The following is a 144,179-nucleotide window of genomic DNA, read 5'->3' as shown; positions in this document are numbered from 1 at the left end:
CCATGGAGGAAGAAGAAGAGGAGGGGGTGGAGGAGAGAGGTGTGTCACAATCATTAGCATTTTGGAGGCGTGGTGGCGGAACAACCTCCAACACTACTGCACCTTGTCCTGCATCCTTCCCAGCTGCCAGCAGAGTCACCCAATGCGCCGTGAAACTTAGGTAACGTCCCTGTCCATGCCTGCTGGACCATGAGTCAGCGGTAATATGCACCTTACCGCTGACCGCCCTGTCCAGCGAGGCATGGACATTGCCTTCCACATGCTGGTAGAGAGCCGGAATCGCCTTCCGTGAGAAAAAGTGGCGTTTGGGTACTTGGGTACTTTTAGATACGCTTGCCAACGAACTGCATGGCAGGTCAACATATGTCTGGTCAAGCATGTGGTACCCAAGCGGGAGATGTTTTGGCCACGCGAGATACGCTTGAGACATATGTTGCAAATGGCAGCGGTGCGATCTGATGCACTCGTCTCAAAAAAGGCCCACACCAAAGAACTTTTTGAATAACGCGCAGAGACTGCAGCGTCCTGCACATGTGGAGCTTTGGGGTGTGATGCAGTCAATGTGCTGCCCTTAGGCTGGCCCCTGGAGGGCATCCTGCCTCGTTGGTGATGTGCCGCCTCCTCCTCCTCCTCCTCTCTCCTATCAGGCACCCACGTTGAGTCAGTGACCTCATCATCCCCTCCCTCCTCATCACTGGAGCAAACCTGGCAGTATGCCGCAGCAGGGGGAGCATGACTGCCAGATTGCTGTCCTTCTTGGGCACCCCCTCTGTCCGTGCTCGTGTTACTGCCTTCATCGAGCTCAGTATCATCATCAGAGCCTTCCAAACGCTGGGCATCCTCCTGGAGCATGTACCCAACACTGTGGTCAAACAGTTCGAGGGACTCCTCAGGAGGACATGGTGGGGCTAGGGAAGGAGTCACTGATGACATTGAGCCGAGGGAAGAGGCCGCTGCTTTGCCAGACAAAGTACCCTGGGCATGGGTGAGAGAGGATGAGGAGGATTAGGACGGCTTGGTCATCCACTCGACCAAGTCTTCCGCATGTTGCGGCTCAACATGGCCAGCTGCCGAAAAAAAGGCCAAGCGTGTCCCACGGCCACGTGCTGATGAGGATGCACCGTCTCCATGACCAGCACTAGACACAGAGCCTGCTTGCCCTCTCTTATTGGCTTGTGACTGTCTGCCTCTCCTTCTTGGCCTTCCAGACATACTAATGGCCTGTAGCTGCACTAAGCTGGGATATATATATATATATATATATATATATGTACTGATACTGCAGATAGCAAAATCAACTGCCTGCCTGTAGTATGAGAACACCACCAACCTTCTACAGGTAGCTTTAGCTGAACACTGTGAGGTGGACGCACCCCACTAACTTGTAGGTTTAGCTGAACACTGTAAGCAGGACGCACCCCACTAACTTGTAGGTTTAGCAGAACACTGTGAGCAGGACGCACTGCACTAACTGTAAATAGACTAGCTGCCTGACTGTGGTACTAATAGGATCAAAAGAACACCAGCAATTTTCTTCAGGTAGCTGTATTTACTGTAACAAGACAAGCCTGCCTGTCAGTAAGAAGATAACAGAAACGGATCTAGCTGAACACTGTGAGCAGGACGCACCCCACTAGCTTGTAGGTTTAGCTGAACACTGTGAGGTGGACGCACCCCACTAACTTGTAGGTTTAGCTGAACACTGTGAGCAGGACGCACCCCACTAACTTGTAGGTTTAGCAGAACACTGTGAGCAGGATGCACTGCACTAACTGTAAATAGTCTAGCTGCCTGACTGTGGTACTAATAGGATCAAAAGAACATCAGTAATTTTCTTTAAAATACTGTAACAAGACAAGCCTGCCTGTCAGTAAGAAGATAACAGGAACGGATCTAGCTGAACACTGTGAGCAGGACGCACCCCACTAGCTTGTAGGTTTAGCTGAACACTGTGAGGTGGACGCACCCCACTAACTTGTAGGTTTAGCTGAACACTGTGAGCAGGACGCACCCCACTAACTTGTAGGTTTAGCAGAACACTGTGAGCAGGACGCACTGCACTAACTGTAAATAGTCTAGCTGCCTGACTGTGGTACTAATAGGATCAAAAGAACACCAGCAATTTTCTTCAGGTAGCTGTATTTACTGTAACAAGACAAGCCTGCCTGTCAGTAAGAAGATAACAGAAACGGATCTAGCTGAACACTGTGAGCAGGACGCACCCCACTAGCTTGTAGGTTTAGCTGAACACTGTGAGGTGGACGCACCCCACTAACTTGTAGGTTTAGCTGAACACTGTGAGCAGGACGCACCCCACTAACTTGTAGGTTTAGCAGAACACTGTGAGCAGGACGCACTGCACTAACTGTAAATAGTCTAGCTGCCTGACTGTGGTACTAATAGGATCAAAAGAACACCAGCAATTTTCTTCAGGTAGCTGTATTTACTGTAACAAGACAAGCCTGCCTGTTAGTAAGAAGATAAAAGAAACGGATCTAGCTGAACACTGTGAGCAGGACACACCCCACAAGCTTGTAGGTTTAGCTGAACACTGTGAGGTGGACGCACCCCACTAACTTGTAGGTTTAGCTGAACACTGTGAGCAGGACGCACCCCACTTACTTGTAGGTTTAGCAGAACACTGTGGGCAGGATGCACTGCACTAACTGTAAATAGTCTAGCTGCCTGACTGTGGTACTAATAGGATCAAAAGAACACCAGTAATTTTCTTTAAAATACTGTAACAAGACAAGCCTGCCTGTCAGTAAGAAGATAACAGGAACGGATCTAGCTGAACACTGTGAGCAGGACGCACTGCACTAAATGTAAATAGTCTAGCTGCCTGACTGTGGTACTAATAGGATCAAAAGAACACCAGTAATTTTCTTCAAAATACTGTAACAAGACAAGCCTGCCTGTCAGTAGGAATATAACAGGAACGGATCTAGCTGAACACTGTGAGCAGGACGCACTGCACTAAATGTAAATAGTCTAGAAGATAACAGGACCGGATCTAGCTAAACTGAATACAGTGTATATATATATATATATATATATATATATATATATATATATGCAACACCTGGGATGCATATATATACACAATACACTTTAAGTGCAGCTAACTGACTGACTGTCCTGCCTAATCTAGCTAACTCAAATGAAATGACACTGTCTCTCTCTCTCTAAGCACACCGGAACACACTGCACAGGGCCGCCGTGCAGGCGGCCTTATATAGTGTGGGGCGTGTACTAAATCCCCTGAGCCATAATTGGCCAAAGCCTCCTTGGCTTTGGCCAATTATGGCTCTCTGTTAAGGCGGCGCTGTGATTGGCCAAGCATGCGGGTCATAGTGCATGCTTGGCCAATCATCAGCAAGCAATGCACTGCGATGCCGCAGTGAATTATGGGCCGTGACGCGCCACACGAATTTGGCGCGAACGGCCCATATCGTTCGCAATTCGGCGAACGATCGAACAGCCGATGTTCGAGTCGAACATGGGTTCGACTCGAACACGAAGCTCATCCCTATTCTCCACTGGTTTGGCAACTTGGGAGTAATCTCTTCACACACGTCTCAACTCTGTTATTACCCCAGGATATTCATCTGGCTTTACATAGCACACAAAACAATAATTGGGTCCAGAAAAAAGTGACAAGTGCTATGAAACAATTAAATCCAGCAAAAAGGTGACATGTGCTATGAAACAATATATAATCCTTGATATGCTTAATATGATATGATATGCTTGATATGATGTCATTTGAATTCATAAATCTCGCAGTGTGTCGGTGACTCCACATGTGCACCCCCCATTCTCTCCTCACTCACCAGAAGCTTTTCCCCTTTAAGGGGTGAATCAGCATTCACAGCACTCTGTGGCTGTATACACAATCCAGATCCAGGGCTGTTTTCTCCTTAGTTAGTCTGCCCATCCAAACCTCTTACATGCAGAGAGGACAACAACAGGCAAGCACCATAGTGTAAATCCGTTTTAACCACTTATTATGAAACTTGTGTTAAAATGCATTTACATTGTTTTAAAAACATTCAGCATAAAAATCAGGAAGTCCGGGACCGCAAATGCGTCCCAAAGCCTTGGACTGGAAGTGACGCAATGACGCTGGAAACTCCTCCCTTCGCGTTTCATCACATCAATGTCATCAGGAGTGGATATACTTTGAATGCTTGCATATCTTATGGTCTTTGAATTGTTTATGAACTTATTGTAATATTCATATCACTTTATATTTTTCACAAATCACTTAATATTTTGTCACTTCACAAACACGCTAACGTTAGATGTATTAAAGGGACACACACCAAAAATAAACAGCGCCATACCCACTTTTAAGCCTTCCGTATATTCATCACTGACTCTGCATAGCAGTAGTCTCAGTGGGGGAAGCAGCTTAGGCTGGGTTCACGCTATTGCCGCATGCGTCTCACAGCAGGGGTCTGGTGCGTCCCCGTTCACCGTTTTAGGTCCAATTTCAGCCCAAATTTTTGGGCTGAATTCAGACCTGAAACAGACAAAAAGACGCACAGGACCCCCTGTGCAAATTTGCACCGGAGCCGCAGCGGAGATATGTGAACCGGCTCTATGGAGAGCTGGTCACAATCTCCTACCATATTTTGCCAATATAAACAAAAAAAAAACTGACAGTTTTGAAAAAAAACAATATTTTTTACTTTCTGCTATAAAACATATCCCATAAAAAAATTAAAAAAGTAAAATCTCTTTTAAAATCTTGGCCAAAATGTATTCTAAAATAAAGAAAGGGTGTTCCGCGCTATTGACTGAAATTGAGTGAAATTAAATATACTTTAAGGCTGGGTTTACACCTATGCGAATTGGATGTGGGGAAACCTATTAAAAACAGGACCTGACTGAAAATTTAAAAATGTATAGATTTATGTAGAGATCAATTGATGCTTGTAAATCAAGAGTAATTTTACAGAACCATTATGCAACAAATAAACTCTTAAGAACATGAAATGTTTTCACCAAATCAACAAGAAGCCAAGTATTGTTTTTATCAGCTGGAACAGAAGGAGTGGTACATCATAACTGAAGACAGACACTGTAATTTCCTCACTTGGCACCTTCCATTAATCAGGCTATGCAGGAAAGTGGGACAGAAAACCAGAAACGTGCCCCGCCATTCATCATACTGCATATTGGTGGAAATTCTTTTTGGGTTCTTTTGCAGAGAGTGGCTCATCCACTCTCTCATTATTGAGACATATTTTACATCATTCCTTTATTTTTACACCATTTTACATTTAATGTGCAATACTTTGATTTTGTTTTGCAGATGAGATATTAAACCAGCATTAAATAAACTACAGAGAACTTAACTAAAAAAGATAAATAGAAATTTTCATTTTACTCAAAGATGTGATAATAACTAGATGGCAGCCATCAGTCCGTAGCGTGAGATATGGAAAAAAGTCATTCCTAGTCTTGCTGAGGGTGTCACAGTCCCAACCATTCCTTATCAACCTATTTACTTGCTGTTGCAATGTGGCCTTGTGACCTGTGAAAAGTACCTAAAAAAAATGTAAAGACTTTAGTTCAGCCAATAAACACAGACCTCATATAATCCCGGATTTTTTTTTTTAAACATTGTAATGTGAAATTATCAGTAATTCTATATTCTATAAAATTAGTTTTATTGTTTCCTGTGAAGAATCAAATGCTTCTTGCACTTATTTAACTTTACACCCTTAGGGCACATGTAGAAACAGAGTGCACACACAGAAACAGCACATGCTTGACTAGGGATGAATTTTGGCACTGTAAGACCCCTTTCACACTGAGGCGTTTATCAGGCTCTTTTGGGCTAAATTATACCGCCTGTAAAGCGCCTGAAAAATGCATCCCCTGCAGTCCCAGTGTGAAAGCCAAAGTGCTTTCACACTGGGATGCTGCGCTGGCAGGATGTTAACCACATGCCGACCAGCGCATGACGATTTACGTCGGCACAATGGCATGGCTGGGCAAATGGGCGTACAGGTACGTCCCCTTTAAGATGCAGCATTGTGGGCGCACCCGCTGCGTGCTCTGTGGCCGTGGGTCCCGCGGACTCGATGTCTACCGGGTGCCCGCAATCGTGTCACGGAGTGGAAGAACGGGGAGATGCCTTTGTAAACAAGGCATTTCCCCGTTCTGCCTAGTGACATGATAGAGATCACTGCTCCCTGTCATTGGGAGCAGTGATCGCTATCATGTGAGTAGTAGCCCACCCCCCCACAGTTAGAATCACTCCCTAGGACACACTTAACCCCTTGATCGCCCCCTAGTGTTTAACCCCTTCCCTGTCAGTGTCATTTACATAGTAATCAGAGCATTTTTAAAGTACTGATCGCTGTATAATTGACAATGGTCCAAAAATAGTGAAAAAAGTGTCCGATGTGTCCGCCATAATGTTGCAGTCACAATAAAAATAGCAGATCACCACCATTACTAATAAATAAATGATAATAAAAATGCCATAAAACTATCCCCTATTTTGTAGACACTATAACTTTTCCGCAAACCAATCAATATACGCTTATTGCGATTTTTTTTTTTTTTACCAAAAATATGTAGAAGAATACATTTCGGCCTAAACTGAGGAAAAAAGATTTTTTTAATATATTTTTGGGGGATATTTCTTATAGCAAAATATATTGTTTTTTTTTCAAAAATTGATGCTCTTATTTTGTTTATAGCGCAAAAAATAAAAACCGCAGAGGTGATCAAATACCACCAAAAGAAAGCTCTATTTGTGGGGAAAAAAGGGCGTCAATTTTGTTTGGGTGCAACGACACATGACCGTGCAATTGTCAGTTAAAGCAACGCAGTGCCGAATCGCAAAAAGTGATCTGGTCAGGAAGGGAGTAAATTCTTCTGGGGCTGAAGTGGTTAAAAAAAGTCCTACAAGCAGCATCTTTGAGGCGGTAAAGGAGTGGTGTATTCACCGCTCCTCCACCACTCTTGCCCATTGAAATGAATGGACACCGCTGCCGAAGCGCCTGAAAAGCGATTCAGCAGCGGCGCTACATGGGTGCATTTAACCCTTTATTTGGCCGCTAGCGGGGGTTAAAAGTGCCCCACTAGCGGCCGAATAGCACCACTAAAGCGACAGTAAAGCGTCGCTAGAACTAGTAGAGTTTTACCATCAACGCCCGCCCACTCCAGTGCAAGAGCAGCCTTAGAGAAGCTCAGTTGGAACCATAAGGCCATTACATGCCCATGCTCATAATTCTGAGCAAAGGCTCAATACAGAACGGGCATTAGCATGCATGCTTAAATGTATTAACTTGTTTAAAAATTGGATTGTGCATATGCACTTACGTATGCGCACACGTATGTGCACACGTACGTGCACTGGCGTTAAATGGCCTATTTAAGCTGGACTATGGCATGAACAGATTCAGCTAGTTCCTGTTTAACCAGCGCTTTGACCTGCTATGCCTACCCGTGCTTGACCATGCCCTTGACCAATCTCTGGATTCCTGCCTGCCTATTGTGACCTTGGCTTATACTATGATCCTGCCTCTGTCTTGTGCTTCTGTGCTTCGCTGCCTGACTGTGTACCAACCCTGGCCTGTATCCTGACTCTGCCACCGTCTTATGTTCCTGTACCTTCGCTGCCCGGCTGTTGGCCTTTGCCCTGGCTATGTTCCTGCCTGATGATCAAGCCTCACTATGTTCAAATTCCTGGTTCCTGCTTGTTGATCCATGGTCATCTGCTTCCTGCAATCCTCAGCTGGAGCTACCAGTTATAATGGCCCTCAAGCTACTCCGTGTCCTCACACCTACCAGGAGTGTTGGACAATAGGTGCAAGTTTGTTCTCTACAGTTTGTTCTCCATCAAGCAAAATACAGGCACTCTTGCTACCTGGCCACCCCTCTACCATAAAACACTATCTAACTAAAACACACCAACACCAAATGGAATTTTAATGGCCACATCAGCCACTTTATTCATAAAATATAAATAGCCTATATAAATAACAGATAACCTAAAACAGAATGACCTTCATTGATTAGTGTATACTAGAGCCTCAAGGTCCTTGTAGGCAATTAACTTAGTACCTGTGACAACCCGTAAAGTAGGCCTACAGCTGTACCACACCAACTCAGGGACAGTTGCCAGTAATCTCGGGTACTATTGTAAACATACAAACTGAGGGGAGCTGTACCTAACATGGGTCCCTAACAATTTACCTTTAACCTACTGCCTACCTTCAAGGTTTACCTTGAACACCGCCAGCTGCCATGACAGACGGCTCAACCCACAAAATGAATGAAAACAAATGGAAGTGAATAAAGGGGGAGGGAGGGTGGGAAGATTCCACAATGCTTGCCGTCAATCAGGTTAGTACCCCCACCTCCCTGCATCCTTTAAAATTACTAAAACACTTACCATGCCTACACTCTCTTTTTAAGCCTAGTCATGCCATCCTTCCATTAATGTCCTGTGGTTAGGGATGAGTCGAACACCCCCCTGTTCGGTTTGCACCAGAACATGCGAACAGGCAAAAAATTTGTTCGAACACGCAAACACTGTTAAAGTCTATGGGACACGAACATGAATAATCAAAAGTGCTAATCGTAAAGGCTTATATGCAAGTTATTGTCATAAAAAGTGTTTGGGTCCTGCCGCAGGGGACATGGATCAATGCAAAAAAAAGTTTTAAAAACGTCAGTTTTTTCGGGAGCAGTGATTTTAATAATGCTTAAAGTGAAACAATAAAAGTGTAATATTCCTTTAAATTTCGTACCTGGGGGGTGTCTATAGTATGCCTGTAAAGGGGCGCATGTTTCCCGTGTTTAGAACAGTCTGACAGCAAAATGACATTTCAAAGGAAAAAAAGTCATTTAAAACTACTCACGGCTATTAATGAATTGCCGGTCCAACAATACACATTCATTGATAAAAACGGCATGGGAATTCTCCACAGGGGAACCTCAAACCAAAATTTTTTTTAAAAATGGCGTTTGGGGTACCCCCTAAATTCCATACCAGGCCCTTCAGGTCTGGTGTCGATTTTAACCGGTTCAATACCGGGCATTTTCACCCCCTTCCTTCCCAGACCAGCGCTGTCGCAGTTTAAACGACAATTACGCGGTCGTGCGACGTTGTACCCAAACAAAATTGACGTCCTTTTTTCCCCACAAATAGAGCTTTCTTTTGGTGGTATTTGATCACCTCTGCGGTTTTTATTTTTTGCGCTATAAACAAAAGAAGAGCGACAATTTTGAAAAAAACACAATATTTTTAACTTTTTGCTATAATAAATATCCCAATTTTTTTAAAAAAAAACAAATTTTTCCTCAGTTTAGGCCGATACGTATTCTTCTACATATTTTTGGTAAAAAAAATCGCAATAAGCGTATATTGATTGGTTTGCGCAAAAGTTATAGCGTCTATTAAATATGGGATAGATTTATGGCATTTTAAAAAAAAAAATATTTATTTATTTTTTTTACTAGTAATAGCGGCGATCAGTGATTTTTTTCATGACTGCGACATTATGGCGGACACATCGGACACTTTTGACACATTTTTGGGACCATTCACATTTATACAGCGATCAAAGCTATAAAATTGCATTGATTACTGTGTAAATGTGACAGGCAGTGAAGGGGTTAACCACTAGGGGGCGGGGTTAAATGTGTTTCCTAGGGAATGCTTCTAACTGTAGGGGGAGGGGATGCACAAGGGGAGGAGACCGATCAGTGTTCCGCTGTTCTGGGAACACAGATCGCTCTCCTCTGAACTGACAGGACGTGGATCTGTGTGTTTGCACACACAGATCCACGGTCCGGCCCGGTCAACGGGCAATCGCGGGTGCCCGGCGGACATCGCGGCCACCGGGCACACGCACCGGGTCCCGAGCAACGCGGCGGGCGCCCCCTAGGCAGCCGGGAACCCAAGGTCGTCATATGACGTCCACCCAGGATGGGAGATCCCATCTGTGGACGTCATTTGACTATAGGCGGGTGGGGAAGTGGTTAAGGGGAACCCCGCGCCAAAAAAAAAATGGCGTGGGGTCCCTCTCAAAATCTATACCAGACCCTTATCCGAGCACGCAACCTGGCAGGCCGCAGGAAAAGAGGGGGGGTGAGAGAGCGCCCCCCCTCCTGAACCGTACCTGGCCACATGCCCTCAACATTGGGAGGGTTATTTGGGGTAGCCCCCCAAAGCACCTTGTCCCCATGTTGGTGGGGACAAGGGCATCATGCCCTGCAATGCTGTGCAATACTCTGCAATTCCCTCTGCAATACCCCGCAATACTCTGCCATACCCTGGAATACCCCGCAATACTCTGCCATACCCTGCAATACCCCGCAATACTCTGCCATACCCCGCAATACTCTGCCATACCCTGCAATACCCCGCAATACTCTGCCATACCCCGCAATACTCTGCCATACCCTGCAATACCCCGCAATACTCTGCCATACCCCGCAATACTCTGCCATACCCTGCAATACCTCGCAATACTCTGCCATACCCCGCAATACTCTGCCATACCCTGCAATACCCCAAAATACTCTGCCATACCCCGCAATACTCTGCCATACCCTGGAATACCCCGCAATACTCTGCCATACCCTGGAATACCCCGCAATACTCTGCCATACCCCGCAATACTCTGCCATACCCTGGAATACCCCACAATACTCTGCCATACCCTGGAATACCCCACAATACTCTGCCATACCCTGCAATACCCCGCAATACTCTGCCATACCCTGCAATACCCCGCAATACTCTGCCATACCCCGCAATACTCTGCCATACCCTGCAATACCCCGCAATACTCTGCCATACCCTGGAATACCCCGCAATACTCTGCAATACCCTGCAATACCTCGCAATACTCTGCCATACCCCGCAATACTCTGCCATACCCTGCAATACCCCAAAATACTCTGCCATACCCCGCAATACTCTGCCATACCCTCGAATACCCCGCAATACTCTGCCATACCCTGGAATACCCCGCAATACTCTGCCATACCCCGCAATACTCTGCCATACCCTGGAATACCCCACAATACTCTGCCATACCCTGGAATACCCCACAATACTCTGCCATACCCTGCAATACCCCGCAATACTCTGCCATACCCTGCAATACCCCGAAATACTCTGCCATACCCTGCAATACACTGAAATACCCCGCAATACTCTGCCATACCCCGCAATACTCTGCCATACCCCGCAATACTCTGCCATACCCAGCAATACTTTGCCATACCCCGCAATACTCTGCCATACCCCACAATACTCTGCCATACCCTGCAATACCCCGCAATACTCTGCCATACCCTGGAATACCCCGCAATACTCTGCCATACCCTGCAATACCCCGCAATACTCTGCCATACCCTGGAATACCCCGCAATACTCTGCCATACCCTGCAATACCCTGAAATACCCTGAAATATCCCGCAATACCCAGCCATACTCTGCAATACTCAGTGATACCCAGCCATACTCTGCCATACCCAGCCATGCTCTGCAATACCCCACAAAAATCTGCAATACTCTGCCATAACCCGCAATACTCTGCCATACCCAGCCATACTCTGCCATACCCAGCCATACTCTGCAATACCCAGCCATACTCTGCAATACTCGGTGATACCCAGCCATACTCTGCAATACTCGGTGATACCCAGCCATACTCTGCAATACTCGGTGATACCCAGCCATACTCTGCAATACCCAGCCATACTCTGCAATACTCGGTGATACCCAGCCATACTCTGCCATACCCAGTCATACTCGGCGATACTCTGCAATACCCAGCCATGCTCAGCCGTACCCAGCCTCTGTATGTGGCCAGGCTGTGGAAGTCTCACACATGTGGTATCGCCATACTCAGTAGGAGTAGGAGAATCTATTTTGGGGTGTCATTTTTGGTATGTACATGCTATGTGTTAGAAATATTGTATAAATGGACAACTTTGTGTTAAAAAAAAAAAAGCGTTTTAACCACTTCCCGCCTTCCGTCATACGACGTCCTTGACTTTGTGCGGGGATATCTGAATGATGGGGGCAGCTACAGGCATCATTCAGATATCATCTTTTTCAGCCGGCGATTCCCTACACCATAAGAATGATCGTAGCGGCTGTTACACTGCTTGATCGTTCTTACGGGAGGCGAGAGGGGACGCCCCCCCTCCCGCCGCCCTCCGGTGCTTCTACTGACTCACCGCTATGATCGAAGCCAGGATCTTTTTTTTTTTTTTTTTTTTTATATTTCAGGAACAGCCTAGAGGTGAGATGTGGGGTCTTATTGACCCCATATCTCACTGTAAAGAGGACCTGTCATGCCATATTCCTATTAAATAAATAAAAATAAAAGTGATCAAAAAATTTTTTTTTTTGGAAAAAAGTGTCAAACTAAAATAAATAAAGTAAAATGAACAATAAAAAAAAATAAAATTTTTTTAAAGCGCCCCTGTCCATGTGCTCGCATGCAGAAGCGAACGCATACTTAAGTCCCGCCCACATATGAAAACGGTGTTCAAACCACACATGTGAGGTATCGCTGCGATCGGTAGAGCGAGAGCAATAATTTTGGCCCTAGACCTCCTCTGTAACTCAAAATTTGTAACCAGTAAAAAATTTTAAAGCGTCGCCTATGGGGATTTTTAAGTGGTGAAGTTTGGCGCCATTCCACAAGCGTGTGCAATTTTGAAAGGTGACATGTTAGGTATCTATTAACTCGGCGTAACTTCATCTTTCATATTATGCAAAAACATTGGGCTAACCTTACTGTTTTGTTTTTTTTTAAAGCAAAAAACAGTTTTTTTTCCAAAAAAAACGCGTTCCAAAAATTGCTGCGCAAATATCGTGCGAGATAAAAAGTTGCAATGACCGCTATTGTATTCTCTAGGGTCTTTGCTAAAAAAACATATATAATGTTTTGGGGTTCTATGTAATTTTCTAGCAAATAAATGATGATTTTTACATGTAGGAGAGAAATGTCAGAATTGGCCTGGGTGCTCCAGAACGCCTGAAGGTGCTCCCCTGCATGTTGGGCCTCTGTATGTGGCCACGCTGTGTAAAAGTCTCACACATGTGGTATCGCCATACTCGGGAGTAATAGCAGAATGTGTTTTGGGGTGTAATTTGTGGTATGCATATGCTGTGTGTGAGAAATAACCTGCTAATATGACAATTTTGTGAAAAAAAAAAAAAAAAAAAAAAAAACTTGATTTTGCAAAGAATTGTGGGAAAAAATGACAACTTCAAAAAACTCATCATGCATCTTTCTAAATACCTTGAAATGTCTTCTTTCCAAAAAGGGATCATTTGGGGGGTATTTGTACTTTTCTGGCATGTTAGGGTCTCAAGAAATGAGATAGGCCGTCAGTACTTCAGGTGTGATCAATTTTCAGATATTGGTACCATAGCTTGTGGACGCTATAACTTTCACAAAGACCAAATAATATACACTAATTTGGGTTATTTTTACCAAAGATATGTAGCGGTATAAATTTTGGCCAAAATATATGAAGAAAAATTACTAATTTTCAAAATTTTATAACAGAAACGAAGAAAAATTTATTTTTTTACAGATTTTTCGGTCTTTTTTCTTTTATAGCGCAAAAAATAAAGAACCCAGCGGTGATTAAATACCACCAAAAGAAAGCTCTATTTGTGTGAAAAAAAGGACAAAAAATTCATATAGATACAGTGTTGCATGACTGAGTAATTGTCATTCAAAATGTGAGAGCACCAAAAGCTGAAAATTGGTCTGGTTATTAAGGGGGTTTAAGTGCCCAGTGGTCAAGTGGTTAAATGCTTCTTCTTTCTTCTATCTTCTTTCTTCTATCTTCTATCTTCCTTCGGTTTCTTCCTCCATCTTCTTCTGGTTCTTCAGGTTCTTCCTCCGGTGTTCTCATCCGGCATCTTCCTCCGTGGCGTCTTCTTCCCTTCTTCTTCTCAGGCCGCTCCGCATCTATGATGGGAGGCTCCTGCTGTGTGACGCTTCTTGTCTTCTGACGGTTCTTAAATAACGGAGGGTGGGGCCACCCGGTGACCCCGCCCCCCTCTGACACACGAGGACTTGACGGTGACTTCCCTGTGGCATTCCCCGTGACATCAGAGGGGGGCAGGGTCACCCGTTACATGACGTCACGGGGAATGCCACAGGAAAGTCCCCATCAAGTCCCATGCGTTATTTAAGAACCGTCAGAAGATGAGAAGCGTCACACAGCGGGAGCCTCCCATCATAGATGCGGAGCGGCCCGAGAAGAAGAAGGGAAGAAGACGCCACAGAGGAAGATGCCGGACATGAACACCGGAGGAAGAACCAGAAGAACCAGAAGAAGAAGATAATGGAGGAAGAAACCGAAGGAAGATAGAAGATAGAAGATAGAAGAAAGAAGAAGCATTTAAATAAAGGAATTGTCAAAAACTGTCTCTTGTCATTTTTAACATTTTTGACACTTTTTTGTGAAATGGTAGGGGTACCTTACCATTTCACATGGGGGGCCGGGATCTGGGGGTCCCCTTGTTAAAGGGGGCTTCCAGATTCCGATAAGCCCCCCGCCCACAGACCCCCACAACCACTGGGCAAGGGTTGTGGGGATGAGGCCCTTGTCGCCATCAACATGGGGACAAGGTGCTTTGGAGGGCTACCCAAAAGTACCCTCCCAATGTTGAGGGCATGTGGCCTGCTATGGTTCAGAAGGGGGGGCACTCTCTCGTCCCCCCTCTTTTCCTGCGGCCTGCCAGGTTGCGTGCTCGAAAAAGGGTCTGGTATGGATTTTTGGGGGGACCCCACGCCCTTTTTTTTAAAAATGTTGTCGCGGGGTTCCCCTTAAAATCCATACCAGACCTGAAGAGTCTAGTATAGATTTTGAGGGGGACTCCACGCCATTTTTTTTTTTTAAATTTTGGCCGGGGTATCCCTTAATATCCATACCAGACTTGAAGGACCTGGTATGGAATTTAGGTGGACCCCCCACGTCATTTTTAAAAAAAAATTTGGTTCGGGGTTCCCCTGTGGGGAATTCCCATGCCGTTTTTATCAATGAACTTTTATGTGTATTGTCGGACTGGCAATTCATTAATAGCCGCGAGTAGTTTTAAATGACTTTTTTTCCTTTGAAATGTAATTTTGCTGTCAGACTGTTCTAAACACGGGAAACATGTGCCCCTTTACAGGCATACTATAGACACCCCCCAGGTACAAAATTTAAAGGAATATTACACTTTTATTGTTTCACTTTAACCACTTCAATACAGGCCACTTAGACACCTTCCTGCCCAGACCAATTTTCAGCTTTCAGTGCTGTCGCAATTTGAATGACAATTGCGCGGTCATACATCACTGTACCCAAACTAAATTTTTATCATTTTGTTCCCACAAATAGAGCTTTCTTTTGGTGGTATTTGATCACCTCTGCGGTTTTTATTTTTTGCGAAACAGATAAAAAAAGACCGAAAATTCTGAAAAAAATAAAAGTTTTGCTTTTGTTTTTGTTTAAAAATTTTGTAAATAAGTAAGTTTTCTCCTTCACTGATGGGCACTGATAAGGCAGCACTGACTGGCACTGATAAGGTGGCAGCGATGAGGTGGCACCAATGAGCGGGCACTGACGGGCACTGACGATGGGCACTGATATGCGGCACTGATGGGCACTGGTAGGCGGCACTGATGGGTGGCACTGATATGCAGCACTGATGGGCATTGATAGGCGGCACTGATGGGCACTTATGGGTGGCACTGGGTGGCACTGGTGGGCACTGATGGGCACTGTTATGCAACACCTATGGGCACTGAAAGGCTGCACAGATGGGTTCTTATGGGTGGCACTGATGGGCACTGATAGGCGGCACTGCTGGGCACTGATAGGCGGCACTGCTGGGCACTGATAGGCAGCACTGATGGGCACTAATACGTGGCACTGATGGGCACTGATGGGCACTGATACGCGGCACTGATGGCCACTGATACGCGGCACTGATGGGCATCCCTGGTGGCACTGGCAGTGGTAGGCATGGGAGTGGGCACTGATTGGCAGCTGCCTGGGCATTGATTGGCAGCTGCCTTTGCACAGATCAGTATTTCCCTGGGGGTCTAGGGGGCATACCTGGTGGTCCAGTGTGGCTGGTTTCCCTGGTGGTCCTGGGCGGCTTCCCTGGTGGTCCTGGGCGGCTTCCCTGGTGGTCCTGGGTAGGATCCGAGGGGGGGCTGTGCTGATAAACAATCAGCACAGACCCCCCCTGTCAGGAGAGCAGCCGATCGGCTCTCCTCTACTCGCGTCTGTCAGACGCGAGTGAGGAAAAGCCGATCACCGGCTCTTCCTATTTACATTGTGATCAGCCGTGATTGGACACGGCTGATCACGTGGTAAAGAGTCTCCATCAGAGACTCTTTACCTAGATCGGTGTTGTGGGGTGTCAGACTGACACCCCGCAACAACGATCGCCGCGATGCGCGCCCCCGGGGGCGCGCAGCGGCTCAATATCCTGAGGACGTCATATGACGTCCAGTCAGGATAATGAAACCACTTTACCGACGTCATTCTGCTATATGGCGGGCGGCAAGTGGTTAAGCATTATTAAAATCACTGCTCCCGAAAAAACAGCCATTTTTAAAACTTTTTTTGCATTGATCCATGTCCCCTGGGGCAGGACCCAGGTCCCCAAACATTTTTTATGACAATACCATGCATATAAGCCTTTAAAATTAGCACTTTTGATTTCTCCCATAGACTTTTAAAGGGTGTTCCGCAGCTTTCTAATTTGCCGCGAACATCCCAAATTGTTTGCTGTTCGGCGAACTAGCGAACAGCCGATGTTCGAGTCGAACATGAGTTCGGCTCGAACTCGAAGCTCATCCCTAGCTGTGGTCTTTTCCTCTGGGCCTGACTTTAGCAGCAAGTACAGGAAGATCACATTCAACATGCATAGCAGATTGAGATATAGATTACATGCGGCCAGAGAAAACAAAGGCAATACACACAAAACAAATATTGATAGAGCACTTGCAGTCATAGTATATGCCACCAAAGCACACACAGTTATAGGACATGCAGCTATAGAACAGAAGCCAAAGAACACATATTCAGAGCATACACACAGAGCATACCAACTGACTACAAATAGCACAATGTGCATGCATAGTCAAAGAACATGCAGCACAAAAGGCAAGCACAGTGTGAGAAATGCACAGCATGCAGGGCATACACAGCCTAATACAAGTACAGTCAGGTTAAACAAATTTATTTATTTATTTCAGGTACTTATATAGCGCCGTCAATTTACGCAGCGCTTTACATATACATTGTACATTCACATCAGTCCCTACCCTCAAGGAGCTTACAATCTAAGGTCCCTAACTCACATTCATACATACTAGGGACAATTTAGACAGGATCCAATTAACCTCCCAGCATGTCTTTGGAGTGTGGGAGGAAACCGGAGTACCCGGAGGAAACCCACGCAGGCACAGGGAGAAAGAACATGCAAACTCCAAGCAGGTAGTGTCGTGGTTGGGATTGGAACCAGTGACCCTTCTTACTGCTAGGCGAGAGTGCTACCCACTACACCACTGTGCCACCCACAAATAATTCACTATACCATTTATGGAGTTTGGGGTGACATTAGAAAAACATAGGCAGCTACACAATGACCACAGATATCTGTGCAATTAAAATTCATTATTTGTAAAGTAAGGATTGCCATCTAGCCAATGACCAAGAAGCTGACCAAAATTCATCTGCTATGTAATTTCCTGTGATAAATCATGATCCGGATTTTGTCTCAGATGGGATCCTCTGGAGGTGCCAGAATGTATTCTAATTCTAGTAACTGACGTGTAGCTACTGCCACCCCTGTGACCACTGACCACCATTAACATTCTTTTCCAGCTTTCATCATCAGATTTTATGCATTTTCTGTGAGTCTTTCTCTTCTACAAATGACCAGAATTTTATTTATAGGTAGTATCTGCCAATACTACCTGAACATTTCTTTGTTACTTTTTCTTTGATGAGAACATGAACTAAGTCATCTTTCTTGTATATAATTTTGTCTATTTGCAATTTCATATACGAGAACTTCAATTTTTGGCATTTTATTCTCCATTTTAGGACAACTACACTCACAACAAAATTGTTATTACATACATTGTGTGACAAAGCTTCATAAAACATTCTCAAATACTGGAGAATTACCCAGATCTATGCAGAAAGCGAGATATTTGACATTTTGTCTTCTGTTATGATAATCTCCTGCAGCTGTAACACAATTATCCATGAATCTTATTAACCTTTCTTATGTCAACTACTGTATTTAAAGCTGAACCACAGGCAAATAAAAGGCATGCATTAATGAAGCTCTTATAACATCATTAAATGTAATTTTTAAATGCAATCAGTGTAAGTACCTGCATATGACTAAGTATCAGCATCTTGAAGTGCCTGTACAGCAGGGCTCCAGTGTGAAAGGAAGAAGTAGCATAATTAGCAATTCAATTCATGTGCTGATAAGCAGCATGTTGATAGGAGGAGAAAGCAGAGATGAATTTACCACTGTGCTGCTGCAAGGGACAGCTCTGAAGAGAAATTTAGTAATGCAGCAAAGCTGTTTTTTATTTTAACATTTATTGGGTTATTAATCTTATCGTTATTTTTTGACAGGAGCTCTGCTTTAAAGGGAGTTTGTAATGAAAGAAATATAGCCAAGAAGATTTCTTCTTCTGAACATGTCACTATGTCACTAATCTAGAGAAAGTATGCAAATTAGGAGCTCATACTTCACTTTGACTTCCCTAATTGCGTACATGACCTGGGTTAAAGTATAACATGTTTGTTATTTTTTAAAACAAACAAAGCTTTAGTATCACTTTACATCATTGTGGTGGAGATTTACTAAAACTGGTGTGCTCAAAATCTGGTGCAGCTGTGTATGGTAGCTAATCAGCTTCTAAATTCAGCTTGTTTAATTAAGATTTGACAATAAAACCTGAAAGCAAACTGGTCTCTATGCACAGCATAACTCTCCAGTTTTAGTAAATAACCCCCTGTATAGCCAGTATTAGTTGTTGGAAAAGTACAACAGCAAAGTTGCTTATAAACTGAATATATATATATATATATATATATATATATATATATATATATATATATATATATATATATATATATATATATACATATGCATTATACCTATCTATGCCAGCAGGTGGTGCTGTAGTATTATAGTGTATAGTTCATGTATTCTATGATATAAGAGGAAGTACCATCTGTATCTAAGTATGCGCTTGTTTGTATTCTCTTCCTGTTCTATGATAAAAGGCATGTAATGTATTTCTTCATGAAAGTAAAGCTAATTGCTGAAACGAGAAGCTTCCAGCTCATAGTTTTTCAATAACCTGGCAATAGATTACAGGCCCAGGCATTGGAGAGGATATCCCAGACACCCAACAAACCCAGCAGCACCCAGAGGCACTGGAAAGACTACTCAGTGAGTAAAGCAAGTCAGTGAATACTGTATACAAACTACTGAAACATGGCAAGCGGTTCAGATGTGAAGTTTGCAATAGCAAAGCTGAACAATCCCAATTACCAGCTATGGAAGTTTACACTGGAATTGCTTTTTAGCATGGATGACTTGTGGCAAGTGTTAAATACAGACAGACCCACAAATGGAGAGATGGAGAACTGGGATAGGAAGGATAAACAAGCAAAAGCGATCATTTTGCAGTCTCTCATTCCTGTACCTGGCACACAAACGCCCCTATACTTTGTATTCAGGCCGTTTGTTTTCCCTCTGATTGCATTGGCAGTCCAATCACTAGCGGAGGTTTGTGACGGTGGCGCTTGTCTCCAGTCCGATCTGCGGATGTCGTCATCTGAGAGACCGGACACGACGCAGAAATGCATGACGCTGCTGTACTGGGATACCTTGATCACACAAGTGAATGCCTTCTTGCAGTAAGTAGTTTTTATTTCCATGCTAAGGTCTTGTATTGTTTGCTCTCCAGGGGGATGCTTTTTGCCCCAATTGATTGAGCATTCGTTTGGGCTGATATATATATATATATATATCGCCCATTGGATTCCTTACTTTTTCTTTTTCTCTTTGGTCCTCTAGTTTAAATATCCTCCGGTGTTCCCCCCTGCTTTGAGTCTCATACTTTATGGATCATATCCATCAGTCCTGTACAAGGTGAAGTGCAACTCATGCAGATATTTGGCTTTCTCCTCCATGATATAAGAAATGCCTTTGCTAAATGTTCATATGAATTCTAAAATGAGAATATTTTGTATTTCAGAAGTGGTATAAAACCCTGATGAAGATTCTGCTTATGCATCTATTATTCGAAACATGTTGGATATCCCTCTACTTATCACCATCCATTTTCTACCAGTGGTAGTTCAGCAAGTAGTTGGGAAATACCACTTCCAACCAAATCTAATACATTATGCAATGCTTTAAAAAAAAATTGTACAATTTATGCAACATGTTGAATTTTTCTATATAATTCTTTATCTATTTATATGTTAAAATAAATCTTTTTTATATATAAAATAATTCTTTCCAATCATCATTTCAAATTGCCTTAAAAATCCCAAACTAGAGGTTTTCATATTATTTATATTACCATAGGGATGATGGCAATTACACACCTAGTCACGAGTGCTCCATTTTTTCAAGCGATCATAAGCTTACTAGTAGAACATGACCAACAGAGAAAATGGCCAAAGGTATATGGACTTCATTACAAAAGCTGCATGAGCGTTCAAGTTTAAACAGCAAACTGTTTTTGCTAAGAAAGTTGTACAAGATGAGACTACACGAAGGCCAGCAAATGTGTGACCATGTGAATGCTATTCTAGAGATCATAGAGCAGCTGCGTGCCATCGGAGAGGACATCAAAAATAATCATATTGTTGCCCTGCTCCTCTGCAGCCTTCCAGAGACATATACTGCTCTCATTAACACTTTAGAAACCAGACCCGAGCAGGAGCTGACACTGGAATATATTAAAGGGAAATGAATAGATGAATATGATAGAAGGAAAGAAAATATGCACTGTGATGACAAAGCTCTTAAGCTGTACAAAGGCACAAAACACAACAAAGAAAGCTGAACATGTTTTCACTGTAAAAGGACCGGTCACTTAAAAAAGGACTGTTCTAAAGCTATCCACAAAAGAAAGAGTCAAAGCAATCACAAAGGAAACTGAAGACACATTATGCAGTGGTACCTTTAAAGTGACACAGAGTGGAAAGCCACGTGGCTGGTGCATAGACTCAGGTGCGACAAGTCACATGACTAGCGATGAGACCTTCTTCACAAACATTGGTTACAGTGCAAAAGACAAAGTTTTCCTAGAAAACGGGAAAAGCATAACTGCCGAAGGTAAAGGCCAGGGCTTCCTGAACTGCATTACACCACAAGGCAAGCAGAGTATCCTCGTAAAGAAAGTGCTGTATGTTCCAAAACTAGAAGTCAGCCTTCTATCAGTGAAAATTCTTGCAAAAATAGGTCTCACAGTTAAGATACAGGGTGATGAATGCACAATTCACAATACTAAACAATTCCTTGCAAAAGGAAAACTGGATGACCACCTATACAGGCTCATCAGCATAGACCAGCAAGCCAATACAGTCTCTAATAATCTACACAACAATAATATTCACTTATGGCACAGCCGGCTGGGGCACAGAACTCCAGAAGCTATACAGGACATTATAAAGACAGGTTTATCAGAAGATTTGTCAAAAATGCCTTGTAAAAGGCTCATGAAATGCAAGTGCTGTATTGAAGCAAAAGCCACACGTGCTCCCCTTCTACAGGCATCTCAAAGAAAAACTACCCACCCCCTGCAGCTCATACATAGTGATGTATGTGGTCCAATGAAAACTCCCACATCAAGCAGGAACAGATATCTACTGACTTTCATTGATGACTATTCCAGGTACACAACTGCTTAACTGATGAAACACAAGAATGAAACATCATAGAAATGTCAAGAGTTTGTTGCCATATCTAGCAAACAAATTCCAATGGAAACCAGGATTAATGCACAGTGACAATGGCGGAGAATACATAAGCAAGGAAGTGGCCTCACCTGAAGAGACAAGGAATAGTACACCAGACAACTGCACCATACACTCCTGAACAAAAAGGTATAGCAGAAAGGAAAAATCTCACTCTTTTAGAAATGGCCAGGTGCATGTTGTTGGATGCCAGCCTACCTCACATGTACTGGGGAGAAGCAAAGGGAGAAAGATGCCACTCTAGACAGAAGTTCTGTGAAAAATGCGCCCTGTAAGGGCAAACAGGTGCAGGCTCTGCAATGGATCAAAGAGCAAGAAAAATCCTGGACAGCCGCACACCAATATAACACCTTTATTGTAAAATCCAATACAGTCAGTCCATGCTATGCAGAGGTAGAGGCAGTAGCTAACGCGTTTCACAACATAGGTCGGTGCTTAATCATAGCTCACTGGGGAGAAGCAGTCACGACTGCAACCTACCTACAGAACAGACTACCCTCAAGAGCCATTAAAAGTACTCCATTAGAAATGTGGCATGGATCAAAGGCTAGCATAGGGCACATCAGAGTGTTTGGATGTAAAGCATATACCTATATTCCAAGTGAAAAGTGATCCAAGCTGGAGAATAGAGCCATAGAGGGCATTCTAATAGGCTACAGTGAGCAAACTAAGGGTTACAGAATCCTACACCCAAAGAATGACAGTAAGCCGTAGTGTTTATTTTGTCGAGAGCCCATCACCAGAAACACGGATCCCTGAAAGCTGTGAAGTGAATATGCCAAGCAAACCAGAAGAAAAGGTCGACCAAAATGAACCTTTGCAGGAGTCAGAACAAGAGGTAGAACTCAAAACGCCTAAATCAAGTTCTCCACCAGATCCTGCTAAACTGCCTGAAGTCAGAAGATCCACTCGGACTACAAAGGGGATACCACCCCGCAAGCTGTCACACACTATCAAAGCACACAGCATACTTGAACCTCCTGGGAAGACATAGAAAAACTTTGACACGTGATGACATTATAACCTGTTTTGAACAAGAAGGTGATTATAATCAGATAGTTCACAAGTTGAAAGAAAATTTAGAAATCAAAGAACTTATACTATATGCCAATCCAAAAAGAGAGAGAGGAAGATGGAAGTTATTTTCTCAACCAATCTCAGAAAATCTCTGAAATCTTGAAACTATTCCATATGCAAGATGCAAAGGAAGTGAAAACTGATATGGACCCAGGCTATCAAAAGAGCAATGAAGCAGAAAACTTGCTACCCAACAATGACATGTATGGCAGAGCAATTAGTAAGCTGCTATATGTTGCCACTGTGACAAGACCAGACATAGCCGCAGCAGTGGGCATACTATGCAGGAAAGTCTCAGCTCCCTGTCAGTGTGACTGGAACGCAGTAAAAAGAGTGATGCAGTACCTCAAAGGAACAATTCAGATGAAGTTCTGGTTACCAGCAACATCACATCCAAACTGGTCGGATATGTGGATGCTAATTGGCCCAGAGACTGCACAGACCGCAAATCCACAAGTGGATTCATCTTCCAGTATGAGAAAGGAACCATACGTTGGTCTAGTTGAAAGCAAGTAACTGTCGCTCTATCTTCAACTAAAGTAGAGTACATTACAACAGTACACGCATGTCAAGAAGCAATATGGATTTGCCAACTTTTTGTGGACATTTGGGATAGACATGTCAAAAACAATTCCCTTTTTTGAAGACAACCAGGGTGTATCGTCTACTGAGGGACAAGCTAGAGCAAGGTGTTATTGACATTCAATCCTGCCCGTCAGAGGAGATGACTGCTGATGCACTCACCAAGCCTTTATTGAAGGAACGTCAAAGTTATTTCCAGAAGAAGCTGAATTAAGTTTTGCAAAGCACATGCTGTTGAGATGGGGTATTGGAAAAGTACAACAGAAATGTTGCTTATAAACTGACTATATATATATATATATATATATATATATATATATATATATATATATATATATGTATTATACCTATCTATGCCAGCAGGTGGTGTTGTAGTATTATAGTGTATAGTTCAGGTATTCTATGATATGAAAGGAAGTACCCTCTGTATCTAAGTATGCACTTGTTTGTGTTCTCTTCCTGTTCTATGATAAAAGGCATGTGATGTATTTCTTCAGGAAAGTAAAGCTAATTGCTGAAACAAGAAGCTTCCAGCTCATAATTATTCAATTACCTGCTGATATTAGTCACATACAATTCTGTAACATTGAAGATTTTTCACCATAAGTGGTATCACGGGACTTGAGGAAGATATTTGGTTAAGTAAAACCTGCTCAACATTACATAAAAAATGTACCGTATTTATCGGCGTATAACACGCACAGGCGTATAACACGCACATTCATTTTAAGAGGGAAGTTTCAGGAAAAAAACTTAAATTTTAAATAAGGAACTTTGAAGTAAAATAAGGGTCAGTGCCCATCTGCAGCCTCACCATTGCCATCAATGCAGCCTGATCAATATCCATCTGCAGCCTCACAAGTGCCATCAATGCAGCCTCATCAGTCCACATCAATGCAGCCTCACCATTGCCATCAGTGCAGCCTGATCGATGCTCATCTGCAGCCTAGAGGGGACAGGGAGGGGGGTGGGACGAGCGCCGACAGATTGCATACAGTGAGAATCTCCTATGATAGACAGAACAGTGGTCCAATGGCGGCCCAGGAGACAGGAGTTCCTATTACAGAGGCCGCCAAGTAAACAGGAGATTCTCACTGTATGTAATCTGACGGTGCTCGTCCTGCCCCCCCTCCCTGTCCCCTCCGAGGCAGCTAAAACTGAAGTATTGGCGTATAACACGCACGCACTATTTGCACCCAATTTTCATGGTGAAAAAGTGAATGTTATACGCCAATAAATACAGTATTTGAATGGGACTATTACTACAAAAATAAACTAACTAAGGTCACATAAAAAAAGATTCTGATTGATTGTCTAGGGATGAGTGAAGTGATTCCGGTGAACTTAATTTTACAGCAAAATTAGCAATTTTAAGTTTACCAAAATTTTGGCAAAGAAGTGATATATAATCAATTTCAATTTTGCTATCTATTCTGGCAACACAGACACTTTACATTTTAGAAACGAGCCCCAGTGCAACAGAGGTGACAAGTTTCGATTTCTATTGTACTGTAGTTTAGTATAGTATGATATTTAGCATATATATAGAATATTTATTTGGGTTAAGTGTGTCAATATCCTAACATGTACAGTGCCTTGAAAATGTATTTACACCCCTTGAAATTTTCCACATTTTGTCACAATCCCAATAAAATACATTTATGTTTTTGGTTGTAACATAACAAAATGTGGAAAATTTCAAGGGGTACGAATACTTTTTCAAGGCACTGTATGTGTGTCTAAAGGAAACTGATAGGAGATTGTACAATTAGACTAAAGTGTTTATGATAGCCCCATGCTAAAAAAGTACCCTATAATGTTCCCTAACCAATCTACATAATGAGCAAGCAAGCGCATATTAGTGAAACCCAGAAGCACATTAAAATATAATTTATATAGATATACGTATGTATATGCTACACCAAGAAATATATATGCTCAAAAATATGCATATTCTGGGTTAACCGCTTGTTGACCAGTCACCGCAGTTGTACTGGGGCACCATGGATCGGCTGCGCGAATCAACGTCATGTTACGTCGGTAACATATTCGGCCACTAGGGGACGCGTGCGGAGCCGAGGCGAGTGCCCGGTGGTCGCAATCACCACCGGGCTCCCGCGTTCGCTCGGGACACACCGAGAACCGGGATCTGTGTGTGTAAACACAGTTTCCGGTTCTCTGAGGGGAGAGCAGACAGATCGGCTGTTCATATAGAGTATGAACAGCGATCTGTCATCTCCCCTGCACAGACCCCTCCCCCCTTCAGTTAGAACACACAATAGGGAACACATTAACCTCTTGATCGCCCCCTAGTGTTAACCCCTTTACTGCCAGTAACATTTTAACAGTAATCAATGCATTTTCATAGCACCGATCGCTGTATTAATGCCAATGGTCCCAAAAATGTGTCAACATTGTCCGACGTGTCCGCCATAATGTCACAGTCCCGGTAAAAATTGCACATCACCGCCATTACTAGAAAAAAAAAATTATTAACAAAAATGTCATAAAATTATCCTCCATTTTGTAGATGCTATAACTTTTGCGCAAACCAATCAATATACGCTTATTGCTCTCAGCCTAAACGGAGGAAAAAAATAGTTTTTTTTATATATTTTTGGGGGATATTTATTATAGCAAAAAGTAAAAAATACTGCGTTTTTTTCAAAATTGTCCCTCTTTTTTTGTTTATAGCGCAAAAAATAAAAACCGCAGAGGTGATCAAATACCACCAAAAGAAAGCTTTAATTGTGGGAAAAAAAGGACATCAATTTTGTTTGGGTGCAACTTCACACGACCGCACAATTGTCAGTTAAAGCGACGCAGTGCCAATTCGCAAAAAGTGCTCTGGTCAGGAAGGGGGTAAAATCTTCCGGGGCTAAAGCGGTTAAAGGAAAAAGTCTAAGTAGACAATATATTTATTCCTCTTGTACCAAATTGTATTGTAACTGTCTACTTTCATTTTGTAAAGCGCTGAGCAAACTGTTGGCGCTATATAAATCCTGTATAATAATTAGGGATGAGCTTTGTGTTCGAGTCGAACGCATGTTCGACTTGAACATCATGTGTTCGGACGTTCGCCGAATTACGAATGTTATGGGCCATTCGCGCCAAATTCGAGTGGCGCGTCACGGCCCATAATTCACTGCGGCATCGCAATGCATTGCTGGCTGACGATTGGCCAAGCATGCACTATGACCCGCATGCTTGGCCAATCACAGCGCCGCGTGTATAGAGAGCCATAATTGGCCAAAGCCAGGGAGGCTTTGGCCAATTAGGTCTCAGGGGGTTTAGTACATGCCCCACACTATATAAGGCCGCCTGCATGTCGGCCCTGTGTAGTGTGTTACGGTGGAGAGAGATAGATAGACAGAGAGACAGTGTCATTTGATTTAAGTTAGATAGAGTAGGCAGGTCGAGTCAGATAGCTGCACTTACAGTGTATTGTGTATATATATGCATCCCAGGTGTTGTATATGTATATATATATATATATATATATATATATATATATATATTTATATATATATATATATATATATATATATATATATATATATATATATATACACTGTATTCAGTTTAGCTAGATCCATTCCTGTTATTCTCTTCCTAATATACTGACAGGCAGGCAGGTGTTTTTACAGTATTTCCAGTTAGTGTACTGTGTAACCCTGCACAGTTGCACCTACAGTATAGCTACCTGAAGCCAGGTGTTTGTGTGCTTCTTCTGATCCTATTAATAGCACAGGCAGGCTCTTGAAGTATTTCCAGTTAGTGTACTGTGTAACCCTGCACCGTTGCACCTACAGTATAGCTACCTGAAGCCAGGTGCTTGTGTGCTTCTTCTGATCCTATTAATAGCACAGGCAGGCTCTTGAAGTATTTCCAGTTAGTGTACTGTGTAACCCTGCACAGTTGCACCTACAGTATAGCTACCTGAAGCCAGGTGCTTGTGTGCTTCTTCTGATTCTATTAATAGCACAGGCAGGCTCTTGAAGTATTTCCAGTTAGTGTACTGTGTAACCCTGTACAGTTGCACCTACAGTATAGCTACCTGAAGCCAGGTACTTGTGTGCTTCTTCTGATCCTATTAATAGCACAGGCAGGCTCTTGAAGTATTTCCAGTTAGTGTACTGTGTACCCTGCACAGTTGCACCTACAGTATAGCTACCTGAAGCCAGGTGCTTGTGTGCTTCTTTTGATCCTATTAATAGCACAGGCAGGCTCTTGAAGTATTTCCAGTTAGTGTACTGTGTAACCCTGTACAGTTGCACCTACAGTATAGCTACCTGAAGCCAGGTACTTGTGTGCTTCTTCTGATCCTATTAATAGCACAGGCAGGCTCTTGAAGTATTTCCAGTTAGTGTACTGTGTAACCCTGCACAGTTGCACCTACAGTATAGCTACCTGAAGACAAGTAGGTGTTCTCATACTAATAATACTGCAGGCAGGCAGTTGATTCTGCTAGCTGCAGTATAATCGGTATATATATGCATCCCAGTTTTGTGCAGCTACATCTCACTGCAGGCCAATAGTATGTCTGGAAGGCCAACAAGGAGAGGCAGACAGTCACAAGCCAATAAAAGAGGCCAAGCAGGCTCTGTGTCTAGAGGCAACAGTGCTGGTCGTGGACACGGTGCATCCTCATCAGCACGTGGCCGTGGGACACGCTTGGCCTTTTTTTTGGCAGCTGGCCATGTTGAGGTGCAACATGCGGAAGACTTGGTCGAGTGGATGACCAAGCCGTCCTCATCCTCCTCATCCTCTCTCACCCAGGCTCAGGGTATTTGTCTGGCAAAGCAGCTGCCAACGCGGCCTCTTCCCTCGGCTGAATGGCATCAGTCACTCCTTCCCTAGCCCCACCATGTCCTCCTGAGGAGTCCCCTGAACTGTTTGACCACAGTGTTGGGTACATGCTCCAGGAGGATGCCCAGCGTTTTGAAGGTTCCAATGATGGTACTCAGCTAGAGGAAGGCAGTAACGTGAGCCCAGACAGAGGGGGTGCCCAAGAAGGATATCAATCTGGCAGTCATGTTCCCCCTGCTGCAGCATACTGCCAGGTTTGCTCCAGTGATGAGGAGGGAGGGGATGATGAGGTCACTGACTCCAGGTGGGTGCCAGATAGGAGAGAGGAGGAGGAGGCACATCACCAACGAGGCAGAATGCCCTCCAAGGGCCAGCTTAAGGGCAGCACACTGACTGCATCACACCGCAGAGCTCCGCATGTGCAGGGCTCTGCTGTCTCTGTGCATTATTCCAAAAGTTCTTTGGTGTGGGCCTTTTTTGAGATGAGTACATCAGATCACACCGCTGCTATTTGCAACATATGTGTCTAAAAGTGTGTATACTTTGCGCTAACCACAAACAAAAATTGCAAATTGTAGTGCAGCTGCTTGTGCAAGCCCCAAATACTAAAAGACCCAAACACTATCCTAAATTCTTACAAGCGTGCATCCACATGTGGTATAAAACATGTGGATGCACGCTTGTAAGAATTTAGGATAATATTTGCAACATATGTCTCAAGCGTATCTCCCGCTTGGGCACCACATGCTTGACCAGACATATGTTGACCTGCCATGCAGTTGGTTGGCAAGCGTACCTAAAAGACCCACACCAAAGAACAAAGAGGACCTCTCTTTGCTCCTCATCAGCTGGGATCTCCAACCCCACTATACCTTCAGTCCTCTCTGAGACCTGCACTGAGAGGAATGAAGGTCTAGAATTAGTTGTGTCACAGCCAAGTACTAGCAGGCAATCTGCTATCGGTACACTGACGTCAGATTGTACCAGGCAAATTCCCCTGCCCCAGCTGCTGCACCGCAGAAAGAAGTTCACTCCCAGCCATCCACATACCCAGCGGTTGAATGCTAGCTTGGCAAAATTGCTAGCACTTCAACTGCTACCTTTTCAGTTGGTAGACTCTGCCCCCTTCCGTGAGTTTGTGGAATGTGCGGTTCCTAAGTGGCAGGTTCCCAAACCCCACTTTTTCTCATGGAAGGCGATTCCGGCTCTCTACCTGTATGTGGAAGGCAATGTCTTGGCCTCGCTGGACAGGGCGGTCAGCGGTAAGGTGCATATTACCACTGACTCATGGTCCAGCAGGCATGGACAGGGACGTTACCTAAGTTTTACGGCGCATTGGGTGACTCTGCTGGCAGCTGGGAAGGATGCAGGACAAGGTGCAGTAGTGTTGGAGGTTGTTCCGCCACCACGCCTCCAAAATGCTACTACTGGTGATTCTGACACACCTCTCTCCTCCACCCCCTCCTCTTCTTCTTCCTCCATGGCCTCTTCCTGTGCTTTGTCCTCAGAACCAGCAGTGCTCTGTAGGCGTTCAAGGGGCTACGCAATTACGCAGGCAAAAAGATGCCATGCGGTGCTTGAGCTGGTGTGCTTGGGGGACAGGAGCCACACTGGGGCAGAGATTCTGTCAGCTCTGTAGGGGCAGGCTCAGAGGTGGTTGACACCACGCCAGCTTAAGGCAGGAATGGTGGTTTGCGACAATGGCACCAACCTCCTCTCCGCCCTCCAACAGGGACAACTGACCCATGTTCCCTGTTTGGCTCACGTCCTTAACTTGGTAGTGCAGCGGTTCTTGGGCAGGTACCCGGGCTTACAGGATGTCCTGAGTCTGTGTGCATTTCTGCTGGTCATATAATGCCAGTGCTCGGCTGGCTGACCTCCAAAAGGAATTTAACCTGGCTGAGAACCGCCTAATCTGTGACATAACCACCAGGTGGAACTCAACGTTGGCCATGCTGCAGCGGCTGCACACACAGCTGAGGGCCATGAATGAGTACCTGTGGGACTATGGCACCAGGACAGGGTCAGGGGAGCTTGTTTTTTTCCCCACGTCAGTGGGCCATGATCAGGGATGCATGCACTGTCCTGTCACCATTTGAGGAGGCCCCGAGGATGGTGAGCAGTGACAGTGCATGCATCAGTGACACTGTCCCCCTTATCCACCTGTTGGAGCACACGCTGCGTGGAATAATGGACAGGGCACTTGAGGCAGAACAGAGGCAGGAAGAGGAGGACTTCCTTAGCTCTCAAGGCCCCCTTTATCCAGATAGTGTTCCTGTGTGCCCACCGATCACACAGGAAGAGGACGAGGAGGAGGAGGATTGTGTCAGCATGGAGGTGGAGCCTGGCACTCAGCATCAGCAGCAGTCTTTAAGGGATCATTTACAGTCCCAAGAAACACATGGACTTGTACGTGGCTGGGAGGAGGTGGCTGCAGATCATGTCGTCCTTAGTGACCCAGAGGACTCTGGACCAAATGCCTCAGCAAACCTACGCTGCATGGCCTCCCTGATCCTGCAAAGCCTGCAGAAGGATCCTCGTATTCATGGTATCAAGGAGAGGGATCGTTACTGGCTGGAAACCCTCCTTGATCCACGTTACAAGGGTAAGGTTACAGAACTTATCTTGCCGTCGCAGAGGGAGCAGAGGATGAAACATCTTTGGGAGGCCTTGCAGAAAGGTCTGTGCAACGCGTTCCCAGAGACTGGGAGGTTACAAACTCCTGTTCCTGGACGTGTTGCTGAGGCGACCGATGCGTTCAGACAATTTTTTAGTCCGCAGCCCCAAGGTATGATCGGTTCCAGCAGCCATCGCCAGCGTCTGTTTTACATGGTGCAGGAATACCTAGGGGCAAGATCTGACTTGAACACCTTTCCCACCGAAAATCCTCTAGGTTACTGGGTCTTGAGGATGGATCACTGGCCAGAGCTTGCACAGTATGCAATTGAGCTACTGGCCTGTCCTGCATCCAGCGTTCTTTTCGGAACGCACATTCAGTCCATGCGTTCAGACAATTTTTTAGTCCGCAGCCCCAAGGTATGATCGGTTCCAGCAGCCATCGCCAGCGTCTGTTTTACATGGTGCAGGAATACCTAGGGGCAAGATCTGACTTGAACACCTTTCCCACCGAAAATCCTCTAGGTTACTGGGTTTTGAGGATGGATCACTGGCCAGAGCTTGCACAGTATGCAATTGAGCTACTGGCCTGTCCTGCATCCAGCGTTCTTTCGGAACGCACATTCAGTCCACCGACTCGGTCGATCGACTGACCTTTATAAAAATGAATCAGTCTTGGATCACCACCAGATACCAAGCACCTTATGCTGATGTAACTGAATAATTTTTTTTGAAATGTCAGATTCTTTCAAGACTCCCTATGCTGATGCTGAGTGACTATCCTGTTATGCTGAGTGACTATCCTCTTCCTATTCAATGATCATGCAGATAGCTTGTAAGAATATTTTTGGTTCTGGGCGCCGCCTTGGCTAAGGCCCAATTTTTCAGCCCCTGTTTAACAGGGGCGTGTAATTACAATTTTTGATGCAATACTTTGCAGCAGGGCTCATTCCTGCGCTCCAACTAGAGTATCTGTGAGGGGTTGCAGTGTTGTGGCACCAGCACCAGTGCCTAAGGCCCAATTTTTCTGCCCCTGTTTAACAGGGGCGTGTAATTACAATTTTTGATGCAATATTTTGCAGGAGGGCTCATTCCTGCACTCCAACTAGAGTATCTGTGAGGACTTACAGTGTTGTGGCACCAGCACCACCAACACCACCACCAAAGGCCCAATTTTTTTGACCCTGTTCAACAGGGACATGTAATTACAATTCTTGATCTAATATTTCACAGCAGGGCCCGCTTCTGCTCCCAACAAGAGTAACTGTGAGGACTTACAGTGATGTGGCACCAGCACCACCAACACCACCACCAAAGGCCCAATTTTTCTGCCCCTGTTCAACAGGTGAATGTAATTACAATTCTTGATCTAATATTTCACAGCAGGGCCCGTTCCAGCATGTCCCCTGGGGCAGGACCCAGGTCCCCAAACCCTTTTTAGGACAATACAATGCAAATTAGCCTTTAAAATTAGCACTTTTGATTCTGAACTTTCGTGTCTCATAGACTTCAATGGGTTTATAACGTTTGTGCAAAGTTTTGGTCCGTTCGCAAGTTCTGGTGCGAACCGAACCGGGGGGTGTTCGGCTCATCCCTAATAATAATAGTAATAATTTATTAAAAGAAAGTACTTTATTAGAAGAAAGCCTGCCACCATGTACTGCTCAGTTGTCATGAGCTGAATGTTCAGTGGTATAAAGGTGCACCTAGGTCATGTCTACAAAGGGGGCACCTTCTGCTGTTATGCAACCACTGGTCTATGCATGTCTGATGGAATAAATGGCTGCATGGTAGACATCTGTGGAAGATAAATCAGAAAAAAAGAAGATAAGCACCCTATTGCAGTGGTTATAAATTAAAAGAAATCCAACTAAACTAGTTAGATACAGATTAAAGGTATAAGCATAAGCAAGTTAATACATTGCCTGATAGCCTGGTTGTCTTCTATGGCAGAAATACAAATGCTGCAGGCCTCATTGGAGTCACTTTTATCCAGATTCCTCTGTAGATAGATAAGATAGAATTTTTCTATGTAAAATATATATATCTCATTTGCCACTACTATATAAACCCACATTTTATATGTCAATATGCTCAAATTACAAAACACCAGTCCATTTTTTTTCCAGCCATCTGACTGTAATTTTAAAATTTCAGTGGACGTAACTGAAAATCTTTGTAATTTTTTTAATTACTTCAATACTGGGCACTTTTACCCCCTTCCTGCCAAAGCCAATTTTCATCCTTCATTGCTGTCGCACTTTGAATAACACTTGCGCATTCATGCAATACTTTACCCATATGAATTTTTTATCATTTTTTTTCACACACATAGAGCTTTCTTTTGGTGGTATTTAATCACCACTGTTTTTTTAAAAAATCATTTGCTAAATAAACAAAGAAAGGCAGAAAATTTTGAAAAAAACATTTTTCTTTTTTTCTGTTATAAAATTTTGCAAATAAATAATCTTTCTTTATAAATTTAGGCTCAAACGTATTCTGCTACATTTCTTTGGTGAAAATAGCCCAAATCAGTGTATATTATTTAGCCTATAGGAAAGTTATATAGTCCACAAACTATGGTATATATCTGAAAATCTATCAATCCTGATGTACTGACAGCCTATCTCATTTCTTGAGGCCCAAAAATGTCAGGACAGTACAGATAGCCCCCAAATTACCCCTTTTTAGAATGTAGACAGTCCAAGGTATTTAGTAAGAGGCATAGCGAGTTTTTTTAAGTTGTATTTTTTGTTATAATTTTTTGAAAATTTTTAAGAAATACTTTTTTTATTATTTTTTTTTTTTAAATACTGTCAACAGTGCAGTACAGTGTCATCATATAACTGGTGTGGTATGGGACACTGACTGGTGACAGTATGAAAAAATAAAAATAAAATCATTTTTTTTTTCAATTTTTTTTACGTTTTTTTTTTAACACACTTTGTCTAGACCAATATAATGTTACCATTAACATTGTACTACTCTTGGAAAAGTGATCAGTATTTTTTTATTACACATTATGTTTGCTTATTGCAGTGAATTTCATTGCTATATGCAAGCATTTTATTGAATGAAATCAATTCATTTAGTTTGTTTTGTTGTGATTAGCTGGGATAGGCTACAGCTAATAACATGGCACAGATGGGCTGTGATTGGCCAAGTCTGTACCATATGATTACTGTGACCAATCACAGCTAGCAACATAATTGTACACAATAAGAAAAAAAGAAAGAGGCTTCCATTATGTCAAATGTAGAGTGTGGTGGTCCCATCCCTCACGTAATAGACCACAAAAGAGAATGCCCCCCTTTAAATGGGACTTTGATAGACCACCAACTCTTATGATAAAAAATATATTTTAATGGTATACTATAAAAAGACCAGGCCTGGCGTCCATGAAACATGTCATTTGACCTTGGGGTCCTAAGTGCTGCCTGAACACAAAGTCATTCCACTGGAACCTTTACACTTGTAAAATATTTGTAACTCTCAAATCCCTGATGAAGGTATCAGAATACTGGAAACGCGTCGGGAATTGGGGTACATCACCCCTAGGAGAGTACATCTAATATTATCATTTGTATACTTCTTGTTCTGATTCTGTATGGAATGCATTTTTTGTACTTTTGTATGTCATAGACGTTTCTACGTCTTTTTATAGTATACCATCAAAATATATTTTTTATCATAAGAGTTGGTGGTCTATCAAAGTTTCATTTAAAGGGGGGCATTCTCTTTTGTGGTCTAATTGTTCACAATGCATGCCTTGAAAGGAAGCCATCAATTGTTTTCAACTGTCATGTGACCTGCTGTGATTGGTTACAGCGGTCACATGGTACTGGCAGCGGGCCAGTACAGTGATCAGTCATTGGCTATGTCCGGCGGACACAGCCGGTGAGAGATCACGCTGCAGCGCGGCTGCACGCTTTTGGTTTTTAATTTTAGGACACCTAACACAAAATATCTTTAACTGGTTTCCCAACTCCCATGGGGTATCTTTCAAATCACAGCCAAAAAAAGAAAACATGCCCAGCAGGATGTTTTTTTTAAAGTAAAGAAATTGCTTAACTATTTTTCTGTTTTGAAATATAAAAATTGCCCAGAGCAACTTTATAAATAGGTAAATAGTCCTATTAAAAATATCAAACTAACAAATGGACCTTTTAGAAATAAGCCCCATACAACGAGCACCTGGTACAGCCAGTAAATTGTGGTCAGAACTCCTTATCTGCATACTGTACTTGTTTTGGGTCAGAAACTCGGACAACTGAAGCTAGAAATGTAACAGCTCAACAACTAGAGGATCAACAGTGGGACAGACGTGGAAAGACAAATTTTATTCTCTGGAAGAAACTAACTTACCTTTTTCCTGAATACTTCTTGCTGAGTGCAGCTGTTGATAAGATCTTCAGAAGCCTCACCGTCTGTGCTGGAGGAATGATGCTCTGTGTTTTGGTGGTCTTGATGATGCAACCATTCGTCCTGTAAAACAAAGAAAAAATAAAACTGTCTCGGGAAATAAATGCAAATGTATGTTTTAGTTATACTCTTTATTTATATTTGAAAAAAGATTTTCTAAGAAGAAAAAAAAAAAGATGGGCTAAAGGGTTACAAACTGAGCAGTCCTATAAAGCTCGTGATTTAAAAAGTCAGCTCACCCAAACATTATATCTTTGTTATGGATAGAAAAGAGTAAGAAAATGCAGCTCTTTGTTTCCTATATACTATTATGCCGCGTACACACGACTGGAGTTTCCAGCAGAAGAGGTCCGACGGAATCATTCCGTCGGACATTCCGATCGTGGGTGGGCTTCATCGGACTTTTTCTTTTGAAAATTCTGACAGACCTAGAAATAGAACATGTTTCAAATCTTTCCAACGGAACTCCGCCAGAACCAGTTTCTATCGGGAAAACCGCTCGTCTGTATACTGTTCCAACGGACCAAAAACGATGCATGCTCAGAAGCAAGTACGAGACATAAGCGCTCGGTGTGGTAAAACTAGCGTTTGTATTGGAGCTAGCACATTCCTCATGCTGTAAATTCTGTGATCGTTTAATGCAGTGCATTTTTTTTTTCTTTATAATGCTAGAAGAATGAAGTTGTTTTGCTGCTCATATTCACACAGGGTTCTCACAAACTGATTTCTGGATTATTTCTCCAGATCTCATGAATAATATTGTATTTTTTAAAAGCCTGACCTCCATAATAATGTTTCCAATTTTTGTTTATAGTTATCTTTTATTATTTTTTATTTCATCAAGATTTTTTTTAGTATTAGTTTCAAATTATTTTCTAGTGATCTCCATATTTTTTTTGTGTGTGTGTCAAGTTACCACAATAACATTATTATTTTTATTTTTTTTTGAACCTCAAGACAGTTGATGTCCCTTGTTAATTACACATTTTCTTTTAGAAATGTATTTGAATAAAAACACACAGGCAAGTCTTTTCAGAAAATAAAATATCCATTTATTCTGGGTAAAAAATAAAGATGAAGGCAACGCTGGAGAAACTTTTGGAATTTATTATTATTATTATACAAGATTTATATAGCGCCAACAGTTTACGCAGCGCTTTACAACATTAGGGCAGAAAGTACAAGTACAATACAATGCAATACAGGAGGAATCAGAGGGCCCTGCTCGTTAGAGCTTACAATCTAGGAGGGAGGGTCAAGTTATACAAAAGGGTAATAGCTGTGGGGGATGAGCTAATGGAGAAAATAGTGCAGTTGTTAAATGGAGGCAGGACAGGCTTCTCTGAAGAGGAAAGTTTTCAGGGATCGCCTAAAAGTGGATACATTTGGAGACAGTCCGACAGATTGGGGTAGGGGATTCCAGAGGATGGGTGAGGTTCAGAAGAAGTCCCGGAGGCGGATAAGGGAGGAGGTGATGAGGGAGCTAGAGAGCAGGAGGTCTTGGGAGGAACGGAGAGGGCAATTAGGTTGGTATTTTGAGACTAGGCTAGTGATGTAGCTGGGGCAGAGTTGTGGATGGCTTTGAAACTTATTGTTAGTATTTTGAATTTAATTTGTTGGGTGAGTGGCAGCCAATGGAGAGATTGGCAGAGAGGGGTAGCAGACACTGAGCGATTTGTAAGGTGGATGAGTCTGGCAGCAGCATTCATGATGGACTGAAGGGTGGATAGTCTATTTAAATGTAAGCCAATGAGGAGGGAGTTGCAGTAGTCGTAGCGAGAGATAAACAGGGAGTGAATCAGGAGCTTTGTGGTTTCATTGGTTAGAAAGGGACGTAGTTTAGAGATGTTGCGGAGGTTGAGGCAGCAATCTTTGGAAAGTGATTGGATGTGGGGCCGAAAGGAGAGTTCAGAATCCAGGATAACACCTAGCACCCTGACATGTGGGGATGGGTGGATGGTTGTGCCATTGCTCTTGACAGACAAGTCAGGGGAAGAGGTATGTGGGGGAGGAAATATTATAAGCTCGGTTTTGGACAAGTTGAGTTTGAGGAAGTGGTGTGACATCCATACAGATATGTCGGTTAGTAAGTTAGTGATGCGTGAGGAGACTGATGGAGTGAGTTGAGGGGTGGAGAGATAGATTTGTGTGTCGTCAGCGTAGAAATGATATTGAAAGCCGTGAGAGGCTATCAGCTGACCCAGGGAAGAGGTGTAGATTGAAGATAAAAGAGGTCCAAGAACAGAACCTTGGGGGACCCGACAGAGAAGGGAAGAGGAGTGGAGGAAGTAGAATTGTAAGTGACACTGAAGATGCGTTGGGATAGGTAGGATGAGAGCCACTGAAGAGTACAGTCACGGAGACTGAGGGAGTAAAGTTTTTCGAGGAGGAGGGGGTGGTCAACCATGTCAAAGGCAGCTGAAAGTCCAGAAGTAGGAGTACAGAATAGTGTCCATTGGTTTTTGCAGTTAGCAGGTCATTTGTGAGTTTTAAAAGAGCAGTTTCTGTGGAGTGTTGAGGGCGAAATCCAGATTGAAGGGGATCAAGAAGGTTGTTTTTAATGAGGTGGTCACTCAGTTGGTTGTAAACCAGGCGTTCAAGGAGTTTAGAGGAAAAGGGGAGCAAGGAGATAGAGCGTAGGTTGTTAAGATTTGTAGGGTCCAAGGACAGCTTTTTAAGTATGGGGGTGACCAGTGCATGTTTTAGAGCATTGGGGAAGATGCCAGAGGTGAGGGAGAGATTGAAGATGTGGGTTGGAGAGTGTAGAATGGAGTCAGAGGGCGACTGTAGCATATGAGAGGGAATAGGGTCCAAGGGAAAGGTGGTTAGGTGGGCGATAGAAAGGAGTTTAGCAACTTCATCTGTAGTAGCAGATGTGAATAGGGTGAGTGTCAGTTGTACCTGTTGACATGGGGTCTTAGCTGGGGGAGATACCTGTAGAGTGGAGATTTCATCACAGATTGTATCAATCTTGTTTTTGAAGTGATTAACGATCTCCTGGGCAGTGAGTGAGTCAGTGGGTGGAGGCAGTGGAGGACAAAGTAGAGAGTTGAAGGTAGAGAAGAGTTTACAGGGACTGGTTGAGAAGGTGTTAATAAGAGCTGTAAAATAGGTTTGCTTGGCAGTGTGGAGAAAAGAATAGTATTTTTGGAGGGCAGATTTGTATTGGTTGAAGTCTTTGAGAGACTTAGTCTTGTGCCACAGACGCTGAAGAGCGCGACTACGTTTTTTGAGAATTTTAGTGTCATCTGTTTGCCAGGGTTGTAGGGGTCGAGGCCTGATTCTGCGTGTAGTGAGGGGAGGAAGCTTGTCCAGGGTGGAGGACAGGGATTTATTGTAGATGAACGTGGCTTGGTTGCGGCAGGACAGGGGAGAGATTTTGTCATAGAGGTGGTCAGTAGCAGAATAGAGGAGAGAGGAGTTGAAGTTGTGAAAATTTCTACGGGTGATGATTAGGCCATTGGAGGGAAAGGTGGTGGAAGACAGGGGGAGAGAGAAACTAACAAGGTGATGGTCGGAGAGAGGAAAAGGATTGTTTGAGAAGTTGCATGGAGTGCATAGGTAGGAGAATACAAGGTCAAGGGTGTTGCCATCAGAGTGAGTAGAATCCTGTACCCATTGCTTCAGGTCAAATGAAGAGGTTAGACTAAGAAGTTTAGAAGTAGCAGGAGTGTTTGTATTAGCAGGAATGTTGAAATCACCGAGAAGGATTGTGGGAATTTCCGAAGAGAGAAAGTAGGGTAGCCAGGAAGAAAACTCATCAAGGAAAGTCGATAATGGTCCAGGGGGCCAGTAGATCACAGCAATTCTTAGGGAAGTAGGAGAGAATAGACATATACAGTGGGCTTCGAATGATGAGAGGGATAAAGAGGGAGGAGAGTGAATAAACTGGAAGGTGCTCTGGGGGGATAGGAGGAATCCCACTCCACTTCCCTTGCGTCCATTAGGCCTAGGGGAGTGAGTCCAGTGAAGGCCACCCTGGGATAGGGAAGCAGGAGAAAGGGTGTCATATTCATGGAGCCAGGTTTCGGTGAGAGCAAGTAGATTAAAGGAATTAGTGACAAAGAGGTCATGAACAGCAGTGAGTTTGTTGCAGACAGAGCGGGCGTTCCAGAGGGTGCAGGAGAGAGGGAGGCTGGCGTTGGGAAGAAGAGAAATGGAGACTAAATTGCGTAGATTGCAACTACTGCCAGAGGGTGTAGGGTGATGGTGATGGGTGTGTTGGGCACAGTTAAATAAGGGAGGCCCAGGGTTTGGGGAAATATCTCCAGCGGTTAGGAGAAGCAGAAGAGTAAGGGAGGTAATATGAGAATATGATTTGTATGAGGGGACATGCTTCAGTATCCTGGGGGGTTTGTTAGCAAGTGGGCTTAGAGTTAGAAAGAGGTGATGGGTGCAGTAATAGAGGGAGGCGAGAAGTGAGGGTGATATGTACAGATTGTGGGGTGGAACAGAGGGGTGAAGAAAAGACAGTTTGAGTAGAGAGGCTGCAATTGTGAAGAGGAGGAGAGGTGAAGAGTGCATGTTTCAGAGAGGAAGGTGAGATAATTAGGAATTGAGGTAATCTGCAGTCTGTTGTGGTTTGCTTTGTGCAAATCACTGAAGTGCAAGAGCAGAAGTGCCACTTATTTAAAGAACGCCACTTCTTTGGAAGAACCCCCTGTATGTGCAGCCCCCTGTATGTGTCCCCCCGTAAAGAAGGCCTTGTTTTTATACTGTGTGTTGGGTTTGGGTTGAATCTGGCAATTAATCAATTAAGAGGGAATATTAGCAACACAGCTAGCAGAGCAAAACTTTCACACCACAATCAAACTGCAAGGGGACTAAAAGGCCAAAATTGTAAAGATAAGGGAAGCCATAATTTAGGTAAGACTTAATAGCTAAATAAACATTGAAATAATGTGAGCATGGCTACAGATGGAGTTGAAACAGTGGTGACAAACAGATTTACCAAATATGCAAGTGAGCAGTCAGTCAATATTCAGTTTAAAGTATATGGAGGTATAAACGCAGGTTTACCAAATATGCAAGTGAGCAGTCAGTCAATATTCAGTTTAAGGTATATGGAGGAATTTGTGAAGCTTTATGGCCCCAGGGCACACATCAAGTCTGTGGAAAAAAAAATTGGGATCTTGAGGAGTCCATATAATAGGGAGCCCAATCTGGTCCAGAACTCCCAGAGATCAGGACCAGCAGCAGATGACATATATGTCCCCAGGCTGTGGTACTACACCAGCCTGCATCTTCTGTCAGACCAGACTGAACCCAGGCCATCACTTTCTTATCTTCACTGCAGCCTTCCCTCCATGCTGCCCTGCAGCCTTCCCTGCAGCCTTCCTTGGAGGCTGTGGCTCTGGTGGTGGACTTGTGGCAGGAAGAGGAAGAGGAGGAGGAGGAGAAGGATGGGTGAGATCATATATGTGGCTGTTCTCAGTTATCTGGCCCCTCAGCAAAAAGGCTCTCACAGAGGAGGTGTTGGCCCTTCTCCAGTTCTAGCAACCTGGTGTCTAGATAGCAGCCATAGGCCTCTTCAGCATCCGGGGGGGGGGGGGGGGGGGGGGGGGCGGCTGAGGACATCTGTTGCTTCCCTAATGAGGCCCAGTGCTGCCTCCTCCATCACGTCCCCTTCCTGGGCCTTTTTGTTGGAAGGCGGAGAAGAGGCACCTGGGATTGGGTGAGACTCCTACTGGGCCCAGCCACCTCCTGGCTGTCACTGGGCATGGCCTCCTCCTGCCTGCCACTTTCCAGACCCTCCTCTTGGCTGAACTCATCCTGTGTATAAAAAAGGGACATAGTTTTAGTTTTTGGTTTATCAATCACACACAATTTTCAGATCATGACTTGCAAATTCAATGTTAATACATATAAAAGACTATCATTCTGACGCCAGCATTTTTCAAGCTGGTCACAAACATTTTTGGCCACTCCTGTCAATTGATATGTATACATCATTTTTGGATAAAATCTTTAATAGGTAATCAATTATAACATCTAGTTAACATCATTAATATTAGGACAATAAATATGTTGAAAACTAATATACCTGGCTCCTGCTGGGCGCATCCGCTTCTTCCAGGATGGAAGGCCCAGGTTGTTCCGCGTCAGCCTCTGCTGGGGTGGAGAGAAGGGTGGAGGGAAGGCTGCAGGGAAGGGTCGAAAGAGATTCCCTGGCTTCAGTCTGGTCGTCCAAAAACCGCAGTTTTTGGAGGTACCACAGCTTGGGTACATATACCTCATCTGCTGATGCTCCTGATCTCAGGGAAGCCAGGATCTTCTTATGCTCCTTCCTATACATTCCAAAAACTTCATGTCTGCTTCCGGGATCCAAGTCTTCAAAAATCCCAGAAGTTTCTCCAGCGTTGCCTTCCTTACTTGTTTATTGTAATATGAACTGTGTTTGACCTCCCACAGATTCCTTATCTCCCTGTACTTGTCAATAAATATGGACAAAAACACTAACGTCAGCCTAAACTCTCATAATCTTATCCCAATATAGGCCTCAATCTTTAAAGCAGTATAGGCCACTGATGTTCAAAACGTTATAAAATTTACCTTTGTTTCGGACGCTCGCAACTTCCGTTACTCTTATGCGCACAGAACGTACGTACGTATGACACATGCATGTTAGCTTTATATACACTGCGCATGAGTGAAACTCTGCCCGCGTCGTTCTTTTTTACGAATATTCCCCGCCCCTTCTCTCTATGGTGCGCAGTAGGAGCAACATGGTGGAGACACAGCAGGTGGTTGATAATTATTCCAGTGACGAGGAGGAAAGCCTGGAGCCCGAAATGTCCCGATCCCAAAAGAGGAGGTTTAAGGCCTCCAATATGGCCTTTGAAGAAATGGTGGAGATGGTGGACATTTTGCGGAGGAATGATTATGATGGGAAGCATGGACCGTACACCCAGTCAAATTTGCGCAAGGCCAAAATCATGACAAAAGTTGTGAAGACTCTGCAGCATAATTTTGTGGTACAACGCTCCAAAGACCAATTAAAGAAACGCTGGTCCGACCTTAAACTGAGTTAAAGAAGTTTAGGACATTGTTGTCTAGATGTCTTTGAAACTTGAATGAATTGCAAACTTGATTCAGTGGAATGTAAGGCGAGGACACTCAGCAGCTGTTTGCACATCTGGACTCAGGAGCAGTAGTGTGGGACACCAGAGCTCATTTTTTAGGGTAACCCACACAGGTGCTCCAGTGGATACTTGGGGTGTCTCCATCTGTGAAACTTGGCCAAAAAAAGTAAGTATTGCAGTTTGGTTAAAAGGGATTTTTAATCATGTCTTCACCTTGGATCTCTTCCCAAATAGACAATTGTACACCACTTCAAAGCAATGTTTTATATTCCTATTTCTGGACTTAAATATCTGCAGCAGGAAATGAATAACATGATCAATGTTTTGGGGAGAGTCTAATCCCTTTTTCCCTAAAACAAAATCGATCATGTTCTTTATTTCCTTTTTAGATGCCCACATTCTGGGATTTTAAGTTTTTTCAATTTTAAAAACCAAATTTTAAAGATGCACACGGTGTGTCAACATGTGCTATCTGCCATCAGGGGATCTCAATGTACGCGTTTTGTGGGTGCAACCCCTTCCTCATAACGCTAGTAGGTGAGAGGAAGGGATTGCACCCACAAAACACGTCCATTGATCCCCCATGATGATAGCACATGTTGACATTACCCATTTGGAATCCCAATTTGTGTGCATCTTCAAAATTTGGCCTTTACAGGGGTGACCCCATCTGATATATGACACTATATTTGATATTTGACACTTTAATGTATGATATTGCCTTGATTTTTGAGCAGTGGCGGCTGGTGCTCCATTTTTTGGGGGGGCGCAAACAAAGCCCCAACCAACCCAATACCACCCCCCCCCGTCACTCGCCTGCAATAGGGCCTACAGATAGATAGACATTGGGTGGAAGAGATAGATAGCTAATCGGCTCCCGGGAGTGTCCCCTAGGCGCTGGGGTGGTCTTCTGCTGGCCCCGCTAGTCGCAGGCAGTCATGCGGTGCGCCAATCGGCCGGGGTGAAGCAGAGCTCTGGGCTTGAGCAGCCATCTTGGAGTCCTCCACACATGCGCCTTGACAGGATACTTTTTCATACAAGTACATGGTACAGAAGGCACACATCAGGAATATGAAATGTTGTGGTAACAAACACTTTAAGGTAGGACCAGGGAAGTATTAGAATCCCTGTTCTTACTGCTGTCCAGGGCTCCTTCAGAGAGATTACCCTTACTTGCTGGCACTGGGACAATTGTGTTACCAAAAAGACAGTGAAGGAAAATCTCCTACAGGAACAAAGAAAGCTGGAACTGTTATCATAGTCACATTTAGTGAGATGAATTATCTGCAAAGGAGTGCAGGTGCTCAACTCTATAAGAACATTAATGGATGAATCTGTTATAGGTCTCCACTCCCTGTAGGTTTCCTCCAATCCTGGGGTTTATTGAAAACAAACAACTGAGGCTAGTTGAAATAAACATACTAAAGACTTCATACTAAACATTCTGTGAAAAAAAAACAAAGTGCAGTAACCAATAGTAATCAGATTAAATTCCTAACTGATTTGTATATGGTAAATTTTAATCTGATTGCTTGTTTAAATTTCTGCACTGCGTATACAATCTTTGCCCCCTTGAACTGCATTACTAAATAAGAACAGAAAAACAGATTTGGATAGATAGATAGATAGATAGATAGATAGATAGATAGATAGATAGATAGATAGATAGATAGATAGATAGATAGATAGATAGATAGATAGATAGATAGATAGATAGATAGATAAACATCTATTCCTATATACTTATCTCCATGTATACACCGCTGGGATCTGTAGTAGGATTTCATATCAATCCATGTATTTCATATTATTCATATTTATTATTCATATTTATTTTCATGTGTTATTAATACCAGTAGTAGTAGTATAAATAGTAGTAGTATAAATAGTAGTAGTATCAATATCAATAGTAGTATCAATAGTAGTAGTAGTAGTATCAGTAGTAGCAGTAGTAGTAGTAGTATCAGTAGTAGTATCAGTAGTTGTAGCATCAGTAGTAGTAGTAGTATCAGTAGTAGTAGCATCAATAGTATTAGTAGTAGTATCAATAGCAATAGTAGTAGTATCAATATCAATAGTAGTAGTAGTATCAATAGTAGTATCAATATCAATAGTAGTAGTATCAATATCAGTAGTTGTAATATCAATATCAGTAGTAGTAGTATCAATATCAATAGTAGTAGTAGTATCAATATCAATAGTAGTAGTGATAGATAGATAGATAGATAGATAGATAGATAGATAGATAGATAGATAGATAGATAGATAGATAGATAGATAGATAGATAGATAGATAGATAGATAGATAGATAGATAGATAGATAGATAGATAGATAGATAGATAGATAGATAGAGCCAGACAGATGATAGGTTAATATAAAATTAATATAAAATTAGATACACCAAAGTGAAAGAGTGACTGATATACTACATAGATATACTAGATAGATATTAATCATACAGATATAAGCAATAACATGCAAAAGGCAAAATAATGTACAATTATAACATGTACAGCACAGAGAAAAAGTAAATTTTTGGACAAAGGCAATGGATAGTGAGAAAAGGACTTGGAGCCGGGTGTTGAACCTGTGGGCTCACCATGCATTACAGGTGGTTGCCTGTCACCTAGTGTTATGGATGTTAGTCTGTCATTGTGTAATAGTTGTCGGTTTGTCACTGTGTGTGAATCCAGAGAGAAGATAGACAGATAGAAGTTTTGGGGTTCCCCTCCATCCAGCAGAACATTTCCTCCCCTCCCCCCAGCACTCACCTGGCAGACAGACCAGGACAGCCCAGCACAGCAGTGAGCCTGGCTCCATCCTTCTCCCCGTACATGGCTGAGACGGCTCCATTCACCAGTGCTCTGACTCTGAGGACATACTCCGGCTCTCTCACTCTCCCTATGGCTCCGAGGCAGCATTCTCTAATCTCGGTGTGACTGTGTAGTCACACAGAAGTAGAGGAGTCCGCTCCCCATGCTTCCTCTGCTCGGGCACACTGGGAGATAAAAGCGGAAGTGACATCATAACTTTAATGTCACTCAAAGCCCCGGCCATCTAATGCATATAATATGCGGAAGCTACTCGGCACGATGGATCGTGCCACAAGGTGGGTTAAAAGCCCGCAAATGAAGCGCCGCGTCTGCAATCTTGTGCAATCTTCATTTTTTAAAGGGCCAGTTTTAGAAATTTTTTTTTCTTTTTCATTTTTTTTTGTGACTGTGCAGAGGGAGGGGGGGGGACGGGGCGGCGCCCTGGTGCCCCCTATGGACGGGCCGCCGCTGTTTTTGAGATGTTGATTGAACTTTGTAAGTTCCAGAGTTGTGTGTATGTTATGTTTTTAAACATGCCTGTTTGTAAAAAAAAAAAAAAAAAAAAAGATTGTTTAAAAAAAAATTAATATATTGATAAAAAAAGAATTCTATATATATTTTTTTTAATTATAAACGCACATGTGAATGTGCACAGATTCAAAACTTTGTTAATCAACAAATTGTGGCTTATTCTTTCAATGCTCAATACCAGTTTTGTAAGTAAGTTTCTGTTTACAGTGACAATGGGGCTTATTTACTAAAGGAAAATCCACTTGGCACTACAAGTGCACTAGGTCAACCTAGGAGACAGCCAAAAAGAAAAGCAAGCAATAAATACATTTCTAGATTTTATCTTTTCATTTTTTTTATTATTAAAAATTAGACATTGTCTGGCATTGCAATGGCACCCCTACCCGTAAAAAAATTACATATTTCTCCCTAACTTCACGGGCGCTTTGGGGGGCCAAGCCAGTACGGCCAGTATCCAGGCCCGTCAGAGGATTCTCTGAAAGAAGTCCGACCTCAGGCCCAACTGAGGCAATATAATTTGTAGAATGTTTTATTAAAAAATTGTGCAGGATGCAGCATGATAGTATGAAGTTATTGAGTTTGTAGTCCGCCATATGGATTGCTGTCATAAACAGGGGGAACCAGCAGGCCATTATCCCGAAGGCATTCTCAACAACTCTTCTTGCTCTGGCCAGCCAGTAGTTAAAAACCCTCCTCTCCGGGGTGAGGGTCCTTTGGGGGAATGGCCTCATCAGGTGCTTGCCCAGACTGAAGGCTTCATCTGCAATGAAGACAAAGGGGAGTCCTTCCACGTTATCTGCATCAGGTGGCAATCCCAGGCCACCACTCTGGAGACGCTGGTAGAACTCCGTCTAGGTGAACACTCCTCCATCCGACATCCGGCCATTCTTCCCCACATCCACATACAGGAATTCATATTGTGCCGACACCACCGCCATTGACACGATACTATGAAACCCCTTATAGTTAAAATAGTATGACCCCGAATGGGGTGGTGGCACGATGTGGACGTGCTTCCCATCTATAGCCCCTCCACAGTTGGGAAAGTCCCAATGGGTGACAAAATGGGATGCCACAGTCTGCCATTCCTGTGGCACTGAAGGAAACTGGGGAGTCAAACAAAAAAAAAATATAAGTACTTTTGCACATAACATTGCAAGCAGATTACACAAAAAACATTCTTGCCCAACATCAGTATAACATTTATTTTAAGTATTATTTAAAGACTAAAATATAAGGCCCACTTATCAGATTCCTCACCCCCTCTGATCTTCACCCATAACATTTAAGGGGGGGGGCTTATAAATTAATTTAAGGACACACATACTATTTGGACACATTTTAAGGGGGGGGGGCTTATAAATTAATTTAAGGACACACATACCATTTGGATATATTTTCTTTTCAAATATTTTTATTGGTAATTAACAAGCAACTGTTCCATACATTACAGTAAGGTTATCAAGTTAACATAAAACAGTGCATATTACAGTCAATCAATGTAACACTGACATAATGGAAAGTGGGAAATTATGCAAGAAGTGAATACTCAGTCAGATAACATGTTGGTATGATTTAGGTAAGATTGCAAAAGGTGAAAGGGGACAGAGTCCCTTAAATAAACATGCTGGGGTACCGGCAGTCTCCCCAGAAAACAAACAGGAGAGCCGCCGGGGCCATTATACAAGACAGAGTACACTACCAGTAGGTATTAGTAGAGAAAAAGAGAAGAAAGAAAGAAAAAGGGGGGGGGGAGGTAGCAACAGATTGAAAGGAGAAGGTCTGAAGAAAGGGGAGAGGGGAAAGCAGAAAGGGGGGTTGTTTGTCGGCCGGATCGCATGGGTGAAGGTGTGGTGCCGTGATCTTAGATTTAGGGCAGGACTAATTCAGAGTCCCAAAAGGTATTCGTCGACACCAGCGGGTAGGAAATGCTCAATCCATGGTTGCCAGATTTTGGCGTGCTGGGGGACTTTATCTAGAATTTTCGCTTCTATCTTGCTATGTACCATTGCTTGGGTGATCCTATTTTTCATTTCAGCTATGCTGAGTGTGGGTGTTTTCCAAGCCTTAGCAATCGTTTGCTTAGCTGCAGTGAATAATTGAAGGAGGAGGCGAAGTTGCGCCCTGGTGTAATCTTGTGGGATGAGGTTGAGTAGAGCTACCGCTGGGTTAGGTTCTAGGGTGATTTGGTGGAGGGTAGATGCCGTTTGGAATGTAGTTTCCCAAAAACGCTGCACCAGTGGGCATGTCCACCAGATGTGCAAATGAGTACCTCTATCGCCGCATCCTCTAAAACAATTTGGGGAAAATTCGGGTAAAAATTTAGCGATTCTAGCCGGGACTAGATACCATCACATCAACACTTTATAGTTTGCCTCTGAGGCAATAACATTTTGAGATGAGTTTTTTGTGTTGGTCCAAATGGCCACCCAGTCTTCCACTTCAATATTAATATCTAAGTCCTTTAACCATCGTTGCGCGTAAATGGGAGGACTTGAAGGTGGCATAGTGAGATGGGCGTAGAGACGAGAGATAATTCCTGGGGCATGCGGCTCCGAGTCGCACATGGTTTCGTACTCTGTTAAAGTATCCAGCCCAGAGAGAGATTTTATTGTTGTTTGGACAAAATGAGCGATTTGGAGATAACGAAAGCATTCTCTGCTGGGGAGCTGTGTTTGTGCTTGGATACTTGGGAATGATTTAATAGTATCACCGTTAACTAGGTCACATATGCGAGTCAGGCCCGCCCGCACCCAGGACTGAAATGAGGTTGGTGCTGTGTAGGCTGGATAAAATTTAGGGTGACCTAGAAAAGACAAGAGGGGGGAGTGCGGAGAGATCAATTTGAAGGGTATCTTCAATTTATCCCAGAGTTTGAGTGTGTGTTGCGTTAATGGATTGGTAATGGGGCCTCGTGATGTTGAGGGGAGCCATAGCAAATTAGTTATAGTAATCGGAAATAAGTCAATAGCTTCAAGGCTGACAACATGAGGGCATCATCAGCAAAGAGACAGAGTTTGTGCGAGGTTGCAGCAACCTCCAGGCTTCGGATATCAGGGTTATTTCTTATCAGGGCAGCTAAGGGTTCGATCACGAGCGCAAACAATAAGGGGGATAAGGGGCAGCCCTGCCTGGTTCCTCGCAAAATTGGGAAGGGATCTGAACGAAATCCTGAATAGTGCACATATGCCTGTGGATGGTTGTATAGAGCATTGATCCAACCCAAAAAATGCGGGCCAAAGCCCCATCGTTGGAGAATATAAAATAAGTAGGGCCAAGAGACTGTGTCAAAAGCTTTCTGGATGTCTAAGGACAGGAGGTGCATCGGAATTCTACGGGAGCGGGCTAGGTGTTGTAGGAGGATTACACGGCAAATGTTATCACTCGCTTGTCGTTTAGGTATAAAACCTACTTGGTCTTTATGAATCAATCCCCCTATAATAGGATTGAGGCGTAGGGCTAAAATTTTGGGCAGGATTTTGATGTCCACATTTAGGAGTGAGATTGGTCTATAATTGGACCATAGGGTGGCATCTGTGTTCGGTTTCGGGATCATCGATATGAGCGCTGTCAATGTGTCTCTCCCAAAGGAGTGCTGTCTAAGTATGGCGTTAAAAGAATTGGTAAGAAGGGGGGCTAATTCAGTTGCAAATTTTTTATAATAATAAAGGCTCGGGAGGCCATCCGGACCTGGACGTTTGTGGGGTTTGAGCGACTTGATGGCTGATAAGACTTCCTCTGTTGTGATAGTGCTCTCCATAAGTTCACGGCTGGCATCAGACAGCATAGGAATAGGCAGATTACGGAAGAGTTTCTCTGCCTGATTCAGCAGGAACGCTGTTTTGGACTCGTACAGATTTGCCAATTGTTTACGAAATTCGGAAAGAATTTTGAATGGATTAGTGGTAATGGTATTTTTAGTCAGTCTGAGTCTGATAGGGACCCGGACACGGTCTGGTCTGCGGAGGCGTAAGGCCAGGTATGTGTCTGGTTTGTTTGCTTTGGTATAAATCGTATGATTGGATCTGCGGATAGTCTTATCAGCCACTTCAGCCAGGAGTAGGTCTAATTCAAGTTTAGTTTTTTCCAGAGTTATTTTGTGTGCTTCAGTTGGACTAGTTTGGAATTGTAGGAAGTGTTTGTGGTATTCTGACTCAAGTTGGTGTAATCTGAGGTTTTTATCTCTATTAAGATGTGACGCGATGAGATGCATGTGCCTCGTATAACTGGTTTATGTGCTTCCCAGAGCAATATAGGGGAGATGTCTGGAGTGGCGTTATGTGTTAGGTAGTCTTTGAGGGCTATCTGGATATCTAAACAGTATGATTGGTTGGTTAGGAGAGAATCATTCATGGTCCACGACCTGTGAGTAGCCTGTGGTATTAAGGATGATACTGTGGTGATAACAGCACAATGGTCTGTCCATGTGATTGGTTGAATATGCGAATGAAGGAGGAGTGGGGCGGATGCTATGGAAATAAAAATGTGGTCAATTCTAGAGAAGGACTTATGAGGGTGCGAATAAAATGTGTAATTTCTCTTTGTGGGATTGGATTCTCTCCATGTATCTAAGAGAGAGGCATTTTGTATTTGTTTACGAAATTGGATAGAGGGGGTGTGGTGTTCGGCTGCATAGGGAGATTTATCTGTATGTGGTTGTAGTACTGAATTGGAATCACCACAGAGAAACAAAGTTCCCTTACAGTGTGTTCTCACAACCTGCAATAAATGTGAGAAAAAGGGGTTTGGATTTGAATTAGGGGCATAATAGGAAACAAAAGTCATTGTAACGTCTTGTAGCAGGCCTACAAGAAGCACGTAACGGCCCTCAGGGTCTTTTATCTCAGTTAAAGGAGTGAATGGCATAGTGTGGTGAAAGGCTAGCAGGACCCCTCGATGTTTCGTGTCTGCTGAGGCGGTGAAAACTTGTGGATATTTAGAGCTAAAGAAGCTAGGGGTATGGCGCCTAGAAAAATGGGTTTCTTGAAGAGCCACTATGCTGGCTTTAAGGGATGCGAACGTTTGAAAGGCTTTAACCCGCTTATGCGGAGAGTTAAGCCCTTTAACATTTAGGGTTAGTATATTAAGCGGAGCCATGGATGGGTATATTAAGGGCTAGTGTCAAGGGATACAGGGCCCATGCGAGCCGACCAACAAAAAGGAAAAGGAAAAGTAGAGGTGTAGAGTTGGAGAGGGGGAAGCGAGAGGAGAAGAGAAAGGAGTGTGAGGGGTGTAGGGCACGCCACTGAGGTCTCCTCCTAACGGGGAGGCAATAGATCAGTAATGCCCGACAAGTGAGTGCACCAACTCCGCAACCAGAAAACCAGTCAGGGAGAGCGTGCACCATTGAGAGGGAGCGCAATGACTGCCCCCCTCCGCAGACGGGGATATTAGAATCAGTTTAACATCAAAACCTTCAATACTGCAATTAACATTAGGGTATTAACCCAAAAAAAATAAAATAAAAAATAAAAAGGGGGGAGGGTAAAAACATATAGAATATAGATTGTAAATAATTAACGGGTATATATACTTATGTATTTATGGTGCCATTCCCAAAAGATAAAATTATGTAAATGTGGAGAGGTTAAGTGGGAACAGGGGAATGGGTGGGGGGGGGGGAGGAGGAGTGGGGAATAAGATGTGGGAAGGGAAAGGCCTAGGGAGGAGGCCTGGGGAGGAGGGGGGGAATGGGGGGAGGGGGATGGGGGGAGAGAAGGAAGGGGGGAGGGGAATGAGGGAAATTGGAGGGAAGGAATATAGAAAATAATCTAGCGAATTAGGTCTGACATGAGTTACATACAAGGTATAGTCTAGTGGGATTGTGATTACTATAATATTATAGTATTAGAGTGGGAATAGCAGGATAATGAAATTAACCTGGCTTACTAAATGCGGGCCAGTTTAATCATACGTAAACACATACAGTTTGTGGGTACATTATAAAAGCAAACAATAATGCAGCATTAAAGTAAAACAAGAAAAAACTGTAAGACATTAAGTAACTGAACCTGAGCAGACCTTAAAGAGCCTGGGAGCCCTGTAGAGAAAGCATGCAGGGCGCTGAGATAGTACTGAAACCGACTGTTGTCATCCAGTAGCTCTCGGTCACCGGTATGTTCTACGCAGAGTCAGTCGTTGTAGGCGCAACCGAGGAACTGTACGCTGGAAAGACAAAGGAAGAGAAAAAACAAAAGAAGAAAGTTATCTTCCTGGTTGTCAGCGGAGGGCTTGAGATTTCGGGCTAGGGTGGTGGTTCCCAGATGATCGTGCTGGGGTTCCTTTCCGGATGGACTGTGGATCAGGATTATTCCTCTTCGAGGTCGTGTAGTATGGTTGGGAGGTGGATCTGGCTTGTGTGCGAGGTAGTGCTGTTTCGGATTGGCGTACCTGGGGCGACAGGTGAAGAGATTCAAGCAAGCGTTGCAGCGAGTCAGGGGTGGTGCAGGTATGTTGCTGCCCTTGGTAGGAAAACTGCAAGGCAAATGGGAATCGCCATGTGTATTTAAGTTGATGCTGTTGTAGTATCTGCAGCTGCGGCTTCATAGCACGCCGTTTAGCAATGGTAAGGGGTGCTAGGTCTGTAAACAGCTGATAATCGTGGTTTTGGAACTGGAGGGAGTTCTTATTTCGTGCTGCTGCTAGTAGTTGTTCCTTAGTGTGGAAGAAATGCAGCTTGACAATGATATCTTGCGGCGGTCCATCAGTTTGGCGACGGGTGAGCGCCCTGTGGATTCTGTCAAACTCAAGGCGTTCGATAGGTATAGAAGGCGCAAGCTCTTGAAACAAAGCTGTGGTAAACGATTGTAAATCATCTATCGCCTCCGGAATACCTCAGAGGCGCAAATTGGACCTGCAAGAACGATTTTCAGCGTCTTCCAGACGTGATAACAGCATAGCGTTTTCTTCACGGTGGGCAATTTGTTCTTGGGCCTGTTCTTGTAAGGTTAGCTCCATATCATCAACCCTGGTTTCAAGGTCTGCTGTGCGTTGGCCTATCTCATGGATTTCACGTGTCAAGTTATTGGTGATCTGGTCTGAAGTTGCCTTTAGTGCCTTGTGGAGCATAGATTCCATCAGTTTTATAAAGGCAGTTTGTGACATACCTGCTTGTGGTATGGAAGGGGAGCCGTCTGGATTGGATTGCATGTCCGTTTCTTCTTCACTGTCTAGCATATCTGACCGTGCTGGAGAGGACGCCGCTTGTTCAGCCAGGGCTCGGGCCTTCGCCGCCATCTTAGAGGAAGCGCGGGCCAGCGCTTCTTTTATGGGTTTTGGCTTTGCTTTGCCACGATGACCCGTAAGCACCATACCGGAGGAGGCACTGGTGTATGAGGAGGTGATCCCTGGAAAACGGGAGCTCGATTGCTGGTTCAGAGGAGCGTTATAGTCCCGGGTATGCGGCGGGGAGTGCGGAGCTTCACAGAGAGACGTCCGCCATGTAAAGCCGCGCGCATGCGCCCCCATTTGGGTACATTTTAAGAAGGTGTTTAGGGTAAGCACTACAATGGAGCTGACAAAATACATTGTTAAGTGACTAGACAAGGTGTGTATGGGCCCAGGATAGCATGCTGGGGAGGCTAGTGAAGGCAAATATGCATGAAGGACAAAAAAGAAGCATTAAAAGATTACAGCATGCATGAGGACAGGGGACATTCACAGCATATTAAAATCATGGTAATTAGGGATTGATAAAATAAATACAATACATTAGCAAACATTAAATACATAGATGTTAAAGGATAAATCTTACCTTAATATAGTCCTTCTGCAGGACCTGGATGATGGTAGAACAGGTCTCTGGGATAATGATCCCCAGAGCCTGGGGGGAGATGCCTGTTGAGAACTTGAGGTCCCGCAGGTTCTCCCAGTCCCCAAGTACCGCAACATGGCGACTAGCCTCTGCTCCAGAGTGATGGCTTGCCTCATGCAGGTATCCTGCCTGCTGATATAAGAGGTCAGCAAAGCCAACAAATGGTGAAAAATGGGGTCCATCATCCTGAGAAAGTTCCTGAAATCGTCAGGATTATTCTCACGGATGTCACAAAGCAAAGGCATGTGAGAGAATTGGTCACGCTGGAGTAGCCAATTCTTGGTCCATGAACTCCTCCCCACCCTGTTCATTGTTCATGGACTGGTGTCAGGGAAATAGGCGCATCCCTATGCACAATTCCGCAAGCTTAGTGAACCAGCACAGGCAAAGTTGCGCTAATGCGCATCAGCGCACACGGATGCACAATGTCTCTACTAGACGACGCAGGGGAGTGGTGATCGGGCAAGTGTGCGTGCGCAACAAGACCACAATCGTGCGAACGTGCTCACGACGTGACACAGGCGCCTTGTTTATTTAAACACTCCACAGTGCTGCATCGCTGGATTATCATCAGCTCTCCCTGTATAACTGTGTTTGTGATTCCTGCTTCTCGATCTCATGTGCACCAACCTGGCTTGTTTGACCTGCTCCTCCTGACCTCCTGGCTCTACCTACTGGCTTGCATCTGACCTTCTTCTGCCTTCTTCCTGCATCTGACCCCGACCTGGCTAATGGACTCCGCATATTCCTGTCTCCTGCACCTGGACTTGTTGATCCTGATCTTGGACTGTCTTACCATGTTTGACCCCTGGCCTGGCTTCTGATTTTGCTACTGGACTTCCATTGGTCCTCTCCTCTGGATCTCTGAAGCACGTTTCCTCCAGTGACTTGCTCTACCAAGCTCCTGGCACCAGCTTCTACTACCAGGCAACCCGTGCTTCTGTGTGCACCATATCCCTGTGTCATCTTCAGGGTTGTGCTGCACTCGGACGCAAGGGGAGCCCTCCCGGCATCTCGGCCTTCTACCAAGTTCCTGACAACTGGACTTGGGTCAAAGAATGAACTCCAACACCAAGCCCCAGCATAGCATGAACTCTACGACAAGTACGTACCCATAACATAGCTTCAAAACGGTCAGCTGGTCAGAACGTACTAACAGAACGCACTGAAGAACAGCAAGGCCTGTGAAGAGCGAGCTGAAAATCAGCAACAAGCGGACAAGAACACACTGAATGAACAAATGCGAACTGACTACACGCACTGAAAAGCAAATACAAACCCCACAACACAAACTGAACAGCAGTTAAACGATCTAAAAAAACATGAGTCTGAAAAGCGTGAATGGTCTCTCACCAAACTTCTACTAACACGAGATAAACACGAAATTAGCAGAAGGGGCCCAAAGGGTGGCACAATGGCTATTGATCTTACGTTTTTTTAGTCCCATCGTACGTGGTGTATGTCACCGTGTTCTAAATGAAAGGACTTTGGTGTGATCGGGTGTAAGCAAGTCTGTTTCAGCGGAACTCCGTCGGAACTCCGTCGGAAAGACCATCGGAGTCTATTCTGACGGAAAGTCCGGTCGTGTGTACGCAGCATTAGGGCCCATGCACACTGTAGCTCAAAAAAAATCTGCTTTTACAGGCATTTGAGCTTTTATTTCGGCTTAAAGGCTTAAAGAAGCTTGAACTTTTTTGGACTCTTTTGCGCGTTTTTATTGAGCTCCTCTGAGCTCCTTTGAGCTTTTTTGAGCATTAGCGTTTTTTTTCACAAACCCATCCCTCAGCTCATTTTTCCTATTTTTTGTGTGTTTTCGAGCTTCTTGGAGCTTTTTCATGTTCTTTCGTGCTTTTTCGTGTGTTTTTGGGCACTTTGGGCACTTTCTGCTCAAAAGCGCCTCTCAAAAACTTAAGCTTGGTGGGGGGGGGTTTCTGCCTGTAAGAGCATATGTCTGTAAACTCCTGAAAAAGTAATAGTGTGAATGGACACATTGGTTAACATGGAGGGGAGGCACAAAAACTGAAAGCTCAAAAAAATGCCTTTAAAAAACATTATCAATTTCAATATTAAAAAACATTATCAATATTTTCTTTTTAACCTTTTATTTATAAGTGATCACAACAGTAGAGAAGCAACAGTATACTGAACCTCCCAGTGAAAAGCTGTGTGTGTGTGTGTGTGTGTGGGGGGGGGGGGGTGTCAGGACAAGTCTGATCATTGGAGGGCACAGCTAGAGAACTGACCATGGTATGTTCTCCTGCTTAGTGTGGTCCGTAATTTATAGTAAAGCAGAGGGACTGGCAAGAACACCTGGGATTTCACACAAAGGAAGCAATACAAAGCGGACAGGATACGTTTTCTATCAATAACTTTTTATTGAGCATTAGATCAAACAGAGCAAACAAAGTTTTCGTACATTGAAATTTGCAGAATTACCACACTTGTGATACAGTCGAACAAGGTTGACCTGTAGAGGTTACTTACATGCCACAATGACATTAAAGAGGGTCAGGACATACAGAACATTTCAGTCAACATTTCTTATACCAACTACAGCAGGTTAGGTAACCATTCTAATCTAGATTTATTAGGTGTTGAGTAACTCCTTGCTCGATAATAAAGAATAATAAAAAAAAGAATAAAATGTACATAACCTGTATGGTAGAAGGGCTATATTAGAGATGCTGATGTAAGATTGATCCTTGATCTTGCAAGATAAAGGTCAATGAAGAGCTGTGAGCATGGGCATCTCCTCCTCCATGTCAGAGCAAGCATATACCGCCATCTTGGATCCAAGCGGGTCCAGTTCTCGGGTTCTAGGCCCCTCCCGGCCATCCCCTTGTACAATAATCGGCTCCCGGGAGTGTCCCTTAGGCGCTGGGGTGGTCTTCTGCTGGCCCCGCTAGTCGCAGGCAGTCATGCGGTGCGCCAATCGGCCGGGGTGAAGCAGAGCTCTGGGCTTGAGCAGCCATCTTGGAGTCCTCCACACATGCGCCTTGACAGGATACTTTTTCATACAAGTACATGGTACAGAAGGCACACATCAGGAATATGAAATGTTGTGGTAACAAACACTTTAAGGTAGGACCAGGGAAGTATTAGAATCCCTGTTCTTACTGCTGTCCAGGACTCCTTCAGAGAGATTACCCTTACTTGCTGGCACTGGGACAATTGTGCTACCAAAAAGACAGTGAAGGAAAATCTCCTACAGGAACAAAGAAAGCTGGAACTGTTATCATAGTCACATTTAGTGAGATGAATTCTCTGCAAAGGAGTGCAGGTGCTCAACTCTATAAGAACATTAAAAATAATTTGCCTTACTGTTAGTGTTTGGGCCAAGGGCAACGGAAATCTGTTCCATTCAGAGTCAATCAGATCTGTGTTGTCTTCTGCAGAACCTTCTGTGTCACTAGACGTGTTTATGGATGAATCTGTTATAGGTCTCCACTCCCTGTAGGTTTCCTCCAATCCTGGGGTTTATTGAAAACAAACAACTGAGGATAGTTGAAATAAACATACTAAAGACTTCATACTAAACATTCTGTGAAAAAAACCCAAAGTGCAGTAACCAATAGTAATCAGATTAAATTCCTAACTGATTTGTATATGGTAAATTTTAATCTGATTGCTTGTTTAAATTTCTGCACTGCGTATACAATTGAACTGCATTACTAAATAAGAACAGAAAAACAGATTTGGATAGATAGATAGATAGATAGATAGATAGATAGATAGATAGATAGATAGATAGATAGATAGATAGATAGATAGATAGATAGATATATAGATAGATAGATAGATAGATAGATAGATAGATACTGTAGATAGATAGATATACCATCTTCATGGGAGGAGATGACTGTGGTATCCTGATTTTGGACATCAGTGTTGAAGACATTCTCCTCGTTACTTTCTCCCAAAGTCCTGGATGATTGCCATTCCTCATTGTGATCTCCCACTGGAAGAGGTACAACAAAATGTTTTACATAACATTAGCACTGATTTCTTGGATTAAAACTGTACACACATAACCATTATTTCTATAGCTCAGCTACTACCTGACAATAGTAAAAAAAAACAGTATGGATTTAGATATTCTATCCAGTTCATTTATTTTAATTTATTTTTAAAAGCCTACATATTAGCATTGATATTTACCAGATTTAAAATCAGAATTTTTTTTTTTTTTTTTGATTGAGTAGGGAATGGTAGGATCCCATGACACTTTTTTCTCTGTCTTTGTCTCATCTGAAAGTTTTTTCAGACATAACAGGAAATGAAAGGAAATCACTCCAAAATAAGTGAAAATCTCCCCCTACACAGCTGTCCTCTTACAGGTGTCCCAATGGAATATTCCCCCTCACCTTCTGTTCACAGACAATAGTAAAATTTGGGTATCACATCACTTTCTGTCTTGGTGACCACTGTCGCATAGAGAGGAGAAAATCTGCCCAGTAGGAAAAAAAAACATCTAAAAGAAGTTACAAACGGTCCTAGCTCTACTCCAAATTAGAAAAAATGTTAAAGGTTTAGATACATTTTAAAGGATAAGCTCACCTTTGATGAAAAAATGGTAAATGCACATATTTTTGTAGAAAAAAAGTGAATTTATTAATTTTTGAACGCAGGAGCCTACAAAGCATTGCAACGGACTGCAGGCACAATGTCAGGTTCCTGCAGGACACATCCTTCAGCTTTCTGCCCATACCTTGAGGACTTGTCAATGGAATACAATCGTGCTGATCAGCGTGCTCGCAGTCTTAAAGTGGTTTTAACCAAAACGTATACAGGTTTTATGAGCTTAGCACAATTGATGATAGTTGAGATAAACATACTACAGACTTTCTTCCAAACATGTCCAACCTGTAAGAAAAGTGCAGAAACCCATAGCAATCAGAACAAATTCTTAACTGATTTGAATATAGCAGTTTCTGCACTCTGAGTTTCTGCACTAAATATAGGATCTTTGCCCCCTTGATCTGCAATAGATAGATAGATAGATAGATAGATAGATAGATAGATAGATAGATAGATAGATAGATAGATAGATAGATAGATAGACGTACCAAAATCATTGGAGGAGATACCTATAACATCCTGATCTTGGACATCGGGGTTGGAGCCATTATCCTCGTTACTTTCCCCAGAAGTTCTGGATGTTTGCCACTCCTCATTGTGATTTGCCACTGGAAGAGGCACAACAGAATGTTTTACATTACATTTTCACCGATTTCTTCAGGAAGATTAAAACAGGCAGTGTGCACATGATATGACATTATTCTTATTGCTCAGCTACTATCTGACAGTGATAAAAACAAGTATAGATTTAGATATTCTATCCAGTCTACTTATTTTACTTATTTTAATTAGTTTTTTAAAAGCCCACATATTATTGCACTGTTATTTACCAGATTTAATATCAGAACTTGTTCTCTTGTTTTGGAGAGAGTAGGGAGTGGTCCCATGTCATTTTTTTTTGCTGATTTTAGCTATAAAATTTAAATATCCCATAATTTTCTGCCTTGGTGACCACTGTCACAAAGAGAGGGGGAAATCTGCCCAGTAGGAAAACAGACAGCAACAAAATCAAAAAACAGTTTTAAAAATTTTCAACTCTACTTTCCAAATTAGAAAAAAAAAATGTTTTGTTTTTGGATACATTCATATGATGTGTATGAGTCTTTACAAAGAAAATTCAGTCATTTATAAGTTAATATCTCAAAATGCATTTTGTATATAAAGCCCAAATGTTTTATTTTTTTTTTTTTTTGTAGCTTTGAATAGGGTTTGGAAAGGCTAGAACTTCTGTCAGGTTTTAATTGCTATCTGTAGCCCTGCTGGGGAGATTTGCATTTGGTTCATTTTAATCGATAAGCTATATATTTTTAGGCATTGCAGAGACGTCCTAGCAACCAGTAGCACTGTATGGCCCAGGGTGATATGTCTAATATGGACTATATGGCCTCAGTGCTGCCCCACCATGTCTCCTTGTGTTGTATTATTTTACCTGTTCCTGACAGGTATGTGAATCTGTCACAGGCACTGACATTTGTTGTGTGGACACACTACACAATTTTAAAGAGTGTCTATCACTCTTTTTTAAAAATTCCAAAGTATGCATGTGACCATAACATAAGGAGCACATAAGTGCTTATATGAGCCAATAGATTAGTATACAGTATGTTGTAAAAATGTCAGTGTAATAAATATTAAAAGAGAAGCAGGAGGTGGTGGAACTCAGGCAAAATTAACAAAACACTACCCCAATGGGAGCAGCTGGATAGGATGGGTTCTCTGTTCTTTGCCTTAACCTTCTCAAGAACCTCAACCCCTCAGACACACCAGGTTGAGTGCACAAACATCCAATATCACAGGAAATCACTGAATGTAATACTTATTACCCATTAGTAATGCTATAGCACAGAAAATAGGCACCAAGCCAGGTAGTAAAGGCATACTAATATATTGTTACCCAATATGGTTGGTAACTAGGCAAGAATAAAATAGATTAACAATGGTAATAACAAAATTTAGCATACAAAGAAATTAACAGTAAGTACTAGGCATAAGATGACATTTGGAGTCCAAATCAGCATAAACTGTAGCAAGGCCACCTCAAGTGCAACAGTGAACAGTAGTGATGTTTAATCTACTGAGTACTGAAACGTACTGCCACAGTGCATTTATGGCGGCGATTCTAGTCCTAGATCAACTGGGTATTACCAGTCCAAAAGAAAAGGACGAAAGTAGCAGAGAGGGCAGGGGAAGAAAGGGGGCTTGCAAAATAAAATAATACGGGAGGTGCAGTCCTTGGATATGTTCTTTTGCCAGCTATCATTGGGGCCTTGTTTGGTAAACCAAACAACAGTCCCAGTTAACTTGCATGCAGTATAGGTACAATATATATATGGTATAGTCATGACACAGGTGCAAGGTAGATGTGGTTCTGATACAGTAAAGGTTTGGTATAATGCAGTATAGGGTTGATATAGGTGCAGTCTAGGTTTGGTAAATTTGATGTTCTACTCCCAGTGGCTCAGTCCCTGCTAGCAGTATCAGCAATGAGCGAAAATCCCTCTTACCAGTCCCCAGGATGCTGTGGTGACCTCTCGCTATTGAAAAGGGGGGCCCCCTCAGTCTCTCCATGAAAGCCTCCGATGATCAGCAGTGGGAAGCAGAGGGTGAGTGGACACTCCAGCCACCCTGTGGCAGAAGTGCACATGTGATGTGGGCAGTGCTGTGCTGCCCCCTGTGTCTTCACTCCAAGTCTCAGGCTCAAATCTCTGCTGGTATGGTCTCCAGCTGGCAGGCAAATTATCAGACAGAGGTGCTCTCTCTTTAACTCCTTTGAAGTTAAGAGGCAGAGCTTTCCCAGGCAGTTTTAATGAAAATCATCTCTCCACCCCTTCTATTGCACAGTGTCCATTGGGATCTGTAGTGTAACCATTATAGTGTATCCATTATATGGCGGCAGTCTCAAACTACGACTCCCAAGAGTCTCACCGATCTGCATAGAAGTCTTTGGATCTGCTTGGCTTTAGCTCCCCCCACTGCTGGCTAGAGGAGGATGGTGCAGCATAACTTCAATATCTCAGATAAGGGAGAGAAGAATAAAGGCAAAGTCTCTACCACTAGTTTACTGTACTGTAAGGAACTCCTCGTATATTGAAGCAATCCACATGCTCTTGATACATGTGGAGTTCCAAACCACTTCTCTTCTCCAATGTGGGTATACAGCAATCTGTGAATGAGAGAATTACTGAAGTCCTGTCTGGCTCCACAGTAGACATCTTGTAGTTCTCAATGAACTGCGAGGGCACTGATGAGCGCCTTCGTAGTGCATTCACAAGCCCTGCAGCTTTGAAACTTATAGCCCATACAGAGGTACAGGCTGAAAGCTGTAGGGCTTGTCTGCAGAGGCCTGACATTGCACCCATGATCCACTGATCACAGATGCAATGCTTTGCAGGCTCCTGTGGGAAAAAATGCACACTTTTTTCTGTAAAAATATGTGCATCTATATTTTTTCCAAAAGAGAAAAAAAACTTGAGTAGTGTTTCACTTGCTTGGTGAATTTCACCGCAATGCAGTGGTTTTTTTTTTTTTTTTCATCAACTGACACAAGAAACAAGGCATTTTGCCTTCACTATGTGTTGCAAGAAAGTAGAATTCATCTGTAAAGTATGCAACTGTTCTTTGTAAATATATAGAGTTCTTTTTATTTTAAAGCAGTCCTCTGAGGTAAGGCCATTGTTTGAACATTTATAGACCTATTGACTAATAATGGAACACTGTACTGTGAGAAGTACCGTGGCTGCAACTGCTGATCCCCAACTAAGAATACTAGTTGCCTGACTGTCTCTGACTTCAGCACTGACCTGGAATAAGCATGCAGATTAGGAGTTGCAAACATGTCTCAGGTCAATGGATGAGAAAGTGTTAAAGCCATTGAAACAGCATAATAGTCAGACAACTAACATTTTCACAAGAGCTCAGCAATGGCTGTCTCTATAATCCATGAATCAAAGGTTTAATCAAAAATAATTATAATAAATAAACTAATAAAATATATTATAACATTTATATATGAGTTGTAAACAAAAAAGCAAAAAAATCATCATATCATAAATGTAATACATTTATGTACTACATCCCACAAAATATATACACTCATAGTTTACATTTGTATTAAAGATTATTAGCACTTTTTAAGATAGGCACAATCACAGATCTGATGAGAGAATTGATTCCTTAAAGCCTCTTGTGCTGTTGGCTGTTCTCTTGGTTGAAATCTGTCCCTCTCCACCATGCTTCCTCAGCCGGAAACTACAGCTGCAGATGTTAGTACAATCAACTAGAGGTTCTTGTCAACAGTGCTGACTATAACTGTCCTTTCCACCCTCCTCCTCCACTCATAGAAGCCATACTGTATCTTCCCTCTGCCTAGTGCCTGTGACAGCTCCATCATATTACCACTAACTGCGACAATTTTGACATTATTCACATGCTAAAATCAGCATTTTTTGCTATAAAATTACTCAGAACCCCCAAACATTATTTATTTTTTTCTTTTCAAAATGTTTTATTGATTTTTCAAGAAAAAGCATACAAATCATCAGCATTAAATGAGTAAATATAACGCAGAATAATTCGGACCCCCTTGGGGTTACAAGTCCAACTGACGACTGTAGATATGAGTATATCTCTGGTCTGTGACCATACATTAATACCATTGTAGACCAAAACTCGTTCACTTAAACCATAGAACCCTGAAACTTGAGAGGGTTGGGAGAAAGGGAGGAAGGAGAGACCGTCTGCACCCCAAAAGGGAACACACTGTGCCTGAACGGAGCACTCCAACTCTCCCCTTGCGCCCCATTAGTTAACGTTAAAGATCTCTTGGCAATGAACAAGTGAATAGAAACCTACGTCGTATGCTTCCCTTGGGAGCGAGACACCCTAGGGGTCCCTACTACGGTTTGGTCGAAAACAGACACAACATCGTCCTGATAAATCATCCTGACAAATAACAAAAGAGAGGAAAAGAAAAAAGTTGAAATGATAGGGGGGAGAGAGAGAGAGAGGAGGAGAGAGTAGTCGGAAGCCAATCCACGGGAGGAGTCCCACCAGACCCCGAGACAGCCAGACGTATCATGGTTGAACCCCTGGAATCAAGGAAATGCCCATGAAATTAGCCCAGGGTTCCCAAGTGGCTTCAAATTTCTCTTTGGTGTTGTTCAGGGTACTGGCAAGCTTCTCTTGGGCCATGATCCAAGAAATTTTGCGGATAGCCGCTTTGAAGGATACCTTGGGTTGTTTCCATGCCTTGGCAATGGAGAGCTTAGCTCCCAGCAAAATGAAGTGTATCAATTTACTGGCAAGTTTGGGTGTCTTAGGTAAATGGTCGTTTAATAGCGCTAAGGCTGGGGTCCTCGGGATCTGTACTCCAGTAATTTTCTTAATCATGTGAAAAGTCCTGCTCCAGAAAGGCCTCAGCCGTGGACATTCCCAAAAGATATGGGCCAAGGAGCCCCTGAGTAAACATCCCCTGAAACACCTGGGGTCCGTAGAGGGGAACATTTTGGCCAGTCTCTCCGGTGGAAGGTACCATCTTGTGATGACCTTTACGCTGGACTCAACCAGTGAGATGTTCAAAATGCCCTTATATGCCCTACTAAATGTGACCCTCCACTTCTCTAGGTCCCACTCCAAGGACAAGTCTGACTCCCAAGCTGACATGTATGGGGTCTTGGCGGTTTGATTAGAAAGTGACTGGTAGATGATGGAGATTCCACCCCTCTGCTCTGTAGACCGACCGCACCATATTTCATAAGGGGTGAATGAGTGGGTTGAGGGTTTGTCTTTTCCCAAATGAGTGAGGAAGTGTCTGATCTGCTGGAAACGAAAGTTCTCAGAGCTAGGCATCTCCAATTGACTCACACAGAAGGCCCTGGAAATAGGCCCCATTGATGTGAAGTAGTGTCCAATCCGGTACATCCCCTTGTCCAACCACCAGCGGAATGCTTTAATGTCAGTTCCCGGGGGAAAGTCCGGGTTATTGAAGATGTGAGCAAGGGGGTGTCTGTAGGAAGTTATGGTTTGAAGGTTTCTCAGAGAATCCCATAATTTAAAGAATTGCGAGAGGATAGGGGACAAAATGGGGGGACGTTTTTTTGGGGGGGACCCATAAAAGAAAGTCGATAGTGAAAGAAGGAACTGCCTGTCTCTCTATCTGTATCCAATCTGGTCTCTCAGCCTTCGCGTATACCGTCGAGATCTGGGCTAGCCTGGCTGATTGGTAGTACCAAAATAGCTGCGGGAGGCCTAATCCCCCTTGTGGTCTATTTAAGTATAAAGTGCTCTGTTGAAGTCTGTACCCCTTCCCTCCCCAAATGAATTTTATTATCTTTCTTTGGAACGATTTCAAGTGCTCTTTATTGATGTTTATAGGGATGGCTCTAAAGAGGTAGAGGATTCTGGGAAGCAAAGTCATCTTGACTGCATGAATCCTCCCTAACCAGGATAAACCCCCTTTAGCCAATTTGGATAAGTCTGCCTCGAGTTTGCGGTATGTGTGAGGGAAGTTGGTTGCATAAAGGAGTTCTGTTTTAGCTGTGAGCCTTATCCCCAAATAATCGATGTAGGAGTCACTCCATTTAAATTCAAAGGCACTCTGCAGGGATGCCAACAAAGTTGGATTAAGGGAGATGTTTAAGGCTGAGGATTTGGCATAATTGACCTTTAACCCTGAAATCTTCGAGAACTCTTTCAGGAGTTTACATAGGTTTGGAAGGGAGGTGGTTGGGGACGTGATAAAAAGGAGCATATCGTCCGCAAACAACCCACATTTGTGAACCTGGTCACCACAGGAAAGCCCTTGAATGTTGGGATCTGCTCTTATTGCTATTGCTAACGTTTCGATCGCAATAGCAAAAATTAGGGGGGAGAGTGGGCATCCCTGCCTAGTGCCTCTTGCAATGGTTAGGGGTTTCGAATATTGGCCTTGTAAGCGAATCACCGCTTGTGGAGTGGAGTATAGCGATCTAAGGGTCCCTATAAAGTTGGGTCCAAAGCCCCACCTCTCCAATATGGAGAAAAGATATGGCCATTCGATCGAGTCGAAAGCTTTGTGAAGATCAAGCGAGAGGGTCATACCTTCTTGTTTCGGTCCCCCTTCCCAGTTAGATTGTAGAATGGATACGATATCTATAGCTCTCCTGATTTGGTCAGGTCCTTGCCTACCGGGTATAAAACCAACCTGATCCTTGTGTATATAGAGTTTGATGAAAGAGGAAAGGCGGTTGGCTAGAATTTTTGTAAGAATTTTGAGGTCATTGTTAATTAAAGATATGGGCCTGTAATTCTCTACTTCCTCATGGTTTTTGTTGGGTTTGGGGATCACTGAAATAAATGCTGTGTTCAGTTGGGGTTCCAGGGGGATCCTGTCTTTTTAGAATTAAAAAACTTCGCCAGGTACGGGGCTAAGATATCGCTATATTCCTTATAGTAGGGGACTGAGAGGCCGTCTGGCCCAGGGGCAGAGCCGGATTTTAGACCTTTAATTACCTCTCTAATTTCAGCTTCAGTGATGGGTGCTTCCATTAAGTCTTTGCATTCTTTGGAGAGTGAGGGAAGTTGTAGATTCTGTAGGAACTTATTAACTAAGGGGCCTTTCTCAGATTGAGGTGGGTTGTAGAGAGTAGCATAAAAATCGTGAAAAGCAGACATAATACTATTCGGATTTGCTGTTGGAGGTTGACCTGCTATCCTCAATTTGGGGAAGGAGAGAGAACGAAATTTAGGTGTTAGTTTAGATGCCAACATTGAGCCAAATCTATCCTTGTGGCAGTAAAATTTGGCTCCACTCCATCTAAGATTTTTCTCTGCTTTAGCCGTTAAAGCGAGATTCAGCTCGAGTCTGGTGGCGTCAAGTTTACTTAAAAGGGTCCTGGACGGGTGTTTTTTGTGTTCCGCTTTTAGTTGGAGGAAGGATTTTTCGAGTCTTTGAATATCTATCAATCGCTCCTTCTTAAATTTGGTCACTAACCTTATTATAACTCCTCAAACGGTTGCCTTGTGGGCTGCCCACAGGGTTTCGGGGGAGATGTTCTCCACATCATTTAAGAGGAAATATTCTTTGATGGCTTTAGCTATTTCCTGGACCAGGCTAGGGTCAGCTCAAAGGGATTCGTTTAGGCGCCAAAAGAAACCTCCTCGCCCAGACAGAACATTTCTCAGGGTAAGGAGAACCAATGAATGATCAGACCAAGCAGTGTCTAGTATTGCTGCCTTAGTTGACAAAGGAATGAGGGCTGTCTGGGTGAGGATGTGATCAATTCTAGCGTAAGAATGGTGGGGAGCGGAAAAGTGCGTGTAATCCCTTTTGTTGGTGTTCATTTCCCTCCATATGTCTACCAAGCCCTGAGAGTGGACCATTTTGGCGATCCTAGTGCTAAGTTTTGTGGGGCGTGTGAGTTGGTCTTTAGGGGGTTTAGTTTTATCTAGACCCTGATCAAACGCCACATTTGAGTCCCCTTCCAGGATAACTTTACCTTCCAGGAGCGGTTCCAAAGTTGTGAATAGGTCCTGGAAGAAAGACGCTGGCCCTTGTTTGGGGCGTAGTAGGAGACGAAAGAGTATAAAACTCCTTCCAGGGTGCCTTTCACCAAAATGAATCTGCCCTCTGGATCCCTGTAGTCAGATAGATGTGAAAATTTGCTATTTTTAGAGAAGAGAATAGCCACCCCCTTCGTCTTATTAGGGGCATTCGCTAAATAAAATGATGGAAAGTGTGCATGGAGAAACTTGGGGGTGTACCGGATGTGGAAGTGCGTCTCCTGCAGAAGCACCACGTCGATTCTCAGGGATTTATAATGATCCAGTGCTAGTCTCCTTTTCCTAGGAGAGTTTAGGCCCTGGACGTTATGTGACCTATCTTGAGGTCATTACCCTTCACATTCGGGTCAGCCATAAGAGCAGAGGGGATAGACGTCAGTAATCAAGCAGTCACTTACCCTTGGGAGTCTTCTAATACTGGATTTAAGCCAAGTTGTGCGGAATAGTCCCAGGACCGACTCTGGGGTGTGAGGGGAAACCCCCCCCCCGGGATGGCTAGAAAAAGAAAAGGGATGAGTTGGGGAAGAAAAAGATAAGAGACTTACTGACAAAAAAAGACAAAAACATAGACATGGCTACCCAGAAAATACCCTTGGGGTTATGCGAATTGAAATCCGCTATAGCCCCTATGAACCACTTCAGACCGCCCGGGGGCGGTGAAGGACACCATAGGTTCTTTGGAATCGAGTGGAGGCACAAGGGTTCCACCCCGGACCCTTGTTATGTCCAATTTGAACCATAAAATATACACACATATATGGAAAACAAAATAACTGTAGTGTCAGCCCTATTTGCGGGGCTCTAAACGCCTGAAAAATATTCAACCCAGACAGTAACAAATAATCAAGAACCTGAGAATCCCACCCCCTTCACATCCTCAATAGTCCCCCCGCCCCCTATCTAACTAGGTGAGAGAGAATTCCTGGGGGGTCCCCGGGAAATGAGGGAGGCCATAATGGCCTAGCGATCAGGACCTCCCTCCAAAAGTGGGGAAGATATATGGGTATCTCGGGCAAACCATGACTCCTAACTGAACTAGGATATGACCAAAAATAATTAACACTTGAATTCTAGTCCTGTAACCTATTCTTTATGTTAGAGGAACCGCGGTCTTCATGGAGGAGCTTATTTTCTGTGAAAGTCCTCTTCTTCTGAGAAGGTTGCAAGCTTAGTTAACTGGTTCTCGGAGGGTGCAAGTTGAAGAAAAAGATGGTAAGTGTTAGTTTCAGACCTCCGCTATCGAAGTAATTTTACAAAGGTGGATAATGGGGTGCAAAACTGTAAAACTCGATGTGAATCTAGATGTGGGGTTTTCCATGTCCATAAGACGTGAGAGGGTTTGGAGCACCTGCTCCATCAACTAGGGGGGTAAATGGCCCATAGAAGTCTCTGCAGAGACTGAAGGAAAAGGACGAGTAAGGCGATCCTTAGGGTGGTTTCCCATCCTTGCTCTTCTTGGAAGGGCCCTTCAACCAGAGGGGGGATACGGGGCTGCCTGGAGGAGGGCGTTTAGTGGAGCCCGAGGAAGAAGACGAAAAGTCCATTGGTGCCTCTTGGGAGATTAGCCTGAGGGCGAGAAACAGTCTTTCCCCTTCCTGGAGACTAGCAAATGAGTGGGTCTTGCCCTGGATGGCAAACTTTACAGCAAAGGGGAAGGTCCAGCGGTATTTGATATCCCGTTGAGAGAGGACCGTGAGGAGGGGTTTTAGCGACCTGCGTCTTTGAATAGTTGTAGGGGCGAGGTCAGCAAAAATCTGGATCTGATGACCCTGGTGTTGCAGCTTAGGATTTTGACGAGATTGACGCATGACCTCTTCCTTTACTGCAAAGAAGTGCGGCTTGACAATTATGTCCCTTGGGGAGCCATCTTGTCTGGGGGGTCCAAGTGACCTGTGTGCTCTGTCCAGTTCAAGACGCTGGGGCGGTATATTAGGAATAAGGGCAGCAATAATGTCCTGAACCGTGGAGGGGATGTCAGTAAAAGTTTCCGGGAGTCCTCTGATTCAAAAGTTATACCTCCTGGACTGATTTTCGAGCTCGTCGATCCTAGAAAGGGCGACATTTAATTGTTCTTGTATGGTCAGGAGGTGTGCTGCGTTTTGGTTGGTTCTAGCGGTTGTGCATTCTACTTTATCCTCAATGGCTTCAATTCTGGCGCCTAAATTGGACAGGTCCGCTTTAATAGTGTTGGTAATCTGTTTTGCTGTATTAGCCAGTCCTTTCTCTAATAAGGATGAGAATTTAGCAAACATGTCTTCCTGCATTGCTGTGAGGTCAGTTACTGAGAAGCCTGATTGCTGGGTGGCTGGAGGAGGAAGTTGGGCCTGTGCAGGGAGGGCCTGTGAGTACAGCTCCTGTTGTGTGAGGCTCAGAAGCTCTGTGGAGGCCTTTGCTGTGGCCTGGGGCTTCATGGGGCCTTGCAGGGGTAAATGGGACGTTTGGGGGGGTCCCTGTGCTGCCTGTGCATAGGTCAGGGTCGGGGGAGAAAGTACTGGCCTGTGCTCCTGTATCCTGGAGTGAATGCCTGCCTGTTGCAGGGGCCCGTCCGTGCTGGCAGCCATCTTGGGACTCCCGTCCGCACCTGCTGAGGCAAATTGGGGGCCGAGATCGCGTCTCGTAGGGGGCCCAGACATCCCCTTCGGTTCCCCCGGTTCCCCTACTCGGGTGGGGTGTTGTTTCGCCTGGTAGTGGGCTGAGGCGGCTGATGTGCGGCTCGGCGGTCCGGGGTGGAGCGGAGCTCCTGGCTCAGGCAGCCATGTTGGAGCTCTCGCGCATGCGCACTCCTGACATTATTTATTTTTTAAAAGCAGAAGCCCTAGAGAATAAAATGGTGGCTGTTGCAATTTTTTACGCCACGCAATATTTGTACAGCCATTAAACACAAATTTTCACAAAAAAATACACTTAAAGTGATTGTAAAGGCTCATTTTTTTCCTATAAATATAGCAAACATGTTTTACTTATCTCCTCTGTGCAGCTGGTTTTGCACAGAGCAGCTCGGTTCCTCCTCTTCTCAGGTCCTTCTACCGCTCTCCTGGCCCCCTCCCTCCTGTTCAGTGCTCCCACAGCAAACAACTTGCTATGGGGGCACCCAAGCTGAGTCACAGTTCCCTGTGTCGATTCAGATACGGAGCCCCAGCCTGGCCCCGCCTTCTCTCTCTCCCCTGATTGGCTAGCAGAGGGAGCCAATCAGGAAGGAGAATGTCAGACGGCCGAGGGACTCATGGACATCGCTGGACAGAGGGACCTCAGGTAAGTATTAGGGGGCTTAGGGGGGCTGCTGCACACAGAAAGTGTTTTATCCTAATGCATAGAATGCATTAAGATTAAAAAACTTTCTGACTTTACAACCCCTTTATCTGAATTTTAGTGCAATTAAACACAATATAATTCCCAATTTTTGGCAAAATATAAAATATGCTGTTGTGTTGAGTAGATAGATAACAACCATGTCAAAATTTTAAACTGCATATGCCCGTAAAATGGTGACAAATTATGGTACATAAAAATGATGATTTAAAAGCCTTTATAGATGATCAGTTTACAGTTAATTGTGAATTAGGTCCTTTTCACACGGGGTGGGCTACGGCTGCGATCCACTTTCTCAGTAGGGGATCTGTTACCCTCTGAGCATGCAGATGACAGATCTGTGTCGGCTCAGCTGACGCAGCCGGCTCTCCTCTATGGGCAATCGAATGTAAATGACTGCCTGTCCGTTTACACCCGGCTGCCATCCGATCCGCTGGACAGAAGGGGAACGGATCCCCATCCCCCTCTCTTTGGCAGATCGGACTGGATTGGATGTCGGCGGGGTGTAACTGGACACATGTCCAGTTACTTCCTAGAAAACAATGGAGGTTTTGATCAGGTCCGCCTGAAAAACTGACAGATGGATCGGATTGGAATGTCTGTGTGAAAGGGGCCTTATGGACTTAGAATTATTGCTTTAACATTGTCTTTTGCAACGATACATCATATGTGTGGTAACATCAACATTTACATATGTGTGCTTGACCTATGCATGCGTTTGCATTTGCTGGGGATTGGGGGTGCTTTGAATTTTTTTTATTATTATTTTTTTTTATTTAAATGTATAATGTATACACTGTTTTAAATTCATTTTTTCATTTAGCTTTGTGATAACCTTGATCAGGTGACAGGGGGTCTATTAGAAACATCAGGGGTCTACTATAAACCAGAAATTATAGCATCCTCATTACCAGAATTTTTTCGTCACACAGAAGGGGAAGCAGAAACTCCCCCTGCTGTAAGCTGTCCTGACTACTTAATGTGGTCCTAGGGTGACCCATGATAGATTAGTGTGCTGCTCAGGCTCGTGTGGTTATTCGGGGAGCGATGTACAGTATCTCACAAAAGTGAGTACACCCCTCAAATTTTTGTAAATATTTTATTATATTTTTTCATGTGAAAACACTGAAGAAATGATACTTTGCTACAATGTAAAGTAGTGAGTGTGCAGCTTGTATAACAGTGTAAATTTGCTGTCCCCTCAAAATAATTTAACACACAGCCATTAATGTCTAAACCACTGGCGACAAAAGTGAGTATACCCCTAAGTGAAAATGTCTAAATTGGGCCCAATTTGCCATTTTCCCTCCCCCATGTCATGTGACTCGTTAGTGTTACAGGCTCTCAGTTGTGAATGGGGAGCAGGTGTGTTAAATTTGGCGTTATCACTCTCACTCTCTCATACTGGTCACTGGAAGTTCAACATGGCACCTCATGGCAAAGAACTCTCTGAGGATCTAAAAAAAACAATTGTTGCTCTACATAAAGATGGCCTAGGCTATAAGAAGATTGCCAAGACCCTGAAACTGAGCTGCAGCACAGTGGCCAAGACCATACAGCGGTTTAACAGGACAGAACAGGTTCCACTCAGAACAGGCCTCGCCATGGTCGACCAAAGAAGTTGAGTGCACATGCTCAGCGTCATATGCAGAGGTTGTCTTTGGGAAATAGACGTATGAGTGCTGCCAGCTTTGCTGCAGAGGTTGAAGGGGTGGGGGGTCAGCCTGTCAGTGCTCAAACCACACGCCGCACACTGCATCAAATTGGTCTGCATGACTGTTGTCCCAGAAGGAATCCTCTTATAAAGATGATGCACAAGAAAGGCCGCAAACAGTTTGCTAAAAACAAGCAGACTAAGGACATGGATTACTGGAACCATGTCCTGTGGTCTGATGAGACCAAGATAATCTTATTTAGTTCAGATGGTGTCAAGCATGTATGGTGGCAACCAGGTAAGGAGTACAAAGACAAGTTTGCCTTGCCTACAGTCAAGCATGGTGTTGGGAGTGTCATGGTCTGTTGCTGGCACCGGGGAGCTACAGGTCATTGAGGGAACCATGAATGCCAACATGTACTGTGACATACTGAAGGAGAGCTTGATCCCCTCCCTTCGGAGACTGGGCCACAGGGCAGTATTCCACCATGATACAGACCCCAAACACACCTCCAAGACGACCACTGCCTTGCTAAAGAAGCTGAGGATAAAGGAGATAGACTGGCCAAGCATGTCTCCAGACATAAACCCTATTGAGTATCCGTAGGGCATCCTCAAAGGAAGGTGGAGGAGCGCAAGATCTCTAACATCCACCAGCTCTGTGATGTTGTCATGGAGGAGTGGAAGAGGACTACAGTGGCAACCAGTGAAGCTCTGGTGAACTTCATGCCCAAGAGGGTTAAGGCAGTGCTAGAAAATAATGGTGGCCACACAAAATATTGACAATTTGGGTCCAATTTGGACATTTTCACTTAGGGGTGTACTCACTTTTGTTGCCAGCAGTTTAGACATTATTGGCTGTGTGTTGAGTTATTTTGAGGGGACAGCAAATTGACACTGTTATAAAAGCTGTACACTCACTACTTTACATTGTAGCAAAGTCTAATTTCTTCAGTGTTGTCACATGAAAAGATATAATAAAATAATAAAATAAATATTTACTCACTTTTGTGAGATGATGTAAATGTCCATTGCTGCAGAAGTGCTTGCAAGAGAGTGGAGCTCGTCCCAACTCCTGTGACCGCTGAAGAGAAGAGAGAAGGAATCCCCAGTGCCGCACATCCATGCAAGTAGTATTAAGTAGTATTGAATTGAAAGAGACAAACTCAGCCCAGGCTCCCTCCAGGCCATTCCCCAATGCGTTTCGCTCCACCCCTGGAGCTTAGTAATGGGGAACATTTTTTCATTTAACTTTGTGATAGCCTTGAGCATGTGTCTATTAGAAGCATTAGGGGTCTATTAGAAATTAAAAATGATGGAATCCTCATTACTTCCAGCTTCATTCGTCACACATCTCCCCTACTGGAATCCATCCTGACCACTCACTGTGGTCCCAGGTTCCCTGAAGGAACAGAAGAGCCTGGGAACCACTACATGTAGTGGCAAACTGGGGACAGAGTCCTTCCCAGCACTGTAAAGCCATTCAGATCACTTTTACATAACAGCCCATCGCCTGCTGGAAAAACTGTACTAGGATCATGGCTGCAGCCATCATCCTGGTATCAACCATTATGATGTACATTAGATGGCAAGTAGTTAGCCTCTGCAGCACTGCAAGATTACAACTGTGGGGGTATGGGGGGAAAGGCAGAGGGCACTTTGCTTTAAATGTTAATACCACCTCTTGTGCTGACTTCTTTTTTTTTTCATTTAGTAAAGGAGTGTGAGAACAAAACTAATTCTCCTTACTTTTTCTCCAAGTGTTGTTTTTCAAGATATCCCCTTCTTGTCTTTTTGATTCCTTTGGTGTTATTCTGAATCTCTTCCGGTTTTCTTTAGTCGTTCCTGGTCTTACAGCTAAACACTGTAAGGATAATAAGCCATCAAATATAAGGTACAGTATAACTACTGTAGGCCAGAATGACATATACAGAGTACAACACTCCTGCCAAAACATTTTTTAAAGAAAATTAGGAAAGATTAGAACATCTCTGAAGGTTTTATTTTTGAGTTTTGTGTGTGTTTGACATCCCATCATTTTCTACTATCAACAGATGTTGTGCAATACTTTGCTTACCCTTTCCCATGCTGCTAAATAAAGGTTATTGATTGCTGCCTGTGTACCTACTGGAGATATCCTCCTTTTTGCCAAGGGGGCAACTAAATGCCTTTACAAGTTACCTGTTTAGAGTTACAGAGGACGTCTAACACTAGAGTTATTGCTCTCGCTCTAATGTTTGCAGCGATACCTTACATGTGTGGTGCGAACACCATTTACATATGCGTGTTCCACTCATGTATGCGTTCGCTTCTGTGCACGAACACAGAGGGATGGGTGCGCTTTAAAAAAAAAAAAATGTCCCCTTATTTTACTTTTTATTTTTACACTGTACACTAATACACTACACTAATACACTTCTACACTAATAGAAATGATGACAGGTCCTCTTTATGAAGAGATCTGGGGTCAAAAAGACCCCATATCTCTTCTTTACCTTTAAAAGCAAATGACCAAAAGAAACCATTGTTTTTGTATTCTACTGTAAAAAAAAAAATATATATATCTTTCAGCCTATACCGAAAGTGACATCATGACATTGCTCCGGTTCTCCAAGGCCATAGAGTCGAACAAAGAGTATCTACTCTGTGTCTTTGATCGCCTATGAGAGCAGCCGGATGCACCGTCGGATTATTTCTCAGGCAAAGCGGTGGAAACATCCCCCCCCCAACCAATCCCCCCCCCCCCGGCCGCAGGTTCGGAAATCATTCCAGCGGTTCATGAGCCAATCAAAATGCTTTCATGAGATAGCCAGCCATCGGCTGCAAAAAATGCTACCGGGGTTATGGCTGATATTTTCGGCCATAATCTCAGTAAACCTCTTGCAAACCGCAACGTGTATATATATATATATATATATATATATATATATATATATAATGTATTGCGGTCGGCAGATGGTAAACAGTGGTTTTGAATATTTCTTACATGGGTTGTCAGTGGTTTTGGTGACCCTTAAAGCATAACTAAGCCCTCCTAACTTGTGCAGCCAAGGAAGCTATCATCTTAGTCTCTGTTTGATCTGCAGTTGCCATGGTGCTGCACATGTGATCAGTTATGACACCAGCCACTTTATGGCTTGACAATTTGATTGAGAACACAAACAACTGTGAATTATCATTCACGGCATGTCTTGAATGTAACTGTTTTGGGAAACAGTTAAAATTAATGGGTTAAGTTCTGCTTTAAGTTGGTTGTCAGTGGGAGCTTAAAAGTCATTGGTGTCTGTGGGTTAATCCTTTTGCTGTGGAAAAAAAAGAACCTAAATTGTGCAGAAATTTTGGCATGGTGTTACAGTTAACAAAAGTCTGCTGGTATACACTTCCCACATATATATTACTACCCACAAAATACACACTTTAAATCACTTTAAATTAACATAAAATTATAATACTTCTTACCTGCTTATCCTAACTATGTGGAAAAGATGAAATTCACACGTGAATCCTTAGACGACGGGTCCCAGTAAGCTATTGGAAAGTAAAGGATCTTGATTGCTCTGAGCAGGACAATGTCTTCTCTCTTCTCTAGCCGGTCTCCATACAGCAGTTAGCCAACTGTCATCGCCTGCTGTTGGACATACCAGCCCCTGCTCTAAACCTACCAGCCTACCATGAACCTGCTGCTCTTGCACAACTATGGGTCTGACTGCATGAGCCATCTACTGAGTCTGACTGCATGAGCCATCTACTGATAAGCTGAACAGAAGCTTGTAACGCCGCATAAACACGAGCGGACTTTTTGACCGGACTGGTCCGACGGACCGAATCCGGCAGACAATCCGACCATGTGTGGGCTCCATCGGACCTGCAGCTGACTTTTTCGGTCAAAAATCTGACGGACTTTAGATTTTGAACATGTTTCAAATTTGTCTGATGGACTCGAGTCCGGTCGAAAAGTCCACTCGTCTGTATGCTAGTCCGACGGACGAAAACTGATGCTAGGGCAGCTATTGGCTACTGGCTATCAAGGTCCTTATTTTGGTCCGGTCATACGTCATCACGTACGAATCCGTCGGACTTTGATCGTGTGTAGACAAGTCCGTTCGTTAGAAAGTCCATCGGAAGTCCGTCAGAAGTCTGTCGGAAAGACTGTCGGACCTTTGTTGCTGAAAAGTCCACCCGTGTGTACAGGGCATTAGGTGTGCTGAAGGTTAGAGTTGCCATTCTGCTGTTCTGTTTAGTTTAAAAAGGGACAGTATTTTGTTTTATTCTTTGACTATTGTTGACAACTGTTATTGTAGCCCTGTGCACTAGTATTCAATAAATCAGTGAGAACAGCCTCTAGTGCCTCCTGCTGGTTGCTGTAGTTGAACCAATCATAGGTGACCCCACCCACATGGTTGTTTCTAAGCTGCAAAGAGAGGCATTGGGAGGAGTCAGACAAAGGAGAACTTTCTTCTTTAGGCTAAGTGAGTCAGCTAACCAGGAATGAGATAGATTAGAAAGATGACCTAGTGATCATCAGCCATTCCTAATGAGCATGCTCAATGCCGCACACCTTCAGACAGGGGAGGAGACATCCAATCACAGCTCTAGTCACTCCCACCGGAAATCTCCATCCAGCAGGCCATTCCCAATGGAGGTCCCTAACTAGGCAGAGGTTGCTGCTACAGAGGGAGAGGATTCACGGTGTCACAGGTTTTATAGAGTTTGAAAGGGTCTAAAGAGGCCATGTGGCTGAACTGGTCATTTATTTAACGTACATCCACACAATAAACTGTATGCTATGTATTAAAATGACAATCAGCCTCATGTAGCAAGAAACTAAAGCTAATTCATAGTATCCCATGGATTAATTCTGTGCTCTCTCAATCAACATTGACATTTTTTAATACTTGTGCTGCTAGCATTAGTAAATTGATAGGAAGGTATATCATAATTTCTTGTTTTAAACTGTTTTTTACTTTTCTTTAGGTACTTCCTAGTTTCCTTGCCTAGGCAAATGATGTCATACATCCCAGGAGTCTTCAGGAGAGGAGGAGGGGTTTTCTCAGCTAAGCACACCCTCCTGCCTGTATACCTGAGCTAAGGGCAAATGCATTCCAGGAGGTAAATGCTACATGAATCATCTGCCCTTTCTCAAGATGGCCATGTCCAGAAATGCTAAAGTGAAAGTGATTTCTCAACAAAATAAAGCATGGCGACATGTATGGATGGGAGTGTTTGCTTTTAATATTAAAAATTAATGAAATAGTGTTTTTGGTTTGTGGTGCTCAGATACAGTGTAATTTCCACTTTAAGTTAAAGTAAAGCTGAATTTCCGGAAATAAAAAACAAACAAACTTTACATTAGTGGCAAGTCCCCCTCATCAATACACGGGGTGATTGTTTTGGCTAGGGCAGGGATCCTCAAACTATGGCCCTCCAGCTGTTGCAGAACTACACATCCCATGAGGCATTGTAAAACTCTGACATTCACAGACATGACTAGGCATGATGGGAATTGTAGTTCCTGAACACCTGGAGGGCCGCAGTTTGAAGACCCCTGGCCTAGGGGATGATAAATAAGGTATTATATTTGCATGATCCCTTGCTTCCTTGCCTGTCCAATACTGTCTGATATACTGGGCTGTGGGCAGGCCCTTGATAACATTATGTACAATGCAGGATTGCTGTTTCGTTATTGTATGGCATGATGCCAGAGAGCTGCACACGGTAGGGTAGTCAAGAGAAGCTGGTTTGGGGAAGCAGACCTACAGCATAGAGATATAGGCTATATATATATATATATATATATATATATATATATATATATATATATATATATTATATAGGGGACCCATTGCAAGCATAAGTTTTTCCCCTGGAGCTCAAAATATTTGGTTATCATAATGGTAATGAAAAGCTCCCTCTGGATGTTGCTTCTTGTCTTTCCACCTGCTCAGTCCTAGCAGTGCCGCACAGGGTCTCCATCTCATGGAGGGGAGGGGGCTCTGTATACAGTCTATTGGAGGAGCACCTTGTTATCACTGGTGTCAGAACACTGGGGCACCACCGGGGCCATGCAGACTTCAGATGCCTAAATTAAGTGTGATATTTAGCATTGTTACCATGGCAGCCTTCTGTTCTCCTGCTGCAGAAAGAGCTCTGATTTCATGGACCCAGAATCTCATAAGTTTTTTTGCCAGAGTTTGTTTTTGTCTGTATGTTATGTGTGAGGGCTATAAAAGGGACATGGAATGGGGGGGATAGTAGTTCAAATAGTTTTCTGTACAATGTCCACAGTCCATGACCATCTGCTACACAATGTCTGCATTCTCTGACTGTCTCCTGTATAATGTCCTCGGTCCCTAACTCCTGTATAACATCCTTGACCATCCCCTGTAGAACTTATGCAGTTGCTGACCATGCGTTTAAAAAAAAAAAAAAAAAAAAAAAGCGTTTGTCCTTTTTGTGTCACTATCATACATACCATGCCATTTATTTAAATTTAGCAATAGCCTTATTTACATGAAGGCAAGTTCTGCATCCAATCACAGTGTTCCTAAGCCCCAAACTTCAATCAAGGAAGTATGTGGCATTTAGGAGAGGGGAGAAAAGGAAAGTGCTGTTGTGCCATTCCAGGTGCTGGTGAAAAGATGTAAAGAGGCTGAACGTGGCTGTGGGTGATTTATGGAAGAGGGGCACAGCGAGTATGGTGCATGGTGAAGTTGGGTTTCTGTACAGTATGTGGCGCACACTGGTAGGAGGTCAGGAACACCAGAATAATATAAGGGGAACTCTGGTGTGATCGGCACAACAATAGGACACTGATGTAAGGGGGGGGGGACTCTGAAGGGATGTGAAGGAGACTATGATGTAGACTCTGATGTAAAGAGAAACTCTGATGTAAAGGTGGATTTTGATGGGGACCCTGATGAAAGTGGGGACTCTGATGGTCTCAGGTTTTTTCGAAATTTATTTGCTTTGTTTTACTGAAGTTCTTTCTCTGTTGTACTGAATTATGAATCAGGCAAAATGACTTCTTTCAAATTGTATTAATTTAAAACGGATTTCTTTGGACGGAAAATACCTCTGAAATATTCAATGTGTGCCTCATAATGAAAAGTTTGGAGACCCCTGCTCTACTTTTTTTTTTTTTGCAGCTTCACTCGATTTGTTGAATTATTCATCTTACTGGTGCCATTCATTTTACTGGATAATTATACTGCCCCGGAAGAAATAGCGTTTTCTAATTTAACAATGGGAGCAGCACTAGGGTCCCTAATTTGTATCTGTGTGTTCTCAATGTGCTTTTTGTGTGGGTTTCCTCCAAGTAATCCAGTTTCCTCCCATACTCCAAAAACATGCTGGTTAGTTAAAGTGATACTAAAGTCTTGTTTTTTTTGTTAAAAATAACAAACATGTTATACTTACCTGCTCTGTGTAGTGGTTTTGCACAGAGCAGCCCAGATCCTCCTCTTCGCGGGTCCCTCCTGTTAAGTGTACAGCTTGCTATGGGGGCACCCAAGCTGAGCCGCAGCTCCCTGTGTCCATTCAGACATGGAGCCGTGGCACGTCGCTGCCCCCTTTCTCTCCTCATTGGCTCCCTGACTTTGACCGACAGCAGCAGGAGCCAATGACGCTGCTGTCCCAGCCAATGAAGAGTGGAGTACCAAACAGGCAAGTCTTTCGTGCAACATCGCTGGATCTAAATGGACCTCAGGTAAGTATTAGGGTGGCTGAGAGGGGCTGTTGCACACAGAAGTTTTTTTATATTAAAGAATAGAATACATTAAGATAAAAAAAACTTCTACCTTTACAACCACTTTAATTGGCTCCTGTCTACTTGGCCCTAGTACATGTATGTACTGTATGCATGTGAGATGGGGACCTCAGATTGTAAGCTCCTTGAGGACAAGGACTGATCTAAATGTACAATATGCAAAGTGTAGTATGTAATGTGTAGTTGTATAGTATAGACACTTCCCGGTCACACAATCATATACAGCGAATACAAATTTTCCTTTTCTGCTCACATACCCTCCTGGCACACACACACTTTTAGGGTAGCGCCAACCACCCCATCTTCACATTTTTATATATTTTAGTTCTTTTGGGAACCCACAGGGGGGGGCTGCAACCCGTATTGTCCTGAGCGCGGAGCCTATCATTTATTTTTACAATGTGCAAAGTGATGCTTAAATTGTCAGAGTTATATAAATACCTGTAATTATTAAATAATAAAATACCTCTGATTAAATACGACCCCTGCACTCCCTTACTCTGCCCACTCATGCTCTAAAGATGCCCATACGCGCTTCAATTTTATTCTCTGATTGATATGCAATTCCATCAAAACGACTGAATCAAAAGCCAATCAAATAGCCATAAGCTTCCTTTCCGATTTACTTAGACTTAGTTTAGATCTCATTTGATCAAATTGTGTCAATCGGCCAAGGACAAAAATGATCAAATATTTTGGATCAATCGCTAGCACTGAAATGATTTGTTCATAAATTCTATCGTTTTTCTATCGATCAAATTATGATCTTGAATGGTGGAAACGGGGACAGGAACAATAACGTACAAATGCTACTTCCAATTGTTGATCAAATTCCACTTCCCTGTGTGTAGCATATTGATTAATTGTGTTTTTGACTATTGATTTATTATTGCTATCCAGGAGGGATCGATCGGAAAATAAATCAGTTATTTACTGAAGTACGTATGGCCAATATTAGAGTCATAATGAGTAATGATTGCGTAGAAATAATTACCTTTAATGTTCCAAGATTCAAACAAATCCTGACACCTAACAAGATCCCCTGCTTACTGGGAGCTGGGTTCTGCAAAGTTCAGATACTCACCCACACAGCGGATGCAGCATTGTACCGCTGAGATCCTCTTGTCTTCTGCCATTGTTTGGTTCTGTGCCACCATGTTCTTTGTGACATCATCGGGAGGTTTACCGCTCTTCCGGGATTAGCAGGCAGCACTTCTGATGATGCACCGCCAGGCCTGCACCCCCTCTTCCATTGTGTATGAAGGACTATGCCTCCTGGAATATGTTACGTGCATATCCCAGGAGGCACAGTAAGAACAGTGCACCTAAGTGCGCCTAGGTGAGTGACGTGCATGGAGGGGGGCTGGACTGAGCAATTTCCCTAAAAAAAGAGGTACATAAACAAACAAAATGCTATTTGTGTAGTGGAGGGGAGGAGAGGGTGGAGAGGAGCCAACGTGGATTACAGTGTAAAGATCTGCTTTAAGGATTTAATGTGAAAGCAAAGGCTATTAGGAGGGATGGTGATAAGGGTTCAAGCAGAGGAAGGTTAAGTGAGGAAGTAGGTTCTTTAGCATTAGGGTCACTTTGTAACAAAGAGGACAATTTAACGAGCTGTCTGATTTTTACAGGAACTCAGTGGCGACAGCTGAACCAAAATATAATTGATGGGAGTCAATGTACCCATAAGACCAAGGAGGTTTCAGTAACTTTAGTCACAGAATAATAAAACTTGTCCTTAGACTGATAATGGGTCACCACACTACATCTCAATATATCTGATCTAAAGAAAAGAAATATTGTACCATGATACTTTTAAGATGTCATAGCCATTAAAGAAGATTTATGATCAATAAAACATAAATTTTATTTTTTAACATGAATATAAAAGCATGCATAAAATCTATTCTTCCATAAGGGCATTATGATGTAAACATAATACAAGTTTATTGACAACACATGCGTCTTTATGTCTGCCTTTTACCATGCACTATATAGCTTTTATATTCTGTAGCTTTTCTTTGCCAGAATACGCTGATAATTTATAGTAGAATGATGTTAGCTTTTGATGTGTTTCTCAGACCACAGTCTGCTTCATCAGAAGGTATGGCAAGGCATCTGAAGATGATACAATAGCAATAATGTTAGTATACAGTTTTTTCCATGCCTCACAAAGGCTTATATATATTTCCTTGAATTATCACTTAAATATAAATATCTATGGCACCATATCTTAGCCCTGAACATCCCAAGGGAGACTGTGGGGAATAAAAAATGTGTGCAAAGGCAGATGCCACAAGATTCAAATCAACCAAATAGATGTAAAAGTAATATAAAAATGTCCTTAGAAAAAAAAGTATATAACCAATCTTGTAGCATGTTTTCATTACTATGGTTTATAGTCCAAGTAGGGTGATCCAGGACGTTATTACCCCTTGTGGGTAAGTTGGTATCATATGTCAGAAAGGATATTGGATAAAACAAAATACTATAAAAAAGAGATAGAGTAGACTATACAAGTACATGTAATAAGGTAAATTATCATTGTCCAGTGTCCAACAAAGGGCAAAGGAACCAATATGTAGGATCAAGCAATTATGGTTAAGTGACAAATATACAAACTTTTTCCATAAGATGGCAATCCCTGCATCGGGAATAAGAAAAGACATACTTTTGTTTTTGATCCACAAGGAGTTTTAACTGTCCCCATAGTATAAAGGAGGCTTAGCAATGTGAAATAGATGCAGGCCACCAGGCTTCACAACACACGCATGATAAGCACACAGCACTACTTTAGTAACGGTAAAAGAGAAAATCTGATTTACATACTGTATTCAGCTGTTTACATATTCCTTAAAATATTCATAGAGAAGTATCATTCACAACATAACAAATATTGAAACAAGGGCCTTTTTACTTAGGAGCAGTACTTTAATAGTCAAGATAGATAGTCAGAGCCACAGAGTACATCGGAGATTTGCCTGACAGAACTTCCTGCTCTGAATTCCTCCCTAGAGACCATGTCTCAGTCTCTATTACCCCATAATATGGATATGTTTTCATGTAGCAAGTCACAGAGTTCTACCTTCCACTCACCGCTTTGGCTTTGAGCAGGGCTTCTGAGACCAATACACCTTCAAACCATCTCCTCTCCGATTACACACTAGGGCCGCTTCTCACAAAGCAAATCTGTTTGTACTATACATGATATAAATATGTATTGTTCAGACATGGATTGATGAGTTCATCTTCCTGCAAAGGAACTGATTTTAGTAAAAAGACAGCATAGAAAATATACAGTTCAAACATAAAAATCCAGAATATCTTCTTTCTTATTTTTAAAACAGAATACACCTAAATCATTTTATCAAGCTTATTTAAAGTGGTAATAAATCCAAAGACAAATATGTATTTGGGCAGTAAGTCTATTTTTCAATTTCACAAGTCACAACTAATGTGCAGTACTGCTAAATATACGTTGTAGGAAAAAGTTCCCAACTATGCATTAAAGAGGAGGCCTGCGCACCCCTGCAAAAATTAGAAGCCAGCAGCTACACATACTGCAGCTTAATAATAGGACACTTACACTGTTGGCACCGCAGCTGATGTTTCCATCAGCTGTCAGGTGCTGCCACTGCCATTCCCAGTAAGGGAACCTGGCAGTGCAGCTTTACGGCTTCATGCCGGGTCCCTACTGCGCATGTGTGAGGCACCACTGCGCTCTCATACTGGCCCGGCGGCGGAGGAGGGAGGAGAAGGGAGCCGAGCTGCTGAGGTAATTCATCGTGGCCCAGACTCCCAAAAGGTGCGAAATGTGGCACTGGAGGGGGGGAGGAGAGAAATGAGCGAAAGTTCCACTTTTTGATGGAACTCCGCTTTAAGCAAACCTCTGCCTACATGTAAATACAGGATATTATTACAATTTATATGCATGTCAGCCTTCTGCCTTAAATTGTCTATTGGACTACCTATCTATTTGTAGTGCACCCCCTAAGGAGCCGCAAGTAGAAAGGGATCCCCGCCCTGCACAGCCAGGCACATCGCATCTTCACAAGCACACTGCAGTCAGGAAACAGTCCAGTGCTTTATTTATTTATTGAGGGGATACAACTTGAATGGGGATAGGGGTATTATAGGATGCCCACTTGACTTGCAAAACTTCTTCGGGGTCTCTGTGTACAATCTTTATATACACTCCTCTTCTGCCTCCTGCACAAAACTTGCTTGCAGAACAAAATCACAGATCCAGCTGGAACACTGTTTAGATTGGATCTGACAGGACACTCTGTCAGATCCATCAATTGCCCATTACAGGCAGGGACCGCGAGCCCCTTTTTATGATGTGTAGAAAAAGTCCTAGTGTCCACCTATTCTCCTGTGGCTACTGTTCCCAGCACAACCTCTTCAGGCACTGCCAGCCGACCTGGCTGTAGCTGCTCCCTTCACCAGCTCTCCTGGCTAATCTTCCCATAGTCATCCCAAACTGTCACACTCACCAGCCACCCAGCTTCTTCTTCTTCCTGGACCTCTCCTGGACGTACTCACTGAATCCTGCTGTTCTCACACTTGCTCCCAAGCATCCACGAAGGATTCCTCCATGTGTTGTAGAGTGTCCCTCCAGCAACAGAGCCCCAGACCCGAGATCACCCCCCCAGACTAGGGGGCTACCCTCAAGGGTCTCAGACAGCCTCCTTAGCACTCCATCTCCAGCTTCTACCCAAACTCTCCTGCCCATGCTGGGCTGATCCCGAGTATTTATGAGGTGGCCTGCCCCCTGCCAACCCATCTGTTGGGGATTGGTTAGGGCCCTCATGAGTACCCCAAGCAGCTCCTCCTAAACTCCCTCCCTTTTTTCTGGAAGTTTCTCGCAAGAGGGTCTAGGGAAAGGATTCTTCAGAGAGGAACACACAAACTTTAGAAGATTACAAAAATGGAAAAAATTATTGATAAATAAATATAAATCTCCAACCACAATAACAAGTAACCACTGTATACGAAGGTACCAGAGATGCTGCCTGCTGAGTCACTCACCCTGACCCAGATTCAAATACAGGCTTGGCTGCCAGCCAAGCCAAACATTTTACCTACACTAACAAACAAAAACTATCATTACATAATCTAGCACACTAGAGGGTGCTACATATTAGATCTGATAGACAGCATAAAGGCCAATTTAAGGAACATACATTGCAGGCTGACAACACAGGTAATTGAGAGGCAGTGGTTCCACATAAACCCGCACAATGAAGTACTGTTAGTGACAGGATCTCCAGGTATAAAACCTGTTCAACAAACTCACAAAAACATTTTTTGTATACAGTGTGGTTTTATTCAAAGAGATTCCATCATCTTGACTAAGGCAGGCCATAGACAGTGCAATTTTGTTTCCTGCAACCATAGGTCCACAAGATTCCCCCATCAACACAGACAGTGCTGACTGTCTTGCCGAGAAATTGTATTCACCCGGCGGGGAGCGGGGGAAGCTATGCCCGCCGCAAGCGATTGTCGCAAGTACAATATGGCAGGCTGTTGTACCCAATGTACCCAAGTTAATTAAGCGATCACTAGTACTAGAGAAAGTCACTCCTCAAATGGATCAAGCAGAGCTGGCTGCAGCCACCACTGGGTAATTAGCCACTGCTGCTGTGAAGGAACGCTGACACTGTCAACTATATTGGGTTCCTCTGCACCGGAACACAGTTCAGGACTCGCTTGCTTGTGTCTGTGTGCAAAGAATAATGGGAGATGCATTTCGGAGAGCAAGCCCCCTCCTTCATCAGTCTAATCAACCCTCTGGGATGAATTTATCAAAGCCTGAAACCAGGGGGTCTTAATGAAGAACTTGAAGTTCACACAATTCTATAACTTAGTAACAACAAATGGTTATGGCCCTCACCAATAACTGGCCTTCACAGCAAGTAGCACATGGAAGGGCAATGCATGCAAAACAAAACCAAAGAAAATTCCCATTTCAACTCACCAACTCGGTTTGTAGCATTTCTATAACTTAATGCTGGTTATACCGCTCACCCCCCTATGCCTTCTTTTTTCCCTTAGAAATGTTTTCAGATGTTTGAGATCTCAACATATTGAGCACATAATTCAACAAATATGGACCACAAAATAATTAATGTGAAAATAGCTTATTTATGTTTATTTTTTAGCACGATGTAATTGAGGGCTAGTTTACACTATACACACTGGAACATGCACACATTTTAATACATCTAAATAAATGTGTGGTTTTTATCTGTTTATATGCATTTTTAAAGAAAAAAAATGAAATACCCCATTGAAATAATTAGAATAGGAAACACAAAAGAGGAAAGAATAAATCATTCATGGATGATTTCTCTTCAAAGGTTGCCTACCTATCACATTACTGTGATCTTGTATAATCAAAATGAATACAAAAAGCAAAGCGCTGGCATTTTTTAAAAATTGCGATTTTGTATTTATGTCTTTTGGCAGTGCACTGGTGTGTATTGGCTTAAAATGAATGGAATTGAGTTGTTTCCCTCATTTCTTCAGCTAGATATCTCTGCATTATTGTTCCTGTCATATTTTTATTACAAGTATAGCAGAAAAGCGTAATGTTGTAATTGTAATGTTGACCAGTGAGGTTGCTGCCCTAAGCACAAATAAATAATGGTGCCCTTGTATACAAGTCACACCACTTATTATGTTGTCAATATCTATTATGCAAACACCAACAATCGAGACACTGCAGCAAAACAGATGATGGCAGCATGCTAGTTAAAGTCTATCTCTGGACAAATATAACTTCCTCCTCCCTCCCCCTAATTTCAATCAATGAGTAATGTGTTTTGTAAAAAAAAAGTTTGCAAAGCTGTTTTTTACTCATCTAAATCTGCTGTCATATGTTCCTCACGGGAGCCTCTAACTGGACTGGTGGATCCAGCACTGCAGTCCTGGCCCACCACCAACTGTCTTGTTGCCACTCCTCTTTGTGATGTCATCATGGCACTGCAGTCTTCTGTAGTCTTAAAGAACCAAGCGTCCAAGAATGGGAACTGTCCATGTCACCCAAAGGAAGAACCTCCCACTCTGAAATTCAGAAGATAGAAATCTTGGGACTCAGCACGTCATGTGACCAGAGATATAGGAAAGTAAAAGGGACATTTAGATATTTTCTTTAAAATTGCTGCAGCAATTAGCCAGAGTGGGGGAAATTGTTTGTAAGGGGGGGGGGCCCTTGTCAGACTAATTCCTTTTTTGTTTTGGGCAGAGTTGAGAAGGGTTAGAACTTCTTCTAGGTATCCATTGCTGTCTAGGTATCCATTGCTGAGTCCTCACTGGGAGATTTGGCATGGTTACTCTTGTGAGTTTTATGTTCACATCCTCCATTATTCTGAGCAATGGGTTTTTAAAAAACAGAGAAAAGAAAATGGAATTGTTGCCTACGATGACTAAGTATACCTGAGTTGGACTTTAGATTAGATGCACACATTTTTAAAGAGGTAAGTATAATGGTTCTGGGTCAACTGTTAAAATTGAAAGATTTGAAACTGATGTTTTTTAATCTGTGTTTTTACTTGATTTATATTTATTTAAAATTTTTGGCTTCAAGCACACTGTATTCTATTGCCGCTTTTTTTCCCCTACAGGAGTTAAGCAGCAGCAAAAACGTGGTCAAAAGTTGCATTTTTGCCTGTGTGTTCTCGCCGTTCCTGTATCTAGTGTTAATACATTCTATGGACCAGAATTCTGGCCATTAGAATACATTAACGCTAGAACACCACTAAACGTGACTAATGTTAAAGCTCGTTTACTCATTTTTCATACTCAAAAGCTCCACTCCTGAACATACAAGTGCCAATTGTTTTTTGCCTCTGAATGCCTCTAAACTCCTATGTGTGCATAGATAGACACATAGGTTAACATTGAGGGGCGTTTAGAGGCAGAAAAAAAAGCTCAAACACCTGTAAAGACACTGTTTTTGAGCTTACGTGTGCACAAGGCCTACGTTTTACAATCAACTTCCAATACAACAATAACACAGGATTCTGCAAGCACTTTGTTTCTTTTTTTAAAGACAGAGCACAGCAGAAGCTGTTTGACTTCGGGATCCCCTCTCTCTGATTGAAACCTAAATCTCTCACTCAGTTCTGTTTGATAAACTTCAGCTTGTGCTACAGAGCTTTCTTTCAACAGTGAAGATTGCACTACATGTGAAACAGAGTCAAAAGCTCCACCTGCTGGCTGCATATGAAAAATGAATGTTCAAATCAATATTTCACATTTACCCCCAAAAAACTATTGCATTATTATGACCTTTCCATAATAGATAAAGAAGTAAAACATGTACAAAACCAATATAGATTCTCAGAAAAAACTGACAAGTCCTATGGATGTCAGACTCAGCAAATCTGGATGTCTGCGAATTGTTTCAGTCATGTTTAGTATGTACACCTACTATATAATAAATCTACTGTATACATTGTCAACCTACTGATTGACATATCATTTTGCAACCCCTTGCATAAAAATGACATAATGAATGATTTTAGTACTTTCCATAAATACTGTGTTAACATGCAGTTGTGATTTGCAAGACACCTGATGATGCCATGATATCCCTTCTGTATTCATTGGCATTCATAACACAGAAAAAAGGTGTGTGAGCCAGCATACATAACACCGTCCATGTCTGAGAATATTATTCCCTAATTGTCTGTACTTCTTGTTTTGGCCTGTTTCTGTTAAAAAGAACAGGCGCAAACAAAAAATGTATTTGAGCTGTTCTACGTGCACAGCATAGACCTCCCAATTCATACAATTTGGAGCTACGCTACACAATCCAATGATGGGCTACTACTTGAAAAATGTAAATTCATTGAAATAAAAACATAATGTGCAGTAGCGTTCTTTCCTTTTTCATGTGTTAGGGGACTGCAAGATCCAGAGAGTGAAAGACTCCCCAACATGACCTACTCCATAAGGTACATAATACTTTTCTCTTTGGCATATCTTTACTTTTCTGGTTTAAAACCCAACTTCATGCTAAGTTTTATTTTTTTTATTTTGTATAGCATACAGGAAATGTTAAAAATTCTAATTGTGGTCGGTGTTGGGGAGATTTTTCCTTTACTTTCTGTTTGGGATGGGAAATAAAAGGAATATCCATGAGAGATAGTGTGCAAGGGTTAGAACTTCTAGTTATATGATCTTCCTTCACTTCCCATGTGGTCACCAGACAGGAAAAGGAGGAGAAATTGATCCAATAGAAGAGACCCCAGGGCAAAACAGACCAAAAAACGGTTCTAAACCTTCACCACTTTTTTACCAAAAGTAAAAATAAAAAAAGTTTGGCAGGGGTTAGGTCTTATCTAAATCCAAGGAAAAGAGTTTAAAAAACCGTAATAGTCCTTAGATGCCATGGCTGCATTTGGTTTTTTTTTCCCTAGTTTTGTTTCACTACGAATTTTCACTATATGAATAATATACTTCCTGTTCTACCAAGTCTATGCTTTTTTTCTCCACTGTATCTGTGTGGGGCTATACAGGTTGGACTTAAAAACATATCTGCCTTTGTTCATCTCCATTACATGATGGATTTTTGGGACTAGTTGTTTACATAGCAAAGACAAGGTTCTTTGTGCTTTCTTTAAAACTCATGAGAAGTTAGAAGGACACTGCATTTGTGACAAGATAAGCAGGTATTTTCTGTACTTGCTGAAAATGTTCTTTGCCTGAAAAAAAGAAAACGAATGTCGTCACCACATCTATGGGCTGGTAATCTTCAATATATTACATTTTGGTTTGTGTTTGTTGTGTTCAGTTGTTTAGTCGTGTCTGACTCTTTGTGACATCATGGACCATACCGTGCTAGGCTTTTCTGTCCTCTGTTGCCTCCCGAAGCTTGCTTGACTTCACGTTCATTGATTCGATGATGCTAACTATCCATCTTGTTTTCTGTTGTCCTCTTCTCCTTTTTCCTTGTTTCCCAGCATCAGGACCCCAATGAGTCCTCTCCTCACATCAGGTGAGGTGGCATTAGGTGGCCAAAATATTTGAGTTTCCACTTCAGTATCTATCCTTCCAGTGAATATTCATGGTTGATTTCCATAGTTCAAAAGCATCAAATCTTCGGCCTTTAGCCTTCCTTATGGTCCAACTTTCACAGCCATAGGTTAAAACTGGGAATACCATAGCTTTGACTATGACTTCCACTTTGTCGGTAGGGTGTCGTTTCTGCTTTTTATAATGTTGTATAGATTTGCTATTACTTTCCTCCCATAGGCGGCACAGTGGTGTAGTGGATAGCATTCTCGCCTAGCAGCAAGAAGGGTCGCTGGTTCCCGACCATGACACTACCTGCCTGGAGTTTGCATGTTCTCCCTGTGTCTGCGTGGATTTCCTCCGGGTACTCCGGTTTCCTTCCACACTCCAAAGACATGCTGGTAGGTTAATTTGATCCTGTCTAAATTGTCCCTAGTATGTATGAATGTGAGTTAGGGACCTTAGATTGTAAGCTCCTTGAGGGTCTAGGGACTGATGTGAATGTATAATGTATATGTAAAGCGCTGCGTAAATTGATGGCGCTATATAAGTACCTGAAATAAATAAATAATAAAGCAAGCGTCTCTTAATTTCATGGCTACAGTCACCATCTGCCGTGATCCTGGAGCCTAGGAAGATAAAATCTGATACTGTTTCCATTTCTTTTCCTTCTATTTGCCAAGGAGTGATGGAACCAGTTGCCATGATCTTAGTTTTCTTAATATTCAATTTCAGGCCAGCTTTTGCACTCTCCTCTTTCACCTTCATTAAGAGACTCTTTAGTTCTTCTTCACTTTCTGCCATTAGTGTGGTATTGTCTGCATATCTCAGGTTGTTGATATTTCTCCCAGTGATCTTAATTCTGGCTTGCGATTCGCAATTAAGATTAATAATATAAGTTAAATACAGAGTGACAATATACATCTTTGCCGCACTCCTTTCTCAATTTTGAACCAGTCAGTTGTTCCATGTCATGTTCTAACTGTTGCTTCTTGACTTGCATACAGGCTTTTCAGAAGACAAGTGAGGTGGTCTGATATTCCCATTTCTTTCAGTATTTGTCATATCTTGTTGTGATCCACACAATTGAAGGCTTTACTGTAGTGAAAAAAGCAGAGGTAGACATTCTTCTGGAACTCCCTCGTTTTCTCCATGATCCAGCAAATGTTGTCAATTTGACCTCTAGTTCCTCTGCCACTTCGAAATCCAGCTTGTGGTAGCTCTCAGTTCACATGCTGCTGAAGCCTAGCTTGTAGAATTTTCAGCATAACCTTGCTAGAGTGTGAGATGAGTGTGATTGTACGGTAGTCTGAACATTCTTTGGCGCTGCCCTTCTTTTGTATTGGAATGTAAACGGACCTCCTGTGACCTCCAGTGGCCATTGTTGAGTTTTCCAAATTTGTTGGCATATTGAGTGCAGCACCATCTTTTAGGATTTTAACCGGTTCAATACAGGCCATTTTCACCCCCTTCCTTCCCAGACCAATTTTTAGTTTTCAGCGCTGTCGCACTTTAAACGACAATTGAGCGGTCGTGTGACATTGTACCCAAACAAAATTGACGTCCTTTTTTCCCCACAAATAGAGCTTTCTTTTGGTGGTATTTGATCACCTCTGCGGTTTTTATTTTTTGCGCTATAAACAAAAGAAGAGCGACAATTAAAAAAAAAGCACAATATTTTTTACTTTTTGCTATAATAAATATCCCAATTTAAAAAAAAAAAAAAAAATGTTTTTCCTCAGTTTCGGCCGATACGTATTCTTCTACATATTTTTGGTAAAAAAAATCGCAATAAGCGTATATTGATTGGTTTGCGCAAAAGTTATAGCATCTACAAAATACGGGATAGATTTATGGCAATTTTTAAAAAAAAATATTTACACTATTTAAATATGTACACTTTTGACACATTTTTGGCACCATTCACATTTATACAGCGATCAATGCTATAAAATTGCATTGATTACTGTGTAAATGTGACAGGCAGGGAAGGGGTTAACCACTAGGGGGACACGAGGGGTTAATTATGTTTCCTAAGGGAGCGATTCTAACTGTAGGGGGAGGGGACCCACAAGGGGAGGAGACCGATCAGTGTTCCTCTGTACTGGGAACACAGATCGGTCTCCTCTCAACTGACAGGACGTGGATCTGTGTGTTTACACACACAGATCCACGGTCCTGCCCGGTTAACCGGCAATCGCGGGTGCTCGGCGGACATTGCAGCCGCCGGGCACACGCACCAGGTCCCGAGCAACGCGGCAGGCGCGCGCGCCCCCTAGACGGCCGGGAAGCCCAGGCCATCATATGACGTCCACCCAGGATGGGAGATCCCATCTGTGGATGTCATTTTACTATACGCCGGTAATGAAGTGGTTAAATAACTCTGCTGGGATACCATCACTTCCACTAGCTTTGTTATTAGCAATGCTTTCTAAGGTCCACTTGACTTCACTCTCCAGGATATCCGGTTCAAGGTCAGTGACTGCATCATCGTGATTACATGGGACATTCAGATCTTTCTTGTATAGTTCTTCTGTGTATTCTTTTCATTTCTTCTTTATCTCTTCTGCTTCTGTCAGGTCCTTGCCATTTTTGTCTATTATCGGCCCATCTTTGCACACAACTTTGCCTTGATATCTCCAATTTTCTTGAAAAACTCTCTGGTCTTTCCCATTCTGTTGTTTTCCTCTAATTCTTTGCATTGATTGTTTAAGAAGGTATTTTTGTCTCTTTTTGCTATCCTCTGGAAGTCTGCATTCAGTTGCGTATATTTTCCCCTTTCCCCATTACATTTTGCCTTCCTTCTTTCAAGCTTATTGTATATCCTCATCATATAGCCACTTTGCTTTCTGGCTTTTCTTCTTTGTGATGGTTTTCATCGCTGTGTCTTGTATGATGTTACACACTTCCTTCCATAGTTCCTCAGGCACTCTGTCTATCAGATCTAATCCCTTAAATCTGTTCGTCACCTCCACTGAGTATTCCCAAGGGATCCAATTTAGATCATGTCTGAATTGTCTAGTGGTGTTTCCCACTTTCTTAAATTTAAGCCTGAATCTTGCCATAAGAAGCTCATGGTCTGAGCCACAGTCTGGTCCAGGTCTTGTTTTGACTGACTGTGTAGAGCTTCCCCATCTTTGGCTGCAGAGAAAATAATCGATCTGATTTCTGTATTGACCATCCGGTGATATTAATGTGTAGAGTCGCCTCTTTGGTTGTTGGAAAATAATATTTGTTATTACCAGTGTGTTCTCTTGACAAACCTCTGTTAGCCTTTGTCCTGCTTCTTTTGTACTCCAAGGCCATATTTAACTGTTATTCCAGATATGCTTTGACTTCCTACTTTAGTAAGGATATTTTTTTTTGGAGTTAGTTCTAAAAGATGTTGTAGATCTTCATAAAAGCGGTCAACATCAGCTTCTTCAGCATCAGAGGTTGGTGCATAAACTTGGATTAATGTGATATTGAGTCTTGGTTTGTGTTTAGATACACTTTAATCGGTTCCCGACCAGCTGCCGCAGTTTTACTGTGGCAGAATGGCACGGGTGGGTGAAACGACGTTACCTTACGATGGCCGCGATGATCGGATTCATTTCAGAACCGATCAGTCTCCAGGCCCAGGCCAATGATTTCTGGCCTGGACCTGCTGATCGGTTCTGACGAATGAAATGCTTCCCCTGCCTGTAAATGTAAACACAGGCAGGGGAAGTGATGTCATCTCCCTCTCTGGAATTCTTTTCCGTTCCAGAGAGAGGAGAGAGGTCATCCAAACGTGAGTTGCACCAACACTACACTGACACAGTACACGTAGGCACACATTTCACCCCCCAATCACCCCCAATCGTCCCACCAGTTAACCCCTTCACTCCCTGTCACTGTGTCACCCAGTGCAGTGTTCATATTTTTCTTTGATCACTGTACTGGTGTCATTTGTGACACTGATCAGCATTTGGGTACTTAGTAGTAGGTCCAGATAGGTCTAGAGACCCCTGCTAAACCCCCCTAACAAAGGTTTAACCCCTTGATCACCCCCTGTCACCAGTGATCACTGTATTAGTGTCATAGGTGATACTGGTTAGTTAGTTTTTTTTTTATATCGTCAGGGCACCCGTCGTACATTACCTAATAAATGATTTAACCCCCTGATCACCCGGCGGGTGCTATCAATGAGGTTTTAGTGTCAGTTAGGGTCTGCGTTGCCCCAGGCAGCATCAGATTAGTGCCAGTAGTGCTAACACCCATGAACGCACCATACACCTCCCCTAGTAGTATAGTGTCTGAACAGATCGATATCTTTGATCCTATCAGAACTATATTAGCGTCCCCAATAGTTTAGGGTTCCCAAAAATGCAGCGTTAGCGGGATCAGCCCAGATACCTGCGTTTAGCCCCTCCGCCCAGCCCAGCCCACCCAAGTGCAGTATCAATTGATCACTGTCACTTACAAGTCAGGCCTGATTCCTGCGAATGCTAACAGTTTTTTTGGTAGCATTTGAAGCAGTCGCTGACAGTCAGGTGCTCTTTTTTCTTGTGAGTCTCACTAGTTGTACCAGTAAATTTAGAGGCCAAAATGTCCAATCGAAGGTACACTAGTGAAGAGGCCTACACTTTTCTGAGCATGACAGATGAGATTGAAAAGGAACTCACCCATCTGTCAGATTCAGGCCCAGAATATGAACCTGTAGACAGCAGCTGCACCCTGACAGATAACTCTGATGACGGAGTAGTGGTCCCTGCCAAGGTCAGGTGTACCCGACCCCGTTCTTCTGCTGTTGTTGAGGTGCAAGAACCGCAGGGCTCTTGTATGGAGCAGAGAGCCAGTACTAGTGCCACTCATCCTTCTGGTGAACTGGCAAGCACCAGCGGCCTAGTACATCCTGGTCGTACATCCAGTACTGCAGTAACACTTGGTGACGTGGCGAGTCCCATAAGTGCAGTTCAAGCTGGTGAGGTGGCCAGCACATTTACTGTCCCGCAGCCACCAAGAAGACAAAGACAGGCTCATCGAGCCCATAGTGCCCTTCCTGCTACATTTGCCAATCCGAATTGGGAGCCCACCACTTCTGCAGCAACAGTACTTCCCCATTCACTGACCAACCCAGAATTCAGGTGGAAACAGTTGATTTTACGTCACTTGATTTTTATTAGCTGTTTTTCATGGAAGATCTCTATAGATCAATTGTGAACAAAAGCAATTTGTATGCTGTTCAATTCATCACCGTTAATCCCCAGTTGACCCTTGCTAGAGATTGGAGACCTATTATGGTCTCTGAATTTAAGACCTTCTTGTGCCTATCCCTCCTCATGGGCATAACTAAAAAAAGTGAGTTGCGGTCATATTGGTCCACTGACCCAATTCACCATATGCCCTTGTTCTCCGTCTCCATGACCAGAACACAATACGAGCTGATCTTGTGATTCGTGCATTTCAATGACAATAAACTCTGTCGTCCTCGGGGTGACCCTGAATGCAATCAGCTCTACAAAATTCGGCCCCCTCGTAAACATCTTCAACCAGCAGTTTGCAGCCTTGTTTACTCCCAAAGCCTTGTTTACTCCCGAAGTTGTCCGCGTTGATGAGTCCCTGATTAAGTTTTCTGGCCACTTGTCATTCAAATAGTATCTTCTCAGCAAGCGTGCCAGATATGGGGTCAAGATGCATAAGCTCAGGGCAACAGGCTATACATATAGTTTTATGATTCACGAGGGAAGAGATAGTTATGTAGAGCCGGAGAACTGCCCAGACTACATAGGGAGCGCTGGTAAGATTGTGAGGGACTTGGTGTCACCCTTATTCGGAAAGGGGTACCACTTGTATGTGGACAATTATTACACAAGAGTGACACTTTTTAGTCACTTGTTTGATCATGGAATTGGCACATGTGGCACCGTGCGATCTAATCACCGGGGCTTACCCCAACGGCTTGTAGATTGCTGTCTTAGGCTGGGGGAGAGAGCCTGCTTGAGATGTAATAATTTGCTCTCTTTGAAGTGGAGGGATAATAAGTACCGTATTTATCGGCGTATAACACGCGCCAGTGTATAACACACACCCCAAGTTTAGGAGAGAATTTTAAGGAAAAAAACTTTTAGGAGGGAAGTTTAAGGAAAAAAAACTTACATTAAAATGCCCATCAATGCAGCCTTATTGTGTCCATCTGTTGCCTTGTTAGTGTCATTGCAGCCTTTTCAGTGTAAGTGCAGCCTTGCCCCAGTGTCCATTGCAGCCTTGTCAGTGCAGCTTTGCCCCAGTGCAGTCTTGTCAGTGCAGCTTTGCCCCAGTGCAGCCTTGTCAGTGCAGCTTTGCCCCAGTGGTCAGTGCAGCCTTGCCCCAGTGGTCAGTGCAGCCTTGCCCCCAGTGTCCATGCTTGGACAGATCGCCGCCGACATACACATAGCATGTAGTTTTATATATGGCGGCGGTGTTCGTTCAGCTCCGCCGAGTCCCTCCGAACTCCACGGCGCCATGTTTAAAACTACACGCTATGTGAATGTCGGCGGCGATCGCTGCCGATAGATCACAATTAGCGGGGACCGGCGTATAACACGCACCCACGATTTTCCCCTGATTTTATATAAATACGGTATGTTTTTGTTCTGTCCTCACAGACATGATGATCCAAATTCAAACAGCGACTGATGTTGTGGAGAAACTCCTCTGTGTCCATGAATACAACCTTAACATGGGAGGGGTGGACCTCAACGACCAGTTGTTGGCGCAGTACCTAATTGCCCGTAAGGACAAATGCTGGTATAAAAAAGTGTCTGTATGTTTATTCCAATTGGCTCTGCTGAATGCCTATGTGCTATACAAAGCTTCAGGATGAACTGGATCCTTCCTTAAATTCCAGAGATCATCACAGACCTTTTCCAGATGGTGCTGTGGCCCAACTTCCCAATCTATATGCAGTGAGCCGGCTGCATGAGAGGCATTTTCCGTATGTCCTCCCTGGTACCCCTACCCAAGGAAATCCCCAAAGAAGATGTTGTGTCTGCAGAAAACATGGATATAGGAGTGACATCCGCTTTTATTGTCCCTCCTGTCCTGACCAACCTGGGCTTTGCATTGGTGAATGTTTTGAACGCTACCACACACTAATGGAGTATTAGCGTATGGTACAGCATTGCACAGTCCTAGGGCACACTTACACAGGGTCTCGAAAGATGAGATGGCCATCACATTTTGAGAGACCCTAATCTGGAACGTTTACAATTTACAGTTTATATAAAAGTGCAAAAAAAAACACACAAAAAAATAAAGAATAAAAAAGCCAAAAATAGTTGTGGTTTTATTTTTCTTCTCTCTCTATTGTTCTCTCTCTTATGTTCGCTCTCTATTGTCCGCTCTATTGTTCTATATCTATTGTTCTCTCTCTATTTTTACTGTATTTTAGAACTGTAATGTTTTATTTTTGCTATGTTTTATTGTATTTGCTTTGCAGGTATGGTGTGTCTTACTGTTATACTGTAATGTTACTTTTCTTTTATTGTTAACCATCATTTGCTTAGCAGGTACACCATTGAGCTGCAGCACAGGTTTATTTATTCTGACAGCAACAGCATTTGCTCCCACGATACGTAAAGCCGCGACTCCAGAGCTGTATAAGGTGATTTCACCACCACAGTTAAAAAAAAAGAGCATATATGCCGAAGCATGGGGGCAGGGGTGGAGGAGCGATTTGCTGCTAACATTAATGCCCCGTACACACGGTCGGATTTTCCAATGGAAAATGTGTGATAGAACCTTGTTGTCGGAAATTCCAACCGTGTGTTGGCTCCATCACACATTTTCCATCGGATTTTCCGACACACAAAGTTTGAGAGCAGGCTATAAAATTTTCCGACAACAAAATCCGTTGTCGGAATTTCCGATCGTGTGTACACAAATCCGACTCACAAAGTGCCACGCATGCTCAGAATAAATAAAGAGATGAAAGCTATTGGCTACTGCCCCGTTTATAGTCCCGTGTTTTACGTCACCGCGTTCAGAACGATCGGATTTTCCGACAACTTTGTGTGACCGTGTGTATGCAAGACAAGTTTGAGCCAACATCCGTCTGAAAAAATCCATGGATTTTGTTGTCGGAATGTCCGATCAATGTCTGACCATGTGTACGGGGCGTTAGAGTGGATTGCCCCCACACTTCGGCATATATTTTTTAGGCACAGATTGCGTTAAAAAATCAAGTTGTTTTATTGAGTTAATGTTTTATCGTCACCATTGTTTGCTTTTCAGGTACGCCATTCAGCTGCAGCACTGATTTATTTATCTTGACAGCAACAGCATTTGCTCTCACAATATGAAAATCAGTGACTCCAGCGCTGTAGGAGGTGATTTCACCACCACAGTTAAAAAAATGGTGCATGTATGCCCATCATTAGAAGTGGATGGATGAAGAGCGGTATTCTAATGGTGGGCATACCCACCAATCAATCTCTTTTTTTTGTTCACCCCACAGGCTGCATGAAAAAAAAGAACATTACAATGTATGCCCAACAAGGACCAGCAACGTACTGGTATGTTGCTGGACTTTGAGTGGTTATACCAGAATGATGCCTGCAGGTTTAGGTATCATCTTGGTATCATTCTTTTCATCCAGCGGTCGGCTTTCATGTAAAAGCAATCCTAGTGGCTAATTAGCCTCTAGACTGGTTTTACAAGCAGTGGGAGGGAACAACCCCCACCCCCCCACCGTCTTCCTTGGTTTTCTCTGGCTCTCCTGTCCCAACAGGAAACCCAAGAATGAAGCCGGTGGTTCCACCAGCTGACCATAGAGCTGATCGGTGACCAGAATGGCTCTAATCATCTCTATGGTCTAAGAAACCGGAAGCTACGAGCATTTCTTGACTTAAGTTTCGCTGGATATAAACAGCACCATTGGGGAATTTGGAGAGCATTTTATCACACCGATCTTGGTGTGGTCAGATGCTTTGAGGGCGGAGGAGAGATCTAGGGTCTAATAGATCCCAATTTTTTCAAAAAAGAGTACCTGTCACTACCTATTGCTATCATAGGGGATATTTACATTCCCTGAGATAACAATAAAAATGATTTTAAAAAATGAAAGGAACAGTTTAAAAATAAAATTAATAAGCAAAATTAAAAAAAAAAAAAAAAAAAAAAAAAAAAGCACCTCTGTCCCCCCGTGCTCACGTGCAAAAGCGAATGCAAGCGTCGGTCTGGTGTCATATGTAAACAGCAATTGCACCATGCATGTGAGGTATCACCGCAAAGGTCAGATCGAGGGCAGTCATTTTAGCAGTAGACCTCCTCTGTAAATCTAAAGTGGTAACCTGTAAAGGATTTAAAGGCTTTTAAAAATGTATGTAGTTTGTCGCCGCTGCACGTTTGTGTGCAATTTTAAAGCATGTCGTGTTTGGTATCCATGTACTCGGCATAAGATCATCTTTTTTATTTCATTAAACATTTGGGCACTATAGTGTGTTTTAGTACATTAAAATGAAAAAAATATGTTTTTTTTCAAAAAAATTGCGTTTGAAAAATCACTGCGCAAAGACTGTGTGAAAAAAAAAAAATTGCAACACCCACAATTTTAATCTGTAGGGCCTTTGCTTTAAAAAAAAATATATAATGTTTGAGGGTTCAAAATAATATTCTAGCAAAAACAAAATATTTTTTCATGTAAACAAAAAGTGTCAGAAATGGCTTTGACTTCAAGTGGTTAGAAGAGTGGGTGATGTGCGACATAAGCTTCTAATGTTGTGCATAAAATGCCAGGACAGTTCAAAACACCCCAAATGATTCCTTTTTGGAAAGTAGACACCCCAAGCTGTTTGCTGATAGGCATGTTGAGTCCATAGACTATTTTATATTTTGCCACAAGTTTCGGGAAAATTACAAACTTTTCTTTTTTTTTTTGCACAGTTGTCACTAAATTATATATTGCTCACACATGCCATGGGCATATGTGGAATTACACCCCAAAATACATTCTGCTTCTTCTCCTGAGTACGGAGATACTACATGTGTGAGACTTTTTGGAAGCCTAGCCGTGTACAGGACCCCGAAAATCAATCACTGCCTTCAGGCCTTCTAATGCTGCGTACACACGATCGGATTTTCCGTCGGAAAAAACTTGGATGGTTTTTCCGATGGAATTCCACTCAAGCTTGCCTTGCATAAACACGGTCACACAAAAGTTCTCTGAACTTTCGACCGTAAAGAACGCGGTGACATATAACACTACAACGAGCCGAGAAAATGAAGTTCAAAGCTTCCGAGCATGCATCGAATTGTTTCCGAGCATGCGTAGGAATTTTGCGCGTCGGAATTTGTACAGATGATTGCATTTTCTGATAGGAACTGTTTCCGCAATATATCATTTGGTAACAACTTTGTGTAAGTTTTTTCTTTGGTCAGTTTTTAATCACTTGTGACAAAAACTAAAATATTCAATGGGCTCAACATGCCTCTCAGCAAATTCCTTGAGGTGTCTACTTAACAAAATAGGGTCATTTGGGGGGGGGGGGTTGCACTTCCCTGCCATTTTAGCACCTCAGGAAATGAGATAGGCAGTCATAAACTAAAAGCTGCGTAAATTCCAGAAAATGTACCCTAGTTTGTAGACGATATAACTTGACTGTTGGATAACAGATGTTATTATCAACCATTATCTAACCACCCCTTAAACGTGTACTCCAAATAAAATAAGACCACACCAGAATTGGAGTAACAAAAAGGCCGTAGCAGCCTACTTTATTTAAAACAATATATATCTTCAAATTAACCTATAAAAAATATGTCATCAAAAAACAATAACAAAAAACATCTGTTACACAACCCCATAAATCTAATGAGCGTTGGTCTGGGCAATAACTTAGTAATCAGTCTGATGGCCGTAACAAATATGGCACTGCAGTCCTTATCAAATATATATAAAATAGGCCTCAAGCTGACAAGCTGGCTCAGAGACTGCCAATGACCGCAGTGCCCCATTATCACTTCCCGGCTAACCTCCGTTAACCGGGAACCAACATCCGGACCCATACCAACGTTAGATCCCACTCTTCCTTTTGCCATCTTCCTTCCCTTGCACAGACCAATGCCTGCCACTGCACCCCACGAGTAATACCTTACTCTTGGGTGCCCCTCCAAACCCGAATAGCTCGCTGTATCCCATCCTGTAGGCCTAAAGCCCACAAATCTATGCCCACATCATTGAGATGGACCCCATCAGGCCTTAAATACCTCCAGGTCTCAAACTCTAGTTCCATATGCCTAATTGCCAACCCCCCATTGTACACCACAAATTTGCTCACTTCCCTATTTATCTTCCTCCCGGCCCTGTTCACACCCTCCACCGACCTGGCCATTCTCCAAGACGTCCGGGCCACCATGTCTGACTATACAATAATCGTCTTGGGGAATTCTTCCATCAAGCGCCACACATCAAACTTGATGTCACGCGTGATGTCCGCCATAGATTCCTAGGTCATTGCCGCCAACGTGCAAAACTAAAACGTCAGGCGACCTGTCTCGTTGTGCATAATGAAGCACCTCCGAAACCAATCTACCCCACAACACACCTGGTATCCCCAACCACTTGATATACGCCTCCCGCCTATCAAAGCCTAACTGCCTACCATCATAACGAACGTCCCCCCTCCGTGCCCCCCAACACACATAAGAATGGCCCATAATCCAGACCAGTCCTGGCACCGAACCTGAAATTAGAAGAAGACAAGAACACTATACTCAAACACTGTTATGAACAAACTGTCAATAACTGAAGAATCTAAACCCCACTTCCTCACTACAATCCAACAACCAGATGAGGCCGGACATAAGATTGGAACCTGTTAGATTCCCACCGCCCAATCCGTTTCACCACCTCCACATCCAGCCCATTTCTGGCAGCCTCCATAGCAGCTCCTATCCTAAACAAATGGGATGAAAATTCCTTATCCTCCAGTCCCAAACCCCGTAGACATTTTTAAAAAACTGCCCAAACTGAAACCTGGATAACAGGTTCCCATCCAAATGCACCAAAAAAGGGCCCAGAAAATCCAGATGAACCATTAAAAATTCCCTGACCGTACCAACAGGGCACAGGGGTGATCCCTGAACTGGATAAACTTGTACCAGCCTGCCCTTTCCTACTTGATCCGTCTTAGACCTCCTTAAGAACAACGTTAACCCTTCGTTTTCCAACTTCACCTCTTGACATCCCAATCCCCCTTGAACTTTTTTTGAAGGACTAACCAATTCTCCTATCCTAAATGCCCCAAAAAATGCTAACACAAAAGTCACCTTGAACAAAATGACTTCATAAGCCGATGAACACACCCCCCCCAACTGGGCTACAATACCCCTCAAAATCTCAAAAGTCACCGGTCTCCTGGAGTCACGCTTGACCACCGACCTCCGATAACCCTTTAACGCTTGCCGCACCCAGAAATCTTTTCTGACGTCAAGCTGCCCTTGTAACTTGAAAAGGAAAGCCAACCCTGCTAAGTTTGTATTAACCACAGACACTGACACACCCTCTTCCATTTTCCTGGCAATATAATATAGCAATAGCAAATGCACCGCCTGTCCGGTCGGCTCTTCACCTACCCCGTGTACGAAAGATATCCACTCCCGCCATACCTTCGTGTATGCTGACCAGGTAGCCCCACTTACCGACTGCTTTAACCATCCAGCGACGAGGCCAATGCTATCCCCCACAGCCACTCGGGACAAGGTACTCCGTGTTGCTCCGCCTCCGGCGCCAACTCTCGGAACCTGTCCCACTGGAAGCGAGATAACGCATCAGCTATAACGTTTTCAACCCCTGGTAAGTGGACAGCATGAATGAAGACATTCAGTTGTAAACATCGCAAAACTAAATGCTGTAGCAACCTGATCACCGGCGGAGATGATGCCGTAATCCTATTTATCACCTGCACCACCCCCAAATTGTCCCCATGGAAATGCACCTTCAGATCCCTGAACGATGCACCCCACAGTTCTACCGCTAGAACCACTGGAAACAATTCCAGCAGTACTAAATTCTTTGTGAAGTCCTCATCTATCCAAGATTGCGGCCAAGGACCTGCGATCCACCAACCCTGAAAAAATGCCCCAAAACCTGTGGACCCCGCTGCATCGGTGAATAGCTCCAAGTCAAAATTGCTGACTGGTTCCGACATCCACATCGCCCTACTGTTAAAAGATTCCAGAAAGGTATGCCATACCCTTAAATCCTCCCTGTGCGTTTTCACTAATCGAACGAAATGCCTTGGTGACTTGATACCACTCGTGCTAGCCGCCAGCCAGCGACTGAACACTCTCCCCATCGGTAGTATGCGGCATGCAAAATGAAGCTTGCCCAACACCGATTGTAACGATCGCAGTGGCACCTTCCGCAATCCAATCAAACCTGCTATTTCCTTTTTTAAATCCTCCAACTTGTCCTCCGGCAACCTACATTCCATTGCCTCCGAATCCAGGACAATGCCTAAGAACGTGATAACCGTGCAAGGTCCCTCCATCTTGTCAGCAGCCAATGGAATGCCGAATCTGTCCGCGATGTGCTCCAATGAAGCCAGAAGCACAGCGCAGATTCTGGAAGAAGCCGGGCCTATGCACAGGGTATCGTCCAGGTAGTGAATTATTGAATTCACTCCCGATACATCCCGTACTACCCATTCCACAAAAGAGCTGAATTGCTCATATATCGCACAAGAAACCCAGCAACCCATTGGTAGGCATTGGTCGACGTAGAATTCGCCATTCCAATGGCACCCGAACAACCAGAAACTTTCCCGGATGAACTGGCAGCAGTCGGAAAGCTGATTCCACATCTGCCTTCGCCATCAAAGCTCCTTTTCTGTAACGACGCACCCACCCCACTGCGGCATCGAATGAAGTATAAGTCACCGAGCACGCCTCTTGATCTATGGCATCATTAACTGATCCCCCTTTCGGAAAGGACAAGTGGTGAATGAGCTTAAATTTGTTGGGCTCTTACTTGGGCACCACCCCCAGCAGCGATACAACCAAATCAGCCAACGGCACCACCGGGAAAGGACCACCCATTCTCCCCAATGCAACCTCCTTTCTCAGTTTCTCCGAAACCACCTCCGGATGTTGCAATGCAGACCGTAAATTTGGAGGTACAGGGGGAATAACTTTTAGTGTGCATGGGATCCTAAAACCTGCCGAGAAACCTTCCTCTAATAAAAGTGCCGCATTGCTATCTGGATACCTACCGAGAAATGGCCGCATCCTTTCCACCATCACCGGGGTCCTCCCTTTTATTCCCAGCCTCTCCAGGTCGACCCTTACCTTGTTTAAAACATCTGGATGCTGGATGAGCTCCCCCGCAGCCTGAACACTCATGCTTGTGCTTACATGTAGCGCCAAACTTGCAGGCCCCGGTGTTATATTGCCAACAAATCCCTTTTTTGTTTCCAGCCGAGTGTCCCTGGGCCGAAGGTCCACCGGCCCCTCCCTGTAAAAACTGGTTAGGTGCCCTCGCCGTCGTCATCAAACGCATCCACAGGCTGATGTCTTTGTGGTCCCAGCGCAGATCCGGACATACCGCTCTCCGCTGCCGGAACTGTTCGTCGTACCTCAGCCAAGCTGTGCCACCATACACTCTATATGCCTCCCCGATCACATCTTCATAGCAAAACAGCGCCGAACAGTGTTCGGGTTGCTTTTCTCCTATTACACTTGCCATAATTGCAAATGCCTGCAACCAGTTAGCAAATGTCCTAGGGATTAACCGATACCTCCTCTTCTCCTCATCCTCCTTCTTGGAATCGTCTGGTTTTACTCTATCAAGATTAAACTTCTCTAAGGGCAGCAGCGAAAAAATTTCCACATACTCACCCTTCCACAATTTTTCACAAACCTCCCATTTCAGGTGAGCTCCTAACGGCCCTTAATATTACACATACACCTCACATCGGGCTGCATCAGCCAGCCTGGTTATGTCCTGCCTCCCCGCAGTCTCTCCTGATACCGCAGCTTTCTCCTTCCCCTGCGGAACGCCACTCACCGTTGCCTCCGGAATGGGCAAAGTGACCACAGCCGCAACTGCTGGCACTCCAGCCACCCCCCTGCAGTACCGCCTAACCCGGTACCCCCTGCTGGTGGGACCCAAGCAGACGTTGGGCCCGAAGCAGGCCGCTCTGCAGCCTCAAACCTCTGCACTAGCTCCTTTATGCCCGCAAATACCCAACAAACCCGAAGCCCCCCCAGTTGTTTCAGTTCCAACTGTACTTGCGCCTGTCACCAATGACTCAACCCCTACACCCGCACCATTATTCGTACCCACATTAGACCCTAATAGAGGAGACTTACTGGGCTGCACAGGTGTCGCCCCATCAGCCGACCTTCTGCTCTCCCCTGCAGCTGTTCTCCTGGAAAGGGGGGCCGCCTCCTCTTCCGACCTGGATAAGTCATCCAGCAAACTCAGACCCGTCTCCTTTCCCTCCTCCGATGAAGGCCCACCAGGCCTGGCTACCATGGCTGCCGCAGAAATCTCCATCCTTCCCCGCCTCCGTGCAGTGAAGCCGCTGGATGACTTTTGGACAGCCTTCCCAGGACCGCTGTGGGATACCTCAGTCCTGCAGGCCTCCGCTCTTCCTGTTGTCAGTCCGGCTCTTCCACACTCTCCCCTCTTCCTGTCCCCTGCCGAGGAATTAGCAGGCCCCGGGACCCCTCCATGTTCTCCCACTGCAAAGATGGTGGAGCTCCCCGCCGTCATCCTGGGGGCAGGGCTCACGCTCCCTGCATGTCCTCTTCTACTAGGCCGCACCGCGGCTCTCGCTCCCTCCTGCCGCCTGTTCTGTCCCGCTGGGGCCATAGATGTGCTGCCACAGTCTCCCCCCATTGCCTGTTTAGCCGGTGGGCCCACCGGGAGTCCCTACACGGGACTACCCGACGGCCGCTGTGCAGCCGTCAGGTGGTCCGGGGAGAACCGCTCAGGCGGCCGTAACCGGCGCGCTCTTGTGCCGCTCCTACCGCCCACACTTACCTGCTGCTCCGCTCTGTGTAAAGCGGACCCGATCGTCTCCTGGAGCCATACTGCACCGCTCCACCTCAGACATGCTGCTGACCTGGAACTTTCCTCCACTTTCTGCTCAACTTTCCTCCACTTTCTGCTGATCCCTCCCAGGGCGGGATCTCCTTTATATAACCCCTCCCATCCAGTCCCTCCCCCTCGGCTCCATATTACCACACCTTCTCTCTCTTCCTACACTGCTACCACCGTCATGTACGCCCTGCACATAACGCATTACATGCTGCTGCTCCGGGCTTTTCTTTATCAAACCAATAAATATACGCTTATTGACATTTTTTTACCAAACACATGTGCCTGAATACATTTTGGCCTAAATGTATAACTAAAATTGAGTTTATTGGATTTTTTTTATAACACAAAGTAGAAAATATCATTGTTTTTCAAAATTTTAGTTTTTTTTCCCTTTATATCGCAAAAAATAAAAATCGCAGAGGCAATCAAATACCATCAAAAGAAAGCTCTATTTGTGAGAAAAAAAGGGTGCAAATTTTGTTTGGGTACATCATTGCATGAGCGCGCAATTACAAGTTAAAGCAGCGCAGTGCCAAATTGTAAAAAGTGCTCTGTTCATTGAGCAGCCAAATCTTCCGGGGCTGAACTGGTTATCTGATTTACAGCTACAATATGTAAATTAACATTTTTCAGTGCAATGTTCTCTGTTGAGAGAACATTATTCTACATTTCCTTTCACAGGTAGAGCCATGCAAAGTGTGCAGCTGTGCATGCTCCAACTGTAATGCCCCGTACACACGATCGGACATTGACCGGACATTCCGACAACAAAATCCATGGATTTTTTCTGACGGATGTTGGCTCAAACTTGTTTTGCATACACACGGTCGCACAAAGTTGTTGGAATTTCCGATCGCCAAGAACGCGGTCACGTACACCACGTACGACAAGACTAGAAAAGGGCAGGTCCGAACCAAGCGCGGCACCCTTTGGGCTCCTTTTGCTAATCTCGTGTTAGTAAAATTTGGTGAGAGACGATTCGTGCTTTTTCAGACTCGTGGCTTTCAGATCGTTTTCTGCTGTTCAGTTTGTGCTTGTAGGTTTGTATCTGGTCTTTAGTGCGTGCAGCTAGTTACGCGTGACTCTGTCATTGTGTTCTTGTTTGTTCGTTACTGTTTTTCAGGTCGCTCTTCACAGGCCTTGCTGTTCTTCAGTGCATTCTGTTACTTCGTTCTGAGCAGTAGACCGTTTTCTAGCCATGTTACTCCTCGTAGAGTTTGTGCTGTGCGAGGGCTTGGTGTTGGGGTCCTTACCTTGACACAAGTCCAGTCCATGAATAGAGTGGGGAGGAGTTCATGGACCAAGAATTGGTTGCTCCAGCATGATCAGTTCTGTGATATGCCTTTGCTCCGTGAGATCCGTGAGAATAATCCTGATGATTTCAGGAACTTTCTCCGGATGACGGACCCCGTATTTCACCGTTTGTTGGCTTTGCTGACCCCTTATATTAGCAGGCAGGATACCTGCATGAGGCAAGCCATCACTCCGGAGCAGAGGCTAGTCGCCACCCTGCGGTACTTGGCGACGGGGAGAAGCCTGCAGGACCTCAAGTTCTCGACAGGCATCTCCCCCCAGGCTCTGGGGATCATTATCCCAGAGACCTGTTCTGCCATCATTCAGGTCCTGCAGAAGGAGTATATTAAGGTAAGATTTATCCTTTTATATCACATTTTATTGTATTTAATGTTTGATAATATATTGTATTTCTTTTCTCATTCCCTAATTACCATGATTGTAATATGCTGTGAATGTCCCCTTTGTCCTCATGCATGCTGGATTTTTATGTAATTATTTTTTTTGTCCATCATACATATTTGCCTTCACTTACCTCCCCAGCATGGTCTCCTGGCCCTATATTCACCTCATGTAGTCATTTAACAATGTATTTTATCAGCTCCATAGTAGTGCTTTCCCCTAAATACCACCTAAAATGTTTAAAAATGTGATTTGTGCTTTAAATTCAGGCAGAGTGGCAGAGGCTTTTTGTTTGGGTTCCCCAAATCAGTTGGAACCCTCCCTCCCCCCAACTGCTAAGTCAGCTGATACCAATTCTCTATCTATCCTCAATCATCTATCTGCTGACTTTTCCAAACCCATACACACTATACCCATCTCTTTTGTGGTCAGATGTATGGATGAATTCCCCAAAGCATGTAGTGCAAGGGCTTCCTGTATACTTTCAAATGGTACTGTTTCAAGTTTTTGTATACTATTATTATCTTGATAGGTAATAGCAGAATGTCCAAATGTGCACTTCTTACCTGTCCAGTGGGCTGTCAATAGTGTAAGTAAGGAGGGGCTGACCAAAGTAACACACATTATTTAGGCATTCATCTCTCAATGAAGTGGAGAGGGTTACCTGTCCAAGAGTCCCCCCCCCCCCTAAAATGTCAGAAATGGCCCATGAGAGGGTGGGGGGAGGGGGAATCTGATAGGTGGACCTTATACCTTGGTCTTTCCAAACTCCCTAAATGTTTTACTGATGTTGGTCTAGAATGTTTGTGTCTAATCTGCTTTCCCTGTTTAGGTGCAAAATGATTAATTTTTTTTTTCTTGTTTGACTCCACAGTTTCCTTCCAACCCACAGGAATGGCAGACTGTGGCCTCCCACTTTGCCCAGCGGTGGGACCTTCCTAACTACGGAGGGGCAATTGATGGGAAACACGTCCACATCATCCCACCATCCAACTCGAGGTCATAATATTATAATTATAAGGGGTTCAATAGTATTGTGATGTTGGCAGTGGTGTCGGCTACTTACAAGTTCCTGTATGTGGACGTGGGAAAGAAGGGCCGGATGTCCGATGGTGGAGTCATCGCCCAGACAGAGTTCTACAGGTGTCTCCAGAATGGCAGCTTGGACTTGCCACCTCCAGAAGACAATGTGGAAGGACTCCCATTCGTCTTCGTTGTCTGATGAAGCGTTTGCGCTGGGGGACCATCTTATGCGGCCATTCCCGTTGAGGACCCTCACCCCGGACCAGAAGGTTTTTAATTACCGGCTGGCCAGAGCCAGAAGAGTGGTGGAGAACACGTTTGGAATCATGGCCAGTAGGTTCTGCCTATTTATTACACCCATACACATGGCGGAGTACAAACTAAATCATATTATCCTGGCGTGCTGTGTTCTACACAACTATTTACGGCAAAATTCTGGCAACTATGCTGGCTCAGTTGGGCCTGAGACCGGAATCCATAATGAACCAACCCTGGCTTGAAAGTGCCCGTCCTGGCTTGCCCCCCCTGAGTGCCCGTGAGGTCCGTCTAAGATACCTTGATTACTTTGCGGGTAGGGGGGCCATCAATATGCCAGACAATGTCTGAAATATTTTTAAAATGAAAAAAATATTTGAACTACTAAAATCTTTGGTGACATTTACTGCTTGTGTTTCTTTTAACTGACCGTGACAGAAATGTGGTGAGTCCTGAAAATGAATTGATTGTGTAACATTCCAAAGCACTGTTGGGTGTTATTTACTAAAGGCAAAGACACTTTGCACTACAAGTGCAGTTGAAACTGCACTTGTAGTGCAATGTGGATTTGCCCTTAGGAAATAACCCCTATTGTCACAGAAAACACCAATTTGAGCACAACAAAATTTTTGGAGCATTCAAACAATAATCCACACATTCTTGAGTATCAATCTTTTTAATACCATCACAATCACATGTGCATTTATAAAAGGTTTTTAGAACAAACCAACATGTTTGCTGTATAACATTTTTTTGGGTCAAATTACTAAAGGTAGAAATGTCCATTTAAGATAAAACAAGCATGTTTAAAAACAACAAGAAAGACACAAATCTGGAACTTACAAAGTTCCATTTTTCAAGAAATTGAAGGCAATATCAGACATGAGTATTTCTAAACTGTGTTTGATATTGCGTTCAGATGGGGTGAAGTCACCCCTGGAAAAGCCAAATTTTGAAGATGCACACAAATTGTCAAATGTCAACATGTGCTATCTGCCATCACGGGGGATCAAGGGACGTGTTTTGGGGGTTCAACCCCTTCCTCCCATCTACTTTGTTATTGAGGAAGGGGTTGCACCCCCAAAACGCGTCCATTGATCTCCCGTGATGGCAGATAGCACATGTTGACACACTGTGTGCATCTTCAAAATTTGGCTTTTCGAGAATATGTCAAAAATGTTTGAAATTTTTAGAGCACAAAAAGCACAAAAAAGGGAAGGGATTTGGAGGGGTTTTAAACTCTCCCTAAAACATCAATGATGTTCTTCTTTTTTTTTTTAACAACATTGATGTTTTTCTGGATGCTTTCCAAGTCCCTATTACACCCCATGATCTCCCCGATCAGGATCTGTGCACTTTCAGAGGTGAAATGATCTGGATCCACAACATCACGATCACCTAAAAAGATAGAAACAAAAACACACCATGTATTATAAATATGCTGGCATCCATCTCTTACCCGAGCCTGTGGTCGCAGACACTCACCTGTTGTGGTGACAATTTCCACCACATCTCCTTCCTCCTTCTCCTCCTGTTGTCTTTGGTGGGTCTCCACTTCTTCCTGAGGTGGGGGGTCTGTTGTCTCCTCGGATGAGGGGTATCCTCCAAGTCTTTTATCCCCTATGTAAAAAAAAAATAGGTATACTTAGCACACAGATATTTGATGGAAGAAATAGGAATATGAAACATTGCTTGGAAGTGGGGTACAATTGTCTATTTTGGCAGAGTTCCAAGATTAAGAAATTTTTTTGGCCTTTGTCAAGCTTGAATACTTAGCTGTTTTGTACAAGCTTCACAGATGGAGTCACCCCTATAGTATACACTGGAGCACCTGTGTGGGATCCCCTAATAAAAAGGGTGTTCTGGTGTCCCACGTGTGCTCTAGTGCTCCAGCGTCCAGATGTGTAAACAGCTGCTGAGTGTCCTCTCCTTACCCAGAATCTAGTTTGCATTTCATTCTAGTTACAAACCCATCTACGCAACCAAATTATTTTAAGAGAAGTAGGCCATAAAAAAATCTATTCAAATGCATATGGCCAAAAAAATTGTGTTTTCTAGGCCGAACGAACAGTGTTTCATACGAACGAATAATGTGCCCATGAACATGAAAGTTGCCATTTTAAACTGTACAACAGTTAAGAAAAGCACATGGAGCAGCACGAACCTAATAAAAATAAAGAATAGGAACACAGCACAACTACTTACTTTTTTGCAGTACTCTCCTTATCCTTCTGTACTGCTCGTGCTCCCTTAATTTGAGGTCCAACCACCGCTTCCTGAGCTGATCTTTCGATCGTCGTACCCCAAAATTCCGGTGCAGACTCTTGACTACTTTCTCCATGATCTTTACCTTTCGGACATTGGGGTTGGGGTAAGGTCCATACTTCCCCTCATAGTCGGCCCTCTTCAGGATGTCAACCATCTCCAACATCTCCCCAAAGGACATATTTGAAGCCTTAAATCGTCTCTTTCTGGATCGGGACGTTTCAGGCTCCGGGCTTTCCTCCTCCTCGTTGCTGTAATTAGCACGCACCTGTTGTGTCTCCGCCATGTGCTCTTCCCCCACTGAGCCGAACAAGAAGGGGTGGGGAATAGACTAGAAAGAATGTCAGGGGCGGGCGGAGTTTCACGCATGCGCAGTGTATATAAAGCGTAACACGCGTGCGTAGTATGTACTCTGTGAGCGGAGGAAGGAGTATTGGAGGCGCCGATCGTGATAACGAAGGTAAGATCTAAACTTGGGCCTATACTGCTTCTAGATTGAGGCCTATATTGTAACAAGATTAGGAGAGTTTTGCCTGACATTAAGGTTTGTCTTGTCTTGTGTCTTGCAGATAAAATGGATGGCTTCAATGACCACAACTTCCTCCCCCTGTTCATAGATAAATACAGGGAGCTGCCCTGTCTGTGGCAGGTGAAACATCCACATTTTAAACATAAACAAAAGAGGCAGGCAGCGCTGGAGAAACTGCTGGAGTTGGTGAAGCCGGTGGTCCCCAAGGCAACCATCCCCTATTTAAAAGACAAAATTGGTGGCCTGAGGAGCACTTATCTAAGGGAGCGCAAGAGGGTCACGGATTCCCAGAGATCCGGAGCTGCAGCAGATGAAATTTATGTCCCCAGGCTGTGGTACTATGAGAGACTGCGATTTCTGTCAGACCAGACTGAAGTCAGGGAATCCCTCTCAACCCTTCCTTCCACTCTTCCTTCCACCCTATCTTCCACCCCAGCTGAGGCTTCCGATGTCCAACCTGGAACTTCCAGCCAGGAAGAAGTGGAGGAGCCCAGCTGGAGCCAGGTATAGCATTCTTCTACAGATTTTTGGGCAATAAATAAATGATGTTTATTATTGATAACTAATTGCTGATTTAATAAAGTGTTTTACATATCAACAGACAGTAGTGGGCAAAAATAATTGGGACAAGAATGAAAAATGCTGGGCTCAGAATGGTAGTCTGTTATATTTGTTAACATTCAATTTGCAACAATCATGAGGTGAAAATTGTGTGTGATTGATGAATAAAAAACTAAAACTATGTCCCTTTTTCATACACAGTAAGACCTCAGCCAGGATGAGGCTGTGGAATGTGCCACACAGGAGGAGGCTGTGAAATGTGGCAGCCAGGAGGAGGTGGGGGTCAGTGGTAGCCAGGAGGAGGCGGGGCTAAGTGGCAGCCAGAAGAAGCCTGGGCCCAGTAGGAACCTGACAGAATCGCAGGTTCCTCCCCCCCGCCTTCCAAACAAAAGACCCAGGAAGGGGAGTCACGTGCAGGATTCAGCACTCAGGCTTATTCAGGAGGCTTCTACGTCCCTCAGAGCCACCCCCACTCCTGAAGAGGCTTTTGCCTGCATGGTTGCCACCAAACTGCAGGGCATGCAGGAGGGCCAACGCCTCCTGTGTGAGGACCTTATTTATAAGGTCCTAACTAGGGATGAGCTTCGTGTTCGAGTCGAACCCATGTTCGACTCGAACATCGGCTGTTCGATCGTTCGCCGAATTGCGAACGATATGGGCCGTTCGCGCCAAATTCGCGTGGCGCGTCACGGCCCATAATTCACTGCGGCATTGCAGTGCATTGCTTGCTGATGATTGGCCAAGCATGCACTATGACCCGCATGCTTGGCCAATCACAGCGCCGCCTTAACAGAGAGCCATAATTGGCCAAAGCCAAGGAGGCTTTGGCCAATTATGGCTCAGGGGATTTAGTACACGCCCCACACTATATAAGGCCGCCTGCATGGCGGCCCTGTGCAGTGTGTTCCGGTGTGCTTAGAGAGAGAGAGAGACAGTGTCATTTCATTTGAGTTAGCTAGATTAGGCAGGACAGTCAGTCAGTTAGCTGCACTTAAAGTGTATTGTGTATATATATATGCATCCCAGGTGTTGCATATATATATATATATATATACACTGTATTCAGTTTAGCTAGATCCGTTCCTGTTATCTTCTAGACTATTTACATTTAGTGCAGTGCGTCCTGCTCACAGTGTTCAGCTAGATCCGTTCCTGTTATATTCCTACTGACAGGCAGGCTTGTCTTGTTACAGTATTTTGAAGAAAATTACTGGTGTTCTTTTGATCCTATTAGTACCACAGTCAGGCAGCTAGACTATTTACATTTAGTGCAGTGCGTCCTGCTCACAGTGTTCAGCTAGATCCGTTCCTGTTATCTTCTTACTGACAGGCAGGCTTGTCTTGTTACAGTATTTTAAAGAAAATTACTGGTGTTCTTTTGATCCTATTAGTACCACAGTCAGGCAGCTAGACTATTTACAGTTAGTGCAGTGCGTCCTGCCCACAGTGTTCTGCTAAACCTACAAGTAAGTGGGGTGCGTCCTGCTCACAGTGTTCAGCTAAACCTACAAGTTAGTGGGGTGCGTCCACCTCACAGTGTTCAGCTAAACCTACAAGCTAGTGGGGTGCGTCCTGCTCACAGTGTTCAGCTAGATCCGTTTCTGTTATCTTCTTACTAACAGGCAGGCTTGTCTTGTTACAGTAAATACAGCTACCTGAAGAAAATTGCTGGTGTTCTTTTGATCCTATTAGTACCACAGTCAGGCAGCTAGACTATTTACAGTTAGTGCAGTGCGTCCTGCTCACAGTGTTCTGCTAAACCTACAAGTTAGTGGGGTGCGTCCTGCTCACAGTGTTCAGCTAAACCTACAAGTTAGTGGGGTGCGTCCACCTCGCAGTGTTCAGCTAAACCTACAAGCTAGTGGGGTGCATCCTGCTCACAGTGTTCAGCTAGATCCGTTTCTGTTATCTTCTTACTGACAGGCAGGCTTGTCTTGTTACAGTAAATACAGCTACCTGAAGAAAATTGCTGGTGTTCTTTTGATCCTATTAGTACCACAGTCAGGCAGCTAGACTATTTACAGTTAGTGCAGTGCGTCCTGCTCACAGTGTTCTGCTAAACCTACAAGTTAGTGGGGTGCGTCCTGCTCACAGTGTTCAGCTAAACCTACAAGTTAGTGGGGTGCGTCCACCTCACAGTGTTCAGCTAAACCTACAAGCTAGTGGGGTGCGTCCTGCTCACAATGTTCAGCTAAACCTACAAGCTAGTGGGGTGCGTCCTGCTCACAGTGTTCAGCTAGATCCGTTCCTGTTATCTTCTTACTGACAGGCAGGCTTGTCTTGTTACAGTATTTTAAAGAAAATTGCTGGTGTTCTTTTGATCCTATTAGTACCACAGTCAGGCAGCTAGACTATTTACAGTTAGTGCAGTGCGTCCTGCTCACAGTGTTCTGCTAAACCTACAAGTTAGTGGGGTGCGCCCTGCTCACAGTGTTCAGCTAAACCTACAAGTTAGTGGGGTGCGTCCACCTCACAGTGTTCAGCTAAAGCTACCTGTAGAAGGTTGGTGGTGTTCTCATACTACAGGCAGGCAGTTGATTTTGCTAGCTGCAGTATCAGTACATATATATATATATATATATATATATATATATATATATATATATATATCCCAGCTTAGTGCAGCTACAGGCCATTAGTATGTCTGGAAGGCCAAGAAGGAGAGGCAGACAGTCACAAGCCAATAAGAGAGGGCAAGCAGGCTCTGTGTCTAGTGCTGGTCGTGGAGACGGTGCATCCTCATCAGCACGTGGCCATGGGACACGCTTGGCCTTTTTTTCGGCAGCTGGCCATGTTGAGCCGCAACATGCGGAAGACTTGGTCGAGTGGATGACCAAGCCGTCCTCATCCTCCTCATCCTCTCTCACCCATGCCCAGGGTACTTTGTCTGGCAAAGCAGCGGCCTCTTCCCTTGGCTCAATGTCATCAGTGACTCCTTCCCTAGCCCCACCATGTCCTCCTGAGGAGTCCCTCGAACTGTTTGACCACAGTGTTGGGTACATGCTCCAGGAGGATGCCCAGCGTTTGGAAGGCTCTGATGATGATACTGAGCTCGATGAAGGCAGTAACACGAGCACGGACAGAGGGGGTGCCCAAGAAGGACAGCAATCTGGCAGTCATGCTCCCCCTGCTGCAGCATACTGCCAGGTTTGCTCCAGTGATGAGGAGGGAGGGGATGATGAGGTCACTGACTCAACGTGGGTGCCTGATAGGAGAGAGGAGGAGGAGGAGGAGGAGGCGGCACATCACCAACGAGGCAGGATGTCCTCCAGGGGCCAGCCTAAGGGCAGCACATTGACTGCATCACACCCCAAAGCTCCACATGTGCAGGGCGCTGCAGTCTCTGCGCGTTATTCAAAAAGTTCTTTGGTGTGGGCCTTTTTTGAGACGAGTGCATCAGATCGCACCGCTGCTATTTGCAACATATGTCTCAAGCGTATCTCGCGTGGCCAAAACATCTCCCGCTTGGGTACCACATGCTTGACCAGACATATGTTGACCTGCCATGCAGTTCGTTGGCAAGCGTATCTAAAAGACCCACACCAAAGAACAAAGAGGACCTCTGCTTGCTCCTCATCAGCTGAGATTTCCAACCCCACTAGACCTTCAGTCCTCTCTGAGACCTGCACTGAGAGGAATGAAGGTGTAGAATTAGGTGTGTCACAGCCACGTACTTGTGGGCAATCTGATTTTGGTACACCGACGTCAGATTGTACCAGGCAAATTTCCCTGCCCCAGCTGCTGCACCGCCGAAAGAAGTTTGCTCCCAGCCATCCACATGCCCAACGGTTGAATGCTAGCTTGGCAAAATTGCTAGCACTTCAACTGCTGCCTTTTCAGTTGGTAGACTCTGCCCCCTTCCGTGAGTTTGTGGAATGTGCGGTTCCTCAGTGGCAGGTACCCAAACGCCACTTTTTCTCACGGAAGGCGATTCCAGCTCTCTACTAGCATGTGGAAGGCAATGTCCATGCCTCGCTGGACAGGGCGGTCAGCGGTAAGGTGCATATTACCGCTGACTCATGGTCCAGCAGGCATGGACAGGGACGTTACCTAAGTTTCACGGCGCATTGGGTGACTCTGCTGGCAGCTGGGAAGGATGCAGGACAAGGTGCAGTAGTGTTGGAGGTTGTTCCGCCACCACGCCTCCAAAATGCTAATGATTGTGACACACCTCTCTCCTCCACCCCCTCCTCTTCTTCTTCCTCCATGGCCTCTTCCTCGGAACCAGCGGTGCTCCGTAGTCGTTCAAGGGGCTACGCAAGTACGCAGGCCAAAAGATGCCATGCGGTGCTTGAGCTGGTGTGCTTGGGGGACAGGAGCCACACTGGGGCAGAGGTTCTGTCAGCTCTGCAGGGGCAGGTTCAGAGGTGGTTGACGCCACGCCAACTTAAGGCAGGAATGGTGGTTTGCGACAATGGCACCAACCTCCTCTCTGCCCTCCGACAGGGACAAATGACCCATGTGCCCTGTTTGGCTCACGTCCTTAACTTGGTGGTGCAGCGGTTCTTGGGCAGGTACCCGGGCTTACAGGATGTCCTGAGGCAGGCCAGGAAAGTCTGTGTGCATTTCCGCCGGTCATATAATGCCAGTGCTCGGCTGACGGACCTCCAAAAGGAGTTTAACCTGCCCAAGAACCGCCTAATCTGTGACATGCCCACCAGGTGGAACTCAACGTTGGCCAAGCTGCAGCGGCTGCACACGCAGCAGAGGGCCATCAATGAGTACCTGTGCGACTATGGCACCAGGACAGGGTCAGGGGAGCTTGGTTTTTTTTCCCCACGCCAGTGGGCCATGATCAGGGATGCATGCACTGTCCTGTCACCATTTGAGGAGGCCACGAGGATGGTGAGCAGTGACAGTGCATGCATCAGTGACACTGTCCCCCTTGTCCACCTGTTGGAGCACACGCTGCGTGGAATAATGGACAGGGCACTTGAGGCAGAACAGAGGCAGGAAGAGGAGGACTTCCTTAGCTCTCAAGGCCCCCTTTATCCAGACAGTGTTCCTGCGTGCCCGCCGATCACACAGGAAGAGGACGAGGAGGAAGAGGAGGAGGAGGAGGAGGAGGAGGAAGATTGTGTCAGTATGGAGGTGGAGCCTGGCACTCAGCATCAGCAGCAGTCTTTAAGGGATCAGTCCCAAGAAACACATGGACTTGTACGTGGCTGGGAGGAGGTGGCTGCGGACCATGTCGTCCTTAGTGACCCAGAGGACTCCGGACCGAATGCCTCAGCAAACCTACGCTGCATGGCCTCCCTGATCCTGCAAAGCCTGCGTAAGGATCCTCTTATTCGTGGTATCAAGGAGAAGGACCAATACTGGCTGGCAACCCTCCTTGATCCACGTTACAAGGGTAAGGTTGCGGACCTTATCTTGCCATCGCAGAGGGAGCAGAGGATAAAACATCTTCGGGAGGCCTTGCAGAAAGGTCTGTGCAACGCGTTCCCAGAGACTGGGAGGTTACAAACTCCTGTTTCTGGACAACGTGTTGCTGAGGCTTCGGTCAGTCAAAGAAGGAGCGGTGGAGAAGGTGGCCGTCTGACCGATGCGTTCAGACAATTTTTTGGTCCGCAGCCCCAAGGTATGATCGGTTCCAGCAACCATCGCCAGCGTCTGTTTTACATGGTGCAGGAATACCTAGGGGCAAGATCAGACTTGGACACCTTTCCCACCGAAAATCCTCTGGGTTACTGGGTCTGGAGGATGGATCACTGGCCAGAGCTTGCACAGTATGCAATTGAGCTACTGGCCTGTCCTGCATCCAGCGTTCTTTCGGAACGCACATTCAGTGCTGCTGGAGGCGTGGTAACTGATCACAGGGTGCGTCTGTCCACTGACTCGGTCGATCGACTGACCTTCATGAATGAGTCTTGGATCACCACCAGCTACCAAGCACCTGATGCTGATGTAACCGAATAATTTTTTTTGAAATCTCAGATCCCTTCAAAGACTGCCTATGCTGATGCTGAGTGACTATCCCTGAGTAATTATCCTCTTCCTCCTCAATCATCACGCTGATAGCTTGTAAGAACATTTTTGGTTCTGGGTGCCACCACCAGTGCCTAAGGCCCAATTTTTCAGCCCCTGTTTAACAGGGGCGTGTAATTACGATTTTTGATGTAATACTTTGCAGCAGGGCTCGTTCCTGCATTCCAACTAGAGTGTCTGTGAGGGGTTGCAGTGTTGTGGCACCAGCACCAGTGCCTAAGGCCCAATTTTTCAGCCCTTGTTTAACAGGGGCGTGTAATTACAATTTTTGATGCAATACTTTGCAGCAGGGCTCGTTCCTGCATTCCAACTAGAGTGTCTGTGAGGGGTTGCAGTGTTGTGGCACCAGCACCAGTGCCTAAGGCCTAATTTTTCAGCTCCTGTTCAACAGGGGCATGTAATTACAATTCTTGATCTAATATTTCACAGCAGAGCCCTGTGAGGGCTTACAGTGTTGTGGCCACAGCAACACCTAAGGCCCAAATTTCGGCTGAGTATATAGGGCAGGACCCTACTTTCAAACAACTAACTTACAAACAACTCCTACTTGCAAACGGAAGGAGACAACAGGAAGTGAAATCTACCCCTAGGAAGGGAAATTCTCTCCTGTAAGAGTTAATATGGGAAAAACATTTCTCCTTTCCACTGATGCTTTTCAATCCATTGGGACAAAAAGTGAGGTGAAATCTTCTGAAGAGGAGGAAAGACAGCAAAACAAATGTCACAGGGGTGATAACCCTTTCCTATGTTTTCCAAAAAGCTTAAAAAAGATTTTTTGGCTGGAGCTAAACACGTTAAAAATGTACCCGTTCAAAATTACAAAGAGATTCTACTTAACAACAAACCTACAGCCTGTATACTGCTGTTCAGAGTATATAGGGCCTGGTGGCCCCACACCTTTCCTTATTTTAATTTGGGTGCGGGGTTCCCCTTAATATCCATACAAGACCCAAAGGGCCTGGTAATGAACTGGGGGGGTACCCATGCCGTTTGTCTCACTGATTTTCATCCATATTGCCAGGACCCGACATTACATTAAACCCGCAAGCAGTTTTAAATGAGATTTTTTCCTTTAAAAATGACATTTGGTGCAGGGACTGTTCTAAACACGGGAAACACGCGTCACTTTACAGGCATACTATAGACACCCCTCAGGTACGATATTTAAAGGAATATTTCACTTTTTTTTTTTTACTTTAAGCATCATTAAAATCACTGCTCCCGAAAAAACGGCCGTTTTTAAAAGTTTTTTTTGCATTGATACATGTCCCCTGGGGTAGGACCCGGGTCCCCAAACCCTTTTTAGGACAATACCATGCAAATTAGCCTTTAAAATGAGCACTTTTGATTTCGAACGTTCGAGTCCCATAGACGTCAATGGGGTTCTAACGTTCGTGCGAACTTTCGGTCCGTTCGCAGGTTCTGGTGCGAACCGAACCGGGGGGTGTTCGGCTCATCCCTAGTCCTAACTAAGGGGGTGAGGGGCGAAATCACACACAAAACCCACCTGAGTGAGTTGGACCATCCTCCTCTTCCTGCCACAACTCCACCACCAGAGCCACAGCGTGGAAGGAAGCGTGGAAGGAAGACCCGAGAGTGATGACGTGGGCTCAGTCTGGTCTGACAAAAGATGCAGGCTCTTGTATGACCACAGCCTGGGAACATACATGTCATCTGCTGCTTTCATGATCTCTGGCACTTCTGGACCAGACTGCCCTCCCTTAGATATGGACTCCTCAGGCCACCAATTTTGCCATGAAATAATTGATGTGTGCTCTGGGGGCCAAAGGCTTCACCAATTTCCGCTGTTTCTCCAGCGTTGCCTTCCTCTTTGTTTGGTTTGGATCCCTTAATAAAGGAATTTTTGTTTCAATTATACTCGCCTATGTGTGTTTACTTCAAAAAGGACAGTTTGTTTGTGAGGATTCAGGTACATTTCAAAAATACAATGTGAAATTAACAAGGGGCACCAACAACAACCAATCTCCTTGAGATTAAAGATTAAATAATACCAGATAATAATTGTGTTGTGGTAACTTGACACACAAAACACACACAAAAATATTCAGGATCTAAAATTAAAAAAAAAAAAAATTAACAACAAGATCAGACTTGAAAACAATGCAAACCAAAAAAAAAAAAAAATAATATATATTTTTTCCGATGTGACAAATCTAAATATATTGATGAAATCATGATAAATAATAAAGAAAGAAGTTTGTGAGAAGTCTGTGTGAATATGAGCAGCAAAAATACTTAATTCTTCTAGCATTATAAAGAAAAAGAGAGTGCGCTGTATTAAACAATTTTAAACATTGCAGCCTGACGAAAGTGCTATATCCATTCCGAACGCTAATTTTACCAGACCGAGCTGTTCCATCTCGGAATTTCTTCTGAGCATGCGTGGCACTTTGTGCGTCGGAATTGGCCACACATGGTCGGAATTGACGCGATCGGATTTTGTTGTCGGAAAATTTTATAGCCTGCTCTCAAACTTTGTGTGTCGGAAAATCCGATGGAAAATGTCCGATGGAGCCCACACACGGTCGGAGTTTCCGACAACAAGCTCCAATCGCACATTTTCCGTCGGAAAATCCGACCGTGTGTATGGGGCATTAGACGGTGCTGTCGATGACAGCTCCCAATCTATATTAACAATTGGGAACAAATCAGTTTTATTCCCAATCATTTTGATCACTAGTGTTAGTTGAAGGCCAAGCCAAGTTCTGGCCAAGCAAAAATTCAGCCCGAACATAGACTGTTCGCCTGCTGAGCACCCCACAATTGGCCCTAATTGGATGAAGCTTTGCACCAGACCAGGGCACAGAACACTGTCAGAGCCCTGATAGGACAAAGTGATAACTTTCTCCAATCACGGCTAAGTGCTTATAGCTCCACCCCACTCTATAAAAGGTTCCTACCCATAGAAAGCTTTTGCAGTGTGTTGGAGTGGAGATAGATAGAGCAGGGCTCAGTTTGCTGCTAATGAGTTAGTGCATTCACATTCACTTATTGTGACTTTGAGTGTAGAGTGTTAAAGTAGTATTAGTATAGCATGAGTATAGTGTGTCAGTATAGTGTAATGTGAGTATAGTAGTGTAAGTGTAGTGCAGTGTTTAACACGGCATTACATAACATTTAGTGCTGTATACAGTGCCGTATACCCTTTTTTGACTGCTGCATGTTTTTTTTGTTCCCTGCAAGTCAGTCCTCAATTTAAAGAGCACTAAACACCAATTTCCATTCAATAAAGTGCATCCAATACATTTCCTAGTTTCTATTAAATTTGTGTAATAAGCACCACCCCCTACCCCCCTATCATGTCTGGGAGGCCGACAAAGACAGGCACTATGAGGGGGCCAGCAGCGTCTGTGTCCACAGGCAAAGGTGGACGTGATCCGTCCTCAGGCAAGGCACATTTGTCTCTGTTTAGTGATGTTACCAGTGCTATCCAGCCACAGCATGCAGAGGAAGTGGTGGACTTGCTTACTAAACCATCCTCCTCTATGACCCAAACTGACACTAATGCGCAGTCCTCTGCAGCTGCCAGAGCAGCTTATTCTGCCTCCCTGTCCACAGCTGAACTATTTGAACACAGCATCAACCACTTCTTGAGGATGCACAGACATTAGTTAATTCTGATTTTGGTTCTGAGGTAGAAGAAGGGAGTAACATGAGCCTACAGAGAGGGGAGGAGACTTATAAACAACAAATTTGCAGCCATGTTTCCCCAGCCGCAGCGTAATGCCAAGTTGGCTCCAGTGATGATGAGGATGGAGGGGATGATAATGATGAGGTCTCTGATATGACTTGGGTGCTGGATAGAGCAGAGGAGGAAAGTAAAGGGGAGAAACAACTCCAACGAGGCAGGATGTCCTCCACAAGCAGCCAAGAATAGTCATGAAAGAGTAGAGAGCAGCCACCCTATTCAGATTGTGGAGCTGTAATCTCCCGACCCACTTCCTACAGCTCACCTATGTGGGCCTTTCTTAGCACATGTGCAGCCGATCGCACTGTTGCAATTTTCAATCTCTGCCGCAAGCAGATCAAGCATGGCAAAAACACCAGCCATTTGGGTACCATTTGCTTGACAAGGCATTTAACCTCCCACCACTCAGGCCGTTGGCAAGAGCACCTGAAAGCCACACACATGGAACACAATTTTTCTCCTCCTCACTCCTCACCTTTCATATCTATCTCCATTATATCTCATGACCTCTCAGTAGCCTCCACTGACAGGGATGATGGTATAGCAAAGGGTGTCACAAGTCCTTGCAACACACCTGCCAGCAGCACATCACCAGCTGTAGAGTATAGCAGGAAAATTTCTCTGCCCCAGCTGCTGCATTGAAAAAAAATACACTCCCTGCCACCCACATGCCCAGCGTCTAAATTCAAGCTTGTCCAAATTGCTGGCTTCACAACTCCTGCCTTTCCATTTGGTGGATTCTGCCCCCTTCCATGAATTTCCAGAATGTGCTGTACCACAGTGGCAATAGTTTGGCATCGTTGGGCAAGGCAGTCAGCAGTAAATTTGACTTTGCTGCTGACACGTGGTCCAGCAAGCATGGTCAGGGGTAATATATTTTGTTAACAGCACACTCAGTAACTCTGCTTGCAACTAGGAAGGATGCAGGACAGGGCTCAGTGCGTGTGTTTGTTTTCCTGCCACGTCCCCAAATAGTTGGTGGTGATGATGCAAGATCTGTCAGCTCTACCCCCTCCTCCTCCTCTCTGCCCTCCTCTGCTAAATTGTCCTGTAAACCACCAGTACCCCCTAAGCGTTCGAGGGGTCATTCAGCGAGTCAGGTTAAAAAATGTCATGCAGTGCTTCAGCTGGTCTGTCTAGGGGACAGGAGCCACACTGGAGCAGAGATTCTTCCAGCTCAGCAGGGGCAGGCCCAGTGGTGGTTCAAACCATTGAAGCTTGAGCCAGGAATGGTGGTGTGCGATAATGACACTAAGCTTCTGTCCGCCCTTCTAATGTGAAAGTTGACACATGTGCCATGCCTAGCACATGTCCTCAATTTGGTGATGCAGCGTTTCTTAAACAGGTACCCAGGTTTGCAAGATCTTCTAAGGCAGGCCAGAAGAGTCTGTAGTCATTTCAGGTGGTTATACACAGCCAGTGTTTGGTTGGCTGAAATTCAGTGGGAATTCCACCTGTCTGTAAACTGCCTGATTTGTAAAATGCCCACCAGGTGGAACTCAACTTTGGCAATGCTGCAGTGGCTGCACATGCAGCATAGGGCCATCAACAGGTACCTGTGTAAGTATGGCACAACAACAGGCTCAGGGCGGCTCAGCTTTTTTCCCCACACCAATGGCTGCTGACAAAGGATGCATGCACTGTATTGTCACCAGGAGGCGACAAGGATGGTGAGCCATGACAATGTCTGCCTCAGTAATACAATCCCTCTTGTGTTCCTGCTGAGCATACTCTGCGTGGCATTATAGTGCACTCGAGTCAGAGCAGCAGGAGGAAGAGAAGGACTTCCTTTCCTCTCAAGGCCCACTTTATGATGATACCATTCTTGCGACACCACAAAACACACAAGAGGAGAGGGAGGAGAAGGATTCTGGCAGTTTTTTAGGCATAAAAGCAGTGGAAGACATACATCAAACCTTAAAAGATGGTTTACAATTCCCAGAAACCTTGAGAGTAGTTTATGTCTGGAAGGATCAGCTTCAGATACTGTAATCCTCAGTGACCCAGAGGACTCTGCTTCTCATGCCTCTGCAAACTCGTGGTGCATGTTTCCTTATTCTTCAAAGCCTGAAAAAAGCCCTGAGAATTTGTGACATCAAGGAGAAGGATCGTTATTGGTTGGCAACCCTCCTTGACCACTGTTACAAGGGGAAAGTCTCGGAACTTATCCTGCCCTTGCAGAGTGAGCACAGGATGAAATATCTTGATGACACCTTAAAGAAGAGTTTATGGTAGGTTATAGTCTCATGGAAAAGCTAGTTCTGAGGCTTCTGTTGGTCAAAGCAGGAGCAGAGGAGAAGGGGACCTCCTCAGTGATGCATTTCAAACATTTTTAAGTCCTTGGCGCCCAGGGCTGTCAGATTCCACATCCCATCGGCAGCGTCTGCATCATATGGTTGAAGGTTATCTAGGGGCAAAAACAGACATAGAGAGCTTTCCAGTAGATGATCCATTGGGTTTTTGGGTCATGAGACTAGACCACTGGCCAGAACATTTATACAATTGAGCTGCTGGGCTGCCCTGCATCCAGCGTGCTTTACGAATGGGCATTCAGTGCTGCCAGAGGTTTTGTGACAGATAAAAGAGCACGTCTGTCCACAGACTCTGTTGACTGGCTGTCAAAATGAATCAGTCCTGGGTTTGCAGCAGCTATCAAGCCCCTGATGCCGATGTCACTGATTAAGTGTTATTGGGATCTGGAATCTCTGCAAGACTGTCTAGGCTGCCTAGCTTTGTGGGTGTTGATTTTATCTTGAAGTAATTGTTTGGTATAGGTTCCAAGGACCAATTTTTTCGCACTTGTTTGACTGGGGCATCAAATTTAATTTTTTTACAGCAAGGCCAATTCCTGCTGTCATCAAGAGTACTTGTAGAAGGTTACGGTGTAAAGATACCACCAACACCCAAAGCCCAATTTTTTTACACCTGTTACTTCTATCCAAAGCCACCAAAAAGACTTTATCTAAAAAAAATTGTTAATCTTGACCCGAGTGTACTACAATTTGGCTTCTTCACATAAGGCTTGTTCACTGTGGTGTAAAACTTTGTTATTTCCATCCAAAGTCTTCCAAAGAGACATGAGAATGTTTTAAAAAAATCTCTAATCTTGTTCCGAGTGCACCAAAATGTGACCTCATCAGACAGACTGGCTCCCCAAGCCATTGTTTACTAAATAATAAAAGCTGGCAGGGAAAATCAATTTAAATGTCATTTTTTTTTCTTTAGAAATATCAGTTTTGCTGCAGCAGGTTCTATACACAGTACACATGCACCACTGTACAGGCAGACTAAAGGGACCCCCCCCTCCTCCCAGGCACTATATTTAAAGGAATTTTTAATTTTTATTGTTTCACTTTAAGCATCATTAAAATAACCGCTCCTTTAAAAATGATCTTTTTTTAAAAACAGAATTAGCATTGGTACATGTCCCCAAGGCAGTACCCAGGCCCCCATACCCTTTCTATAGCCAATAACTTACATATAAACCTTCAAAATGGGTACTTTTGATTTTTCAAGTTCGGTCTCATAGATCTTAATAGGGTTCGTGGTTCAGAACTTTTGTAATGTCCGAAAGTTCTGGCGTGAACCAAAAAGGGGGGGGGGGTTGCCCCATCTCTAGTGATCACTGTGTGATTCATTTGCTAAAGGCAAAAAGACTGTTCTCTTTGCAAGGAAAGTTGCACTTTGCGAGAAAATTTTCCCCAGAGCATGTGGAATGAAGGTGGAATGTCTCTTTCAAGCCTATTGTCTGCCACAAATGTCAATCACAGAGTCCTCATAAGGTCCTGTAGCCCTTAGTAGTAACATTGGGATGGACACAAGTCAGGTCAGCTGGACCGGTGAAAAGGAGGAAGAACTGCTTCAGGCCACTGGTCACTGATACCACAAGAGGCACTTCTGAGATCACGTGACAGCACATTCAGGTATGTTTTTACCATTTAAAACATACAGACTAACTAGATGAGGGGAGTTAGAAAACCAGCTCCCTTTTTACCCAGTTAGCGCTTTTTTTTTTTACTTTAAATTTGTATTTTATATTAATATTGGAAGAAGTTTCCTCAGAAATACATTGTTTGTCAAAAGTAACAAATATCAATGTGGAGAGAATGTGAGGACCCCTCCTCCCCACCCCCTTCAAAAAAAAGTAAGTAGCTGTGTGAAGAGAAGGAGGAAAACACATGGTCATGGTCAGGAATCCATAGTAACAATACCTATACAAGGAAAAAACATATTGGGGTGTTCAGTCTGGTACATAGGGCTAGATAAGGGTTAATATGGAACCCCCCCTCAAAAAAAAAGATTATGAGACCTCTTTGTGATACCCTTGGGGATGCTAATACTTTTATAAAGGATAGTAATCTATTGCTATAAGTGGACGGTACATGCTAAGTGTTACAGCTAAAGAGACCATTGTATCTAGAAGAATGCTCAAGCTCCATTTTTTTGCCAAACATGATCTCATATTGGGTTTGGGTGTTGAGAATTTAGAGAAAGGTTGTTCTGTCAGGAGGATCAACTTGTTTCCAAGCCATATCAATGGCCTTCCCGGTGGCAATTAATTCTTGAACTTTGAAAGGGTGGTAGACAGGGTCCCAAGATTTATGTTGTAGAAGAAAAAGGCCTGTTTCTGAGTTGCACTTTATGGGGGTGTTAAGTACCATAGAAAGAAAAGTAAATGCATAACTCCAAAACGGTAGGATTTTGGGGCAGGACCACCAGATATGCAGTAGTGAGCCAGCACAACCGCAGTCCCTCCAGCAGTCAGGAGAGATGGATGCATTAAATTTAGTCAGCCTGACCGGGGTATAGTACAGCAAAGTAGTATTTTCAGGGAGGTCTCCCAGTGAGTAGCGCATTTTGTAGATTTAAGGAGTAACCATGTTGCTTTATGCCATTGAATAAGTTGAAAGTCTCGGGAGATTTCTGCTTCCCATATTTTCATGGAGGGTGTTTTCCCCAAGGAGATATTGTGTGTGAGGATGCAGTAGAGGAAGGTGATTGATCTAAAATGAGCCGAAGGTTTGTCATAGAACGATAGAATCTCTTTTGGAATTTGAATATTTCCTTGTAGAACTAGGGCCATAACTGACCAGAGATGTAAGAATTTATAGAAGTAGAAGTCTCCAGTGGAGAGATTAAATTTGGTCAGGAGAAGTAATTTCGAACAGCTTGAAGTGAAACATTAAAAATGCCTAATTCCTTTAAATAACACACCTGGGGGGGGGGGGCTGCCCTTAATCCTTTATGTGAAAGGGCGCATTTCTGTGATGTACAGAAAGTGCTACAACAACACTGACACTTATGCCCCGTACACACGATAGGATTTTCTGACAACAAATGTTGGATGTGAGCTTGTTGTCGGAAAGTCCGCCTTGTGTATGCTCCATAGGACATTTGTTGTCAGAATTTCCGCCAACAAATGTTTGAGAGCAGGTTCTCAAATTTTCGACAACAAAACTTGTTGTCGGAAATTCCGATCGCGTGCATACGTCCGATGCACAAAAGTCCACGCATGCTCGGAATCAAGCAGAAGAGCCGCACTGACTATTGGACTTCATTTTTCTCGGCTCCTCGTACGTGTTGTACGCCACCGCATTCTTGACATTCAGAATTTTCAACAACATTTGTGTGACTGTGTGTATGCAAGGCAAGTTTGAGTCAACATCCTTCAGAAAAAAAGCTACGGTTTTGTAGTCGGAAAATCCTATCGTGTGTATAGGGCATTACAAAAGAAGAAATTTTGAAATTTTTGAAATTTCCAACAAATTACTTTTCATTTCCAGCTTCTTTTTTTTTGAGGGGGGGGGGGGGGGTCTGGTGTAGATGTTTTAGGGGATCTCTATGCAATAAAGAACAGAAAAAATGCATGAGGTCCCCAGGAAATCTATGCCAGACCCTTTGGCCAGCCATACATGGAGCAAATTTCTTTCCTGCAACCTTGGGTTGCAGGAAAGAAATTTGCTTGATTCCCCCACAAAACAGACAGTGTTGATACGAGAATCCCTTCTGCCACGCCATTGTCTTCTACCAGCATGTGGGGCGAGGTAGGGTTGCTACCTGTCTGGGATTCACCCGGACAGTACAGGTCTTGAATCATGTGCCCGGGTTTTGTACTGCCTGTATCCCAGGCACATGATTCAGCCCAGAACAGGAAGAGACCATTCAGGTGGGGGGGACCATCGGCACACCTGTCACTGTGAGACAGCAGCAGCGGCATTGCTTTTAAATACAGTGGGGACGGAAAGTATTCAGACCCCTTAAATTTTTCACTCTTTGTTATATTGCAGCCGATTGCTAAAATCATTTAAGTTCATTTTTTTCCTCATTAATGTACACACAGCACCCCATATTTACAGAAAAACACAGAATTGTTGTCATTTTTGCAGATTTATTAAAGAAGAAAAACTGAAATATCACATGGTCCTAAGTATTCAGACCCTTTGCTGTGACACTTGTGACATTTAACTCAGGTGCTGTCCATTTCTTCTGATCATCCTTGAGATGGTTCTACACCTTCATTTGAGTCCAGCTGTGTTTGATTATACTGATTGGACTTGATTAGGAAAGCCACACACCTGTCTATATAAGACCTTACAGTTCACAGTGCATGTCAGAGCAAATGAGAATCATGAGGTCAAAGGAACTACCTGAAGAGCTCAGAGACAGAATTGTGGCAAGGCACAGATCTGGCCAAGGTTACAAAAAAATTTCTGCTGCACTTAAGGTTCCTAAGAGCACAGTGGCCTCCATAATCCTTAAATGGAAGACGTTTGGGACGACCAGAACCCTTCCTAGAGCTGGCCGTCCAGCCAAACTGAGCTATCGGGGGAGAAGAGCCTTGGTGAGAGAGGTAAAGAAGAACCCAAAGATCACTGTGGCTGAGCTCCAGAGATGCAGTCGGGAGATGGGAGAAAGCCAAACCATCACTGCAGCCCTCTACCAGTCGGGGCTTTATGGCACAGTGGCCAGACGGAAGCCTCTCCACAGTGCAAGACACATGAAAGCCCGCATGGAGTTTGCTAAAAACACCTGAAGGAATCCAAGATGGTGAGAAATAAGATTCTCTGGCCTGATGAGACCAAGATAGAACTTTTTGGCCTTAATTCTAAGTGGTATGTGTGGAGAAAACCAGGCACTGCTCATCACCTGTCCAATACAGTCCCAACAGTGAAGCATGGTGGTGGCAGCATCATGCTGTGGGGGTGTATTGGCTGAAAGGACCGGATGACTGGTTGCAATCGAGGGAAAGATGAATGCGGCCAAGTACAAGGATATCCTGAACGAAAACCTTCTCCAGAGTGATCAGGACCTCAGACTGGGCCGAAGGTTTACCTTCCAACAAGCCAATGACCCTAAGCACACAGCTAAAATAATGAAGGAGTGGCTTCACAACAACTCCATAACTATCCTTGAATGGCCCAGCCAGAGCCCTGACTTAAACCCAACTGAGCATCTCTGGAGAGACCTAAAAATGGCTGTCCACCAACGTTTACCATCCAACCTGACAGAACTGGAGAGGATCTACAAGGAGGAATGGCAGAGGATCCCCAAATCCAGGTGTGAAAAACTTGTTGTATCTTTCCCAAAAAGACTCATGGCTGTATTAGATCAAAAGGGATCTTCTACTAAATATTGAGCAAAGGGTCTGAATACTTAGGACCATGTGATATTTCAGTTTTTCTTTTTTAATAAATCTGCAAAAATGTCAACAATTCTGTGTTTTTCTGTCAATATGGGGTGCTGTGTGTACATTAATGAGGAAAAAAAATGAACTTAAATGATTTTAGCAAATGGCTGCAATATAACAAAGAGTAAAAAATTTAAGGGGGTCTGAATACTTTCCGTCCCCACTGTAAGTACATTGTGCCTGCGGTGTGTGCTGGAATCCAAAGCTCCTTTCTGTCTCCCCCCTCCAGTCTCCTGCACAGTCTCTGGTATCTCTGACTCAACCTCTCCCCCTCCAATCACCAGTGCGGAGTGCTGAGAGAATCGGGGGGTGGAGCTCACTGAACCTCCTGACGAGGAGGTGAGCTGAATCATTTTTTGCCCGAGAAAAGTCTCCTAGGAAGTAAAGCTGCAAAGTTTATGAGTATTTGTATTGCAAGTGATGCAGTGAAGGGTTAAGGTGACAAGAATATCAGAGGAGGTAGTGAGTGTATGGGGGAGGGGGAGTGTGCGATCACAGATGACAGATACCTCCTGAGCAGCACACATGTCTATACAAACATCCACCAATCACTCAGACCAGATAATGTGAAAGTAATGTGTGACCATTCATGTAACTCTGTACTGTATATGTGATGAGTCTACACTTCTGATTGTACAGAGCTTGGATAACATCGGGTTATAATATATGAAGTGTGTGTGCTTACAGTTTATAACAGATTCTTTTCATTGAATAGTATTGCTGTATGATTTATTGCTGTATATATTATTAGATGAGTAGAAAAGCTCTTTTGATTATAGACATTACTATCTGACCACTTCTCAGCCCCCAACTCCCCCCAGCTTATATCACCCCCAGACCACTTTATACATCCAGCTGAGGGACATCATTCCATAGTCTCTTTCCTTTCCTTATCTTCCCAACATCACTCCCTGGTCACCCCACAGACACTACAAGAAATCCCTAACCATTCTGCCCCCATCATCCCTTCGGAACTCCTCTCCTGTACATACTGCCCCCATCATCCCCTCCGCACTCCTCCCCTGTACATACTGCCCCCATCATCCCCTCCGCACTCCTCCCCTGTACATACTGCCCCCATCATCCCCTCCGCACTCCTCCCCTGTACATACTGCCCCCATCATCCCCTCCACACTTCTCCCCTGTACATACTGCCCCCATCATCCCCTCCGCACTCCTCTCCTGTACATACTGCCCCCATCATCCCCTCCGCACTCCTCCCCTGTACATACTGCCCCCATCATCCCCTCCGCACTCCTCCCCTGTACTTACTGCCCCCATCATCCCCTCCGCACTCCTCCCCTGTACATACTGCCCCCATCATCCCCTCCACACTTCTCCCCTGTACATACTGCCCCCATCATCCCCTCCGCACTCCTCCCCTGTACATACTGCCCCCATCATCCCCTCCGCACTCCTCTCCTGTACATACTGCCCCCATCATCCCCTCCGCACTCCTCTCCTGTACATACTGCTCCCATCATACCTTCCACACTCCTCTCCTGCAGAATCAGATGTAAATGGGAACAAACCCTGTGCATTCAGATGTAAAGGGGAACAAACCCTGTGCATTCAGATGTAAAGGGGAACGTTGCGGATTCAGATCTAAAGGGAAACTCTGTTGACTCTGGTGTAAAGGGAGACTTTTGTGATCAATTCCATATGATTAGAAATGTTATTTAATCACAAAAATATAGGTATAGTGTATATATACTACATAACAAAATTGCTGTGCATTGCTTTGTACAGAGGTAATGAATTTAAAGCGGGATTCCTGCCAGCTAAAAAAAAAAAATTAAAGTCAGCAGCTACAAACACTGTAGCTGCTGACTTTAAATAAGTAGACTTACCTGTCCTGGGTGCCCATGAGGTCAGCCGCCCGAGGCCGACCCGTCCCTCGGCTCCCGGGTCCCGGCATCGCCATCCTAGGTAAGGGAAACAGGCAGTGGAGCCTTGCGGCTTCACTGCCAGTTTCCTACTGCACACACGCGAGAGGCGCAGCGATCTGTGAATGGCCCCGTGGTGTTCTGGGAAAACACACGGGACCGCTCACCGAGGATAGGAAGAGGCAGATTAGAAAAAAATTTTTTTAATTTTTTTTTTCCAAATGTTTTTTTTTTTATTTTTTTAGGATTTTTGGTGTAATTTCTTTTTCCCAGGGTGGCCCTCCACTTTAATGTACTACAAAAAAAAAAAAAAAATTGGCGTGCACTGCTTAAGCATTCGGTTTTGGCTTGACGAAAAGGTGGTAACCCTAGGGGGAGGGCGGGTGAAGTTGTCCCCGCCGGGAGAAGACAGTGATTAATGCTAGCAGCTATAGCAGTCGCTAGCGATAATCGCAGGTAAAACCCCGCATGCTGGTTCTACCCAAGTTGATCGATCGATCAACTTGGTATATTCAGCCTACCCATACACAGTTCAAATCTCAATCAAGTCCTGCTGAACTGGCTGAGATTCAAATTGCGTATGGCTGGCCTTAGTCCGAGCATGCAAAACTAGCTGCGTTCAACTTCTGTGTCTTACTGAAGAGTTAAGCTGCCTGTGAATGGTATCAAGTCGACACACGTGATCACACTGTCCAGACAGAGTGGGTCTAAAGAGCTATGATAAAGCATAAAACGGCATTTGAAAGTGAACAATGCATTCATTGTAGTGATGTACTAAATACATTTTAATACAGAATAAGGAATACCATGAGTGTGTAATATATATTAACATAGTATGTGCACTCAATGGCAATGGCCTTTAAAAAATTCGGAACAGATATAGAAATGTTGGTCGGTTTACATTTGCTTTAGCAGCAGTACTGACAGGGTTTTGCCTTTTTGCCCAATTGCACAAGTCACCCATTTGCTCTGGTTTTATTTATTTACACACACCAGAACAAGGCATTTACTTCCAATATGTGCTGCCTCATTTAGCTTTTAATATATAGCGTTTTAATATTCTTTTTCACAGCAGGGCATCAGCATTTCAGAGGCTTTTACTGTAAATGTAAATGATTTCTGCAGATCACTATTACATAAATCTGTGACCAGTACCATCTGTTTTAGAATATAGTCACCGTACTGTAAATAGCTAGGGCTAGGTAATAATTGTGTATTTTCACACGAGTAATAAAATCTATATTACTTAGTAATACAAATTATGCTACCCTTTCACTCATGTTGTCTAGCTAGAGATGGAAGCATTATTCACAAGAGAAATGATTTTTATTTGAATGCCGGAGGTTGAAAAAACAGCTATATAGTTCAAATATGTATATGTGATCTATTTATATTCCAAAGGATTTATAATTCTGTCTGATGACCCAAGCACCCCTACCAGACAGCATCACGAGGTCCTGGACTTTTCAAAAAACTACTCTGAAGCAAAGAAGTACAGTCAGATCCAGGACCCATTCCAGCTTGTGACTGGGCAATGAAGGAGCACAGTAGCAACTTGCAGTGGCGTTGCAAGGTGGGGGCAGGGGGTGCGGACCGCACCCGGGTGACACCCGCCAGAGGGGTGACACCCATGTATAGCAGAACCGCAGCCGCTGACACCGCCCTCTGCCCTGTGCCTCTCGTCTTGCTCACTCTGTGTCCCCCGTGGAGCGGACTGAAGCTGCCTCCTCCTCTGTTTACATCCAGTGAGGAGGAGGAGCTCCGAGTGACACACACCTCTGTGTGTTTTTTCTTCCGCGACCACGCTGTACTGAGGTACTGTACTGTACACTCTAAGTAGATTAGTAGATAGACATGTGCAGGGGGGGCGCTATGGGAGGGGACAGGGGTGCTTATACTGATGGGGACTCTGCACTAGGGGGATTCTATACTGATGGGGACTCTGCACTAGGGGGATTCTATACTGATGGGGACTCTGCACTAGGTGGATTCTATACTGATGGGGACTCTGCACTAGGGGGATTCTATACTGATGGGGTCTGCACTAGGGGGATTCTATACTGATGGGGACTCTGCACTAGGGGGATTCTATACTGATGGGGACTCTGCACTAGGGGGATTCTATACTGATGGGCTCTGCACTAGGGGGGATTCTATACTGATGGGGTCTGCACTAGGGGGGATTCTATACTGATGGGGTCTGCACTAGGGGGATTCTATACTGATGGGGACTCTGCACTAGGGGGATTCTATACTGATGGGCTCTGCACTAGGGGGGATTCTATACTGATGGGGTCTGCACTAGGGGGATTCTATACTGATGGGGACTCTGCACTAGGGGGATTCTATACTGATGGGCTCTGCACTAGGGGGGATTCTATACTGATGGGGTCTGCACTAGGGATATTCTATACTGATGGGGACTCTGCACTAGGGGGATTCTATACTGATGGGGACTCTGCACTAGGGGGATTCTATACTGATGGGGTCTGCACTAGGGGGATTCTATACTGATGGGGACTCTGCACTAGGGGGATTCTATACTGATGGGGACTCTGCACTAGGGGGATTCTATACTGATGGGGACTCTGCACTAGGGGGATTCTATACTGATGGGCTCTGCACTAGGGGGGATTCTATACTGATGGGGTCTGCACTAGGGGGGATTCTATACTGATGGGGTCTGCACTAGGGGGATTCTATACTGATGGGGACTCTGCACTAGGGGGATTCTATACTGATGGGCTCTGCACTAGGGGGGATTCTATACTGATGGGGTCTGCACTAGGGGGATTCTATACTGATGAGGACTCTGCACTAGGGGGATTCTATACTGATGGGCTCTGCACTAGGGGGGATTCTATACTGATGGGCTCTGCACTAGGGGGGATTCTATACTGATGGGGTCTGCACTAGGGGGATTCTATACTGATGGGGACTCTGCACTAGGGGGATTCTATACTGATGGGGACTCTGCACTAGGGGGATTCTATACTGATGGGCTCTGCACTAGGGGGGATTCTATACTGATGGGGTCTGCACTAGGGGGATTCTATACTGATGGGGACTCTGCACTAGGGGGATTCTATACTGATGGGCTCTGCACTAGGGGGGATTCTATACTGATGGGCTCTGCACTAGGGGGGTTCTATACTGATGGGGTCTGCACTAGGGGGATTCTATACTGATGGGGGGTCTGCACTAAGAGGGGGTGTCTCTATTGATGGGGGGTCTGCACTAAGGGGGATTCTATACTGATGGGGGGTCTGCACTAAGAGGGGGTGTCTCTATTGATGGGGGGTCTGCATTAAGGGGAGGTTATATACTGATGGGGGTCTGCACTAAGGGGAGGTTCTATACTGATGGGGGGTCTGCACTAAGGGGGTGATTCTATACTGATGGGGGGTCTGCACTAAGGGGGGTGATTCTATACTGATGGGGGGTCTGCACTAAAGGGGGTGTCTAAACTGTGGGGGTCTGCACTAAGGGGGGATTCTATACTGATGGGGGGGGGTCTGCACTAAGGGGGTGGATTCTACCCTGATGGGGGTCTGCACTGAGTTTGGAGGTCTATACTGATGGGGGGGTGTCTGTACTGATGGGGGGGTCTGCACTGAGGGTGGAGGTCTGTTGTTAGTGAGGGTGATCTATACTGAGGGTGGGGGATCTATACTGCAGGATCTGTACTTAGCGGAGAGGGGTCTGTACTGAGGGGGGACTATATTTGGTGGAGGGCGGGGGGAGGGGGGTGACACCAATTTTTTCAGCACCGGGTGACACCAACCCTAGTGACGCCACTGGCAACTTGATAAGATCATCACTGTACTTCAGAAACCGTGTTGCTGGCAAAGCAATAGATCCTTGATTGGCTCAGAAGTGACTCGGTGTGCTATCCCTCCTTCTTCCAGTGTAATTGCTGCAGTGAAAGCTGTGTGCAAAACAGAAAGCTCCATAGAAATTACAATTAATGATAAAATGACTTAAATTAACACATACCTGATAAAATTGTGTTTTTTTTCCTCATTATACTTTTTCTAGAATTCATCCTTCAATTAAATTAATTAGTTAAAGTGAATTTAGATCCAAGAACAAAAATGTAATATATTGCAGCTTACCAGTTCTAAAGATCTTATTACCCCAATACTTCACATTCCTGATATGTACCTGCTGTACCAGGTACTTGTATGAGAATGTATCCTGTTCTTTTTGTACTGCTTCCTTTGTGTGAAATTCCTGGTGTGCCTGCCAGTCCCTCTGCTTTCCTATTAAAAACTGACCACACTAAGCAGGAGAACACACCATGGTCAGTTCTCTAGCTATGCTGGGAACTCAGTGTACTCTCCTCCAATGATCAGAGTTGTCCTGACACCCCCCCCCCCCCCTTGTTGCACAGCCATTCACTGGGAAGCTCAGTGTGCTGCTGCTTCTCCTTCCTTCAGCTTGTATGCAGCTGAGAACAGAGGGAATGTGATCACTTATAAAAAAGGATGGGAAGACCCTCACCATGCCAACATCCAAGATATATATGTAAGGATTGACCAAGTCAAAAAATTGGTGGACTTTGTAGGCACATAATGAGAGGGAGAATCAATAAAAAGATATACATTTTATTACAGCTTAATTAAAAAACATATAAACAACATACAAACAACATCCTGTATGGACACAGTTACCAGTTACCCAATAATGCAGTTACAGAGGGCTGGATATAAAGGTACAAAGATTGGTTTGGTAATATAATAATAATAAGGCTCACTCAGTGATGTGTTTCACTAAAATATTAGCTTCCTCAGGACAAGTGCTGGGTAGTTGCTGGTATATTTAAAAACCAAGAAGTACATGTATAAGTATTTAATGTAGTATATATCCATGTAAGTATAACAATAGTTTTTACATCATTTTTCCAGGAGGAGTACATATACACAAAAATCAAGTACATATAGACATAACAACATATATGCTTGCCTGGTGAACTTGTGGCTCAGGGTATGGGAGAACCTCACAAAACTACACAGACAACCGGAAAGATGAACTTTCAAATTTCATATATATGTGTGCAGTAATAAAGTACACACATATCATGTGGTCTATGGTAAGTACCACTAAATGAAAGAGAAAAATATGCATTATGGAATAGGATGCACCTATACATTTGATTTAAATAAAAATCCCCAAATCAAAAGCATATTATACTAGAATAGCTCTCACCTGATGCATATACATTGAAGATGTAAAAATGTTAGAATATAGATCACACACAGAGGTAAGTGGTCACAGATTCCCACTATAAGTGTTTCCAACAAAGTATCTGAAAATGGACAGACTCTACAAACAGTAGACTGTCATTGTTGGTGTTTATAAATCCAATAAGTTATGGATTTATGTTACTCATTTCTGCCCTCTATTAGGCCCCTTTCACACTGGGGCGGTAGGGGGCGTCGGCAGTAAAACAGCGCTATATTTAGCGCTGTTTTACTGCGGTATTCGGCCGCTAGCGGTGCGGTTTTAACCCCCCGCTGGCGGCCGAAAAAGGGTTAAAACCCCTCGTATGGCGCGGCTATAGCTGCGGTATTACCGCGGTATAGCCGCGCTGTCCCATTGATTTCAATGGGCAGGGGCGGTTTAGGAGCGGAGAATACACTGCTACTTCACCGCTCCAAAGAAGCGGCTGACAGGAGATTTTTTCTTCTCCTGCCAGCGCACCGCTTCAGTGTGAAAGCCCTCGAGCTTTTACACTGAACAAACAGCGGAGGCTGTTTAGGGGCGATTTGCAGGCGCTATTTTTAGCGCAATAACGCCTGCAAACCGCCCCAGTGTGAAAGGGGTCTTACTTTTCTCCCTTCCAAATGCAGTTTAGAGCCTGATTTGAAGTTTAGGCTTGTATGTAAAAGATGATCAGAAATATTATCCTATGTCTTATATACATTAAAAAGTATTGGACGTGTTGAAACTTCCTGTTTTTAATGGGGAATTCAGGCTATTGAGTCTGTAAAGCTCAGTGCATACAACAGAACCCACATTTTAGTTATTAGCCCTGAACAAGTGATTCCAGAACCTGCCCCTAAATAGTAAAATCAACTGTTTTGGCAGAGGTGTGCAGTGACAGTTCATACATGATCCCTACCCCTAGTCCACAATCCTCTCCTTCTCTGCCTTTTCTCTTTTCACCCACCAATACTTTCTCAGTAAAGTTAATCAGCTTCCCATTCACTTGTCACTCTACCTCCTCTCTCTCTTTCTCCTGCCCGCAATGAAGCTCCTCATCACTTTGGGTCCTTTCACATGGGACGGATCCGAGATAATCCGCCCCGTGAACATCCGCTTGCTCAGCAGGGATCGCTCCGTGGATCCCCGCTGAGCAAGCAGTCACAGTGCCACTCTCCCCTATGGGGGATCAGATGACGATGGACCGTAGAGTCCGTCATCACCCGATCCGATCTGAAAAGGGATGTAAAAGTAGGTTTTTCCTCTGTTACACTTTTTCGGATCGGAGCGGGTCGGATGTCAGCGGACATGTCACCACTGACATCCGACGCTCCATAGAGGTCTATGGAGGGTCCGTTCAGGTCCTCCTAAAAACCTGACAGGCGGACCTGAATGGATCGTTCACGTGAAAGAGGCCTTTCCCTCCAGCCAACAATAGTTTTTCCCCTGCCCCCAGGTTTTCCTCCAGTCTTCCATGATAAGATAACACTCATCAACTACCTTCTTTCTCCTCCCTCAGTCCACAATCATCTTCTCTGTGTCTCCAGTGTTTCACCTCCATTTGTCCTTGACCAGCTCATGGTCTGCCTCCTTTTTCTTTCCTCTTTCCAAGATTATCTACTTTCTCCCTGGTACTTGATCAATGTAACTTTTCCTCCTTTTACTCCTCCTACTAATCCTATCCAGTATTGCTTGCTCGGCTGTTGCTCTTCTCTCCCAATCCACCCCCTACAGCTTTCACTCTGCCACCCCTATGCCCACAGGTCTACAATCAGATGCTGCCAATCTGCTTTTTATATACCCCCCATTAAAGAGTCCAGCCCCTATTCTGCTCCCTTCTTTATGGTTCATGATTAGCTTCCTACATGGTTTCTCCGACCCCAGCTCTATGACCCGTTTCTACTCCCATTTTCAGTTTTAGAAAGGTGGTCCATCTAACAAAACAATAAGTGTCCGGCTAAATGAATGCCTGATTATAATGGCCATTGGCCAGTAAGGCAAGAGGTTTTTTTTGTAATAGATGTCGAAATCATATCACATCTTCAGGGTCATTATCATGGTTCCCTGTATTTTCTTTGATGAGGATTTACAATAATATAATAGATATACTCCAATACTTTGGTTGCATTAGCTTCTTGTCCCCCCTCCTTGACATTCCCTCTCTGTGGGCAGGCAGTGTTGGGTCTCATAGGAATTTGGGCCCCTCCGTTTAACACCTTCATCTGTTGCATTTTTTTTGTAATAATGAATACCCCATCTCCATTCCTGAAGAAGTTAAAAGTTCAATGAAACAGGTAGAAACAGGTAGAAAATGTAGGCTCATGGAGGGTCGCATCATGTGATTGTTGATGCTTACCAACCATAACTGGTTTGAATGAGAATCAATATCTATATATGAGGTGTTGAAAGCCATGAGGGTGATGTTGCTTTCATACATTTTTATATTAATTGTATGTGAAGTAAGATTTTAACCATTTATGTAGTATAAATTTTTTTTTTTTTTTTTACTTGTGTAAGGGTTTTTTGGTACATTTGACAAATCTTAATTATTCAGGTAGTTTTGTATTGGGTAGATGTCAAAAAACATTATGGCTACATTAACCTGTTTATGGACAGGCATACATTCACTAGTTCATTTAAAAAGGAATATATGTAATTTTATGTATCCCAGTTTAAATATGTTCTGTTTATAAAGAGAAGGTTTTATTCTTTTTATATACCCGGTTTACCTGGGTAAGAATCCTTAGGCAAGTTTTTCTATCAGAGATAACACAAGCTACAGTATAATGCTGAACTGCAAAGTCTACAAACCAGACATTTTTTTAAATTTTAATGAAGAGGGCAGGAACAATCAACCATAGCACTGCATCCCATGTAAAAAATACACAAAGAAGAGGAAGGTGGGGTAAATAACCCCAGGACTTTTAAGGTGCTTATTGTACAAGGTAAATAGAGTAAATAGACATGAATAATTTATCCATAAAAAAAGTTTTTATTACAATTATTACATATTACACAAAAATGGTTAAAAAATATGCGGATACTTGCCCCTCTGTGGCCAAATTTGACGGGAACCTCTACTAAGTGGGACCTACTTATATCTCTGATGTTATCCATCGGGAATATTTCTTTATCAATCCAAATTTCTATCCTAATAGTTGCCCAGCCTGGTAAGATCATTATTATCATTATTATTTGTTGACTAAGTTGAATTTTGATCATTGAGCTAGAGACGCCGTGCGCGTGACGTCACGGCGCCTGCGCAGTTGCGGCGGGAGCGACGGGGACCCGAGAGAATATCCTTCTCCTCCGGAACGCCAGGGGGGTCACGCTGTGGGCGCGCAGCTGTGCCGCTCGTTCCCCCAATGGAGGGGGGGGAGGGGAGCGATCTGGCATCCGCACCTGTGGGGGCTCAATTAATCAACACCCCCTTTATATGCACCAAGCCTAGGCTGAGGCTCATTGACTCTCTCCTAACCCTGTGATGCCTGTGTATGCAATCACCGGTCTGAACGACTGGTAAGTACATTTTAGATGGCTTTATTGCTTTATTCAAGTGTTTTACTACCATGGCTTTGCAGTATCTTCTGCCCAATGAACCATACTATTCAGCCATGTCTGATTACTATATTTTAAATCTCTAGAACCCTGGGCATTCGATCCAACTATTGCGGTTTTTCCTGAATTGGTAAATAGCACTGTAGTCACCACACGCACTCCCACACTTTTAGTACTCTTTAACATGCACTGTTTGGTCTTGTGGTTTGTTGTTCTTTTGCTGTGTCCCCTCACCATACCCCATCCCATCACCTCCCCTCCCTCCCCCCCCCCATCCTCTCCTTTCTCACATTTCCCAGTCACCTTCCTCACTCCCTGCACTGCACTATTTCCCCCCCCTCCCCCCTCCTTTCCCCCCCCTTCCCAAATTTCCCCTCCCCCCCCCTCCCCCCCTTCCTCTCCCTCCCATCCTATCCAGTTTTTCTGGTCCTCTTCACCTCACACTTTGGTCCCTTCACTGGTGCACATTCAGTGCTCTTTTCTCCAACTTTTCCATCGTTGCATGGTTTCTATGGGCGGCAGGGCCCTTGTGGTTTGTTTGTTCCTGTTAGTCATTCTTTTCCCTCCTGGGGTTTTCACTGTCTATTCGGTGTTTGGTTTTTCCTTCCCCCCCCTCTTTCCCCTCTTCCTCCTTCCCACACTTTCTTCCTCCCCCTCCCCCCCCCTTTTTTTTTTTTTTCTTTCCCCCCTCTCCCTTTCACCCTGTCCCTTCCCCTCTTTTCCTTGTGTTTCACTGCACCTTTCTTTCCCTGCTTAACCCTGAATCCACGCTCTACTATAATTAAATTGCCTTTTTAAAAAAAAAAAAAAAAAAGTCCCTTTGGGAATCAACTGATCCCTCGTTCTTACTTTTGTTTTCAGCATTACCGTTACCCCATTTTGGGTGTAGTGCATACCATTCGCTGCCTGTGTTTCCCCCCCCCCCCTGAGGGGGGTAATATATGCGTGATTCCTTGCAAGGCATACCTGGTCGATTGACCGCTCTCCGGGGAGCTGGTCTGTCATTGGGGAGACGGACGGCAGAGGAGGGATTGCATCACTGGGAACATTCTGAAACATTGGGAACTCTGTGACGGGTAACTATACAAATCATGCATATATGCTGTGCTGTATGTACATGAGTTTGCCACTGTTGATTATTTACGCCATGCCTGACACATGCTTCCACCCCAACAGCTGACATTTATCCTCTGAAGATGACCCAGTGAGGGTCGAAACGCGTCAGGATTCCATTTTCCATGATCTTGCTGTGTCCTATATACTGTACTGTACATTGTTCCCAATTACGGGCATTGTCCGCTGTGATTTTTATATTGTACTCCAGTTCGTGTCCTGACTCAAAGGTCAGAACTCATATGTTTTATACCATTTTCTGTATTGATAAAATTAACTTTTTGACTATCTATAGTCTTTTTCATTGGCTGCTTTAAAGCCCCGTTAGGGGGTTTCTTATAGTATTTTTTATGCATTGAGCTAGAGATTTTTCTTTGATTTTTTTTTTTTTTTTGTCAGTCTTTTGTAATCTCACTACAACATGTTATCCTTGTCTACATAAAATAGTTCCAACCATGTGGTTTTAAAATTAATTGTTAAAACATGATATCTTATCCATGTCTCTTATTATTTCTAGTATACCACAAACTACACCAAAACTCCCGAGGAAGCTCCAAATGAGCGAAACATGTCGAGTGGTATTTATTGAGTGGTATCCCTCCTATTATTTATCTAAATTGAATGTGGATATTGAGAGATGTTTAACCATTTTTGTGTAATATGTAATAATTGTAATAAAACCTTTTTTATGGATAAATTATATATGTCTATTTACTCTATTTAACTTGTACAATAAGCACCTTAAAGGTCCCGGGGTTATTTACCCCACCCTCCTCTTCTTTGTGTAGATATTTTTTAAAGTTAACAGATCAATGCCAGACAAAAAGATTCTTATCTTCATGCAGATATGTTATGCATCTAAATGTATAAATACCAATACATTAACTGACACTGAAATCTTCAGTTTGGAATGTCCAGAATTTGTGTAAAAGACCTAGCAAAACAATTTAGGGTAACATTCAATGAAGGTGCCTTAAATATCAGCTAAAACTATTTACTGGATACAAACACTAATAATTCACTTATCTGTAAGCAGATTACTGCTGCAATCCATAATAGCAGTGAGGGCACATATACTGAAATTGCTATCTAATGAGTATTGAAATTAGCATTAAATATTTATCTAGCAGTAAAAGTGAATTACACTGTACACTTGCTTTGATTTAGAATAGTTAACACTTCAAATACAAGTTATTAGTAATTTGAATTGAACGGCCTTATTTTAAGGTGGGCCATACCGCAGGCATTTTATTTATTCAGCTTGTGCGACCATTAATCACCCCAAATTGATCTCTGAATCCTGCTTTGAATAACTTAGAATGTGACAATTTACTTTTATAGTGAGGTTGTTTGTAGTTGCAATTAGCCGTGATTAACCATGCAGAAAACAATACTGTGTGACCACACGCAGGCGATAAAGCTACCTGTTTTCAGATCTGTATCTGTGGATCTGTGTGCATCAAACTGAAACTTCAAGTCAACGTTTAGTAAGGGACGTTGTGTTTTAAAGGCTAGAAGAACATACACTATATTGCCAAAAGTATTGGGATGCCTGCCTTTACACGCACATGAACTTTAATGGCATCCCAGTCTTAGTCCGTAGGGTTTAATATTGAGTTGGCCCACCCTTTTCAGCTATAACAGCTTCAAATTTTCAGGGAAGTCTGTCCACAAGGTTTAGGAGTGTGTCTATGGGAATGTTTGACCATTATTCCAGAAGCACATTTGTGAGGTCAGGCACTGATGTGGACAAGAAGGCCTGGCTTGCAGTCTCCACTCTAATTCATCCCAATAGTGTTCTATTGGGTTGAGGTCAGGACTCTGTGCAGGCCAGTCAAGTTTGTCTACCCCAAACTCACTCATCCATGTCTTTATGGACCTTGCTTTGTGCACTGGTGCTCAATCATGTTGGAACAGGAGGAGACCAACTCCAAACTGTTCCCACAAAGTTGGGAGAATGAAATTGTCCAAAATGTCTTCGTATGCAAACACCTTAAGGGTTCCCTTCACTGGAACTAAGGGACCAAGCCCAATCCCTGAAAAACAACCCCACACCATAATCCCCCCTCCACCAAATGATTTGGAGGGGTGGCTCAATACTGTTGGCAATATACTGTGGATGAGCGAGTCTGAGGTGGAGGAACTTGACCCGCCTGCACAGTCCTGACTTCAACCCGATAGAACACCTTTGGGATGAATTCGAACGGAGACTGTGAGCCAGGCCTTCTCATCCAACATCAGTGCCTGACATCACAAATGCGCTTCTGGAAGAATGGCCAAACATTCCCATAGACTCAATCCTAAACCTTATGGGCAGCCTTCCCAGTAGTAGTTAAAGTGTTACTAAACCCAGGACCCTGCATTCAGTATATCTGGTCTTCTATAGTACACAGAACATGTCAATGCAATTTTTTTAGTAAATATAAACTGCTAAATACCTTTTCTCATCAGCTTTATATAACAGTCTTATGACTTCTATCTGGTTAAAGCTTGTAGGGCGAGTTTTCATTCTCCTCTCACTGTCCTATGAGGCTGCAGGACCCCTGACCCTCTGTCTGGATAGTGCTGATTGGCCCTGTGCCGATCACATGCACCCTCCCAATAAAAAAAAACAACTCTCTAGCAATACAGACCAAACTGAGCATGTGCAGAGTGCCCACAAGGCTCTGTTATTTCAGCAGATGTATTGGGGATTGTGGAAGAAGGGGAGGATCAAACAGCCTTTTTACACAATGCGGAAGATTAACACCTTAGGTTCCACAGTGAATATAACAAGCATGCTTTACTGCATATAAAGACTGATTTTACTGTTGTGGATTTAGTAACACTTTAACCGCTTGCCGACTGCCTCACGCAGATATATTGCGGCAGAAGGGCTCGTACAGGCAAAATCACGTACCTGTACGTTCCCCTTTAAGAGGCGGCCAGCGGGCACGCCCGCGGCAAGCTCCATGAGCGGGTCCCGTGGACTCAATCGCCTCGGGGATACCCTTGATCGCTTC

Source organism: Aquarana catesbeiana, linkage group LG05, assembly GCF_042186555.1.
Source record: "Aquarana catesbeiana isolate 2022-GZ linkage group LG05, ASM4218655v1, whole genome shotgun sequence".
NCBI classification, from domain to species: domain Eukaryota; kingdom Metazoa; phylum Chordata; class Amphibia; order Anura; family Ranidae; genus Aquarana; species Aquarana catesbeiana.
This window is presented reverse-complemented; position numbering follows the sequence as displayed.